At 29.2% G+C, this 134,347-nt stretch overlaps 16 protein-coding genes, 1 long non-coding RNA gene, 6 other non-coding genes and 2 pseudogenes across 42 annotated transcripts; 14 read left to right on the forward strand and 11 right to left on the reverse strand.

The window, feature by feature from the left end:
- Nucleotides 1-3,396: 3,396 nt before the first annotated feature.
- On the reverse strand, nt 3,397-9,580 carry LOC137832460 (uncharacterized). The gene is made up of 6 exons (XM_068640629.2): nt 9,270-9,580; nt 8,837-8,920; nt 7,688-8,155; nt 7,222-7,314; nt 6,323-6,735; nt 3,397-4,247 (listed from the first exon to the last, which is right to left on the reverse strand). Exons 1-6 carry the CDS (start codon nt 9,373-9,375, stop codon nt 3,564-3,566), a joined length of 1,848 nt encoding a protein of 615 aa, XP_068496730.2. The 5' UTR covers nt 9,376-9,580; the 3' UTR covers nt 3,397-3,563.
- A 3,293-nt stretch (nt 9,581-12,873) lies between these two features.
- On the reverse strand, nt 12,874-16,389 carry LOC137833172 (uncharacterized). Its single transcript, XM_068641532.2, is given in 8 exon segments — nt 12,874-13,625; nt 13,798-14,033; nt 14,036-14,093; nt 14,096-14,307; nt 14,558-14,650; nt 14,869-15,336; nt 15,946-16,029; nt 16,278-16,389. Coding segments are annotated over 8 exon segments (1,866 nt in total). The 5' UTR covers nt 16,315-16,389; the 3' UTR covers nt 12,874-12,947.
- A 1,735-nt stretch (nt 16,390-18,124) lies between these two features.
- LOC150027383 (uncharacterized) lies at nt 18,125-21,681 on the reverse strand (annotated as a pseudogene).
- A 496-nt stretch (nt 21,682-22,177) lies between these two features.
- Nucleotides 22,178-24,163, reverse strand: LOC137832461 (uncharacterized). Its single transcript, XM_068640634.2, has 2 exons — nt 23,190-24,163; nt 22,178-23,011 (listed from the first exon to the last, which is right to left on the reverse strand). The coding sequence occupies exons 1-2, from the start codon at nt 23,598-23,600 to the stop codon at nt 22,334-22,336; spliced, it is 1,089 nt and encodes a 362-aa protein (XP_068496735.2). The 5' UTR covers nt 23,601-24,163; the 3' UTR covers nt 22,178-22,333.
- A 1,361-nt stretch (nt 24,164-25,524) lies between these two features.
- On the reverse strand, nt 25,525-32,791 carry LOC137832462 (AAA-type ATPase family protein). Its single transcript, XM_068640635.2, has 6 exons — nt 29,709-32,791; nt 29,380-29,599; nt 28,571-29,125; nt 27,282-27,858; nt 26,528-26,591; nt 25,525-25,876 (listed from the first exon to the last, which is right to left on the reverse strand). The coding sequence occupies exons 1-6, from the start codon at nt 31,779-31,781 to the stop codon at nt 25,784-25,786; spliced, it is 3,582 nt and encodes a 1,193-aa protein (XP_068496736.1). The 5' UTR covers nt 31,782-32,791; the 3' UTR covers nt 25,525-25,783.
- A 15,282-nt stretch (nt 32,792-48,073) lies between these two features.
- TRNAI-AAU (transfer RNA isoleucine (anticodon AAU)) lies at nt 48,074-48,147 on the reverse strand. Its single transcript has one exon. It is a non-coding gene; the product is annotated as a tRNA-Ile (tRNA).
- A 2,461-nt stretch (nt 48,148-50,608) lies between these two features.
- On the reverse strand, nt 50,609-51,304 carry LOC150027384 (precursor of CEP14 pseudogene; annotated as a pseudogene). Its single transcript, XR_016521317.1, has one exon. The product of XR_016521317.1 is annotated as a precursor of CEP14 pseudogene (transcript).
- Nucleotides 51,305-52,537: 1,233 nt separating this feature from the next.
- On the forward strand, nt 52,538-52,609 carry TRNAG-UCC (transfer RNA glycine (anticodon UCC)). Its single transcript has one exon. It is a non-coding gene; the product is annotated as a tRNA-Gly (tRNA).
- A 5,086-nt stretch (nt 52,610-57,695) lies between these two features.
- Nucleotides 57,696-57,767, forward strand: TRNAG-UCC (transfer RNA glycine (anticodon UCC)). Its single transcript has one exon. It is a non-coding gene; the product is annotated as a tRNA-Gly (tRNA).
- Nucleotides 57,768-59,525: 1,758 nt separating this feature from the next.
- TRNAG-UCC (transfer RNA glycine (anticodon UCC)) lies at nt 59,526-59,597 on the forward strand. The gene has a single exon. It is a non-coding gene; the product is annotated as a tRNA-Gly (tRNA).
- Nucleotides 59,598-60,796: 1,199 nt separating this feature from the next.
- On the reverse strand, nt 60,797-64,221 carry LOC150027385 (uncharacterized). Its single transcript, XR_016521623.1, has 4 exons — nt 63,751-64,221; nt 63,349-63,469; nt 61,568-62,267; nt 60,797-61,050 (listed from the first exon to the last, which is right to left on the reverse strand). It is a non-coding gene; the product is annotated as an uncharacterized LOC150027385 (long non-coding RNA).
- Nucleotides 64,222-65,309: 1,088 nt separating this feature from the next.
- LOC137833575 (uncharacterized) lies at nt 65,310-66,489 on the forward strand. The gene has a single exon (XM_068641916.2). The coding sequence runs from the start codon at nt 65,443-65,445 to the stop codon at nt 66,382-66,384; it is 942 nt and encodes a 313-aa protein (XP_068498017.1). The 5' UTR covers nt 65,310-65,442; the 3' UTR covers nt 66,385-66,489.
- A 727-nt stretch (nt 66,490-67,216) lies between these two features.
- Nucleotides 67,217-67,288, forward strand: TRNAG-UCC (transfer RNA glycine (anticodon UCC)). The gene has a single exon. It is a non-coding gene; the product is annotated as a tRNA-Gly (tRNA).
- Nucleotides 67,289-69,284: 1,996 nt separating this feature from the next.
- TRNAG-UCC (transfer RNA glycine (anticodon UCC)) lies at nt 69,285-69,356 on the forward strand. The gene has a single exon. It is a non-coding gene; the product is annotated as a tRNA-Gly (tRNA).
- A 2,301-nt stretch (nt 69,357-71,657) lies between these two features.
- Nucleotides 71,658-72,802, forward strand: LOC137833576 (uncharacterized). The gene has a single exon (XM_068641917.2). The coding sequence runs from the start codon at nt 71,732-71,734 to the stop codon at nt 72,671-72,673; it is 942 nt and encodes a 313-aa protein (XP_068498018.1). The 5' UTR covers nt 71,658-71,731; the 3' UTR covers nt 72,674-72,802.
- An 8,115-nt stretch (nt 72,803-80,917) lies between these two features.
- LOC137832464 (uncharacterized) lies at nt 80,918-82,427 on the forward strand. Of its 3 annotated transcripts, none has more exons than XM_068640637.2 (2): nt 81,095-81,761; nt 81,980-82,427. In XM_068640637.2, the coding sequence occupies exons 1-2, from the start codon at nt 81,200-81,202 to the stop codon at nt 82,078-82,080; spliced, it is 663 nt and encodes a 220-aa protein (XP_068496738.1). In that variant the 5' UTR covers nt 81,095-81,199; the 3' UTR covers nt 82,081-82,427. The 3 variants fall into 3 exon arrangements, with proteins under 3 accessions (XP_068496737.1, XP_068496738.1, XP_068496739.1); XM_068640638.2 differs by having other exon boundaries at nt 81,097-81,761; nt 81,958-82,286; XM_068640636.2 differs by having other exon boundaries at nt 80,918-82,286.
- A 1,055-nt stretch (nt 82,428-83,482) lies between these two features.
- LOC137832465 (pentatricopeptide repeat-containing protein At3g62470, mitochondrial) lies at nt 83,483-85,702 on the reverse strand. The gene has a single exon (XM_068640639.2). The coding sequence runs from the start codon at nt 85,626-85,628 to the stop codon at nt 83,712-83,714; it is 1,917 nt and encodes a 638-aa protein (XP_068496740.2). The 5' UTR covers nt 85,629-85,702; the 3' UTR covers nt 83,483-83,711.
- A 2,833-nt stretch (nt 85,703-88,535) lies between these two features.
- LOC137832472 (uncharacterized) lies at nt 88,536-89,964 on the forward strand. Its single transcript, XM_068640661.2, has one exon. It carries the CDS (start codon nt 88,738-88,740, stop codon nt 89,797-89,799), a length of 1,062 nt encoding a protein of 353 aa, XP_068496762.1. The 5' UTR covers nt 88,536-88,737; the 3' UTR covers nt 89,800-89,964.
- Nucleotides 89,965-95,341: 5,377 nt separating this feature from the next.
- On the forward strand, nt 95,342-97,844 carry LOC137833173 (WAT1-related protein At3g30340). The gene is made up of 6 exons (XM_068641533.1): nt 95,342-95,692; nt 96,015-96,077; nt 96,217-96,333; nt 96,435-96,852; nt 97,196-97,347; nt 97,545-97,844. Exons 1-6 carry the CDS (start codon nt 95,394-95,396, stop codon nt 97,723-97,725), a joined length of 1,230 nt encoding a protein of 409 aa, XP_068497634.1. The 5' UTR covers nt 95,342-95,393; the 3' UTR covers nt 97,726-97,844.
- Nucleotides 97,845-100,279: 2,435 nt separating this feature from the next.
- Nucleotides 100,280-104,602, forward strand: LOC137832474 (target of rapamycin complex subunit LST8). The gene is made up of 11 exons (XM_068640662.1): nt 100,280-100,581; nt 100,775-100,926; nt 101,316-101,417; nt 101,506-101,618; nt 101,719-101,788; nt 102,242-102,319; nt 102,714-102,830; nt 102,917-103,011; nt 103,685-103,764; nt 103,852-103,911; nt 104,287-104,602. The coding sequence occupies exons 2-11, from the start codon at nt 100,819-100,821 to the stop codon at nt 104,412-104,414; spliced, it is 951 nt and encodes a 316-aa protein (XP_068496763.1). The 5' UTR covers nt 100,280-100,581; nt 100,775-100,818; the 3' UTR covers nt 104,415-104,602.
- A 1,391-nt stretch (nt 104,603-105,993) lies between these two features.
- On the reverse strand, nt 105,994-107,253 carry LOC150027386 (heavy metal-associated isoprenylated plant protein 8-like). The gene is made up of 5 exons (XM_090303958.1): nt 107,242-107,253; nt 106,804-106,921; nt 106,539-106,720; nt 106,376-106,463; nt 105,994-106,277 (listed from the first exon to the last, which is right to left on the reverse strand). Exons 1-5 carry the CDS (start codon nt 107,251-107,253, stop codon nt 105,994-105,996), a joined length of 684 nt encoding a protein of 227 aa, XP_090160084.1.
- Nucleotides 107,254-108,801: 1,548 nt separating this feature from the next.
- Nucleotides 108,802-109,546, reverse strand: LOC137832466 (uncharacterized). Its single transcript, XM_068640641.2, has one exon. The coding sequence runs from the start codon at nt 109,505-109,507 to the stop codon at nt 109,010-109,012; it is 498 nt and encodes a 165-aa protein (XP_068496742.1). The 5' UTR covers nt 109,508-109,546; the 3' UTR covers nt 108,802-109,009.
- Nucleotides 109,547-112,831: 3,285 nt separating this feature from the next.
- On the forward strand, nt 112,832-113,409 carry LOC137832475 (uncharacterized). Its single transcript, XM_068640663.2, has one exon. It carries the CDS (start codon nt 113,021-113,023, stop codon nt 113,195-113,197), a length of 177 nt encoding a protein of 58 aa, XP_068496764.1. The 5' UTR covers nt 112,832-113,020; the 3' UTR covers nt 113,198-113,409.
- A 5,362-nt stretch (nt 113,410-118,771) lies between these two features.
- LOC137832467 (uncharacterized) lies at nt 118,772-122,900 on the forward strand. 17 transcript variants are annotated; one of them, XM_068640642.2, is made up of 7 exons: nt 118,772-118,857; nt 118,974-119,296; nt 120,579-121,657; nt 121,781-121,936; nt 122,017-122,196; nt 122,323-122,377; nt 122,529-122,900. In XM_068640642.2, the coding sequence occupies exons 2-6, from the start codon at nt 119,008-119,010 to the stop codon at nt 122,335-122,337; spliced, it is 1,719 nt and encodes a 572-aa protein (XP_068496743.1). In that variant the 5' UTR covers nt 118,772-118,857; nt 118,974-119,007; the 3' UTR covers nt 122,338-122,377; nt 122,529-122,900. The 17 variants fall into 17 exon arrangements, 12 of the variants coding, with proteins under 12 accessions (XP_068496743.1, XP_068496746.1, XP_068496755.1 ...); XR_011084580.2 differs by having other exon boundaries at nt 118,775-118,902; nt 122,023-122,196; nt 122,285-122,377; XR_011084577.2 differs by having other exon boundaries at nt 118,780-118,857; nt 122,285-122,377.
- Nucleotides 122,901-130,056: 7,156 nt separating this feature from the next.
- LOC137832476 (receptor-like protein 51) lies at nt 130,057-131,856 on the forward strand. The gene has a single exon (XM_068640664.1). It carries the CDS (start codon nt 130,278-130,280, stop codon nt 131,586-131,588), a length of 1,311 nt encoding a protein of 436 aa, XP_068496765.1. The 5' UTR covers nt 130,057-130,277; the 3' UTR covers nt 131,589-131,856.
- The last annotated feature ends 2,491 nt before the right edge of the window (nt 131,857-134,347 follow it).

Consider the following 134,347-nt stretch of genomic DNA (forward strand, 5'->3'; position numbering starts at 1 on the left):
TTAGTTTAACACCCTTGAAAAGCAATTTTTTATCAATGTCGGGAGAATGAGCAAGAAAGGAACAAGTGTAAGCAGTGGAAGAACACTAATCCAAAAGATTTAATAGTTGTTAGAAGGTTTAAAGGTGAGATACTTTGCTAAAATTAATCAACATCTATTATTTTAATTCACTATTTATAAAAAAAAAACCTCTTAATTAAGATAATGTTAATTGTTATAATTAAGATAATGTTAATTGTTGAAAAAAATGGTTATTTCTTAGTTTATTTTTATAACTTTTTTTATCACCAAAAGAATAACAAAAATATTTTAGAAATATCTTAACACGTATATAAGAACCCTATAGTTTTGGTATGAAAATTAAAGAGTGCATTTTATTAAACTTCCAATATATTATCAAACTCGCTAAATTGTATTTTTAGATAATATTTGGAAAAGTATTTACTTTATTATTTCATTCTTCAGTATTTTTTTATGAAATGTTGTCTAAATCACAGATTGAATCATTAATATATGTTAAATTAATTCTTCCCGGTAAAAGATGTACGGAAGAAGTCGATGACTCACCTTTTCGGTATAATAATAAATAAATAGCATAATTTCTGTTGAATTATTCTTAAAATACTTCGTTAAAGTGGGACAATGAACAAATATTATTCAGCTATTAAAATAATTTAAGATTTTAGGAAAATTATTAATTTAAACAAGACGCCTAAAATTAATATAGCATCATTTCGGTTGATAAAAAAAAGTTTAAAAAGTTACACCTACGAGACAGCCCGTTGGGCTTGCTACCAACACCAAATTCCGTTGGTTAGAGAATTAATAATTAAATTGATAAGATTCTTTTTCCTGCACTCTCTGAATTAGTATCTGCACCTCCTAAATGAAAGTAAAAGGAATAAAATACCCTTCTTTCCTACACCACCACACTACCGTTGTCATTGCACTACACCTCCAACTACATTAAATCTTGTTCCAGAAATCTTGCGCCAGAACACATATCATATATAAATACGTCAAAAATAATGTACTAACATCACATTTACATAGCAACCAACAAGTTTCACCTAAAACATCGAAATATCTTCTATGTAAGCTGCTGGTTTTTGTATGTAAAGCTGGTGGTGGATGTTAGGTGTACCTGTTTTTTGCATTCTCTATATGCTGCAGCTTTGGTGATTTTTCGTTTTTTGGTGACTAGAATGTGGGGTTGTTCCAAGCAGCTGAAGTTGAGGTTCTTTAGTTTGGCCTAGTCCATAGGTGGATGTAAGGTGGTCTTTTAAGCGTGTCAACCTATTTTTTTTTTTTACCGTCTGAAGGTTTGTCCCATTTTGGGGTCTTGTAGGGTTAGGATGGACTCTTTCTTCCTACACCTCCATACCTTCTTGTGCCACTCCCATACTAAATGTGAAAATATTATTTTATCCTTTTTTTTTCACCCCCTTGGATTTGAAATAATAAGCCTATGGATTATGTAATCCGGATATATTCTGGATTACATAATCCGGAAGTCAATTTCATATTTTGAAAAGACTTCCGAATTATGCAATCCGGAAGCTAATAACACATCTGAAAAAAAGGCTTCCGGATTACATAATCCGGAAACTAATCTTATGTATAGAAAAGACTTCCGAATTATGTAATCCGGAAGCTAATCACAAAAGACTTCCAGATTACATAATCCGGAAGCTAATTCTGGAGACTTCTGGATTATGTAATCCGGAATATTGAGAAGGGTATTTTTGAAATATGAAAAACTTATGGGAGTGGCACAAGAAGGTATGGAGGTGCAGGAAGAAGCAGCCGTTAGGATGTGGTTTTGTCCAGCAGCTGCTACACTTTTTTTTAGCTTCTTTTTAGCCCCGTTTTTTTTTTTGAGATTCTCTTTGTTTTTAACATGAATATTATATAAGAGTTGGAACACCCATAAACTGTCCCTTTCAATTTACTTATTCTTTGTTGATAAAAAAAATTAATAGAGTTTTTCCCAATTTTTATGAAGTCTCCCAGCCGACCCGATATTATTTATTTTCATTAATTTTTTTTTCTATTTAACTCGAAGTTTGAATCTACCTGTCGGAAAAGAAGGTACTTTCAAGTTGGTTTTTTCGGATTTCGATAGTCGTTCTCTATCACACTTGACATCAATGAATTTTTCAGCAATTTGGAGCAAATGACGTAAGTAAAGAATAAGGATCCAACAAACTAAAACATGTAAAACAAGTTTCCTAGCACCTACCAACTAAGGATCCAACAAACATTACACTACAAACCAAAATAATAAACCAGTTCAAGATATAGAAACCCAACATATACTGTTACATCAATCCACCAAAGAGATCACACCCTCAATATAGAACATACATTCAACAACTAAACAAGATCTTTACTAACAGACTTTTGCCAGCAGGCTGAAGTGTCATAACCAAGTGCCAAAACTGTTTCGGTAAATGTTTATTAGATTATTCTTTTTGAAACCCTTTATACAGATAGTTGCAGCTGTAAATTGTGATTCTATTATAGATTAGTTTATGGTAATGGGAACTCGACCCTAATTATATCGTTCTAGAGAAAGTGTTCATTTCTTATGCTACAATAATTCTCATATTATTTTTTTTTATCAGCAATAAAAAATAAACAATAATTCTCATATGTATATGGGTCGGAGTATATATATATACAAAGAAAGATGAGTATAAGTTTCTTCCAAATATGTTGTCAAGAATTTTGTGTTTATCTATGTAGTTTTGATTAAAGTTTGTGGATGACAAAGTTCATTCATGTTATCAGATTTCTTGTATGCATTTCCACTTAAATTTTGGTATATTTGTGAAACAGACTTCTTCCTGTGATTGATCTATTCCCTTTGTATACGATAAAAGATTATCTTGATATTTTTTTTATAAGGGTTGAGACGTATTTGAAATATTCCATATCTATTTCATATTGTTGAGAACAAAAATATATACATATATAAATATATAGATATAGATAGATATATAAGATATATTTTTCTAATGAAAAAGGAATTGACGAGGAATAAAACCTGATGTGTTCCTTATCTTTCAAATGCCTCTTTGCTTTTGAGCTGCTAAATAGAATGGAGGGTAAAGGATTATCAGGGTTTGAGTCCAAGTTCTTGATTCTTGTTTTTTCTTTTTTATTTTTACATTATACACTTTCTTCGATCACGTTAATTTATCAATAGTTACATTGTTTGATTGATGCACAATATGCAATAGATAAAATAGTTGCCTTCTTTACCTCTTCCTAATTAGATTAAAAAAATATGCTGGTAAAGCACAAATGGTCATCTAGTGCTTGAAAGATAATGTTTTTCATTCACGATCAAGGTGCGGTTTCCGATAATTCTTTTTCATATATGGCAAGCACAAGCTGTTTATTATTTGAGGAAAGATGTAGATATGGAAATTTAAAAGGCATACAACAGATTCACTCTCACTCAGTCTTGAAAATAAATGTTCTTGCTAACTTGCCATCTTATAAAACACTCAGATCAGAACACCAGGGCACAGTCATACGTACTTAGTTTATTCCAACTAATTTAAGCCATTTTTTTTTCTCAATGAATGATAGGATTCATATATCTTGCGGATTGGCCATAACAATCTTTCCAACTTCAGTGGAGCTACCTTGGAGAAGGTTAGCAGCAAGTGCGACATATAGTTACTCCACAGAGTATGATCAAGTGTAAAATGCACAAGAAATACCAGGCAACCAACTCCAAAAGTGAAATAAGGACCCCAATTGGATAAGAATTCAAAGATCAACGTGGCACTGGCAATAGAAGCAAACAACATGAATCCAGCAGATATTAAAAGTGTCACACTACCAAATCTCACCTTATTTTCCTGTAAGCGGATAGACTCATCTTTTGGCTCCATGTTTGAAGGAAGAATAGCTGAAGCATAGAATAACATAGATGCAGCGCAGAAAGATGTTTCCAGCCCAACTGATACAAAGAAGATCGTATACCATGTCTTCTTCCGAAAAATTGGAGTAAGTGTACTATCAATATCATTAAGAGGAATGGTTATGGCAACGGAAATTCCTAAGGTGATGATAAGAGTTGCCACCACTATTAAAGTATTTGCCAGAGCTTTCAGTTCAGATGCAGATTCTCTGTGCAACTCTTTGTGTGTCTGATAAAATAAATCTTTAGGGGTCCAACCATCTTTATTTCTCTTTCTTTTCATTGAAGGTGGAACTATTTTCTCCACTTCCTGTTTCGTTTCGTTAAAAATGAAACTAAAATGTTTATTACGATGAAGAGCAAAGAGGTAGAAAATTAATTATAAAAATAATAATAAAGTTTTCAGATAGAAAATCTAAAAAGATAATTTGAATGAGAAATTCTAAAATAAATTCAATTATAGAGATGACAAATGAATTGCAGCTTAGAAGCTTATAATAAAGATGACACATGAACCTGTTTTTATTGATTTTGATCAAGAATTCTCTATTGATTGGATATGTGTATGATAATATTAATTTTTTAAATTAAGTACGAGATTTGGTATGAATATATATATCTGTCTCTTTTTTTTTCCAATATTCATCATATACTCACATTTTTTCTGTTTTAAATTATTAAAACATATTTAATTTATTAGATAATTTAAAATGTTTTATTAATTTTTCTTTATTTTATTCTTATTTTTAGATTATACATTTGATATTTTTACTTTTTTCTATAATTATTTGATATTTATTCCATTATTTGATATTAGTATTTGATATTTATACAACTGTAATTTTTTTCTTGATATTTTAAATTGAAAAAAATAAATATGTATATTTTTCCCATTGAATACCTGACAAATTCATGTTTCTAGTAACGGATACAAACATACTCGTTACTATGGGATGATGAGAATGAAATAAAAATTAATACCCAATAAATTCGAAAATAAGAATGTGGATAAATTTTTATTTTAAAGATAGAGATAGAATAGTTAAATCTGCACAGACCCCACCCTTTTATCATCTGCAGCTAAGAAAATAGAATTTGAAATAATTTTAAATTTATGTTTTTCTTTTTACATGTTCTTTTCTTGGTTGAGCGTTGTCCGTTCTACTAAAACTAACACATAGTTGACTTCATCTAGTTTAAATGTGTTATAATCTTAACATTGTTTTGTAATCAACATTATCAAAAGCTTCTTTTAGAATAAAGAAAATCATGTTTGTTTTTTACTGACATTATCTGGACTGTACATTGATGTTAGGCTAAAGTTATTTTTCAACTATTGCTAATTGAATTTTTTGGATTAATATTGTTATTTTTTTTTAATTTAAATCAAGTCAATATCAATTGATATAAGACTTCTTTTTTACTAATTTTTGGACAATGTAAGTTGTCATCATTTCTCATTGAATATTAGTTAAATTTCTTTTACAAGAACTACTAGGATTTTTTAATTTTTGTTAATAAAATTATTATTTTTTATTTACATTGTTATAGGATTATCTTATTTTAAACCACAACCAATATTATCTCTATATTAAGCATGGTTTCTTTGTCAAATATAATGGTGATTATTTTTTTATGATTATAGTTTTTTTTATCAGTAATAACTAATAAATTAAATATGAATCACTCCAGAAGTGATTTAATCTTTATACAGTTCCTGACAACCCCACAACACTAACTCTAGAACTATTTGACAAAATTACATCACTTAACTAACATCATACAAATCAATAGATCAAGACACTAATCAGAGTGAAATTTTTAGGATTATAGTGATTTTAACATAATGTTATTGTTTGCTAATAGGTTGTTAGGATTTGTTTTCTAATATTAATTTGGAAAACATTCAATCAACCTTAACTATTTTTTATTTTAACGATGTCTACATCAGAAATATTTTTGCACAACATTGACAAAAATAGTCTTCAATCAATAAAATGATTATGAATGACATAAATTAAAAACAATTTTTTTCCACATCAATCGGAAAGAAAAAACTTCATCAATGAAAATCTTGGAAAACTTTTACAGAAAAATACATACAATCAAAATTGCCTTAAAAAAATTATCTTTATTAATAATTTTGAATTACTAAAATTTATTTAATATTTAAATAAATTTTTTATATTTATGATCACTGAATACTTTATCTAAAAAAATATATTTTAAAAAAAATATAATTTGAAATAGATTCATTTAAATACTTTAAAAATTATGAATTCTCTGCAATAAAGAAAAATTGACATTTTTTTTACAATCTATAAGGAACAGGTAGAAAAAAAAAATATTAAAGAGAGCAACATTAAACGCTAATGAAGTATATACCTGAAACCATTTCTCCTCAGTACGCATTTGAACATAATTTGTTGATAATCCGAATCTTTCCTCTGAGTTATCCAACTTTGCAGCTAAATGAAGAACATTGTTACCCTCAAAATCAACCAATTGTACCATCAGGTTCTTGGAATCCCCCTGGTTTAATATTAGTTCGTATACCGCTTCTTGTCGATATAGAATAGCAATGTGAAGTAAGTTTCTTTGTTTAATGGAATCCATTTCAAATAACAAATCTGGATGATAGCGTAGAAGAGATTTTAAAATCATAATGTTTCCTGATTTTGCCGCATCGAACATTGCCGTTGACAATTTTGCATAGTTCAGAGACTCATTCTCTTCTTCCATTCCCTTAAACAACGATCTTACAATATCTTCATTACCAATAACTTCTTGAGATGAAGCTATCCTTGAGTTCAAATTAATCATGTACACATACATACAATAATTTAGTTAAATAAAGTATACATATTCATAGATCTACATCAACTACAATTGATATAGATCTACATCAACTACAATTGATATGAACATTTTCCTAAATTTGACTTGTAAGATATTTTTACTTGAAGTTAATTGCCTTTTATATATATAAAAATGTGAGTGAAAATAATCTTTAGGCGAGGCTAGGTTAAGAATGCCTTGTATATTCATAAAACTATGCGCCTATTTTGTTTTCATGTTTTCACTGTGTAACTATAAAGCCAACTTAACCAGAACCTCTAAAAATAATTTTTTTTCTCTATTTTCTAAATAAATCTTCCAACACAAGAAATACTGTTTCGTAATTAAAATAATAGGATAAAAAAAGAAAATGAAAAGAAAACCAGTCCAAAGAGCAGCATTTCTGAACTAGAAAAATTAAGTTGGTAAAGATTAATAGAACTCACAGTGTTTGGCAAGCATTTGCAGAGGTGTCAATCCCTCTTCGTTTTCTATGCTAGTCAATTTAGGATAGCGATCCAACAATTTTGATGCCACGCCTGTGATGCCCAGTGTCAAATGAAGAAGAGCAGGCATAAAGAAAAAATAGTTAAATATGTAAAAGAAATGTGCTTCAGATACAAATATATTTTATATTAACCACACATTTTAATCATGATAATAATTGAGGAATATGACAAAGCAAAAATGGTGCAGTTAATGAAAAAAATAAATCGTAAAATTTTAATTAAAATGTATAAAAAGAAATTGACAAAACAACTGAACAAAACTAATAAATGTTGAATTGAGAAATACTTAAATTTACGAAAAATTTAAAGCTTAATTAAGTACAGATAATTTTGTCACATATATCATATCTTTTTGTGGTATTTATTCTTTTGCAAAGGAAATATGGATGGATGAGTAGCTTACTGTAAATGTTGTTGTCGATGGTAAAGAAAAATAACTTGACAATGTCTTGGAAGGGTATATTGTTGTGTAGGTTCTCTTGATGAGCTTGAAATAAAAATTCTACCATTGGAATGTGCCCTGCAGAAGATGCTAATTGAATTGGAAGCATATCCTTTTGGCCTCTAATCCATGGCAACCTTCCATTCTTCCCAAACAGAATTCCAGCTATTTTTACATTTCCAGTCATCGCAGCCAAACAGAAGGCCGTGTTTCCATCAGCCATGCAAATTTCTAAATCTTGCATCTTCATACAATTCATCATCTTTTCCACAAAACTAGTGTTTCTCATGCTTACTGCAACATGAAGAGCTGTAATTCCCTGGGCATTTAATGGAATTCGCCACCAATGAGGATGAATTCTAGAATAGCTTGAAGCCTCATTCCAATTTCCAGAAGCTGCTGCCATATATATTTCCCTTTTATGCGTTTCTGCATCTCATGCACTTCATACAATCAATTTTCTGTCACAACTTTCACTTACCTCTCTACATAAAATAAGTATAATATATTATAAATTAAACATAACAATTTCAAATAAAAAATATTAATGTTTACTGCGTTTATAAATATGTTTTACATTAATAACATATGGTCATGCTATTTAATAAGTTTTATGTAATCGTTAATATGATCCAAGTACCTCTTCTCATTACAGACTTTACCCGTTTTAAACCGTGAAAATATATGTGTTAAGTTAAATACAACTTTTTATTTTGATAACATTACTCGAATTTAGATTATTTCAAACCATTTTTCGTTAGATAAATATACGTGTTACTTACTCTGTTGGTGAAAGAGTAGGATACACCTTGATAGTAAAATATAAAATTGATAATCGGTTATAAAAACCATAAGTAAATATAAATGCACACACATAAAAAATTATCAATTCATGAGAATTCACTTATTTTACATTTTCATAGAAACTATCATTAGCAACTATAATTGTCTAAATAGACAAATTAAAATCCACAATGTTCTTATATCTTTTTTTCCTCTCTTTTTATACTATCTTTATAGGATATATCAGTTAAATTTTCCAAATGTTACTACTAAAAAATAAATAACTGTGGAATGTAAGAACAGAAGATAAACTTTGAAAAGTCATACTGTCTGGCTCCAAAAAACAGCTTTGGGGTTCCTGTTGTTGAAGATGCTGTACTTCACCCACCACAATACCCACTTCATTACAATCTGCAGATGCATTTACCAAACAATATGTTTTTATCAGAATTGGAACATGGGTAGAGCAGTGTATTTATACAACTACTGAAATTTTAAAAAAATACTTTGTTCGTTATTGAATTTATACATAATACAAACAAATGTATTAATGTTGAGGTTTTCACTCTAAACTTTAAGCATAATTCAACCCATAAAACCAGCTCATAAAATTGAGGTTTTCATCCATTTATATACTATGAAAGACTTTAATATTTATTCCTGATTCTAATATCTATTCGATGGGATCTTTAATAGACGCTCATGGATTTAACAAAACTGGAGCACAAAAATGTCATTAATAGTTTAGAGTTAAACATACTCTCGAGCTTGGGAATGTCATCTGCAGCTGACAAGATAATTGCTTCTGAGTCTGACATAATTCCGTTTAAGCGAATCGGGTGGGTATTTGAGCTACTTTTCACCATTGAGATTCCGGCCACCGCTAATAGGGGCGGCAGACGGTGATCTTCATCGTTGTTAATAATATCAAGTGCGGTAACTTTCTTCTCCACGGATCACTTTCATGGCCACAAGGAACTTTTGATGGTAATCCAAACCCTTTAAACTGTTGTCTTGCGCCATTTTTGCTCCTTGCATCTTTAAACTAATTTAACTTGAGCCACCAAATACGACTAAACAAAAGTTATTGATATTTTAATAATAGATGAAGGTTTGAAAGGTGCTTTTAATTTTAAATGGCCTTGATATACGTGCTTTTTTTTGTACATGCTTACATATATATTGTCATAAAATAGTAAGTCCTTGCAAATTGGCTTTCATAATCAATAAAAAATTGTCTTTCAAACTAGGTTGTCGGTACATTGATGTGATGTGACTCTTTTATTATTCTTATGTTTTGTTTTCTTATGTTTAGCATGTGAGGGACTAAATCCAGAGGCAATTTTAAATGGATCTATTAATAATAAAAATGCGCAAGTTCAAGATGAAAAGAAGTGCGATGCAAATTAGAGTACTAAGACCCAGATATGTTCTGCACTTAATTTTTAAAGTAGCATCAAACCTAACCCTTAAAATACTAAACGTGTTCTTATTATAAATAAAATTTAGCAATCATTTAGTCCTTATACTTATATAACATTTATCTTTCAACTCTTATATTTAAATGTAATTCATTTTAGTTCCTATATATATATATATATATATATATATATATATATATATATATATATATATATATATATATATGTATTTTGGTCTTTTTGTCAGTGTATATTATTTTTAATTTTTTCTAGTTTTGATGTTTAAATATATATATATATATAGAAACTAAAAATACTTTTTTGAAAATAAAAATAAAAAAGATAAATTTTATTCAACTATGGAAAATGAATGAATAATTTAACCTAAATATTATAAATTTTGAAAGCATATGATCACATTTCAATATTTTCAGAATTACGTTTAACCCAAAAATAATAAAAATATTTATCTTTCAACGGACTTTAAACGTAAAGGTTATCTCTTATAAAAAAAATTGCAAACAGATCAAGAGCAGTTGGATCACACTGTGCTAGGTACGGTCTATTTTTAAGCTACAGATAATCCAAATCATGTGAAGGTATTTTAGACTTTAGATTCTCTACGGTTTAAATTTTAACCAATCATACTCTTAGCCGTTAAAATATAAAATTTATTTATTAAAATTATAAATAATTAGTTACCACAACTGAAAGCCATTGGATTTCTTTCCGATAAATAAATAAAAAATTAATTAAGTGGGTTCCGCAACCAACAACAGATGCAGATTATTTTTTAAACATGATTTTTTCACGTGAACCTTTCACTTCAATAAATATTAATATTTTAATTATTTATAATTTTTTAAATTTTAAAAATTATTTTAATATTTTGTATTTTATTTATGTTTTTAGTAAAAAAATTTATTATAAATATTAATATTTTATTATAAGTATAAGGTGGAGCAGGATGTCAAAATATCATCACCAAAATAGAATTCACAATCAAATTACTAAAAAACTATTAAAAATAAATTGTTAATAGGATTCACAATCAAATTACTAAAAAACTATTAAAAATAAATTGTTAATGTATATATTATTGTAATAAAGTTGTTAAATGGATGTTTATTTGATGGAGAATGTCAAATAATTTTATTTTTATTTTTAAATATTTATAAAAATGAAAATTCATCACTGTCAATTTTGCACAAATGAAAATGTAGGAGAGAGAGAAGAGGTTGAAACTCAAAATAAATAAATAATTATACAAAGACGATACAAAAAGCGGGTAAATTTTCTATCTAGCACTATTTACACTTTTATTTCCCTAACTAGCACCCTTTGTTTTTATTTCCCTATCTAGCATCATTTTGTTTTTATTTCCCTATCTAGCACCCTTTTATTTTTTATTTTCCTATCTAGCACCATTTCAAAAATAAATAAATAAATAATTTTTTTTTTTTATAATTTTAATTTTGAATGCATTAAAAAATAAGTATTTTTAATGTTTAAAATAGTTAGAAATATAATTAATGAATAAAGAAATGAGTTTTTACAAAATAAAAATAAAAAAGTAATAGAAATAATGAAATCCGAGTTATTAGCATTTGAGGATGAATCCTTCTTTTATATAACATTTTATTGTTACTAACTTTCGTCAAAATTTGTGTCATCGTTGATACTTGAACAATTAATTTATTTATTTACGTGTATTATTTATGTTTATGCATTTTTATATAAATTTTATTATGTTTAGTTGTTTATTTATTTATATATCCTCATGTTTATTTCTTATATATCAACATTTGCTTTGTAAGTTTTTTAATTTATTTTCTTATTTACATTTACATTTATATATATATATATATAAATTATATTTTACACAAAAAAGTGAAATAATACACGACAAATAAATCAACAAAAACCACTACAAGAAAATCATGAAATAGAAATCAATTTTAGAGACAAAAAATAATTTGCTATAGTGACTAAATTAGAGACCATTTTAGAGACAAAAAAATGGTTTCTAAATTAGTTTCTACTATGGTTAAATGGTTTTTAAATTGGTATATAGTTAGCTACCAATGTTTTTGCTACCAAATTTAGAATCTAAATAATTTGTATAAAACATTGGTATCTAATCAGATACCAATTTATAAACTATTTAACAATAATAAAAACTAATTTAGAAATCAAAATTTTTTGTAGTTTCTAAAATAGTCTTTAATTTAGTCACTATAGTAACTATTTATTTTTTGTCTCTAAAATTAATTTCTATTTCATGATTTTCTTGTAGTGAATTTGAAACGGGATTGAAGAATTTTTCTATGTTAAATTACTTCAAAGAAGACGATAATGTTGTTTTTGAAACGGAAGTTAACATACAAAATAATGAAATTCGAGTTATTTGAATTTTAAAATGAATTCTTTTTTACATAGTTGTTTCTTATTGTTTTATTTTCTTAAAATTTGTGTCAGTTTGTTTATACTTAAACAAATATTTATTTATGTGTATTATTTATATTCATGCATTGTTTATATTAATTTAAGTATGTTTAGTTTTTTTTATTTATTCGCATTTGTTAATATTTATTTTTTATATATTAATATTTTCTTTTTTTTTCTATTTATTTTCTCATTTACATTTTAGATTAATATTTATTAATATTAATCCTGGTTAATGTTATATGATATGTTATGACTACAGTAAAAGTCTAACTAATTCTTAGAAATAAACTTGATGTGAAATTAATATTCTAGTTACATATTAATTAATTTAGTCATATTTATTGACATATAAGATCTTTAAGAAAAAATTGATACTGCATCCATGGAGAATTCAATTGAGAAAAAATGTAAATGTTCGAATTTAAAAGGTACATACACAGAAAAAAAAATGACACAACATTAATGAAAACAGTCCTAAAAATAAGAGGTGGTCTTGCAAAGTTTCCCTCTTACAAAACACACAGAACTCTTGAGCGCAATCTTATATATGGTAGTTTATTCCAAGTAATTTACGCCTTTTTTCCCTGAAAAATGGGTGATACGACAAAGATCTTGCGGATTGTCCATAACAATCGTGCCAGCTTCTCTAGAGCTACCCTGTGAATGTATTTCAGGAAGTGCACAACAATTCGATACCACAAAGCATAGTCAAGTGCAAAATGCAGCACGAGTACCAAAGAAGAAAGTCCCAAGAGGAAATAAGGGATCCTCTTGGATGAGATGCCAACCAACAACGTGGCACCCGAAATAAAAGTAATCAGCATGGATACAACAGAAAGAAAAAGTGACACACAACCAAATATAATCTTTTTTTCTTTTAAGTGGATTAACTCATCTTTTGTTTCCAAATCTGGAGGAAGAATAACTGAAGCATAGAACAACATAGATGAAAGACAAAAACATGTTTCAAATGCAACCGAGAAAAAAAATATCGTATACCATGTCTTCTTCCGAAAAAATGGAGTAGTTGTACTATCAACATCTTTAATAGGAATGGTTAAAGCTATGGTTATCCCCAGGGTGATGATAAGAGTTGCCACCACTATTAAAGTATTTGCCATAGCTTTCATTTCAGATGCAGATACTCTGTGCAACTCTTTGTGTGACCAATAAAATAATTCTTTAGGAGTGAGACCATCTTTATTTCTCATTGCTTGCATTGCAGGTGGCACTATTTTCTGTACTTCCTGTAAGTAATAGTAATAGCAATGAAGATATTTTAGTATTTTCTTTATACTTCCAAAAACAAGAGAGCTTTTCTTATGCATTCATCTCTCCTTTTCTCACCATAAAATATGCATAAGCAAGGAAAAATATTAAAGAGAATAAATCATTTATATAGAAAAATGTTATATATACCCGAAACCATATCTCCTCTTCACGCATTAAAACATACTTTGTCGATAATCCAAATCTTTTTTCAGGTTGAGGCATTAAAACATAGTTTGTGGATAATCCAAATCTTTCTTCAGGTTGAGGCATTAAAACATACTTTGTCGATAATCCGAATCTTTCTTCAGGTTGAGCCATTTTTCCGGCTAAATGAAGAACATTGTTACCTTCAAAATCAATCAACTGTATCATCACATTCTTCTAATCCCCTGCTTTAATATTAGTTTGTATACAGTTTCTTGTCGATATAGAATAGCAATGTGAAAAGTAAGTTTCTTTGCTCCACGGAATCCACTTCAAATAGCAAATATGGATAGTGTTTGAAAAGAAATTTTAAAATCGTAATGTTTCCTGATTTTGCTGCAGCGAACATCGCATTTGACAACTGTGCATTGTTTAGAGACTCGTTCTCTTTTTCCATCCCCTTAAACAGCCAACTTACAATATCTTGATGACCAGTAACTTTCTTGAACAAGGCTGCCATTGAGTTGAAGCAATTAGTCAAGTACAAATGCAACTATTTTGCTAAATAAATTTTTTATAAGGTTGTTAAATGAAGTAATCAGTAATAGTTTTCTATGTAATATATTTTTTTTTTTTCAACATATCAATATACTTATTTCTCGATTCGTAGTTTCGGAAAGTGTCAACTTCCATTCGGAAAGTGTCAACTTCCATTTTTAGGCTTGCAAACAGAAAATCAAACAGAAAACCTGAGAGAACTCACAAAATTGAGCAAGCATTTGCAAAGGAATCAATCCCTCGTTGTTTTCTTCGGCAACCAATTTTGGATAGCGCTCCAACAATTTTGACGCCACGGCTGTCATGCACAATACCAAAAAGTTATTGTTAAAAATTCAAAAAAGACAGCTTTTTGTCAAGAAATGTCAATGTAAATAATCAAATTCAATGATAAAAAAGGTTATATTGCTCTGTAAGTATACGAAATTTAAGTGGGTATTTGAACTTGAATATAATTTGTCTCATCACTCTTTTCTTGTATTTACTGTTATGCAAAAGAAATGTAGATGAGCTTACAGTAAATATTGTTGTTGAGGGCGAAGAAGAATAGCTTTACAATGTCTTGGAAGGGTATAAAGTTGTGCAGGTCATTTGGAGCTTGAAATAAAAATTCTGTCATCGGAATGTGCCCTGCAGAAGATGCTAATTGAATTGGAAGCATATCGTTTGGGTCTCTAATCCATAGCAACTTATCATTCTTGCGTAACAGAATTTCAGCAATTTTCACTTTTCCAGTTATCGCAGCCAAACAAAAGGCTGTGTTCCCTTCTGCCTTGCAATTTTCCAAATCTTCGATGTTCGTACAATTATCCACCAGCTTTTTTACAAAACTAGTTTTTCTCATTCTTACTGCAACGTGTAGGGCTGTAATTCCACTATCATGTAATGGAACTCGCCACCAATGAGGATGAATTTTAGAATAGGATGAAGCCTCACTCCAATTTCCAGAAGCTGCTGCTATATATATTTCCCTTCTATCACTTTCTGCATCTCATGCACTTCATATAATCAACTTTCACTTATACAAGTATTATACACTAAATATAACAATTTTAAATAAAAAATTATTTTCTTTTCATTGTCATAATAATCCTGGGTCATGTAAATTGGTCCGCAGCCCATTACCAAAACGTGTGGGATAGACTCCCGGTCTGTTGTTTCTCTTAGACTCGTCCCATGTAATTCCCACTCCATGTGAACAACAGTCTATACATCTTAATAATTGTAACTTAATCTTTATTTTCTAATTTAACTAAAAATAACTTATAAGTTATGAAACTAATAGTCATTTCTTCTTGCACCACTTATATAGTCTATAAAACAAATTTGTATTATACTAATTAATTGGTCGGAATTAAACATTAATATATATATATATATATATATATATATTATTTTTATCCATTTAAAAGTTAATCTAACATATTTTTAGTAAACCTATTTAAAGTTTCAGACTTAAATAAAATTTAAATATAGAAAGGTATCATAAGAGGATTAGCTACACAAATTAAAGCCTAAAATGTCCCTATCTCTCATTTTAATATCTTTATTGGATCTCAAATAAGTTGTCACTAAACGAATTAAAAATCATACTGTTCAGTTCTGGGAAACTTGTTTCGGGTGGCAGTGATTGTGAATCCTCTGTCCGATGGATAAGAATATCCAGGTCTCTACCATCTGCAGATGCATTTATCAAAGGATATATATCATTATGATCTCTTAGATCAGAACCGAAACATACATAAAAAGATCGCAAAAAAAATAGCAAAGTGCAATGCTATTTATACAACTACGAACTGAAATTTAGAAAGTAAATTATAAAAGTAACAAAAGTACAAAACTTAAACAGTGCAGGTACGCATTAATGTACAAAAGTTAGAATTTTGAAAATATTAACAACGTCATTTCTAAGTTAGAAAGCATACTCTCAGGCTTGATAATTTGCGGCGAAACTTTCTTCATTCTGATTCCGGCTATTGGGAAAGAGACAGAAGATAATTTTGCTTGCAAAAAATATTGGGGAAGGTTTAAAAGGGTCACTACAACATCGTGCTTTCCCTTGGACTTCCATTATATACCTCCTTCACGTTGACTTTGAGCAAAAACTATATTTTCACATAAAAAATAATACATCCCGACAACTATTTTAATAATACAATAATATGTTAATATTTTAAGTTAAAAAAATAAATTAAAATATTAATATTTTATAGATGTATTTTATTTTATGGGTGTCAAAGTATTATTCCTCGGACTTTGAATTCAACGGGTGTCATATACATATTCAGCCAGACTGTTCTGTTGCACGTCTTTACATCCACACAATATTCCCTGCATCTTTAAATTATTTTTTTTGCTACTATCTTTAAATTAATTTAACTTAGGGAACCAAGACACAGATAAACAAATATTAGCATTAATACTTTAATAATAATAATAGAGCGTGCTTTAAATGGTAGCTTTAATTTTTTTTATCGGCCAATAATAAATGGTAGCTTTAATAATAAAACAAATTATTGGTTTCATACCTAGGTTGTACTTGTTTGTAGATACAGACATGTGGTGCCACTTTTTTTTATCCTTAAGTTTTGTTTCTTTATTCTTAGCATGCCGTACATGAAGTGTAACTAAATTGAGAAACAATTTGAAATAGTTTTAATAATAAATAAAAAATTAGAATTATTCAGCTCAACTATGAAGATTCTCATCGATCTAGAATGAATGAAACGATAAAATATGAGCTAGAAAATCAATGTACAGATTACTTTCACACTGCACGAACTCGGTTCTTAAAATATAAATTTTGTTTTATTACCCAGGTATCTAAGTGAATTTTACATTATTCAAAAAAATTATTCACTAATTTATTTCAAAAATAAATTCAATATTATTATAATTATTAATATAAATATTTTTATTAATAATATTAAAAATATAAATAATCTTAATAATTTTAAATTTTTAATAATATAAATAATATTAATCATAATAATTATATACTATTATAATATAAATAATTATAAAATCATAACTAATATTCATAAAAAAATATTTTTATTATTATTATAAATATAAATAATAATCATAACTAATAACTATCCATACTATTAATATTATAATAATAATAATAATAATAATATATTATTATTATTATTATTATTATTATTATTATTATTTTGAAAATTCCATCTTCAACAGTTAGAAAGTCAATTATGCTGTCCAAACGAAGAAATGTAATTTTGTAAAAACACGAAATTAAGACACTGAATACTAAAAAATGCTAAAAACAAAGACATCTATGGGTTCTAACCTTTCTTCGCAGTTTAGAAAAGATTAGCAAAGAAAGTTACAAGTATTATACACAAATAACAATTTTAAATAAAAATTTATTTTCTCTTCATTATCATCACAAATATGTTTTATATAGAGATAATAATGTGGAGCAGGTCATGCAGGTCGATCTGCCCACTACCAAAACATGTCACTACCAAAACATGTGGAACAAACTCCGTTGTTTTTCTTAGGCTTGTCCCATGTAATTCACACTCCATGTAAATGTTAAAATTTAAAAGACACATACACAGAAAAGAGAAAGATCACACAACATGAATTAAAACAGTCCTGAAAATAAGTGGTCTTGCAAACTTTCCCTCTTACAAAACACAAAAAACTCTTGAGCGCAATCTTATATATGTTAGTTTATTCCAAGTAATTTACGCCTCTTTTGCCTGAGAAATGGGTGACAGAACATAGATCTTGCGGATTGTCCATAACAATCATGCCAGCTTCTCTAGAGCTACCCTTTAAAAGTATAGGAGGAACTGCGCAAGAATTCGATGCCACAAAGCATAGTCAAGTGTAAAATGCACCAGGAGTACCAGAGAACCAAGTCCAAAGAGGAAATAAGGGCCCCAGTTGGCTAAGACGCCAATGATCAAGGTGGCACCCGAATAACAGTAGTCAACATGGAACCACCAGAGAGAAAAAGTGACACACTACCAAATATAATCTTTTTTTCTTTTAAGTGGATTAACTCATCTTCTATTTCCAAATCTGAAGGAAAAATAGCTGAAACATAGAACAACATAGATGAAGCACAAAAACATGTTTCAAATCCAACCGAGATAAAAAATATCATATACCATGTCTTCTTCCGAAAAATGGGAGTAGTTGTGCTATCAACATCTTTAATAGGAATGATTTAAGCTATGGTTATCCCCAGGGTGATGATAAGAGTTGCCACCACTATTAAAGTACTTGCAAGCTTTCACTTCAGATGCAATGCAACTCTTTGTGTGACCAATAAAATAATTGTTTAGGAGTGAGACCGTCTTTATTTATCATTGATTGCATTGCAGGTGGAACTATTTCCTGTACTCCCTGTAAGTATTGTAATAGCAATGAAGATATTTTAATATTTTCTTTATACTTCCAAAAACAAGAGACCTCTTGTTACGTACCGATCTCTCCTTTTCTTACCATAAAATATTCATAACATCTAAAAAGGAAAAATATTAAAGAGAAAAAATCATTTATATAGAAAAATGCTAACCGTGCGGATGTATATATACCCGAAACCATATCTCCTCGTCACGCATTAAAACATTCTTTCTCGATAATCAGAATATTTCTTGAAGTTGAGCCATTTTTCCAGTTAAATGAAGAACATTGTTATCTTCAAAATCAACCAACTGTATAATCACATTCTTGGAGTAAGGCGCTAGCTATTTATGTATAAGGGTTGGACCACCTGAAGTGGTTCCCATTTATTTATTTTTTATTGCTGATAAAAAAAAATCATCACATTCTTGGAATCCCCTGCTTTAATATTAGTCTATATACAGTTTTTTTATCGATATATGTTCCTGCTAGGGAGATGGGACCTAGAGAACTATTGAAGTCTTCTTCTCCTTCCTTCGGTCGGTCAGGTAACTGGGTGATGAGCTGGGATTCTTCTCGTCCTCCTGCCTCTCCTTCGGCACTCGGTCTCGGGTGAACACCGGATGGTGGGGGTACCTGCGAAGGTACTCCGACGCTCAAGTCAGTAAAGCGGGTGGTCAGCTCTCAGGTAGGTGAACAGTAATAAATGACATACCTTACTCTTTGGAATGCATGCTATTTATATTATTATAATGGGCCTACCTTGTTGGGCCCGTTTATCGAGGTGGATACCTCTTAGGGTTGCATTACCTAATTCTTAATGATAGATTAACTTCATTGATTTTGGTTTGAGTGTTAACTGTAATAGGGGTCGGCCGTCGACCAAATCATCATGGCATGGGTCGGCCATCGGCCATATTCCGGTGGTCTCGGTCGTCTCGGCCAAGTCTTCTAAGGTCTCGGCCGAGTCAGGTTTTGGCCTCTCGGCCTCTCGGCCAAGTCTTCTAAGGTCTCAACCAGGTTCCCCTAATCTCGGTCAGGTGGACTCGGCCTCGGGCAGCCAGGTGGGCCTCAGCCTCGCCCATACCGGTACAATATACAATAGCAATGTGAAGCAAGTTTCTTTGTTCCCGGATTGTACTTGAAAAGAAATTCTAAAATCATAATGTTTTCTGATTTTGCTGCATCGAACATCGCTTTTGACAACTGTGCATTGTTTAGAAACTCGTTTTCTTTCATCCCTTAAACAACAAACTTACAATATCTTGATGACCAATAGTTTCTTTGAATGTTCATTGGTCGATAATGGAAATTAGAGAATCAAGATATAGTTTAATTTTAAACTGCTCGGATCTTGGAATTCAAATATTAAATTTGTCTTATTAGAAGATTATAAATAATTAGATATAATGACTGAAATTTGTTGGATTAAAATGTACCTTTGTGTTAACTCTTGATAAATATACCAAATCCTACAATTCATAAAATGAAAAGTTCAATTATTGTTTGTTAATGGACTTGTCTTTAGTAATAAAATAGAAAGATCTAAAGGTATTGATGGGTAAAAAATTTAAAAGGTGAAGATAATTTTAAATTGAAATATATCCAAAACTACCAACTTAAGATAACTTAAGATGATATTATGACGAGGACACATATTTACTGAGTTTAATCTTATAAACTATCTGAATGTAATTTTTTTAATCGATATATTTCTAACAAAACTTAAACATTCACAGAAAAAGTTCACTAGTTGTAATTTCTTTCTTTGAGACGAGATTTCAATCTTAATGTAAAAATTCTAATTTCTAATGATAAAGTATATGCTCTATTTTTATTGGGCCCCTGCACATTTGGGCCTTTTCTGTTTTTAGGCTTTCTGTTTTTACTCTTTCCAGCACCATATATTCTACATGTACTGTTATGAGATATTAGATAATAATATCAGAATTGCCTTTCTTTCTCTTTTCTTCTTCTACTTTTCACATTACAGCCCTTCTCTATCTCTATTCTTTTCAATACCACATTAAGGTTTCTCTATCACTCGCTTCTTGTTTCTCTCTTGCTCATCAGGGTTTCTTTCTTCGACTCCTTGCTAAGTTTCCGCAGGTTTGCTCTACTAATCCATAGCCTCACGTCGACTCTGTTATCTAATTTGTTTCACACAAGATTTGCATGAACGATATTTACAATGATAAACATTTCTATCTCCAAAAAATTGTTTAAATCACAATAATAAATACAATTTATTTCATAAAAACAAAATTAAAAAGTTCAATTACTATGATGAAACATAGTTATTATCACATTTATATCAGATTATTTTTTTCTATAAGAAGTTATAAACAATAACGTACAATTTTTTATAACTATTGAATCCAACTATTTATAGCTTTTGAATCAAACTGCTAAGGATCAATGAATTTTTCAGCAAAAGTAAAGAATATACTGGTGTTTCTGTAAATGTTTATTAGATTATTCTTTTTGAAACCCTTTATATAGATAGTTGCAGCTGTGATTGTATTATAGATTGATTTTTGGTACTGGAACTCGGCCCTTATATCGTTTTGCAGAAAGTGTTCATTTCTTTTAGTACAATAATTCTCAGGAGTGTGTATATGGGTTGGAATAACTATGAATATATAGATATATTTTTCTGATAAAAAATAATTGACCCAGTGTGTTCCTTATCTTTCAAATGCCTCTTTGCTTTTGAGCTGCTAAATAGAATTGAGGGAAAAGGATTATCAGGGTTTGAGTCCAAGTTCTTGATTCTTGTTTTTTCTTTTTTTTGCATTATACACTTTCTTCTTGTTCTTTCTTTGATGCACAAGATAATTATGTAGAAATAAACAATTTTTTTTTCTAATAAAGTTTAAGAGATTATGCAATTAAAAAAAGTTTGAAATTTTGATTTTACTTACCCTCAAAGAAATTTATGATTTTCATTTTAACTTCTTTTGTATAAGTACTTCTATAGCCACATTTAGAAATATTAAAAGTATTTAATAAAAAATGCTACTAATATAATTTAGTAACATTTTATTAAATATTTAATAATTTTCAAAGAAATTATTTTCACATATTAATAAAAACATTTTGCTAAAAATTTGACACTTTTTTTTTCAATTCCAAACATAATACTCAAGAATGTTAGTAACAGTTATTATCAGATAATCATTAAAATTATTATTAAATATTTTTAGTAACATTTCTATAAATAATTTTATTAATATTTAAAAATATTACTAAAAGTTATTAGTTCATATATTTTAATGAAATGTTACTAATGATATTTTTCTTTTTTTTTTAAAGGGTCGATGATAATTTTCATGTTTTAATAACTTTTTTTAATAATACTCAATATGATATATGGTGATTGTGAATTTCCATAAATATAAAAGAACACTATTTATTTATTAGAATGATTAGGATAATTGATTTCATGTTCTTCAAATTTCAAATGTCTACCATGAACAAACAAATAATAGAATTACAAAGAAAACAATTACAGGTGCAGTTGAAATGTAAAACCGTCTTAAAACAAGAAAAGTCGTGGAAACTTTTCATCTTATTATCCTCTAAAACTCTTGAATCACATTTAAGCTTTTTTCTCTACGAAAGTGAGGAAGAGACGAATTATCTTACAGATTGGCCATAATATTATCGTCCACTTCGGTGGATCATCCTCCAAATAAGCTAGCATTAATTGTAAGTTGTCAATCCATCGGTTATAATCAAGTGTAAGATGCACAACCAATGCCACTAAACCAAGTGCATAAATGAAATAAAGGATCCAACTGGATAAGAATTCAAAGGTCAATACGCAACCGGAAACTAGAGCAGTAAACATGAGTGCAATTGAGCCGAAAAGTGACACATTCCCACAGACCAACTTTGTTTGCTGCAACTGAACAGACTCTTCCTTTGGTATTGCCCAAGATTGAGGAAGAATAACTGAAGAGTAGAATAACATAGACGAAACACAACAACACGTTCCAAATGCAAGCGATAGAAAGAAAAGCGTATACCATATCTTTTTTGCAAAAAAGGGAGTACGTGTACTATCAATATCCTCAACAGGAACGGTCATACCTCCGCTAATCCCTAGGGTGATGACGAGAGTTGTTACCACTAACAATGTATTTGTCGTAGCTTGCAGTTTTGATATTGATTCTTTGTGCAACACTTCATGTCCTTGATAGAACAGTTGTTTAGGAGTTAAACCTTCCTTGTTTCTCATAGTTTTCATTGCAGGTGGAACTATTTTATCCACGTCCTGTGTTTGGTTAAAAGTGAAGACTAATAGTATAATGAGGAAGATAAAGAACATAAGAACGTAGCAAAGTAATTATAAAAAAAAGTATTATAAAGGCATTAAGGAACGTGTAAAAATAAGTAAAGAGGAAAAACATTATTGTTACGAAAAAATGCTAATCGTGTAGATATATACGTACCTGAAACCATTTATCCTCATTACTCATTAGAACATAGTGTGTTGATAATCTGGATTGTTTTTTAGCTTGTTTCATCTCTGCAGCTAAGTGAAGAACATTGTTACCCTTAGAATCAACTAGTTGTGTCAGAATATTTGCAGCCTCCTTCTTTAATATTAGATTGTATACGGATTTTTGTCGATGTAGAATAGCTATGTGAAGTAAACTTTGTTTGAAGGAATTCACTTCAAATAGAAAATCAGGATAGGAGTTCAAAAGAAGTCCCAAAATTTTAGCGTTTCCTGATTTTGCTGCATTGAACATTGCTTTTGACAATTGTGCACTGATAGTATCTTTCTCCTTTTCCCTTCCATTATACGCCGAACCTACACTATCTTGATGGCCAACCGTATCCTTGCAAATGACTGCCATTGAGTTTAAATTATTAGTCACATTCACTTACACGCTATTTAGTCAAATAAAGTCATTACTACACTAGTACATCTTAATTAATATCTAGATAGTAATTCATGAGATCACATTTGAGTTAGATTTATGAAGAAATTTGTTTGAATATATTACCCATATAATAATGAAAAGTAAATAAAATTATTTAAAGTAAGTTATGTTAAATGAAAAGTAGGTTTTGCCCTAAATACTTTTTTATATATTTTCTTCTAATACGTAGAGTATGTAGTTATTTTAAGATTTTTTTCTTAGATATCATTGGGACATTCAAAATGTAAAATATGTATTGCTATAGAACTATTAATTCATATTTAAAGATGATAATAAATATAATCCTCAGTCATTTTGAATTACATGCCTTTTGGAATTGATACAAAAATTACATGCTTTGGTTGACTTACAAGATCCAACAAAGGTGATCGAAGGTGAGAATTGATAGTGAGTCACATTGTTAGATAAAAGAAGGAGATTACAATCAAAGCACAATGCTATACAACTAAGTCTACCATATAATGTGTTATGAAAAGTTATGAATATATTACCCTTTTTAAAACCTTAATCAAACATATTTTAAAATATTGAATTCCCAAAATTTCACCAGATTTTTTACTTAAAAAAAAAAGGTCTCAACATTATCATAACCTCCCTCCAAATATTTGAATCTGAAATGTAAATTTCAAAATATAAATATATTAATAGAATGACCAGATTTGTTTAATTTTAAAAATGAAAGGACTTAAATAACTAAGAAAATAAAATCTCATATAAAAATAATAATAAATATTAAAAGGAAAATTAGGCCTAATTTTTTTATTTCGTCTTTACATGAAAATTAAATACACATATTTGGTAATTTTTAAAATGATGAATAAAAAAATTAACATAAATTTAGTGTAATGATCTAGAAATATTGTATCAGCTACAATAAATAAGAATATCTTTTTGTTTTCTAGAAATTGAATTTTCTAGTGGAAGTGAAAATATTCAAATCAGAAAATTGGGAGCTATAACTTAACCTAAGGCGAGAGCTAACTGAAACTTTTTTTTTTTAAATCTAAGATTAATAAAAAAAATAGTTAAATAATTACATTTTTAACTCATTAAAAATGTATTTTCGGACTAACAAATCCATAAATAAACACTAATAATTTTTATTGTTATTTTTGTATTAAAAATAAGATCGCATATTTATTTACTTTTTAAATGTTGAGCATGTTGACCGACTTGAAATATCAAGTTTATTTAACATCTTATTCAAAGACTTCTTTACAAAATTAATTTTAAACAAGTTACCATAAAAATCAAATAATACTTTCGAAATAGACTTATATCATATATAATATAAAAGGTAGATTCAACTAAGATAAAGTTTAATCTATATAGTTTTACTTGTTTTATGTTTTGAATAATAGTACTCTTAATTTTTACAATTTATTATTTTTTATATAAAAAAAAAAACACATTAACCTAGCTCGTAATCTATCTGGTATTTGAACTAAAACAACAGAGATATTTTTCTTAGAACATTTTATATCCTGTGACAAAAATTTGACAATCGAATTTACAAGCCCAAATAAACTACTAGTTTGAGTAAGTAGCTTAATAGAGTGTGTTTGTTGCATCAACGATTAATACAATTCAAATAAAATAAACAATATTAAAAAATTATATTAAAATTATCATATATTTTTATATACTAAAAATGAAATATATTAATATTTGATGTACTCAACCAACTATTTATCTTATTTTTTATATATTTACATATGTTAGGTAGAGAATCCATTAAGAAATAAAAAGAGTAACTAAAAACTATAAAAATAGAAAAAGAAGCAGATGGTTAACATTCCAAATTAAGCAATAGTAACTAAAAATTGTAAACTGGACCTGCCTTAAAATTTGCATCAAATTTATATGCTAAGAAAAAATATACAACATCTTATCACTAAAATGAAATTTACTAGTTTAACTACTTTCCTACATTTTCTTCATCTGATATATAACTACATGCTTTTATTGAATTAAATGAAAAGAAGAATAAAAAAGGCTTGACCCTACAACACTTGAGGAAAAAGCCTAAATACAGGCAATACAAATGGCTATTGAACGAACCCACAGCATTTCCATTTCCATTTCCATATGCATAACTACCTCGGAGATTTTGTAGAAAGACATTTGCCACATGAGACCAGATTCAGCAGTGCCTGTGGTTTTCGGCTTCGAATTTTCAACCGTGACAGCTGCCAAAGCATTCAATTAAATACATCAAAAAATAATGTACTAACATCACATTTACATAGCAAGCAACAAGTTTCACCTAAAAAATCGAAATATCTTCTAGCAGATGGTGAAATTATACTATAGGATGAACATTGAAAAATATAATAATTATAACATTAACACAATGAGGTACTTTCAATTTATAGCCGAGAAAGACACTTGTTTCAATTATTGTACTACTATATGACCCGAGAGCCAAGTATGATCAGAACAGTTTACCACAATTTTCAAAAATATCTGCATCCATATCATCCCCTATAATGCAGAAGTTACAATAGCACAGTGCATGCTCTTTATGAATAGTTTACTAAAGTCGATAAGAAAACTGTCAGTTACAATTGAAACCAATTTGGCTATAAATCTGAAAGCCAGAAATAAGTTAGAAAGATACCCAGATATCTCATATTTCTAAATTAAAAAGAAAATGATAGATTAACAAGGGACACTCCCCTTCTATAGACATAAGGATCTAGGCAAAAACACTTCCAATTTTCACAAGATAGTTCAAGTTGTATCAAACTACTGTCTCAATGTCCACATAAAGTTAATATGATGCATTTGTGACTCAAGAAAATTAGAATAAAATAAGCTGTCACAATAAAATGAACTACCTTTCTCCGAGTTGCTCTTGATGCTTTCCAGCATAGCAAGCTTCTTGATCTTGGCTCCAGTCTCCTGAGTAAATGATTTTCAAACTAACTGTCAGTTATACGGACTGATCATACTTAAAAAAGAAGGATAATTTTAACCTAAAATTTAATTCTATGAAGCTACTATTCAATTATGCATGCATGCAATACCTAGCTTGTGCTCTACTGATGATTTTATTCCATCGTAGAAAACCTTGATATTTCAAAAAACTCTAACTTAGTTAACAAAAAGGGAGATGCAGCCACTGTCCAGCAAACACCTTATGCATATGCTAATTGAATTTTGGAAATAATGTTTTCTTGAGATTCTCATCCCAGTACCATCCTTAGCTTAAACGAACCAGAATATTCACGTTACCGACCTCTATTCTATACTGGCTCATAATTGAAAGGGAAGGATAATATGTGCCTATAATGTAATTGTAGGACACTACTATTCAATAATTATTCAATTCTGCATGCAATACCTAGCTTGTGCACTAATGCATGGTCCATCATAGAAAACCTGGTATATTTCTAAAAATTCCAACTCAGTTACCAAATGTGAAATATAGTTATCCTATTATTCAGATAACATTCCTAACGCATAGGCTAATGGAAATTTATAAATATCTTTATTTGAGAAACCGATCCCCCACCATCCATACATTTATGGGTCACACCTTTCTATACTACATAGTTTGTCAAAAGTGGAAAGGGTGGAATAGCAACTTACAAATTCTCCTGTTCAAGCTTCTCAGCAATAGAAACTGCTTTACGTTTTGACCACCCACTTCTCTGGCCTTCTGCTTGCTGGATTACATGAGCAAGAGATACTTTGCTTCTAACAAGACTTCGACTTTGATTTTGCTCCATAAGCTTTCTTTGGTCTAACTGCGACTTAACAATTGGCTTGTTTTGGGAAACTGATGTTTGCCCTATACTTGTACCTTCTAATTTTCTATAAGATGTTCCATGAGCATCTACTTGCTGCTCATTATTCGTGTGCTCCACTTGAGAAGATGCTTCTTCTACAATTTCCCCCCTTCTCTTTTCAACAGAATCAGCTAATGTTGGATGAGCTAGAGAACTAACACCATTAAAGTCTCTGATCTGAGACAAAATATCATTGGTAGCAGGCAATGTAGGAGGTTGTTGAACAGCAGAGCCAGCATCTTTGTTTGACTCACATCTAATTTCTATTGTTATAGATGATCCAAGGACAGATTCAAATGCTTGTAAGATTTGGCCTCTGAACTTCTCGGCAGTAGATTTGGTCAAATGAGAACTAAACATTAGCTGCACAGTTGGAGCTGCAACATAACAATAAAATATAGATAAATAATGAATGTTGATGAAAGTAAAAATAAAAGAAACAGGAGCCCTATCATAACATTAAGCAAGACACAAAAGGTCAACAGGTAAAATGGAAAAATAAATATTAACAAGATACATTATCTAATATGCACAAGAACAGAGTGAAATAAAATCACTTGAATGATAAAGCTTATAGTAACTTTTAGTAAGGTAGTATGTGCTGCAGACTGACATCTCTTAACTTTATTATAAATTCTAAAACAAATACTGATTCCAGGACCAATTTTTCAATCCACTAAGAGTAATAATAATACAAGACCACCAAGTTGACAAGACAATATTTAAATAATCACATACAAAGTCAGCTTATCCCCTAATTATTCCCAACCTAGAATTCATGGAAAACATATGCATGGTTAACATTGATAATGACACCACCAAAAGCTGAGCATCACAGGATTGTTAGCCATTTTAACTTTATGATAAACAATAATAACATTAACAATTCTAGCACATAAGAATTTTCAGGCCTTTTGCATGATATATGGAGACTAATTTATCCCCTACTTCTAGATCTAAATGCATCGAAAAATTATGAATATTTATATTAACACAGAATGACATTTCTAGGGGAAGATTTTAATCATTTGAATACAAATTATTATTATCTGTGTTGTTGAATAAGCACTATGCAAATTCAACACTCACCTGCCCCAAAACTAACAGAGATCAGCTTGCCTTCTTTAAACAGAAACTCCTTCAGACCAGTAACTTGTATTCTATCAAGCACCTCTAACCATATCTCTCCAATTTCTTTCCGGTTTTTACCCAAAATCTGCCTCTCATTCATCTTAATTTTATCAGTGGCTTGTAAATGAGTATGTTGAGGAGTAAAACCAGACATACTATGTCGCTTATTCTCAGAACCAAGACCCCTTGTCATACCATCTGCTGAGCTTCCAGCATGGAAATTTTCAATTCTAGCATCCATCGATAATCGTCTTGCTTTGTTAGGAATGTCAACGGGATTGGGGTTAACAGTCAGTCTAGCAGCTTCTCTCGCATCTGCATCTTTTAGAGTGAATGGACTATGGTTGAAACTATTATCGGATGAAGTTGGCAACACATATTGCTGGTCTGGAGCAAGCTGAAGTAAAGCAGCCGTCAACCATGTTAGCTTGTCATTGGACATCCTCAATTGCTTCTCAGCCTCAGATAAAGTTTTCAGAGCTTGGCGCAGCTTTTCCATGTCTTCTTTGGACACTGAAACAGAAATCAGTATCATCAATTTTTTTGGAAGTATAAAAACGAAAAACACAATCACTAAAATGAAACCAGAGCAAGACTCTCCATGACAAAAATGTATGCTCAAAGAATTAGCCAAATAAAATATTTATCAAGACAGACAATTCGGTGTAAAAATAATGCCTATGTATAACATATGCATGTTTACAAAATGGTGAGAGGATTAAATTAATAACTGGGTGCTGCTACAAATATGAGATTGTTTTACTCACGTGGTTGTCTCCGGAAGAACTTCCTTCTTCGCCTTTCTTTATTGAAATCATAGGTCCCAGCGAGTATATCTGTAATTACTGTAGCAAGTTGTGACATTAAAGCCAATGGCTCCACACCGGTTTCCATTATCACTCTCAAATTCTTCACTGTGTTAACTGTGTCTGCAGATAATGCCAAATCAAGCAGATCCACCAATTTCTCATCAGAGATTAGCCCTACCTGAAGAAAGGATTTAACTTCAGAGCAATTCATGCATAGAAAATTAACAAATAGAATCTTGTGTAAGAAGCAGTCACGACAGAAACACACTAACAAATAAACAGCTTACCAGTTCCTGAACAAGAGGAACGGATATTCTCTGTCCAAGTAAACTAAGTTGTTCAAGGGTCATCTCAGCATCTCTCATAGATCCATCTGACCTTGATGCAATTAGTTTCAGGGCATCCTTCTCAATTTCTAGACCTTCTTTGGTTGCAATCCACTGCAGAGTATGTATAATATCTGCATCCTTCAGCTTTGGGAAAAAGAATTTTTGACACCTGGATATTATTATATGAGGCAAGACATCAAGACTAGAACAGACAAGGATAAAAACGAGACGTCTAGGTGCTCGGTCAATGACCTTCGATATGGCATTCCAACAATCTGTTGACAGAGTATCACAGTCATCAAAAATAAACACTCTGTAATGTGATGGAAGCTGAGAAACAATCATATTGTCAAGTAAGTCCATGATGCTCTCAAAATCAAAATTGCTAACTGGACCTACTTCCTTTATATTTCTACTTTTGCCCATATCATGTGCTATGCAATAATTGCAAAATCCACAAGGTTTGGGGTGTTCTGAAGAATTACAATTCAGAGCTCTGGCAAAGATGCGGGCACAAGAAGTTTTTCCGGTTCCATGGGGACCATAAAACACATACAACAACCCAACTTTTCTTCTTATTACTGCATTAGAAAGAGCTTGTGCCACTAAATTCTGCCCAACCATATCTCTGAAGGTTCGAGGCATGTACTTCTGTGTCAAACTTTGGTGTCGACTGTGACGATTCCCTCTCAACTTACGCTGATCACCAGATCTAGCTTCAGAAGCAAGATCAGAATCAACATCACGCTTGAATAAGTTATCACCAAAAAGACCTAGTTCCCCAGAATAGTCATGATCCCAACAAGCATTTTCAGTGCTTGCGTGAGATACAGATGCCTCAACTAGTAAAGGCAGTGCCTCTGCATCAGACTTAGTATATGAGCTGGAGTGTTCAGATGCCACTGGCATCTCAGAAATATGTCTTCCATTGGCAGCAAATGCCCCTTTCTTCAACCTAGAGTCAGATAAACCACAAGACAAACTTCTTCCAGCCATGTCAAGGAATGTTTTACCCCTATGATGAATTCTGGACCAATTCCACGGAATGCCACACCCATTTTTTGGAGCCCTGGTAACATTTTCATCTGCAAACTCATCCGCCTCCTCCAAGTGATATTTCTGATGAGCTGAAGCCTGAGCTATTGAGTTGGAAGCCACAGAGAGTTCATGCTCAGCTCCAATTTCTCTTGATGTCGTGGCAACACGTGTTCTTCGGGCACTTCGAAACTTACGTCTTTTCCCCCTATTCAGTCCACTGCCATTACTGCGCAACCGGGAATCTGCCTCCTCAATAATTTTCTCCTGTCTAGGAAACCTTCCGCGAAAATGAATGTTTGTCGATGCTAAATCATCACTATCCAAAGGAACGTCATTCAGCTGCTCAGAAAGGGTCTTCACTTGAGCATCTCGAACATTCTTCCCCCTCTGTTTGCTCTTTCTATCTTTAGACTCGGAATGCCTGGAAATAACATCTTCAGCCAAACTTTTGGCAGCTTGACTGAGAGGGTCCTCTTGATTAACATCCAAGAAGTCAGGCCTTTCATTCCTCCTACCAGATTCTTCTCTCCCAACTTTCCTGCCATCTCCCACTCCACTCCTGCTGCTACGTTCACTTGGTGCCATTATCCCATCATTACCCCTACCAATCTCACCTGGGGCAACTCTTGATGAAGCTATACTCACCAAGGGTGGTGAAGTTCCAGATAATCTTCTCCCTTCCTTCCTTCTCTCAACACCTACAGACCTTCTTCCCCCTTGGGACGCTGCATCATTTTCGACTCTTTTGAAAAGCATGTCAACCACTGAAGGCGAGTGCCATGATGGAGGACTTGCAGAAGGGTCTCGAAGAGACCGCGATCTTTGCAGCACAACAAGGTCTCGCATAATTGACCTATCAGCCAGAATGGGGCTGTTCTTGTGCATATGGTTCTTCAGATGAATGCAATTTGTTAAATGGATGTGGTTGCGTAGATGATCACTAATATCACCATTGGCATCTTTAAGTACCCTACTACGGACAGCCCTAGTCATGATCAGAACACCAGCCGTTCTAACAGCAGAATCCCTTCTAAATTAATAAAACAATTCAAAAAAACGCTCATTTTTGTCTTTAACAGTGCCAAGCTTTCACTGTTATGGCATCAAAAAGAAAACTAAAAAAATGCTCAAACTTCCACACCCATTAATCACCCCGGAAATGCCAAAATAAGGCTAGAATTCAAACTCCCTAAAAAGGAAACAGCGACTCTCATGGTCAATTATCCCATGAACACAGAAAACCAACACTAAGACCCACCAAGATTCGACCCAGTAACAAAAAATACCCTTCAAGAAGAATCTTCAACCACCAAAATCCCCACCACATACTCCATAAACACAACCCAACATTCAACCAAACCCATTGAACCAACCAAAGAACCAAAAGGAAGGAACTTTGCTGACCACACAACTAGTGATGCTACCCCCAACAGCTTCAAACACCACAAGGCACGATTTTTAAGCTAACCAAGCAAAACGGAAGAGAAGAAACAAACACCCCATTAGTTCAAAGCTTAACACCAGAGCACTGACTCACTCACTCAAAATACCAACAACGTTATCCCCGAGTATGTGACAAAATGAGAGGGAGTTAATGAAGCAGAGGCCTAAAGAACTTGATGTAACATTTCTTCCAAAAGGGGGGAGCAAAAAGAGAGAGAGAAATAAAGAAGAGGGTATATGCGAAAAAAGTAGAAGGCAAACACCTCAAACGCCTGAATCAGAAAAAGGAAGGCGACCCGTTTGGATTATTAAGCCTCAGATCTCTCAGCAAGCTTCACATGCACTTCACGAGAGCGAGAAAACGATAGTCCCAACTCCAACCAACCCATGACTAGAAGAGAGAGAAAAACGAACAGTACAAAGCTTGAAATAGCAGGAAGAGAAAGTGGGAAAGAGAGAGAGAAGAGGGTGAGAGTATGGGGTTGTAAGATCCGTTCTAGACACACTCTCAGACACAATTCTGGGAACAGAGGACACACTGCCAATAAAGCGGTGTGTCCATTAGCTAAGCATGCAAATAGGATTATATATATTTTCCATTTTTTTTTAAATAATAAATTGGGTCGTTGAATATTTTTGACTGCTTATTCATCTCAAAAGAAAATAATAGTTGGATTCTTGCACATTTTGAATTATGAGGGGACCAACAATACCCGTTCCGTTGAAATTCCATGGCCTTGTTTGTTTTGAGTTGGACAATTTTTCTTATCCTTATTTTGACAATAGACTTTATTTTCATTTCAAATTAATTTAATTATAATAAATATTGAGAAAAAGGCTGATACACTCAAACTATAATGCTTAACCATTTATGATTATATCACAATGCAAAACTATTTAGGGTATAGACATAAATAGCTTTTATTACTGTTAAATAAAGGAATCAAAGGTAAAATTATTCTAATTAACTGTAAATATATTTTCCAGTTTAAATTATGAGTATCAAAATATTGTAAATGTTAGAAAAATAATTTTATCATTCATAATGATTCTACTTTCTTGAATAAAATTATTTTTATACAAACATGTGATCGGTTGAAAAATAAACAGGAAAAGAGTATGCCTAGAATGGTGGCATTACCTAAATTAGATAACTAATACTAGAAAGTAGGGAAGTTTGGGAAGAAATTGATTTGAAATCATAAATACCCAAATAAAAGGTGATGAATTAAAAAGATTGTTAGGGATTTTGAATGCCCACAGTTGTTGTATGCCTTAACTCCCTGTCCAAACAATGTACAGGAACTAACATGTCATAACATGAAATGTCTTCAGTTGTTTTCTTCTCCTTGGCCAATTTCCATGAATCAATTATTGGTTGGTGCCTGCCTTTCGGAAAACTATGCAAGACTTTGCATTAACTGCACTTGATCACTTCCTGTAACAAAATGTATAGTATCACAATATCAATCTTGGTAATAAATGATTTTAGTTTTTTCTAATATCTTCTTACTATTTTTTATGTACAAAGCATTTATTGTTATGTATATTTTAAGATGTTAATTATTTCATTTTTATTCAATTCTACTTTTTACGAGATAATTGGAAATTTTGTAAGCAAATATTGTGTTAATCTTGTTTTTTGAAGAAAACAAAAACTGTTTCTTTTTTTTCTAATGAGAAAAAATTGTATATATTGTACCGTTATACGCATTGGATACTTTCTCTGCACATGTCATTTTGTCGCATTTCAACCCTTATAATATAAAATATACATTTTGTTAACTGGAACATAAAGTTCCACCATTAGGATTTAGAAAGATAAATTTATTTTACTCTACCACAGTTGTCAGTGTGAACTGGATTTTATATGAATAAACGTGGGATTAGGGGCCTGTTTGGTTCAGAAATGCGTGCCTTGAAATGAACTTATAATTTTAACACGTTACATCTCTAGTACTTTTAATCATTTTATTTTGATTCTGAGTTTAAGGTTATTTTGAGTAGTTGCCAAACATTGGTATAGCAGATGGCAGGTGGGAATAGTAAGGTAAAGAGGATGTAAATGTAATATAACATACTTGAAAATATTGTACTTTTAGTCAATATCTTTTTTTATTTCAAGAAGAACAACATCATTTTTTCTTCTCTATTCTTTTTAAGATGGATGACTTGCACAAATGTGAGACTATTGAGTGTTTTTTCTTATCAATTACATCAATAAAAATATATTAATTGAAGTTTTTTTTCAAGAGAATTAATAATTATCCTAAACCAATATCATTTCATTTCCCTTAAAGATAGATAAATCCTAAATTATAAGTTTTCAATGAATTTTTTTTAATCGCAATAAATAAATTAAATAATTTAAAGTATTTGAAGGATATTTCAATCCTTATAAAAAAAAGTTAATCAAACATCTAAAGACCAACATGATAATCATAAAACTTACTTTTACCCTACCAAAATTAGTCGACTTATACTATTACCATTCTCACACAAAAATAAACAACACTGTCTATGTAATTATATGCATGTCCATACCATTGTATCTCATACCCTCAATTACTTTCTATTTTCAGTTTTATATGTAATCTGGGTTTAGGCAAGTTATGAGATTTAAAATCCGATCAGAATATGAAAACACAACGGCCTTTACCTTGCTAGTTAACTAAGACTAAGTTCTTAATTGAGTTAGAGCAAAAATTTCCACAAGGTTAGGTCTTGCATTCTTGAAACCTGAAAGAAAACCATTGACAAAAATGGTTATTTGACTCACAGTACATTGTTGGGACCTCGCTCATCCAATTAAGACAATCATCACACACAACAAGAGAAATTGAATAATTTATGAACAGATAATTTACAGTTGTTGCTCACATAAGACATAAACACTATGAAGACTTATACCTCTTCTCCCTGAATTTGCTCTTAAAATAATTTACGAGATGCTAACTCAAAGCACATTAAAATAGTTTCCGTAACCATCAACTGTGGGAAAAAAATGGTAACTTCCTCGTTTTATGCTTTTTAATTCTTCTTCAAGTTATTTGAATCTTTTTATTGTCCTTTTTTTCTGTTATCATTTGTCAAGATAATTCATTAAGATACTTTATCCTTCTTAACTTCCATCTTTCATTGAATTGTTTCCTCTTTGATTTTTTTAGATAAACTTGTCTTGGTGGTAGAAAGCAATGTTAGGGATGCAAAAGTGTGAAATATTACCATACCTGTAGAGTACTTTGGACAAAGCTAGCAATGGACATTTTGAACAAATCAAGAAAGTTAGTCTAACTTCCAGTCCAAATCTCGTCTATTAAAAGAAAGTTCTTTTAGGTCACCCTCAGCTTCCATTACATTTTATAACAATTATCTGAAACAAAAGATGTTCACTTATTTATACCAATTCAGCTCTTTTTCTTTCTTTTTCTTTGAAATCCTCTCTAAGAGTAAATCACCTAATACATATCACGCGTGACTATTTTCCTATGCATAACATGTTTATAATTTCTGTGGTCAATGTGGTGTGATAGGATCCAAACTTCTCTTTGTTATTTTTCAAAATATGAATGACCCAATTTGACGTTTATCCGATAAAGAGATAATAGAATAAGTAGGAAATAACTTCATTTTGAGTGTACATGCACTTGTCAACAACACCGTCCATCAATTGTCATTCAACGAATTGATGATGATGATGGTGCCTGATGTTTCTGAAGGAGCATCATTGTCACCATACTAAAAAACAAAACCATTTAATTGGTTAATTATTAGAAAAATTTGTGTGACTAATACTTTAAATATGGTTAATTTAAAGGAGAATTAAAGTATAAGATAATTCTAAATTGGCTTAACTATTTTATTTTCATGTTCACATAATTCTGATTTTCTAATTTTTAATTATTCTATTTTTAGTATTCTTTTAATTTTGCTTCTCATCTTTTTTTAAAAAAATTATATTTTATTCAGTCAATTAACTTAATATGTAATATTTTCCAGAAAAATTGTCTTTATTTATTTATAATTTTAAAAAAGTGACGTGACACTATATATTATAATTCATTGAGAATATTTATATTTTAATTTTATTTTAATACATTCAACTGTGATGTGTTAATTTATATCTTGAAGTGTCTTTTTAAAAAAATATTAATATTGTTATATTTATTAGTTATTTGACTATTAGATAGATTAGCATTAATATTTATACTTTTTTACAGTTTCAATGTTGAAATTTAATTGGCCACTACTTATTGTAATAATTGATAAACTTTCATGCTTTTCTTATTAATGCTAATTTAATGCAATTTCAATCATTATGATGTCATGATATTATATGTAAGTTATGCATGAAGCATTTATATTGAAGTAGTGAGAAAACTGTTTATTGAGAATTTATTGTTAATTGCCATTTTCATGGAGTAACCAATACAACCACCAAATAATATTATCAGCCACTGTAATAACAATTAATTTAAAAATAAAAAATAATTAATTACTTATTAAATATTATTTTATAAACTAAAAAATTATATAGATTTAAAATAATTTATATTATTAACAAAAATTCATAAAATAATTTTTAAATTTTTATTTAACATTAATTAGTTAGTAACTACTTTGTAGTTTAAATTAGTTTTTAATTTAAAATTAATAAATTAATTTAGAATTTAAAGTAATTAATAACTGAAATCTCAATGATATCAATTTAAATATTATGTTATAAATTTTTATTAATAATAAAAATGATTTTAAATATTAATAATTTTTTAATTTATAAAATAGAATTTAATTTAATAAGTATAGTAATTATTATTTTTTAAATAATTTATATTGAATTATTTTCTTGTAATAATTTACTATAAATCAATAAGAACTAGAAAGAGAAAAAAAAACACAACAAAAGGAAAAAGAAAATAAAATCAAAAGATTAAAAAGAAAAACAAAGCAATGAATTTAGCATTGTGAATTTTAAGGGATGGCAAAAATTATTTGAAGCTAACACAGGTTTTTTTTTTTAATTTTGTAAGATTGAACTAATTTAAAATTATTTTCTAGATGAAAGATATTCTAAAGAATTTCACATTAATTAAAAATAAAATAAATTAAAAGGTAAATAACTTATTTGTTTTTTTTTCTTTTGGTAAAATATCTTTCATACCATTCATTGAGTTCAGAAATAAGCAATAAATAAAAAATTCAGAACTCATGGCAAATGACCTTTCCATTTGTATTAAATTGTGAAATGATTAATTGTAGTGTTGAAACCAAACCTTTTTTTTATGTTTATAAATTATAATAAATTATCATTTGATTTTCATGAATATTTTTATAGACAACAAAAAAAATATAAATTTATATACAACAATTTACACAATATTGGTGTAAATTCCTTCAAATATGAACTTATTTTTCTCTTTATAACTAAGCATTCTTCTACAATTATTTTTATTATTGTTTCTAATGCAATAATCATTAGTCTACCCTTCTTCTTTCATTGTTTTCGTATCCCCACACTAATGTTACCCACATAATATGCCAAATAAGATTTTCATTATCATTTAAATTTGGCAAATGAAAATTTAATAAGTTTAAAAAAAGTAAAAATAAAATAGTTATGACCAGACATTGATACCCTATCCAATTGCAACACATGTTCCACACTTTGCAAAAGATACCTCACCACAACTAAAATATTTAGACTAAATGTTTCTTCAAGTAACACACCTATAACACACATTTTGCTTCCAACTTGGATTCCTTTTTTGATAAAGTTTTTCTTGGATGCAATTATGTTATGCATCAATTTTCACCCAAAATGCAAGACTGATTATAATGCATTAATTCTCCACAACATAGACAATGTTTATGTTCATCACCACTACTTATTATGTCTAATTGCACATGTCAATTTAATATTGTACTTTCCCAATACCTCACCTTTCCCAATCCATTTCTAGATTTAATTTTTTAAAATTCTTCTAACTTCTGATTTAATTGAGTGATTTCATCAGAATCATCCCCTTCTCTATCCTCTTCTCCATTTCAATCTATCCTCAATCCATAATCTTGTCAATGTTAAAATTATAAGAAACCTCTCAACTAAAGGTAAAAATCTACACCAACTATTTTCTTATAACTTAATCATATTATCTTATTTATATGATTTGTTTCATCTAATTAATTTCTTTCTATTTCACATACCTGTCAAATGGTGAATTTACTAATATTTGTTCCAGTGCTTGTCTAAACATCCTTGTTAGCCCTCTCTTACTATCAAAAATAAAAAGAAAACTAACGAGTTATTTGTTTATGTCCTTTTAATGATTTGAATTTTGATGTGAGTTTGAACATTATCTAATCCAAAACCTCCACTCAACACTGAATCCAACTTTTTCCATCATCTAAAATAAAAAAATTCCATCTTACAAGTCACATGCCTTCTCTATATCTAACCTCATCTATTGTCTTCTTTATCCCATAATATTATTCCCCAGATATCTGCTTTTTAAAAAAACTATTTTTTGTCTACAACCTTCGAGATAATCACGTTTAACTTTTTCACATTAAATAAAAATTAATTTTAGAAAAAAAAATTAATTATTTATTATATTAACTAAATTGGATAATATTTTAAAAATTAAAAAATATTAATATTTAAAATAACTAAAACATTAATAACTAATTTGATACTAATTTAAAAATTAGTTTATAAATTTTATTAATAATATAAATTATTTTAAATATCAATAATTTTTAGTATCTAAAATAATATCTAATTTAATCAATATAGTAAATAATTATTTTTTATTTTTAAAATTAATTTTTATTTAATAATTTTTTTAATATTTTCTAGAAGTTTAGAAATAATATTATACATATATTTCCTACCAAATATATTGACAGGTAATCTTTGTTGTGGAATGAAGACATCCCCACATAAACATATATATACTTGCATGTACACAAATTATATACACAATTGTCTGGACCCTACCAACATTCAAGAGAAACAAACCAAAAGTACACACAGATCTTAACTTTCTTATTTTCTCTTTCCCATCCCTTACATTACAACTTAAATTAATAACCATAAACTTAACTACATCCTACCACTTTTTAAAAACTTAATTAATTAATTTTGGAATGATATTAAGATAATTAGTTCAGACACTATGCGGCTACAGGAGATTTAGAATAAAAGAGAGAATATAATGCGTAATTTAGATTCTGACTGTAAAAACATACACCCACTTACATTTTTTATTTATTAAATAAGACTGTTGATCGAAATAAATTAATAAATATACATTGCATTTTTTTTTAATGTTGATCAAGAAAAAGTCATTACATATATAAATGTGTCACTTAAGATAATTACTATAAAAAATTAATAAATTCAATGCATATATATTATATAATTACATATTACATTAAAAATATTTTCACTGTAATTTCATTTATACCAAAGTCTTTTTGGATTGTTATATACTATGAATAGTGGATTTTTTGTTATAATTTTCTATGATGATATGTTGAAAAGGAAAAAATGGGAGAAAAATATAAATAAAAAAATAAACACGGGCCGATAGAATGATCGAGGTTGTAAATTGTTTGATATAAGACATAAATAGAAAATTATTTTCCTTTTATTTAATTCAATAAAAATATCTTTAAAATAATATCAATATGTTAAATAAAAAGATTAACAAAAATATTTTCGCATTATATTATATAATAATTCACACTTCTCCTCTTTATATGTACACGAACAAATTAATTGCAATACTTTTTTAAACAAAAGCAAACGATGGACAGAAGGAAGAGGCTGTTTTTCTGCATATGAAATGAAAGAAAACATAAAAGTGAAATTTTAGATAATTTTTGATTGATGACATTATAAATATTAAAATGAAGTTTATAAAAAGTATTGATAGCAATGAGAGGTTTATGGTGTAACAAGGTTGCGTTGGACGTGTGTAATAATTTTGAATGGTCTGAACAAAAACGACATCCAAAATGAGACATAGGAGTTTCTCATTTATGGGTTGACTTATGTGGCATGTGCCTTCAAGTGGAAGGTGGTACGATATGAGAAGTTATATTAAAAACTGGAGTTATCAAAGCACGAAGGAATGGAATGGATCTCACTGAATTTTGAACTAACATGGTTCTCTTTGGATGCTCAAATTGTTGGCACTGAAGTGTGTTCTGTCATGGACCACATTCCTAAAGTTCACTCTGACCAAACCCACATGACTTTTAATGTCCACTGCACCCTTACTACCAATTGAACACATCACATTAAGTGTGACATGATGTTTAAGAGAATAATGTTTCAAGACATTGTCTCAAGTGTTCCTGCCCTTTTCACATTACCTTCATCTTTATTGCTGGTCCACTTCAAAATGCTACTGCACTGGTAAAATCTCTTTACAACGGAATATAATCACAGTGAAAATTTTTACAAGTCACTGCAATGAAACAAAAAAAACAATTTCTTCATCCAATACTGCAACACATGTGATATGTTAGGGACATATATATATGGGACCACTTTAATTTAACCAAATTACAGTGATAGTAATAAATTACTTACTACTTCAATCACTAAAATCATTCTCTATATGAGTTATTCTTACTTTCAAACTCAACATTTTGTTACAGTTTTAACTTTAAAAAGTGTGTTTTGAAAGTTAAGGAAATTCTCCTTTAATCATGAGAGTATGCTGGTTTAGTAGCAGCTACTTTTCTAGATTTAGTTTTCTTTTATGTCTACAAGTGTTTGACAGTTAATTATATTGTGATGCTGGAATATTAAAGATAAATAATGTGAAGGTTCATAAGATTTAACATTGTTGAAATGTTTCTTTTAATTTAATTTATTTATTATTAAAAAAAATATTTTATTTTATTTTATTAAGTACTAAAAAATTATATTATTTTATTATCTTTCTAATATATCCCTACATGGATAATAAGAAATGGCTTAATCAAGTCTTAAGACCTCCTAAATTTAAATATTTTTAATTATTTTTTTGTTAAAAAAATGAAAATTTAAAATTCTAATTATATTTTTTTTAAATATTGTTTTATGTCTCAACTTAATTTAGTTTGATTTGAGAAACTTAAAATTTAATTGAAAATATAAATATAAACTTCTTAGATATTGAATATAACGAAAAAATAGACTTAATTAAAAATAGCTAAATATATACAGTTAAAACTTAATTCGTCAAAAAATAATTCACCAAAACTGATGAATCATTATTTTTCAAATGAATTGTTAATAAAATTAATAGATAAAATTTGGATCCATATTCAAGATTCAAATCGCCAGTCACCTACTTAGGAAGTATCGTTCAACCATCTTAAATCTTGCAATTTTTTATCTGTTTATGAGTGACTAGGACAAAATATTTTGCAAATATTTATTCTTCGACTTCATTGTTGTCTTACTTCACTCACAAACAAAGGAAGAAACCAACTCAAGCAGAATATCGCTGTCAGTTCAGACCTAAGTCATGATAAACTTTACTTTTATATCTAGATTTGATAAATATTTATACTACATAAAAAAGTCCTATTAGTTTATTTAATTTTACATTAGCGACGATATTAACCACAAATTGTATTGTCACTAATAAGGTTTCAAAACTTACACTGGTTAATGATCTTTGTCATATAATGAAATACCTAGTTATAAGGTACACATTTTTTTTACAGTATTGACTATATTAACAGTAGTCTTTAAACCGTTCAATAATAGTTCAAACATTGAACCAGTACTTTAGTTTTTTCCTTTTAATATTTTCCCGAGTAATTTTAGATTGTTAGAAAGGTCTTTGTGAAAAAAATAGATATTTTCCCAGATGTGTTTTCATTCCTTAGGAACTTCTCAACATTGGGATCTTCATTGATTCTTCACAAGAAGCAAAGTCATGTCCATCACCTAATTTTTGGCGAAGAACCGCAACTACATCCACCTCAGAGTTTCACCATTAATGGTGAACAGAGAGCACCTTTCATGCCTCTCCATACACTCAACAAACCAAACATCACGAGCTAACCTCTGTGACCCACATCTTCCTCAGTCATCACGAGCAAACGCCAAAGCTCGTTTATTTCTCAAAGCCAAAGGGATTTATCAAATGAATAAACATAATTAACAAAATAATACCATTATATCAATAAAAGGTGTTCTAAGAAGGATGTGAACTAATAGAGTATATAGATTAGTGAATAACACAGGAATTTCTAATCGAATTCTTTTCTTTTCATGAAACTAATTTTAAGCATTTATGCTGTTATTACAATATCAGGAGAAATTAATGAGATCGATGTAGTTAATGTTATTTTCAGATCAGCTTTAATCCTTACTTTGTATGAGCTGTGAAAAGTAAATAGTTAATAAATAACTTTGTTCAGTGGTCGGAAGTTCAATTCCTAACCTATTAAACTCACATATTTGTATTGTTGGTAAGTCACACTTGCATTGTGTATTTGTTAGTGCTGGTTCTTCTTAAATTCTGCAGGTTTGCTCCATTATCTTGTGTTGTGAGGATTGTGGGTGCTGCACCAAAAACTTAGAACTTGTTGAATTCTAGAGCCTGCATCTTATCATAGCATGTTATATTCCTATGTTTTATTAAACTAGGTATAATTTTGTTGTATAAAAATTGAAATACTCCTAAAATATCGCATTTTGTTTTATTAATTTTTTTTTCATAAAAAAAAAATCTCATTTCGGTACTTTAAGATATTAATTTTGACTTCCAGTGAAAGAACACGTTCACGTTGAGTCACTCAACAAGAATAATAATTGCTGATTAAAAAAAAACTCAACAAGAATAATATATTATTATAATCATTCAAAATAGAGACATAATGCATCTACCAATTTATTACTTCTGCTAAATTATAAAATTAGACAAATCAAAGATACTATAATCAAGAATATCGTAGTTTCTTCATTTAAATTTTTAACTTTTTTTTATCAGTGCTTTGGTTTATTACTTTTTTCCATTTTTTTTCTTTTTTTCCATTTACAAATACGCTTTTAAATGTATTAGAGGTGTCAATAATATCTCAAATATATGCATGTAGATAAGATAGTTTCATCACCATAACTTATATATATGACAACGAAAACCAGACCCAGGCAAGGCATGATTTTCTGTTACTCATTTTCATTTATAATAGCGTTAATAGAAAAGGCATATTTACGTTTGCAGCAACCCTAAACTAGAATTTGAAGTGTGGAGACCGTAATCCATGCGTGCTATAATTACTAAGATGATGACATTTTGCAAACAAAACAATGACCAAAAATCTGACACAAACAGGCAGGATTTACTTAGGACCATCCTCATAATGTCGTCCACGTTAGTTAGTGCAATATACTACTTTAAGAGGCTATATATGTCCTCAACCTTTCTCTACAAAACACATTAAAGTGCTTTATAGTGACCACCGGTGCGGTGTAACATGTGAGCAACATCGTCAGATATTGATGACTAGTTAATAGAGTTACGAATGGTGAGGTGCATAGTTAAAAATGACAGTGTTACAAATGGGCGATAGAGTTGACATGCATGTGGTGACATGTGAGTGCAAAGTAGTTGAAAGAGAGTTTGATGGACTATAATATGTTGCTTTCAACTTTTTCATTTAGATTCGTGAGAGGAATTGAATGGGTCACCGTTGATCGATGTGCCAGATTTCTGGACTTGATAATTTTCCAAAGATCACAAATAATGCCAGAATGTCGATGAAACCCTAGTTCATGTGAATACTTACTTACTTGTCTTGTGCCCTTGCGGTGGGAGCTCTAGATTTTGGATTGAGGAGTATTTAAAGAGAAAAAAGGCAATGCTTTGTATTGCTGAAAAAAACCAGAATAGTGCCCACACCTTTAATTAGCAAAGAAAACAGTATGTAGATTCATTAAGTGATTCATGTGGATATATGCATACACACCTCTTTTGTACATGTACATCACGAGTTTAATTAATATAACATATTATTAGTATGCAAAATTATATTATATAAATTTATAAAAATGTTAACTTTGAAGTAATTACTGTAAAATTTTATAAATATATCATTAAATAAAACGTATTCTATTATAATTGTAGCATGAAGGCGATTTTGATTAATTTTGGAAAATTTAAGGCCTTATTTAAGTTAAAATGGTTATAAGCTTTTAGTCTTTTGTTTTCAACTTTAAAATTAAACAAAAGTATAAAAATTCAGCTAATGGGCATGGGTGTCATTTTAAAAAAGTTAGATATTAAATTTGAACATTCTTGGACTGATCTTAATATGAGTTCCTTAACTTAAAATGAAGCCAAATTTTGAAAAGAAAAATCTGTTTTTCGAAAACTCTACATGATACACTTAGACTCTGTTTAGATTGAGGAGGGGATTTGTGAAGAGGGGAGAGAGTGGATTTGTGAGGATTAGAGAGGATGTGTGGGGATGTGTGAGGTTGTTTGGATTGAGGAATGATAGAGTGGATTTGTGAGGATGATTTATTGTAAATTTACAAATTTATCCTTGTTATTAAAAAATATTTGAATAATGAATTATGATTTTTTTTAAGATTTGAATTAATTAAATATTTTTAATATATAATATTCATAATTATTTATATTTTTTAATAAAAAATTAAAAAATATAATGAAAATATTTTTTTTTTAAATTGAAATAAATTTATTAAATACATTAAAATTTATGAAAATAATATTTATTATTATATTCATTTGTTACTATATATATTGTTGATATTATAATTTTTTATTTTTTATTTTATTTTTTATAATTATATGTTGTTATTAATAGTATAATTAAATATTTTTTAAATTATAAATAATAAATAAATTTATATAATATTTAATTTTATATATTATAATAAAATGAATGCAAGAGGATATTTTGGAAAAAATACAATAATCCACATCAATCCCCTAAATCTCTTCATTTTGTGAAGAGTTAAAAAAATCATCCACCCTCTCCCCATCCACTCCCCCACCCTCAAAACCTTGAAACTATATATATAAACCACCAAATGTATCATAGAAATTACGAAAAGTGATTTAAAAAATTCATATAACAAAATTGTATAATACATATGTAACTTGCTTTAAATCATGTAGGATGCAGAAATATACATAGTGCTGTGTGCTTTAGAAAAAAAACAGGTGATCCAAAAACTAAAGACTCCCTGTTCACATGTAAACCCAAACATACCCCTGCATCTAAACTCTACAGTATTTTTGATAAATTGAGTTTTTCGAGTTGTTTTGTTTAACGTAATTAAATGGTAATAAAAGTTGCCATTAAAAAGTAGCAGTGATTGTTGACATAAAACTGTAGATTTAATTAAGAAACAAGTGTGGAAATTTTGTCTTCATGCCAATCCAATTTGGCACTAACTTTTACTTTAGGAAATAAAGGTTTCTTAAGTCTGATGTAAGAGGTGGAAATCATTACCCATAATCGCAACAGAATCTGAATTTGACTACTCCATCAACATTATAATGGCCATGTCACCAAATCGATTAATTTATATTAACCTGTTGAAAGTTACTTCATGAACTTAATGAAAAGAAGTGCTCGATTAAAGAAAAGAACTCCCATTTTAATAAATTAATATAGGCTTTTACTATGAAGAAACGACAAAATATAATTAGCACGCCTTTTAGAACTAATAATAAAGAGTTGTTCTTGTTAAAGGGCAAGCCGTCCTAGAGATGAAGTTGATAAAATATAAGAAGCATCCACGTGTGATAATAATGAATTAGGAGTAGTATCTTTTATGTTAGACCTATAGCAAGAACTAAAAATAAAGGGTTATAGATATAAAAGCATTGGTGCACCATGTGTGATTAAGTATAATATATACTTTTCTATCATATGATATGGTCTAGAGAGACAAGAACAAGAACACAAAGATTAGCTAGCTAGCTTCGTAGTTTTGTTGAATAATGTTAGAACCACATGCAAGTTTTGGAAGTGAATGTGAGTGTAGTTGATGATTAATTAACCTTTTTTATTTGGATGGTGGAGAGAATCATTTTGAGTCATTGGGAAGGAGGCTTGGTGTCTAGTTCCGGAGAAACATCGATATAGTTTTTGTTTCGTTATGTGTAATCTCATCACTTTAAAAGCCTTTTGAGTGATGCAATCTTCTAAATAAATTCTCACATTCAGAAAAGAAGTTTCAGTTTGCTTAGGATTTCGATGCGAAATAGGTAGGTGCTGGCTAGGTTTAGCACTCATGCGTATGTTTCTTTGCGGCGGAGATGTGCGGAAATATAAGCTTGTTGGGTGGGTTCAAAACTAAAACTTGTTTCTTTTCACGTGTTCTCACACAGTTAAATAATTAAAAACTAAAACCTATTAAAAAAAATATATGCCACCACAATTTACACTTAACTATCCTCTTCTCTGTACTGTAAACATTTCAAAAAACACTGTTAACTAAGCATTTTCAATCGAAGCAATACCATAAGGTCACTTTCCAAGCAAATAAAAAGTGTCAAGTTGATAAAAACAATCATATGTAAAGGATTTAATACTTAAAGCAAAAGGGTTTTGAATATTCTTTACCAAATCAAGTACAAACACTTCTTTCTACGTGCCAGCTTTTAAGTGTAGAGAATAAAGATGGTGAAATATAAAATGTGTTTGTCTTTATATTTATATTTTATTTTACTTGTTTCACTGCATCGCCTTTTTCTCTTGCTCTTTAATTATTTCTATTGCAAGTTGAGTGTGTTTTTTTACATGGAATTTGTTTATGATTGATTTATTCTATATTTAAAAGTTATTATTTGTGTCGTGGAATTTGCATATGAATAATTTATTTCATGTGTAAATGAATCATGGTGCGCTTTAATACGTAGCCCTAAAGTTAGAGAAAGTTCATAATATAGTATTTGTTAATTATTAACACGAACTAGTCAGATAAAATTTTCAAGGACAAGTCCCAAAGTTGTCAGTATTGAGATGAACATGTGCCTTCAAGAATATGGCTCTACAGGCCCAAATAAAGCAGGTTTATGGGCAGGCAACTGAAAAGCCCAAATAGTAGTTGAGTTGATGAAAGAATTTAATTGAAGAAAAAACATTTACATAAATCCTGTGCACTTAAATTGGACATGGTAAACAATTATTAAAACACTATTAATAAAAAAAATGAAATAATTAATTAATCAAGAAAAAATTAATTAAAAAAAATTAATCAAGAAAAAAATTAATCAAGAAAAAACATTTACATAAATCCTGTGCACTTAAATTGGACATGGTAAACAATTATTAAAACACTATTAATAAAAAAAATGAAATAATTAATTAATCAAGAAAAAAATTAATTAAAAAAAATTAATTAAAAAAAATTAATTAAAAAAAATTAATTAAAAAAAATTAATTAAAAAAATTAATTAAAAAAAATTAATTAAAAAAAATTAATTAAAAAAAATTAATTAAAAAAAATTAATTAAAAAAAATTAATTAAAAAAAATTAATTAAAAAAAATTAATTAAAAAAAATTAATTAAAAAAAATTAATTAAAAAAAATTAATTAAAAAAAATTAATTAAAAAAAATTAATTAAAAAAAATTAATTAAAAAAAATTAATTAAAAAAAATTAATTAAAAAAAATTAATTAAAAAAAATTAATTAAAAAAAATTAATTAAAAAAAATTAATTAAAAAAAATTAATTAAAAAAAATTAATTAAAAAAAATTAATTAAAAAAAATTAATTAAAAAAAATTAATTAAAAAAAATTAATTAAAAAAAATTAATTAAAAAAAATTAATCAAGAAAAAAAAAATTCTGGCCCATGCAGGTCTCGAACCTGCGACCTTCGCGTTATTAGCACGACGCTCTAACCAACTGAGCTAATAGGCCAATCAATGATAATAAAAACTAATTAAACAAAATGTTACACACCCCTAAAGCTGATCGCATGCATGTGAAACATGATTATTGGCCACGCCAACGTTTTATAGTTTGAGAAAGAATTTTGAGAATTTTCACATGCTTGTTATCCAATCCAACTACAGTGTTCTACGTTCTCAAGATATTTGCAAGATACAAGTTGCATGGACACGTGGTAGAACCATCATTTCTAAAGTTTCACCAATAAACTAACTTCATTTTACTCCTTCTTTCTCATAATTTTCAAAGCTCATGAGTTTACGATCACATCGCAACAAATTTCGCCAACAATTTCTTGTTCTCTCGGACTTTAATTTCTCAGTACGAGACACGCTAAAGTAACACATGCACATTACCCCTATTCTTCGGCCATCACGCCCATGTGAAAGTTTTGTCAAACTTGATATACATTAAAATATTTCTTAACGTATATGAAAATTACGTAAAATTTGCCACTCATTTTGTCTGAGTTTTTAGTTCTTTTATTTGTTAATCCTCATGTCCTGTCCTTTTATTCAGTTTCATTTCACAACTTTTTCCTGCAGACGTATTTGTTGGTATCAGCTATATAAGGCGAAAATTCCATTTTTTTAGTAGCTCAACCAATCAGTTTGCAGAACATAAATAATGTTGAAGTGTAGGTTTGAATATGAAATTGGAGTGGATATCACACTGAAATTGATTTTCGAAGGTACTAAATCTAAATCTACAATGCTTTAGACGGAGTGTAATGTTAATTTTATTTGTATGATTACTTTATCGTTTGTTTTGGATGAGAACAATGAGAAACAGAAGGTAGACAAATTGATTTTTGTGTTCCAAGTGACCGGTAGTTGTGGAGCCCTTGTGTTGGTTCAGAAGAGCTAAAATCATAGTAGCAATTCGTGCCTCTTTACGTTGCATCATTATTTCAAATATATACACAAACGTTGACGAGACTAAGTTCTCAAAGATACCCATGTCCCAAACTTTGAAAACTTTAAATTAACAGTTATTTTACTTTTTAATTTCATTCGCACTAAAAAAACAATTAACATTGAACGTAAGTGCATTATTGATGACAAATTCATTCATTCATGTTCAACACAGTATTCTAATTTTTATTTCTCTACGATATTTTATTTTCATTGCCAAAAGAATGGCGTGCACAATAACATTGCTATAGATTTTAGTAACGGATCGTAATATACTGCACCCATTATGGCACCATCATTACAGACTTAAATGATTATAAGTATATTAAAAAGAGCCCTTGAATACCTTACAACGATTATGGCAATTTTTTGAAACGAAACTTTCATAATTTTATTTTTTTCTATTTGTAACAAAATAAAATGTACCTATAACGCCTAAGCTTTTCTCAGTAAAGAGACAGAGTTTCCATAATCCAAGGGTTTTAATTAAGATCGGAATTGCATGTTTTATGATCAAATCATTCAACAATAAGTTTTACCCATAAGAACTTAAACTAATTGTTCAACTTCAAATTGGGTACTTGCTCTCTGTTTCGGTGCTCTCTGTCTCAACTAGATTGTGCTTAGTCTCTTGAAACAACGAAGGTGGATCAAGTTGAATTGAACATTGCTTCCTAGTGAGAGTCTTGTAATGTAGAAGCGCGTGATTTTTAGTGACTGATAAGAAATTAGGAAATGAAAAAATAAACCATAAGGAATCCAATATTATATGCCCAAACCGTTCAAAATATGGATACCTTATTCAATGGAATAAGACATTATACAAAGACATAACTCTACTAAAAGCACCGAGATTTTAATTAAGACTTTGAAAAAGGAATTGAAAGAGACTGAAGAATGGAAATAAAGCATGAACCTTCTTGATTCCAAAAATGCACATTGTTTGCTGTGGAAATATACTTGGTTGACGACTTTGTAATGGGATTAAATATTTTATTCAAGCACGTAACCTTAGTTCGAAAAAGACATTTTCTCTGCAGAAAAGAAAAAAGATGTATCGTAGAAAACTGCTTAACATAAGTCAATGAACAACTATTTCTCACGTTTATCATTGAAACGTGAAGTTCACAAATCACAATTTTTTATTCGTGCTTTATACTAATAATATTGCTAAAATGAAAAGAAAAGTGCAACATCACTAACGGCAATAGCCAATGATACTGCAAGACGGTGATCCCCATCTAACTTTACGAAATGCAACAAATACAACTTTGACGCGTTTTTCTCTGCCGCCTTTGAGTTTGGACATGCTACAGTGGACGACCACTATGTTTATACAGTATAACAGTAGAACCAAATCCAAAGCCCATTCTTTCTTTTCTCTTCTTCATACAGGTTCAAAGCACTAAATATGGGTAATGAGATATTGTTATGCATTAAAGTTAAGGACTTTTTTATTAAAAAGAAATGGTGTCATGGAACAATTTCATATAGGTACCGACACAGAAAATATAGAGTTGACGGGTAAAAGTAATTTGGATTCAAATGTAATTTTCTCTTGACATAACTAGCATGTAAATATTAAGACTGTGTTTATGTGTACAGACCAAACTAAGTTTCAGATGTAGAAGAAAAAATGTGAGTATGAGTATACATATTGCCCCTGAATAATGACGAATCTAAAAGTATTGCGGAAAACCCACAACAGAGAAAAACAGAACCATGTACACAACTACTACCACCACCTTTATACATTCAAATCATCTCCCTAATCCCTGTATTACGGTACTCCCGTACAAAGAAATGAAAAAATGTTGACACTTGATGAAGAAACAAATAGTCATAGTGAAGGTGATCAATGGCCAGCACCGGGGCTAGGAACAGATTGCACAAGAAGTCGTTCGGTGGCTATTAGGTGACGCGCAATGAGTTTCTCATCGACCACGGTGGAGTGGCCTTTTTTGCTGGGTGCGGAATATGGGACGGTGCCTTTGGGAAGAGAAGTGAGAAACAGAGATGGGTCGACCTTGTTGCTGGGTTTGTGTGCTCCAAGATGAAGCTTTCTGCTTTCTAGACAGGAACATAGGGAAGCGAAGAGAACGAAGAAGAGAAGCAGATGGGAGCGAAGGCGTGCCATGGAAAGTGTAAAGTGGAAAGTGAGAATAAGAAATGGAGACTATGATGTTTGTTTGATAGATGGAATGAGGTTGTTTGTGTGTCGGGTTATTTATAGGATAACTGGAAGGAAGGAAAGAAAAACTTGAACTTCAAGTTTGTCGAACCGTGGTCCCTTGTTAAGTCAAGACCTTGAATAAAATGGACAAAAATACAATTCCAAAAAAACACGACAGGATTCATGCATTTTGTTGATAACAGTTAAGTTTTATTTGACTTAATTTGTTGTTGTTGTTCAATATGAAATTGTAGTGTTTTAGCATGGTAACTACTTAACTTTGATGTGATTTTTGAATTTTTTGATGTTAATGGTGAGAATTGAAGAAGAGTACGTGTGTGGTTTAATCTGATATTTTGAAAGGAGGAAGGTGTTGCCGCGTGGCTGTGGAAGTTAGGTTGGTAGAGGGGTTCCTCCTGTGTTTTGGTAATTTCCCATAACTTTCTTTGTTTGAATTTGGTTTTGATTTGTAGTGTATGAGTGTGAGTAGGAGCATCATAATAGTATTTAAGTCAATGCGTTATGGGCAGCTTGCTTTTACATTTTGAGACTTTTCAAAATAGTCGGTGAGTAGCACCCCTAATAACAACTTTCATAAATCAAACAAATATTACATTCAACATTATACCTATTTTTATATTATTATTTATTCCCAGTTTATAGTTTTCCAAATTTATTCTTATTCTTATTACACATAAATATTTATAAAGGAAAAAAATAAGAAGATAAATAAAATGAGCATGAGTAAGAATTTGGAGTAAATATAAATTTGCGAAATACTACTAGGTTATTAGTAAATCAAGTGATAAACATGGTAACTTTAAGTAAACCAAGAGTTTAATATGATTTCATTGACCACGAAGAGTCACAAATGCAACCCGTATAAATGTAGTTAGTGAATATGGTTAAAACATTCAAGTTAAACAATTTTGCTTTCTATATTTCATTTTACCTCTATAATAGTGTCAACATTCGAACACTATAAAACGTGATCTTTCTAAATCTGTATGGATTATTTATTTTTATAGCATCCTGTAATTTATTTTAAAAAATATAAAAAAATATTTAAGTGAACAATTTAATCCATTATATATATGTTATCATTGCCCTTTATTGTTATTTACTTAAGTTAGGTACTAACTGAAATGGAGTTTCCTATGATAATCATATCCTAATTAGAAGACCAAATATATTAAACTATCATTGCATTTCACCTTCATATTGTAGCAAACTCTAATATTAATAACACATTGAAATCCAGAGAACATATTAAGCGTTTGTAGTCCAACGGTTAGGATAATTGCCTTCCAAGCAATAGACCCGGGTTCGACTCCCGGCAAACGCATTTTATTTTACAATTTTCTTTCAAAATTACTACAAATTTTTTTGCAGATTTTCTTTTACCATTTCTACTCAGAATTTGGCTTGCTTAATTTAAAAATGATTAATGATTCTTTGATACCATGCTAAAAGAAAATACTCTTATTTTACAACCTATTTTAATAGTATAATGAGATTTGAGGTAGTATTATATTTTTTTAACGGTGTAAAAGTAGTTACATTCTTTCAAAATAAGTTTGATTAATAATTATTTTAAATTAGTTTATTTTAGAATTTTTTTAATTTATAAGTTAAATTATTTTAGTTAGTTTGTAGCTTATTTTTTTATATTTTAATATGTTTTTTATTATTAACTTCAATTATTATACTAATTTTAGTATTTGTTAATTTTTTTTTCTTTTTTTGCGATTTAAGTTGAAAAGTTTAACATTTAACATTAAAGTCACAAATGTTATGATCCTATGTAAAAATTACAACTAAAATAAGAAAAAAAAATCAATGCATCAATAATTTAAATTAATGAAAAAAAAAATCAATTTCTAAAAAAAATAAAATAAAATTTTATTAATTCTTATTATATCAGTATATTTAAATAAAATAACTTGTTAAAATAAAAATAAAATAAAAAACATGTACAAATTTTAAAAAGTAAATAGAAGCACTCAAAAATATAATAATAATTTAATTATTTTAAATAAATCTAAAATTATACTTACATTATAGTATTATTTTATAAACACAACATTTATTCATATAATTACATATTCTATGAACGATACTTCCGTGTAAATACAGGATCATCGCAAATTAAAGAAAACAACTACGAAACAAAGCAAATGGTAAGCTAGCTAATCTACACATTACATTCACAATTCCTACTCATGTATACTTTCTAAATCAAACATCACATCTTAATCTCTTCAAGAGACTAATCAAATACAATTCAACTCATTTATGTTACTATTAAAACACTTTAAATTATCAATCACAACACTTTCATAAACTTATTCACCTTAAAAATCACTATATAATATTTAAAATCAACACTATAATAGACAATTCTGCAAGAAAATTTAAGACCAGTGACAATGCCACCCCCACATCCGATCTTCTAGCCTAAGATTCTATTAGAAATTTTAAAACTAACTTTTCTTATCTGAACTTGAGCAGATACTCACTAAGGGTGTGCTTGCTTTTGGGGGTGATGGAGGTTGAGGGTGAGGATGAATGAGTGTTGAGGGGGAGGTTGAGGGTGAAAGTGAGTGAAAAATTGAGAGTATTTAGAATCCTCTCATAATTGAAGAGAAAGGAAAGTGGAATGAAATGAAAAAACCATGGTGTCCTTCATAAAATAATATTAATAATGAAAATTATTATTATTAATAATTTGATGTTAATATAATATATTTTAAAAAATTATAAATAATATTAAAATTATCTAAATAAAATAACTTAAGTAACAAAATTAATTTAAATTAATAAAATGAACAATAATAAAATTATGCTTACATTTAAAATTATATTTAATTATTTCTTTGAATTTTACATGTTTTTTCTTTTATTTATAAATGAAACTTTAAATTATTTTAATTAACTAAAATATGCACAAAATTAATAATCATTTATTCTGTTTTTATATATAAGGGTAAATTTGTAATCTTACAATTTATACTATTCAAAATAATTTAAAATACTCTTATAACCATCACATCACTCACGTATCTCAATAAACTTTCTTCACACATCCATTCTAACATACCATAATCCAAACACACTAAGGTTTTGTTTGGATTAGGGAGTGGAAATGAGGGAGTGGATTTGTGATGATTTGAAGGGAAAGTGTAAAGAAAGTTAGGGTGTTTGGATTAAGGTAAATAGTGTGGAAAGTGTGAGGAAAATTTATGAAAGTTTGTAAATGATATGATGGGTGTGATTGAAATTGTATTTTTTTTAATTGATAAAACTGTAAGTTTACATATTTGTCCTTACATTTAAAAATTGTTAAAAAATTAATTTTATTTATTTATTTATAATATTATTTAAATATTTATAATTATAAATATTTGATAAAAAAAATTTTATATTAAATAACATTATTATTATTATTATTATTTTTAATTTTTTTAATTAATATAATTATTATATAAATTTTTTATTATTATTAAAACGTATTAATTATGTTATTTTAGAAGAATTATTATTTTATAATCTTAATTATATTTTTTATATTTAAATTATAATTCTATTTTAAATAAAATAATAATATTTTATTTAAAATAAAAAGGGTAAAATAGTAAATTGTAATTAATTAATTAAAAATATATATATGTATATTCAACTTTCTTCGCAACTCAGCGAAGAAAGTTTAGAGCGTGAATTTTTTTTGAATTCCGTGTCATTTTACATTGGTTTTTGAGCTTTTCATTGGCACAGTGAAACTTTGCTTTTCTTTGCACTGAAACAAACAGGGCCTAACTTTTTTCATACTTTTTTCTCACACTCTCACTCTCCCACACTCTTAACTTTCCACTCCCCAATCCAAACAAAGTCAAAAGCTCAAAATCTACCAAAAGCTTAAGGCTCTGTTTGGATTAGGGAGAGGATGTGTGAGGATTTGAGGGAGTGAATGTGTGAGGATGTGTGAGGAAAGTGTGAAGAAAGTGAGGGTGTTTGAATCAGGGTATGTTAGGATGAATGTGTGAGGAAAGTTTATAGGAGTTTGTGAATGATGTGATAGTTGTGAAATAATTTTAATTTTTTTTAAAGGTGTGAAATGTTACTTTACAGATTTACCCTTGTCAATTAAAAAAATTAATAATAAAATGAGTTGTTTTTGTTTAAAAATAACAACTTTCACATATTTCGTAAATTTAAAAATTATAAGTAAAAAGAAATATATGTTAAATGTAAATATGTATAATATAAAAATTATAATTAGAAAAAAAATATGTATTCAACAAATTAAATAAAAACAAAACTTCAAGCAATTTCTTTAAAATATTAAACATGTGCTATAAAATTGAAAAATAAATCAAATCTTATATAAATAAAAAATATTATCTTTTAAAATTATAAACTCTGTAGTAATGAAAAATAAAAAATACTAAAAAAAATATAACGTAATTAACAATAGAAAAAAATCATAAAAAATAAATTATAACTCATAAACATAATAACTATACATAGAAATATATTAATATAAATACAACAAAAAATTAGATAAAAATATAACTTCAAATAATTTCTTTAAATATTAAACATATACTATAAAATAAAATTAGAAAATAAACCACATTTTATATAAATAGAAAGTAACTATTTTTTAATATTAAAAAACCTCACAATAAAGCAATCTAAAAAATACTACAGCAACAAAAATATACCTTAATTAATCATAGAAAAGGATTTCATAAAAAATAAGGATAAAATAAAATGAAAAATGTTTAGTATTGGTGATGTCAATGATCCAACCCAGGTAATATTTTCAATGTTAATTAGATATAGTATATTATTTTCTTTAAAAAAAACTAAATCCAACCACATTTAATAAAATATTTTATTAGAACTTGAAAAATAGGTATAACCTGATTTACTCCAATAACTAATATATAAATGGAAGATTTTATTTAACTATAATTTTTTTACACTGGTTTATCATTATTTACATAATTTATATTTTATAAAATAATAAACAAACTTAAAACTTCCTTAAAATTTATGATGATTTGTTTCTTTTTTTTTTAAATATTACATATATATATATATATATATATATATATATTTTAAACATTGTACAATAAAAAAATTTAAATACTAATACATTCAAATGAAGCATTGTGACACATTTAAATGAGGGTAAATTTGGAAATAAGGGATGCTGACATGACTTTCCCTCTACATCTCTTCATTTTGAGAGGAGAGGATATTTACTGTTCACAGGTATATCCTCTCCCTCTCTTCCTCACACAACCATAGATCCAAACCAGGGATATCACTGCACTTCCATCCTTGTGAACAGTACATCCCTTTAAGCAAATAGGTCCTAAAGGTCACCTAACCTACACCAAAGAGTCCCGATCACAAATCTAACTATACCACTAGAATCCTTAGCTAACAGAAACTACTTCTGAAGATAAAAACATCACATGCAAGATAAACACTAAAGAAAAATCTAACCAAATCAAAACTAACTCAAGGGAAAATGAACCAAAAAGGAACTTACTCTATCTAAGATTTTGATCAGGCAAACTTTTAGATTTTACTGTCAGGAGTCCAATAGCGGACTCCAATCGTCAAACTGATGAGCGGGGAGGTTATAATCTTAGAGAGAAGGGAGAAGAAAAGAAAAAAGAGTTTTTAGAGAAATAATAATTATTTTAATATGAAATCTGAATAACTAGATTGAATTTATATTTTTATGCTATTTTAATTTTAATAATAAAATATTGAGAAATCATTTTAATTGTATGAATTATACTCTAAAACAGTTTTTCTTGTTCTTTACAAATGATAATTTCTTAACATATGTTTGTGTACATATCGTAAAGGTAGATAATAAAGAAGGTAGATAATAAAAAAGGTAGATAATTTTTTATGATAATGTTAATGTGGTTAATTTTAAACTCATATAGGAAAGGTAGATAATTTATTACAATGATTTTAAGTTCAATAGAAAGCTTTCGAAAATATGTGAGTGTTGCTTTTTGTAATGTTGAAAATATAATCTATAAGAAAAATTTTAGTTTATTAATTGATATAAAAAGTTACTAATTTAAATAAACATTAATTTAAATAAATAGATAAAACTCTCATAGTTAATGTTAAAAGATCATTTCAATTTTTATTTAGAAATTAATTAATTTATAGATATATAAAATATACTTTAATGATTTTATTCTATTTCTTTATTTACCTAGATGTTTATATATAAAATTAAGAAATAAAAAATTATTAATATACTGATATCAATTTATAGAATTCTGTGAATTTTTTTATAATACTTCACTGTAAAATAAAGAATTTACCTGTATTTTGTGGCAAAAAACCTTTTGTTTGATAAATATTTAAATGAAAATTACACAAGATATGAGGGGTTTGTAGTCCAACGGTTAGGACAATTGCCTTCCAAGCAATAGACCCGGATTCGACTCCCGGCAAACGCATTTTATTTTACATTATTGGTTCAAAATTACTTTTGTTTTATGATCTGGTGAAATATTTAGCATTTCTTCATTCAGAATTTGGGTTGCTTAATCTAAAAATTAGTTTCATTAACACAAAAATATTTATTAATTATTTTAAATTAGTTTATTTTATAAATTTTTAATTTATGAGATAACTTATTTTAGTTAAATTGTAGTTTATTTTTTATATTTTAATATATCTTATCATTAGTTTTAATCTTATACACACAGATAATTATTATACTATTTTTAGTATTTGTTCAATTATTTTTTAATTCTATTGCGATTTAAGTTGAAATTTTTTAACTTTTAACATTAGAGTCACAAATGTTACGATGCTATATGTAAAAATTACAATTAAAATAAGAAAAACAAATCAATGCATCAGAAAAAAGTCACAAACTTATTAATTTTTTTATATAAATTTATTTTAATAAAAAGACATGTTAAAATAAAAAAAAAATGTCAGTTTATATTTACTACCTAGTTTATTAGCTAGTCTATCAAATACTTATAATCTAATAAAATAGTATTTTTATCAGAAAAATAATAAATAAAATAGTTTATGAATTCAAAATTTATAAATTAAAAGTTTGTCAACTATCAGTTAAATTTATTAAACAAACCTTTTAATACGAATATGGATTATTAGATTCATTTTTTATGATAATTTCTTAATATATGTTTGTACACATATGGTAAGGGTAGATAATTTTTCTTATGATATTGCCAATGTGCTTATAATTTTGTACTCATATAATAAATGTAGATAATTTATTCTATTAATTTAAAGTTGAATAAAGCTTAAGAAAATATGTGAGTGTTGCCTCTTTGTCATGTTGAAAATATAATCTAGCAAATACTATAGTGACCATAAAAAAAATTAGTTAATTAATTGATAAAATTAGTTACTAACTTAATTAAAAATAATTTAAATAAATAGATTAAACTGTCATAATAGCTATTGTTAAAAGATCATTTAAATTTTTATTTAGAAATTAATTTACCTATAGTTATATAAAATCTATTTTGAGGATTTTATTATATAAAAACTAATTATATAACTATTTTACATAGAAACTGATTTAGTAATTAAAAATACAGCAATGAAAAAACTAGTCACTCAAATAATATGTAACCAGTAAATATTTATCATTAAAATATTTTCTAATTATTAAAAAAAATTATTAACTAATAATAAAATTATAAATTTTTTATTAAACTAAAATTAAAATTGATAGTAATAAAAATAAATTAATTGTTATATATATTACTTTATAATTTTTTAAAATTCATTATATTTATCAAATCAAACACAAACCTTTTTTTCATTATGTTTTTCTTAATAAACAATAAAAAAAAATCTTTCTTTTCTACTCTCTCAAGTACGTCTCTCACTCCACACTATTCTTCATATTTTTCTCTCAAACTCCTAAAAAGTTTAGGGCAATAAATTTAAAATTGATTTTTAGTAAAGTAACAATTAAAAATTTATATTTCTTCGATATTATTTTTCTTTTAATAATGATTAAAAAGTGTCAACCCTTAAAATATAACAAACAAAGTAATTTAATATATATATATATATATAATCATTGCTCCTTCAATCTTATGTACTAACCTGGAGTTCCCTAAAGTAATAACCATATTCTAATTTAGGTGAAGTACATAAAACCAACATAGCATATCCCAAAGTCAATTTAGTAATTATATATATTTTAATATTATAAGCAATTAGCGTTTGTAGTCCAACGGTTAGGATAATTGCCTTCCAAGCAATAGACCCGGGTTCGACTCCCGGCAAACGCAGCCTTTTTTCTGACATGTTCTGTTTTCTTATGTTTAACATACTTTCAACTCTTTTTGTGTTTTTTTTAAGTTAGTGTTTACGAATGTGGTTGACGATTTTTTTTTATGCAAGGGTGGAATTTGTAATATTGGACGTATAATTAAGCAAGCACTACAGTGATTACAATAAAAATTTCATACTAATTTATAAACTTATTTAAACAAGTAGTTCTAATTTTGACAACTAATATTAGAAATAGATTTTAATTCTAATACAACACCAATTTAATTATCCTTACATACAAACTAATTCATCGATCATATTATAAAAAACTAATTTAATATTCATATATAAAAATATTTAGTGACTATATTATATACAAACTAACTAAAAAATGTACGATTTAGTGATTAAACAGTAAATATCTATTATTAAAATAATCTTGGTGTTTAAACAATAAATATCTATTATTAAAATATTCTTTAGTTTTTTATTTACCTAAAATTTTCACATTTAAAATAAATAAATATCAAAATAATCAGTACAAAATAAATTAATAGCATTCCATGTCTGAAATTTATATAATCTTCAAACATGATGATATCTTTATCTTAATTTATTTATTTTAATCGTACAAAATCAATTTAGGATATAAGAATTACTCCTCTATATATTCTTCGTATAATTTAAGATTCTGAATTCTTTCCCATAGATAGAAGGTGCCTTGAAAGATTTAAATAAGTCAATGTTTAATTCAATTTACACTAGTGGAAAAAAAGGTATTTTATGATGGTTCTACAAAACTTTTTATGACGGTTCTGATAGTGACATAGATTCAGGCGACATAAAAACTCTGTAGTTTCTATGTCGGTTGAAAATATGTCATAGTAAATTGACTTACTATGACTGTTGTATATAAATTGTCATAAAATGTGCAAAATGGCTGTCATAGTATGTGTCAAATGAAACTTTTTATGACTGATATTTTTAGAACAGTCATAGAAAATATGACTTACTATGATAGTCAACATTACAACCGTCATAGTAAGTCACTTTCTATAACAAATATTTTTTGAACCATCATAGAAAATATGAGTTACTATGATAGGTATAATCACAAGTGTCATAAAAAGTTCATTTTTTAAAACAAATTAATTAGTTTTATCCGCTTTCTCCATTCATTAATTATATCAACAACCTGCATATAATAATATATAATTTTCAGATAAACCAATTCTTGATAATTAATCGTATTATCCAATGTACAAAAAAATATAAATATAACATTCATATATTTAAATAAACTAAATAATTTTGCAACCTTAAAAAAAAAAATTGTTGTACACTAAGGTCTTCTATATTTTTATCTCTATTGAAAATAGAGATAAATAGTTAAATAACTAAAATATTAACTTTTAATACTCTTGTAGCAAACAATCCAAATTTCTCTTAACATCATTCGTGCTTAGTCCCCTGCGAATGAATGAAAAAAAAAAGTATTAACTTTAGGAACAACCAATATTAGTAATTTAGATCAAACAAGACTCTAAACTTTATAGATCCAATTAAAAACATGAAAGACATGTTTCTACATATATTTAGTAATTGTTTCCGATAATTTAAATTTAAAACACAAATTTTAAAAAACCTCTATTAAAATTCAATAAAATAAGAAGTTAACTAAAATGCTTTTTTTATACTGTCATAGATTTTGATATAATAAAGCTATATAGTTTATAATAATTATTTTAATAAGTTATATCTAAAATGTTTATATATCCTATCATAGATTTTGATATAATAAAACTATAGTTTATAATAATTATTTTGATACGTTATATCTAAAATTATTTATAATTGATTGATACCAACAAAATACTTTTGTTAATAATATATGAACTTAAACTCTTAAAATGAAATACTTTCAAAATTGGGAAAAGGAAGCAAAAAATTCAGCTTCATGAAGAAAATCAGTATATGAGAAAATTACCATGAAGAACCGGAGCTTGTTTTCCTTTGCTTCGGTATTCATTAGCAAGGAGGTTTAATCCCATGCGGCAAACCCGTGTGCAAGCATATTTATTGAAAAAACATAACCAATGGAAGTTGGTAGTGGCACCAAAACTAAAAAATCGAAAAATAGCATGTCAGGAGGAGGCATAAATGTTGTGCCTTTAGGAGCATTGAATTTTCAATAAGTATTTCTAAGCATGACTTCTAATCTAACAAAAGTCATTAGTTAGTCACAAATAATGCTCCAGTAGAATATAGACACGAAAAAAATATATAAACATAGTTGAAAAACAGTCTTCAAACCTGAATAACTGCTTTTCAACCTACAAAATCTTCAAATTTTTTTCAATCCTTGTCAAATCTGAATAATCCACAACAAGGCAATGGCTACATTGTAGAGACTTCACTTGTTTTAAAGTAATTGTAAAGTTAAAAAGATTGGAAATAGAGCACAAAAACATTGAATGCAGTTTCAACCAAAATTACAGCTTAAACTGAAGATGAGTACATTTTATTTCTACCCTTTCCTAATTCTTCTATTCCATACAATCCAAGCATCAAGTTAATCTTCAAGTTTTCAACTTTGAAACTTCCCATCTAATACTCTTAATTGCGCAGCTTTTCTGGTTGGCCATCCTCTATCCATTCATTCCTTTATCTTATAAGATTTCTTCAACCTACAGGTCGAAACATTTGTTCTCAATCACTTTTTGAAGAATTTAGATTAACTATAGCAAATTAATCCAATGCAAAAGCTCAATAACCAACATCCAATAACTAGGTCACAGAAGGCACACACATATATATATATATAAATTTTAGTTATTTGACCATTTGTTAGATGAAGAAATAAAGCAGAAAAGAAATATATGCTTCCTTATTTGACCACTTGCACTATTCTCTTGCAGAAAACAAGAGGTTTCTCACTTGTTGCTAGTTGAGAGATCCATGACTAAAATTGAATTGAAATTTAGAAAATTTCATGGAAACATTGAAAAGGTAAAGGAATTAACAAATAAACATATATAAAAAGTTTGACCAGTGTGGGTTCTACAAGATACATGAGTATCTTATCTTCTACAAAAAAACTAAGACTGTTCTACAAAATTCTTATTATCTAAATCATGCAGGATATAACCAACAAGTTGTCCACTCCAGGCAAAAGTCAAGCCCTATCATCCCTATATGGATTCATGCCATATCATTATTTTTTTTTTTTTTTTGAAGAAAATGGATTCATATAATGTCTTAACTGTACGACTAACATTTGGAGTTATCAACTTTACAGCTGCTGTGTTTCAATTTGGGTACTCATAGGCCTATGTTGTAGGCTCTATAGTAACTCTAAGATTAATGTATCCTATGGATTATTTTACCTCATATTTTTCTCTTCTCTTCCTTTTTTTATTCAACAAAAAGTTATACTAACATATATGTTTGTATAATTTCAAAGAGTATGGCATCACATCCTTTATCATATTTCCTTTTAATATATTATCTACGATAGGTTAAATTTATTATAAAAGGTATAACTCAGATAGTTATATAGTTTGCAACAAATTTAAATAATGATACACTAAAAAATGTAATGTTAACTAAATGGGGACCATATAATGACAGGACTAACATGAAGTCTCTGTTCTTATTATAGTATATATGATCAAAATTTGTATAAAATGGTTTGCATTATGCATCTAATATAACAGTTAATGATTAGGAGAAATGAATATTTGGTTTGCAGGTCAACTGTACACTTACTTCCACAGGGATGAAGCAACACCTGTTGTAACCATAACTTGAATTTTCAAGTGCTTTCCAAGTTCTTTAAACACTTGTGAAGTCTACAAAGCCAATTCTCGGGTTGGAACCAGTATAGCAACTGTAGGACATAAAATACATAGAAAAATTTAGGAACATATAAAGTCAATCATTATGCCTATTCAAATAGTCAACAACCATGAAATAGATTAAAATAATAAAAAATTAAATCATGATTCAATAATGCCACAAACATGTATCACAACTATAGCAATAAAATCAAACAGTATCCTTCGTATAAAATAACTTTTCAGGGTAATCAATTTGGCAAAACAAGACATCTATTAGTTTAGATGAAATTTCAAAACCAACACTAAGATAATGTTGTGAAATCATCGTCACCATGAACTTTGTCGTCCTCAATCTCTTTGCGAACTCTATTGCGAAATCCTCTACCACGATGGCGCTAGCAACCGCAGTGGAGATAACGAGCTGCTTCTCCTTCAATTAATTTCACGTTCCAGTCATGTGGTTTGGGCTCGAAGATGACACTCTGCTACGCCAGAGCGGCGTCCAGCTGGAGCAGCGACTCAACCACCATCCTCAACCAAATGAAAAACCCAAAAATAGTACTCACTTTTGACCTATGTCGAAAAATTGCTTACCTGTGTTGATCGAGACATAGTCGTGAAGCAGATTACGGATTAGGGTTTAACTTTCAACAATAATTGCTCTTAGGATAGAACGCGGAGAATGCTTGTTGTTAGCCATGAAAGAGAAGTGTACCGAAAAGACAAGGTAATCGTTGTTGAGAGCGGAAATACAGAAAATAGTGTTGATAACCAAAACGTTAGAACACAAAGGAAAAATAACATAAAAGAGAATATTAGACTTATTATATCATATTTATTATAACTGACATAGAAACTATTTTTATGTCCCTTAAAATAGTAACTGATATAATAAATATTTATTATATTAGATTTAATAACAACTGATATAGTATATTTTAATTTATTTACTATATTGCCACCTCTATACTTATTATGATGGGTGGATTAGACCCATCATAATAGCTTGTCATTGATTGTCATTTTTGTATTAGTGTTAAACTTATCTAAAATTAGATAAATTAGATTACAGATTAGAAAAATGATACTAAATAACTTCCCAATTACACTTATAAATTATACCACTCATTTTATTTTAAGAAAAAAATTGTATTATATTTAAGTTAAAAAGGAATATTTTAATACTCACCAATCAATTGACAATTTTTTTTAGAGATAATATGATCATTAAAAAAATAAACTTTTATATTTATAAAAAAACAAAAATTAAAATAGTAGATATAGAGTGAATGTAAAATTATACTGGATTTCAAAATATCACGTTACTTTAACTTATCCGTTAGGTCATTTATTAGTAGTCATTACCTGACGGCGACGTATGTCTCTGACATATGGGCAGATATTTAATACAATTCTTGAAATTTCAACCAGTCATTCATGAAAAATCTTCAATTACCTCAAGAAATTTATAACTCTGAAATAACAATGGTAAATGTTTCAAATAAAAATATTAGCAATTTTAAATTTAAAATATTCAAAATAGTTAAGAAAATATGTATTTTGTATTTGATTTTGTTATTAGCTTAATTTAATGTCTTAATATTTAAGGTTAATTAATTGAAATTCTTTAAGATTAATAAAAAAAATTAATTTGTATTGATATAACATTAATATCTTTAAATAACATTAATATCTTTAAATATAAATATAATTAACGATATGGTGATACGTAACATCGGATTCTGGGATAACGCTACAGTAAATAATGCAGAGACAGTATACACGGGAGCGTGGGTCCTATTAATGGCACCATTTGGCAGTAACAAGGAACCTTACACGTTGACTATTCTATTTTTATACTTTTCCTGTCATAACAGTTGAATTCAGAAGCGTTCTTCATAACCTCATCATCTTCACCTTCAATAATTCCAACTCAATACTTTTTTTATATAAGTATATGCCACAGACGGAACTTACCCATCATTCCACTCCAAAAAAATTCTGAACCCCTTTCTCGATCTAAATGGGTTTGGCAGGATTTCTGAGAAAACTACAAGATTTATCTACCATTCATAAACTCATATTCAAAATTTTATTGTGTTTCTTCGTCTTACCTCCCTCCTTCTACTACACCTTCTTTGTCCTGGGGTATTTATCCAACGTTTTTCTCTCAAATAGTGATCTCAACGGCTTTGCAGACGCAACCTTCCACTATGTCTCGTTTATTACACAAGTTGAAGGTTTTGCCGTTCTTGGCATATCTATGTTTTCTCTGCTAATTCCAATTCTCTACATCTTAGACTCTAAGAAGAAAGTGGATTCAGAAGCGGAGTTGAGCATCACAGGCTTGATATTAATAGTTACTAAACCCGCGAGAAGCTTACTTGTTACGTGGTTCTTGGTAAGGCTAATTAAATTGGGTTGTGTATCCTTTGGAATTTTAGTTTTGCATCACCACTTGGCGTTGATTATTAATTCTAGTTGTGAGCAGCAACATGAACTAAGTGAAGTTTTAGCCAGCAACGTTGGTACAGTGATTTTCCTTGCAGGAGGTATTTTAATCTTCACGTATGTGGGCACTTTTGGGAACTTGGCAATTGATATATCGGTTCGTGAAGAGATTAGTGGAAGCAAGGCATTGAAGAAGGCATCACAGGTATTAGAGGGAAAGAAGAAACTTGTTGGATTTCTCATGAATCTGGTACTGGGAGTTATATCTGTAGGGTTGTTTTTATGGTACTTGTACTTGAACACATGCTCCAAAGTGTCGGTGGAGTTTAAGAAGAACATGATGATGATCATATGGAATTTTGGTATATATCAGGTTGAGTTTTACACTTGGGCACTCTTCTCAATATTGTACTCAATATGCAAGATCAGTAGCGGGAATAAGTTTCAACCCCAGGGATGCTTGAAACGCATTCTGATGGAGGAGGAGGAGGAGGAGAAAGAGCCTTTGATTTAAGAAAGAAACTAGGATACCAATTATAACTTGGTAAAATATGATGATAAGATGTAAACTTTTGTTTTGTAATTGGAAATAAAAGTGAAAGTATTTCGATTTTTTAAATAGTAGGTCTGACGCTTATATTATCCATAAACGAACTTGATTGAGTCTCAAATATGAATGAGTCTTCATTATATCGTACATCTTTAAGGTTTTGATATTTAAAAAATTAATAAAATAGAGAGAGAAAACATTTAAAAGATAAAATAAAGTCTTTTGATTTTACCATAATATGTTTAAATCTTTTAAAATTTGTTGATTAGGACTTCGGACTACGTGTTGATTTGTCCGTCATGATTATAAACACCCACCTTTTCTTTTCACTTTCATTTAACAACAATAAAAAAAAAATATATATATATATATAAAAAAAAATAAATATATATATATATATATATATATATATATAAATCATAGACTGGACTGAAATAAATATTGCGTATAAATAGATCGATTCTTAAAATGATGGACACGTATTTTATTATAAGAAATTAGAATATTTGGTTGTATATTTAGACACGTTATATATATATATATATATATATATATATATATATATATGTAACAACTAAAAAGTTATTTTCCATATTATAAGAGTATTATAATTTCTCTTCATTCTTATTTACTTAAGCTTGGGACTAACTAAAATGGAGCTCCGTCCCTATATGATAATCATATTCTAATTTAGAAGACCAAGTATCTGAAACTATCACTGCATTTTCACCTGCATTTTGTGGCAAAAAAACCTTTTTGTGATAAATATTGAAATGAAATTTACACAAAATATGAGGCGTTTGTAGTCCAACGGTTAGGATAATTGCCTTCCAAGCAATAGACCCGGGTTCGACTCCCGGCAAACGCATTTTATTTTACATTATTTGTTCAAAATTACTTCATTTTATTTGCAGATTTTCTTTTGTTTAATGGTCTGGGTGAAATATTTAGCATTTCTTCTTTCAGAATTTGGGTTGGTTAATTTAAAAATTATTTTCATTAACACAAAAATATGTAATAATTCTTTTAAATCAGCTTATTTTATAAATTTTTAATTTATAAGATAACTTATTTTAGTTAGATTGTAGTTTATTTTTTTTATATTTCAATATATCTTATATCATTAGTTTTAATCTTATACACACAGATAATTATTATACTATTTTTAGTATTTGTTCAATTATTTTTTATTGCGATTTAAGTTTAATTTTTTAAAATTTAACATTGGAGTTACATATGTTATGATGCTATATGTAAATATTACAATTAAAATAAGAAAAAAAACAATGCATCAAGAAAAAAAGTCACAAATTTATTAATTCTTTTTATATAAATTTATTTGACTAAAAAGACTTGTTAAAATAAAATAAAAAATGTCATTTTATATTTATTACCTAGTTTATTAGCTAGTCTATCAGATACTTATTATCTAATAAAATAGTTTATGAATTCAAATTTTATAACTTAAAACTTTTATATATATGATTTAAAGTTTATGATTTAGGGTTTAAATATCTTTTACTCGTTAGTTTAGTTAATAATGGACTGAATCAAATGATCAAAGAGTATAAATATATCGGTTATCAATACTTATGTTTAAAGTTATTAATATCGTATTTATGTAAATTAAAAGATTTTAAATAATTAATCTTAATTAGGAAATAACATTTATTATTAAATTAGGTTAATAACAAAATCAAACACAAAAGAGATTTCAATATATATAAAATAAGATATAAAAAAAAAAACAAATTACACAAGCTAAAAGTTTACATATTTTTCTTACGCTGAATTATCTAAATTTGATATAGCCAATACTATTGTTTGAAACAATATATATAAACATATATATATATATATTAAAATTTTATTTATATTATTTTTTATTAACCATACATATATTTTATTATTTGAAGGGGTTATAAAGATAAAGTATGATAGTAATGAAGTGTCAATTTTTTTTTTCATTTTTTTAATATTCTAATGTCTCTTCCTCGTTCAACTCTTCTTTATAGCTCATAAAAAGAGGAGATATCTTTTTAAGTTGAATATAAGTCATTATACAGTGGATGATTTATTTTAAGTATCTAAGAACAATTATATATAGTTAAGTTAAAAGTAATGTAATTTAAAAAAAATAGTTATGTTATTTGTGATTGCAAAAAACGATTTTTTTAATAATAATAAAAAAAGTATTGCTTGTAAGCGCGATTTCTGATCACATATTTTTGTTCAAATTAGAAGTTGTAAATCATTATGAGTTTTATTTTATTTTTTCCACAATTGTAATAAAGTCTTGTTAAATATGTTTTCTGAAGTTTTTTTTATTATATATTAAAGTAGTATTTAAAAATTAGATTTTTTAACATTATCAATCACAAAATTCAGATATGCATGGTATAATTTATCTTGGACAACTAAAAATAAAATACACTATAAATACTTGGGAGGATTTCCTCATGCACTAATTGGTAATTGTCAAAATCCTAATCTAAATTAAATGATTTATAAACAAGGATACGCGTATGTAGAGAGTATTCGAGAGATGTGATCGTACACGAAAAGCGCCGCTGGGAAGAAGATTTGTTTCCTTTTTTTTATTAGACTCTCATCTCTTTTCTCTTTTGGATATACCGTTTTCACACCTCTGTTAAAAAGGTCATTTAAAACATTATAATGTAATAAAATAATAATTTATGAAGTGAATCTAGATTATTGTTATCCGTGTCAAAGTGATTTAAGTGAATTTTTCAATTCCTTCAGTCTTATTTACTTAAGTTGGGAACTGACTGAAGTGGAGTTCCCTATATGAAACCAACATTGCAGTTTTACAAATTAATTAATTTTAATAAAATTATCAACAAGCGTTTGTAGTCCAACGGTTAGGATAATTGCCTTCCAAGCAATAGACCCGGGTTCGACTCCCGGCAAACGCATGTTTTAATTTAACATTGTTTTTGCTCTGTTTTTCTTTTTTTTTAATGCAGGGTTTTATGGAATTAGTTATCAAATGAGAAATGAATGGACACTTTTTTTTGTTTGTTTGAGTTCAACAGAATGTTTAAAGAGAGATATTATTCAAGTAAATAGTTTGTAGTGGGTTTTGTAACGTAGGAAGTATAATTAAGCAACCATATAGAAATTACAAGAAAGTTTCATACTAATTTATAAACTAATTTCAGTATACTTATAATTTTGACAACTAATATTAAAAATATATTTTAATTCTAATTTAAAAATCAAATTTAATTATCATTACATAAAAACTAATTCATTGATCGTATTTTAAAAGACTAATTTAGTATTCATATCTAAAAATATTTAGTGATTAAATATATACAAACACAAAAAATCATTTGGTCTTCAAACAATAAAGATCTATTATTAAAATATTCTTTACTTTTTTGTTTACCTAAATTTTTCATATTTTAAAAATTAATAAATAACAGAATAATCAGTATGTTAAATTAATAAATTAATAGGATTCTATGTCCAAAATTTATAATCTTCAAACACACACATATATATATATATATATACGAGTTTAACTTTAATTTATTTATTTTAATCATATATAAAACCAATTTAGGATATAATAAGAATTACAACTCTTTATATTCTTAGTATATGTATTTAATTTAAGATTTTGAATTCTTTCCCATATATAAAAGATTTAAATATGTGACTTAAACATGGGGTTTTCACTATGATGGGTTATTTTTTTTGTTTTTACCAAAATGGGATCCGTTTAAAAAAAATTACAAATTTAGGCAAGTCGTGCCAATTTGACACGACTTCATATGCACAAATCGTTCCAATTTGACACGACTTCTGCCCTGTCATACTGAAGTTGTGTCAACTTGGCACGACTTCTGCCACGTCATATTTTTTTTTTTAATTTTATTGTTTTTATATGGGGTAGTAAGTTATGTGTTAAAAATTAATTTGATACATAATTTTCTAAGAGTGTTAGTTTTAAGGAACAAAAATTTGGATATATAATTATTTTTAAATTATTTAATTATTTCAAAATAATTACAAATTATTTGACTTATTTAAAATTTATATAATTATTTTTAAATTATTTAATTATTTCAAAATAATTACAATACTTATACCTTTTTATATTTTAATATAAATGACATTAAAAAAAATAAACAGGTTTAAAAAATGTATTATTTTAATTGTGATAAAAAAAATTATTACTTCAGAAAAAAAAATAAAATTGTGATACACAATTATCCAATTTTTTGTTCCTTAAAATTAACACTCTTAGAAAATTATATATCAAATTAATTTTTAACATTACATAACTTACTACCCAATATATAAACAATAAAATTTTAAAAAAATTATGACGTGGTAGAAGTCGTGCTGACACGACTTCAGTATGACAGGACAAAAGTCGTGCCAAGTTGGCACGACTTCATTATGACATGGTATAATCGTGTCAAATTGGGACAATTTGTGCATATGAAGTCGTGTCAAATTGACACGACTTGCCTAAATTTGTAATTTTTTTAAATGGATCCCATTTTGATAAAAAAAAAAAAATCCTATCATAGTCAAAAACCCCTTAAACATTTTATTCAATTTAAAATTAGATGAAGAGACTTTCAAGTTTACAGCAATTAGATTACAAATTATACCTCTCATTTCGCATCAAGAAAAAAAAGAAGAAGCTAATTGTATTACATTTTTGCTTATCGGTCTTTAGATTATTTATTAATATAGCGGTCTATCGGTGACATATATGGGCAGGAATTTAATAAAGAGTGGTGATATGTTAATACAGTAAAAAATATTAGTTTACAAACTAATAAAATAATATTTTAATTATATTTAATTTATTTTGTAATTTTAAATATTATTATAACGTGGTATCAAGAATATCTTTTAGTATTAAAGAAATTTTTTCCTTTAATAAAATAACAGCAAGGTTGAAACTCCCATTTTTCTCTTATATTCAATTTACACCTTCATAAATTATAACAAATAAAATAATAAAATAATTGTGAGACTTTCAATTTTCAACTACTCCACATTAAAACCACGCATGCAGTGGTTCATAAAAAAGTCTTTCTCAATGGCACCATTCGGCACTAACAATGAACCTTCTCACATTTACTATTCTATTTTTATACTTTTCCTGTCATAGTAGTTGAATTCAGAAGCGTTCTTCATAAACTGATCATCTTCACCTTCAATAATTCCAAGTCAATACTTTTTTTATATAAATATATGCCACAGACGGAACTTAGTAACCCACCCTTCCACCCTAAAAAATATTTTGAACCCTTTCTCGATCTAAATGGGTTTGGCAGGATTTTTGAGAAAACTGCAGGATTTCTATACTACTCATATACTCTTATGCACAATTTTTTCGTGCTTCATCGTCTTACCTCCCTCCTTCTTCTATACCACTTTTGTCACAAGCCATTTATCCAATGTTTTTCTCACAAATAGTGAACAACTCAACAGCTTTGCAGACGCAACCATCCAGTATGTCTCGTTTATTACACAAGTTGAAGGTTTTGCCGTTCTTGGCATATCTATGTATTCCTTGCTAACGACAATTCTCTACATCTTAACCTCTAAGAAGAGAGTGGATTCAGAAGCGGAGTTAAGCATCACAAGCTTGATATTAATAGTTACTAAACCCGCGAGAAGCTTACTTGTTACGTGGTTCTTGGTAAAGCTGATTAAATTGGGTTGTGTATCCTTTGGAATTTTAGTTTTGCATCAGCGCATGGCGTTGATTATTAGTTCTAGTTGTGAGCAGCAACATGAACTAAGTCTCATCTTAGCCAGCAACATTGGTACAACGGTTTTCGTTGCAGGAGGTATCTTAATCTTCACGTATGTGGGCACTTTTGGGAACTTGGCAATTGACATATCGGTTCGTGAAGAGATTAGTGGAACCAAGGCATTGAAGAAGGCTTCACAGGTATTAGAGGGAAAGAAGAAACTTATTGGATTTCTCTTGAATCTGGTACTGGGAGTTATATCTGTAGGGTTGTTTTTATGGTACTTGTATTTGAACACATGCTCCAAAGTGTCTGTGGAGTCTAAGAAGAACATGATGATGGATATATTGAGTTTTGGTATATATCAGGTTGAGTTTTACACTTGGATACTCTTCTCAATATTGTACTCAATAAGCAGGATCACTAGCGGGCATAAGTTTCAACCCCAGGGAAGCTTGAAACGCATTCTGATGGAGGAGGAGGAGGAGAAGGAGCCTTTGATTTAAGAATGAAACTAGGATACCAATTGTAACTTGGTAAAATATGATTATAAATTGTAAGCTTTTATTTTGTAATTGGAAATAATGAGTGAATGTATTTTGATTTTTTGAATAGTAGGTTTATCCATAAATTAACTTGACTGAGTCTCAAATATGAATGACTCTTCATATTATATGGTATATCTTTAAGGCTTCGGTATTTAAACAATTAATAAAATAGGGAGAAAAAAGATTTAAAAGATAAAATAAAGTCTTTTGTTGACCATAATATGTTTAAATCTTTCTAAATTGGTTGATTAGGACTTCGGACCGCAAATGGTGAACTATTAGTTGAATTAGTGAATCCAGTATAAAATTTTGGGAGTTATCATGTGTTAATTTGTCTATTAGAATCATGACTCAGTCACGCGTTTGATCTGGTGAGTGAATGTGTGAGAATTTGAAGAAATGGATGTGTCAGGATGTGCGAATAAAGCGTAAAGAAAATGTGGTTGTTTGGATTGTGACATGTTAAAATGGATGTGTGAATGAAGTTTATGAAAGTTTGTGAGTGATGTGATGGTTGTGATGATTTTTTTTTAAAATTGTTAAATGTTACTTTACAAATTTATCCTTGCCTATTAAAAATTTGTAATAATGAAATGAGTTATTTTTTGTTTAAAAATAAATAACTTTAACATATTTAGTAGATTTAAAAATTAAAATTAAAATAAAAAATAAAAAATAAATATATATTAAATATAAATAGATCTAATTTAAAAATTATAATTAGAAAAAATTGTATTCAACAAATTAAATAAAAAAAAAATTCAAGTAAATTTTATATATTAAACATGCATTATAAAATTAGAAAATAAATCACATCTTATATAAATAATAAATAATATTTTTTTTATTTTAAAAACCCTATAATAATAAAAAATAAATAAAAAATATAACGTAATTAACAATAGAAAATAATTTCATAAAAAACTATTATAAAAAATATACTAACTCATAAACATAATAATTATAAAAAAATATATTAATATAAACACATCAACAAATTAAATAAAATGACAACCTCAAATAAGTTATTAAAATATTAAATATATTATAAAATTAAAAAATAGATCACATCATATATAAATAAAAAAATAATTTTTTTAAATATTAAAAATTCTTGTAGATGAATGAGGGTAAATTCGAAAATAACACATGTTGAGATGGTTTTTCCTCTACATCTCTTCATTTTGAGAAGAGATGATATTTATTGTTCACAGTTATATCCTCTACTGTTCTTCCCTCCAAAACTCTAAATACAAACAGTTAATATTATTTTCTTTCTTTTCTTATGAACCATACATTCTACTCAGTCACTTTCTTTTTCTGTAACTTTTAGATAGTAGCGTTCCAGTAAATACATAGCACTGTATAGGATTTGAACGCTGAGAAGGCTCCTGTTCATCGTCTTGGGTTAAGAGGTTGATTCTATAGAATATCATGTCCTGCCTGTTACTGATAATTTTCAGAATTTTCAAGAAATGGTCCACCTCTTCATTGCTAATGTGCATAACACTTTGTGAAGTATTATTAATGTTGGTTAATGTTCACAGTAGTGCTATGTTTGGAACTGGATGGTGATGATATTATTCATACTATTTGATACTATATTTTTTTTTTTTGCATACTATTATATGTAATAAATAAAAATAAATAAATTTAAAAAATAATAATAATACACTACCACGGTTTACACAATTGCTGGGAAATGATATCAGGGCTCTATTCGTCCAAGTGAGGAAGTTTTCCAGCGCAACCTCCATACAAATGGGAGCTGTTATTTCCTAATTTTTGTATAGCAGCTGAATGTGTTTTAAGTGCGACAATATATAGAATGTTCCTGGTTTTCTTTCCTTTTGAGAGGGTACTGAGTAACCTATAATTTACCATCTTAGGAGGTAATTATTTTTCTGTTGGATGTTAGTGAGCATGTTAAGATACTCTTTTTTTAAAAGGGTTGAAGCATCCTTCGTGTTCTTCTTCTTCAATTGATTAAGTTTTTGCTAATTAAAAAAAGTTATTACCAAGTTTAAAAAAATATCCTCACCCCTATAAAAATAACCAAAATAATTAACTGTTTCCTTTTCAAGTAACCACTGATCCTTGGTTGTTTGCCTGACTTTTGATATGCAATGAGGGTCCAAATGCAAACAGTAGTACAAAAGCTAAATTTTGACAAAATATATAAGCAATCCAATTATTGGGTACATATTGTTAGGTTGAGTTGAGAAGTACCTCATCTTCCTTTGGATCCTAGCCTAGCCTAGAATGAAAGTTTTGTTATTCTCTTTATCATGAGGACGTTCATGGCATTTATTTGATGGACAACACCATGTGATGCTGTCACCTTAAACTGTCAAAAGTCTACAAATTACTGTGTATATATAGCTATTGCCTCAAGAAATAATGACTAGAACCCCCTAATTTCTTTTCAAATCATTTCTTAAATACTTGGTTCCTCACACAGTGTCCAAGAGTGAAATTGTAGAGTGAGTTGCAACAAGGCATGTGAAAGTGCATTGGTCATGAAGGGAAGACAGTGGCAAATGGAGATTTGTCCAGCGATTTCACACTCCTGCACAGTGCACACGCTAAACTCTGGTACCACAAGACATGCTCCAAAACATAGCTCATCTTCATAAAGGCTCATATTACAATAAGAATGTGAAGGCACGTGCTATCCACCACATATTATTTTATCCGTAGCTGGCTTTACGTTGGTATTTGGGACCCTTATTGCATGTGTTCTCTTAATTCCTCCTCTAGTATAGCAATATCTTCATCTACTTGCACAATACCCTTTTTATCATCCCATTTCAATAACTATTTCCAATTTTTCAGGTAATAAAATCATCAAAATTTAATACAATATATGTGCTCTATTTTCAAGTTCTGTTTTTATTTTGGAATTTCTTCTAATGAACTTTTCTTGTGGCAGAGAAAAAGGAGAAGTTTTATGATCATTACCTAATATTGTGTTCACTTGTACGTTTGAAATTACTATTTTGGTGTGTCCGTGAAGAATTGGTTATTCGTGTGCATTTTCCGCGGTTTTAAATTTGGTCGTTGAGATAAATATTTTAATAATGAATTGGTCAACAATGAAACAACGTGAACTTTGAAAAATCTACTCGAAGCTATCAGCATTTGTCAAATTCAATAAAATAACTTAAAACCCAGGGAAATTGCAATTACTATATTTTGTGTATAGCTAAAAATAATCTGTTAATATATAGTACTATATTTTAAGTATCATGTAACTGTATTAATCATAACTAGAAAGTATATTTAATGTGTCTTATCAGCAAATTTATAAAAAAATAATAATTATTAAATCAAATCTCAAGTAATTAAGAGTGTTTTTAGAAGTCATTATGTTGTATGATTGTATTTAGTTGGACGAGTTTTTATTTTCACTATTCATTAATATTAGAATAAAATAGGAAGATATTATGAAGAATTGGGAGGTTAAGTGTTACCAAGTGAATATTAAGCTTAACTCAATTTCATGAAACCGACTCAATGAGGTGAGGTTTGCACACACTTATATACTATGAAAGATTCTAATATCTAGTCGATTTCCAACATTAAGAGGTGGGACACTTCAGTTACTGCAATATACCAAAGAAATCTTCATAATACTAATAAATTTTTAATATATAATACTTAGAGAATTAACTTAGGTTTTATGGTTTGGATTTCTTTTTCTTTAACTGAACAAGTTATGAATAAATTCCTCGTAATTTTGCTACAAAAGCTAAAGTTTTGATAAAATTTAGATTATAAATTAAAAATTACAAGGAAAAACATGTGAGAAAAAATGAAAAATTAAATGCAAAAACCCTCTTGGGCCACGCGAGTGAGAGATTAGTTTGTGACTCCATTAAATTGCAATGTGCTAAATATTGACCTTCAAATTTTATAAAATGCATACTAAATTAAATAATTTTTTAAGCTTATTAAAAAAAAAACTTTAACATATATTGACTCTAGTAAAAGACTCTATAGTTTTAGATGTGTTGAATATAGGGTTGACTGAAAATAGATGGATAAATATATGAGGAAGAAGAACAGAAAATAATAATAAAATCACAAGAAAGGATAAAAAAAACTAATATATCTTTAAATAAAAAAAAGATAGTAAAATATAAGAGGTTTGAAAGTAGTATTTTAAAAATGTTACCTCAAATAAGGTCTTAAACAAATTACAAATTAATCAAGGGTTATTTACTAATATTATTAAGTTAAACAAACTTTTGAACTATATATAATCTCGATTTCTATATACTGTGACTTAATTGTAACTTAAGAAGTTGATTCAATACACTGGCCAGATATTTTATATATGGAAACATTTTCAACCCTGTCAACATTAGTTATCCACACTCTATTACTAATGTGGACCACAACAGTGATTTCAAATAATAATGTTAAAATTATCTATAACTAACGTTGACAGTTATGTCTTTTTTTAATAATAGAAACTGTCACTTATGAATATAAAAAAGTGATATACATGACTGTGTAAAACTAATTTGTGTGTCTAGGTTTCTCTTTTTCACTTTTAAAACATGGTATGTTTGGGAGGAACTTTTTATAAAATAAATAAACAACATAAAGTTTTTTTTTTCAAAAGTTGAAATTCATTTATTACGTTAATTAAAATAAAAGTATAGATAGAGTAAATAAATAAATTTTAACTTAAATGAATTGATTTTATTTTATATTTACAAAATATAAGAAGAAAATATCTGTTCAAAAGATTATCTATATACCACAAAATAAAAAGATAGAGGGAAAAAAGGAGAAAGAGGAAAACCACTCATCTCATTGTCACAAGTAGTAACAATAAGTCACCCGTTAGAGTTTTTTTTCTTGAAATTTTTTTGGGGATAATGCATAGTAAGGCGAGAATACATTTAATTGGTTTCCTTCTTTTAGTCACTACCCAGGAACGATGTCACAATCAATCATTAAATAATGAAATTTTGAGATATTTCAGAATAGAGTAAATGAAAAACAAATCCTAAGATTTAATAGTTTTTTTTTTTCATCTTAAGGGTCCAAAATCAGTATACCGTTAGCAAGAATAATATATAGATAATTTTATTCAAATATATAATCAGTTAATAACTTCTTTAAACTGATCGATTATTCATTCATTAATACTATTATAATATAGTTATTAAATAGTTATTTTAGTCTTCAAAATATTATTTTTCTTAAGATTGTGTGTTTTTTTTTTATGTAATTGAGTGTTTTTTTGTCATTTCATTTTATTCTTTATCATTAGAAAAATTGTTAAAGCTAATGTTTGTGTATATCATTACAATAAAATCATAAAATAAAAACTAATTTTAAGAGACTAAAATAATTAGTTACAATAGTAATTAGTTTTTAAATTTGGTAGAAAAATTTAGAGACTATTTAATAATAATAGAAACTAATTTAGAAACTATTTTTTTTTAGTTTTTAAAATGGTCTCTAATTTAGTTACTATTGTAACTAATTATTTTGGTTTCTAAAAATTGGTTTCTATTTCATGATTTTATTGTAGTGTAGGTAACACATCTATTATTCTTTTAATCCTTAAATTAATTACTAAGTATGATGTTAACGTTATAGTCTCTAAGCTTAAATATTTATTATTATTTTAGTTCATAAATTGATAACTTTTTATTTGACATATTGAATTTCAATTTAATAACTACGTAGAAGAAATAGTATATATTGAAAAAGAGAATTTCACAAAATTGAACTTAGTGTCCGTAAAAAAATAATGAAAACAACAAATAGTTGATACTAGTTTATGATTAGTGTCTATCTCGCGTCAATAAAAAATATTAACTCTTTATGAGTGTAGATAAAGAAATTATATTTTGATAATCAAGATAGTTGTATACACTTTTTTTTTTAAATATAATAAAAGATAAATTTTTAATTAAATAATGTGAAAAATGATTAAAATAATAATATTTAGAGTTGTGGGATGGGTGTAAAAAAATACTCATGGTTATGTAAATAAGGGAGATGAATGTAGATAAATGAAATGAGTATGAATGAGAAAAATAAGGAGAAAATTGTTAAAGAAGAAGATGAATGTGGATAAAGGAGTTGAGTATGAATAAATGAGATGAGGAGAAGAGTGTGAATGAAAGAAATAAGTGTGTGAAAATATTTACATTAAAAGTAAGAGAGAAAAACTATAAATGATAAAATTTGTTCTCTTTAAATTTCAACATTTAAATTAAAAATAATTTATTATTACTATTGGCCACTATAAGGCATACAATAGCATATAAATTAGTGTGAGCTTAAATAAACATTAAGGATATATTATATTAGTATATTCTAATCTAACATATTACAAAAAATTAAAACATATTTAATACTACTAGATTCGGGTTTTTTTTAATATTAAAACGTATTTACACATTATATTATTAAAAAATTTATAAATATTTTATGTTAAAGTTAGTTTCGTCAACTCTAATAATATTATATTTTGAAAGTTATCTTCGTGATTTGAGTGCTTGTATTCTAGGGACCCAAATAATTTTCTTTTAAATTTATACAATTAATTTAAATGATGGTTTATAATGAACAGTATGAAAATATACCCCTCTCTACATATCTAACTAATTATTTGAGATCATTTTTCTAAATAAGGATTTTCTAATGTTTTTAAGGAAAATAAAATTTGATGAAAATTTCATTCGGAACTTTGGGCTTTCTACGTACCAAAAATAGTGAAGCGGAGATATGGCTAGGAATAACGTGAGAGGGAAACTCCGTCTTCCTAATTGATTTTAAAAGACTCGTTTGAATATTTTTTATAAATATTTAAAAAAAGTGAGAAAATTAAACAAATTTTCTATAAAATAAAATTAATTTATAAAAAAATCATATTAATTTTTCTAAAAGATAATTTTTAAGTAATGTATAAGATAATTTAATTCACAGACAGACTTATACGTTTTATTTTTTCAACAAAAAGTTAGTAAACATACCTTAAAATTAAAAGCATAAACAAATGGAGAAAATGAAACAAAGGCATGAGATGCACGTGGGAATTAGGCTCCTCAGTAATCCCCTCCTCGTTTAACAACTTTGAATAATTGAATTTGTGACAAAAACATGGTAGAATATACATACGTTTATTATTAGAATATTCCAAATATTCCTTTCTGCTAGACCCAACAACTTCATTGTGGAATATATGTTATGTGGCTGAAGCCGCAGAAACTACAGAAAAGACCACTCAGTTTTTACGACCATATCACAAAAATCATTCCTATCCACTCAAATTACTTGTTTTTTATGTTTGGACGAGAGAACAAAATTAATTTGACAAATTAAACTCAATTTTAGTGCTTCTGTAGTTGTGACAAATCATAGACTCAAAAAAATATAGTAATATTATTGAAAACGTGTAATTGGTATAAAGAGAATGTGGAGTGATGAAAGAAATTAAAGAAGATAACAGACAGAAAAGAATGAAAAGAAGAGTGTTACTGTATATAAAAGCCATATATTATACAATTAGGTACAGCACACTTGATGTAACTAAATAATATAATTTGACAGCAGCATGTTATATTATTATAATCACGTGAAGTTTAATTTAACATCAATTCATAACTACCTGAAGTGAATCCCAATCTGGTTCTTTATATGTAATTGAGCAAATTTTAACTGCACAGACGAAAAAAGGAGCATGATATTAGATGTGGGTGAAATATCAGAAACAGTTTTAAATATCAAATGAAAATGATGTTTATGGAGTAAATAAATTGGCAAAACCTGTTGAATGAATAAAAAAGGCACATGCATGGTACCTTTCGTCAAAAAGTGTTTCTTTTTCAAAGGCTAAAATATGTGAAGTGCTAGAAACTTAGCATGAATATTGCATCTAATGCCGACCACAGTAATAGGCTTTCAATTTTGTGTAGTTTGGAAGCAACTGTGAATTATTGCTATTGCTACTGCTAACGCAATTAGTTTACACATGAAAGCTTTGATGCAATCACCAAACCAACAAGAAAGAGATGTGACCCAAAAATGTCAACATCTAAGAGAACAGAAAAAGATTGGTAACAGTGGTTGATATCGACCAGTGGCCAACCTCATATCTGGCTTTATCTAGTATCATTCATAATTCTGTATTTTGCCATAAATAACCTTTGCTTTTGCCTCTTCTCAAAGCCATCCCATTCCAAACGCTTTCATTTTTGTCCAAAGCTAACGTTTTCCCCTTAGGAAATACGAATATTAAACAACCAAATCATACGTTAATTAGAAAATGTCTCAAATCTAGAACGTGTAAATTATTGGTTGAGTTCTTCTCGTGATTTCAAGGTTCAATGAGGGTAAAATGGTCCTCAAGGACATAACATAATTATATAATATATCTTACTACCATGTCTTGACAGTTTCTGCTAATACAATTCTAAAGGCTCAGCTGATTTTCCAAAGCTACCATCATTCATCATGGATGCAGAAGAAGTCTTCAACCTCTTTGATTCATGCTGGTTTGGGCATCAAACTTCGAAGGAACACACAAGTTCATCAACACCAACAAATTCTCATGAAAATTCAGATCATCAAATAAAAGAAGAACCATCAGAACCAATGCTTTTACGCTTACAAAGCACTCACAGCAGGTCCATGAGCGACCAGTTGAGTTCCATGACATGTTTCAAGGATGATTCTCTTTCCCCAGATTCAGTTTTCTCACCAAAGCTCCAAACCATTCTCTCAGGAAAAGATGTCACAGACTCAGAAGCACAGGTGCAGCATGAAGTGTTGCCTAAGAAGAGGGAAAGGAAGAAGAAAAGGCAAAGCAAGAGTTTGTCAGACCTTGAATCTGAGGAGTTAAAAGGGTTCATGGATCTGGGGTTTGTTTTCTCAGAGGAAGACAAGGACTCAAGTCTGGCTTCAATCATTCCTGGCTTGCAAAGGTTAGGGAAGAGTGATGAGGAAGAAGAGGATTCTGATGGGTCTGCAGTCCAAAGACCTTACCTCTCAGAAGCATGGAAGGTTCAAGAAAAAAGTAAGAAAAAGAACTCTCTCGTGAATTGGAAAATTCCTGCTCTGAACAATGAAATTGACATAAAAGATAGTCTCAGGTGGTGGGCTCATACTGTTGCTTCCACAGTTAGATGATGAAGTTTTGTAATTCCAGTTTTTCTTTTACTACATATTTTGCTTATATCTGAGAAATTTTGTTTAACTTTTTGCTATAGCAGCTTTTTGACCTTTTTCCATCAGGAATTTCTGGAATTCCACATTGTAATTTCAGACCAAAGGAGGGGAAATGCATCTCAGCTTTTAAGATCATTGTAGGTCACAGACAACTTCTGTTGGAGTAGGTCCATGTCAAGTTTAAAATTTTGTACTTCAAATTTAAGGCCACAATGCTCACCCAACCAAATATCAGACTCTCCAACCAGAAAAAAGGTTATACATAATTAAATGACCAACTCATTCGGCTTTTTCCAATCACTTTTGTCCCCTTCACTGGAATGTATGAAAAATGAGGACACAATTAATATCATTTCTATTACACTGAGCAAAATGAACATTTGTTGGTTATATAGATTGATAAAAGTTTATCAATTTTAACCTTTTTTTTCATACAGTTGTATGTATTCACTGTATTCAATGACTATTGTTATAGAGAAGTTAAATTTAATAAAGCAAAAATCTGTTAAATGTATAGTATTGGTAAGATCATGGCATGCTGATTGGCAAAACAATACTGGGAAAAGTGTACTGCCGATGTTTAAATGTTTCTTGTTCGGTAATTTGAGAGGATCCAAGCATAAGGAGAATTGTTGTGCAATTGCACAACCGGTTGACTTTTCATCTCATGTCATAGAAGAAATTACCTATATGAAAATAAAATCCTCAATTATCATTATTCTCCTCTATACCCTTTTTAACACCTTTCAATTTTTTATTTTTTATTTTGAATTTTGTTACCATTTACCAATGGAATAGTGTATGGACAAGTTAAAAAGGCATTAAATTTGACTGGAATAAAATTTTAAATATTTACTACGAGGGGTAAATCTGTAAGCGTACTTTTGTTTTGGTTGCCTTAACCACATAACGTCAAAACCAACTTTTTCCAATTTTCAATAGATAGATAGATATGTTGGGTCTGAAAGTGGTATTGGAAGACCCAATTTGTTGGACCTCTATAAAGGTGAGTCTGGTTTAGTTACATAAATGCTGCTACATTTAATTATTTTCATCGCATTTAATTATATTATTTCAAGAATACTCTTCAAATGAATAAGACTTTATTTTAAATTAATCTTTTCTTAATATTAAATTCCAATACAGAACATTTCTTAAAAAGAAAATTAAATGTGATTTGTAAAATTATTTTTTATCTGCTCATAAAACCCTTTTAATTTTTTTAATAATTTATAAAAATACATTAAGTCTTTCGGAAACAAAATACAATCAACACTTTTTTCTCAGGGAACAGGAGGATTAATAGAAAAATATTGTACAATGATATAGAATTTTTCTGTAACCTTTATCCTGGATAATACTTTTAGAACAACAAATTAGGTAAGAGATCCAATCAACTCATAGGTTCATTGAATAAAAGTACAACAAAAAGAACTGATGTAAAACATCATCTGGTAAACCAGCTACTGTTTGCTCCAGTATTACTGTAGAGCAAGCTATATATTTTCTATATTCAGAAATATCAATTGTGTTGCTTACTGCAATGTAAAACAGCAAATAGACAAAGACTTAACAAGGATCAGCAGGATGTTTCATTTAAACTAATACATGCCATTATACAACACAACAAACAGCAATTTACAAAATAAAGAACATGGGTTTTTTCTTTTTTGAGGGAAAGGACGAAAAGAATATCATACAATAACTAGAATTCAAAGAAGATTGGTAGCTCAGTGTTGCTATATCCTTGGACCAGAGAGGTCATTGGTCCTTGGTCACATTCAATTCAATCAGGCAATCATATAAACTGACTAGCAGATTTTGTAGGCTCTCTTCTCTTGGCGTTTTTCTTCATCGTGTCAACCCAACTAGCTAATACATTAGACACTTCAAACTTACCTACAAAATTCATCTTTCTAGCTAACTCCTCAAGGATGACAGTATTCCCAGTTTTAGAAATATCAGAAGCAAATTTGTTATAATCAAGTTGAGGAGCTTTCATCCCCTTCCCTAACATTTCCTCTAAATATCTACATGCGTCACCAGACCTGTCCTGTCTTATAAGCCCACCAATGAATACAGCGTAGGAATTATCATCAGGACAGCACCCCTTCTGATGCATCTCATCCCAAATTACTTGACCCATCTCATAATTTTTTGTCATAAAATAGGATTTCATTATCATGTTGTAGGAGTGAATGGTTGGTTCGATGCCACTTTGAATCATTTTCTTGTATATTCTTACTGCATCATCTGGCATATGCTGGCTAGTCATCAGTTTTATCAAAGCATTGTAGGTCCTCCCATCGGGTGAACAACCTCTTTCCCTCATTTCCTTCAGTAGATTGTATACCGTGTCCATTTTCTTCTGCCTCCCAAACCCAGTGATCAAGCACGTGTAAAGTGCAACATCAGGTTGGCACCCTCGATCTACCATATCATCAAAATATTCTATCGCTTCTCCCGTCATCTTTTGTTTGCAGAAGTCCTGTATGATAATTGTATAACTCCGAACATTTGGTGAAGGACCTTTGGCCTTCATGATTTCAAATAGCTTGATGGCATCAGACTTCTTCTTACACTTCAACAACCCTTCAAGCATAACATTGTGTGCAACAATATCCGGCTTAAATCCCCCATCAATCATCTCATTCCACACCTTCCCTGCTTCCAGCAAGTTTTTCAACCTGCACCAACCACTGAGAAGTATGGTGTAAGTTTGCAAATTGGGTGTAAATCTATCTCTCAATTTCTCAAAAAGGGCTTCCGCTTCTTTACCGAGTTTTGCAGCGCCAAGACTTTCAAGCAAGAAATTAATCATATCAACACCCACTTTAAACCTATGCTTCTTCATCAGATCGAAGATCCCCACAGCCTTCTTCCTTTGCTTTGCTTCAGCAAAGGCTTTGATAGCAATGGAGAAAGTCTCCATTGTCAAAAGACCCTTCTGACCCATTTCCTCAAGCAATGCCACCATAGTCTCAAACTGTCTAGTCCTCCCAAGAACACTCAGCATGCGGTTATAAGTTCTGGAATCATGAACAAATCCAGGCCTTTTACCCGCCCAACAAAAGAACCGAAAAGCCGGCTTCCTAGCATGCTTAAACCTTTGCAGCACCTCCACAACCAAATCATGCGACAATTGAACCCCACATTCATCAAGAACCGCCTCCATGTTCCTATCTAACGCAAACAATTCATCAATCACCTTGCATACCCTATCAACCTCATCAGGATCTGCACAAGATTCACCACTAACACCTCTACAATCACAATCTTCCTCAACCCCAGAATCAGCATCACTAGCAAATGTCATACGATTGTTCAAAAACGGATTTTCATGATGAAAAGGGGAAAGGGGTAAAGCGGAAAAATACCCCAGATGGGGAATCAGCAGCTTTTTTTGAAAAGCAAGGAGTGGAGAGGGGTGTGGCAAAAGAAATGGAATTTGACAACGAGAATGATGGAAAGTGCAATTAGGAGAAGCACGAAGCAAACGAGACAAGGACAGAGAGCTACCACAAGGTAGGCGCACTTGCTCTCCTCCTCTTTGCGGTGGTCGTCTCCGATGGAAAGAGCAAAGCTCGGTGGCGGAGAAGACGCAGCACGGGCCATGTTGATGTGGCAATGGAAATTGTGTGAGTTGTCGCAGGAACAATGTTAAAGGTAGAACGTTGGAGGAGGTTCTCGCTGTGTGGCCTAGAGAAAGAGTCATCGAAGAGCCATTCACATCACAGACAGTAGAATTAGTAAGGAAGGGAAAAAAAAGTAGTGAGTGAAGTTAAGTGTTTGTGTGTAAATTAAGGAATATTGGTATGGCATTGGTGAGGGTGACGGGTTAACCCTTGATGGGCCCTTGGCCCAGTGAATTTCTCAAATCCAATCCAAAGTTAGTAAACAATAAAAAGCAAAAGATTGAATCCACTTTACTTATTTGAAATTTTGTGAATGACCAATTTTAATTTTTATAAAATTTTAATTATACGTTATTTTTAAAATTAAGTCATTTTAATTCATCATCAATTTATTATCGATTGTATGAAATGAAAGCTAGTGTATCCAGTTTGTTGTTAAACTTTATTAATAATATTTGACATGAACAATACATCGCTATAACGTACAACTACGTAATATTTTGTGTCGAAAATTAGATGACATAATAATCACACATCACAATTGCTTAAATTTGCAAAAATGAAACATCAAATATGCAATTAATTTTTTACAAAGACTAGAATTGCAAATTTATAAAATTAGAGACTAAAAGTAAATTAAAATTAAAATAAAGTACAAATTGTTTTTTATTGAAAAAAAAACAAAAACATGTTGGTTGAATCAATAAAAATCAAAATCATATAAGGACATAACTTTGAGTTTACTGTGAATATCAACATTTTGTTGAAAGATTAAATATTAAATACGTACACATTTTACTAGATAAATTATAAATATGTATACATTTTACTTCGTATTTGGACAAAAAAAAAACATTTGAAGGATAATTCAATTATATTAAAAAATTAAAATATATTTATTATAAAAAATACAAGATTTTTTTTTCAAATTTTTACCTAAAAGTTTAAAATTCTTCATACTCTTTTTTTTAAAAAAATTCATATTTATTCTTATTTTATATTCTTGACTTATTTTTATTCGGATATTATTAATTCGGCTTTTGTTGAAATGTCGTTAAATCAATTGAGATTATAATAGTTTAACATTAATTCATTTCAAGTTATAATGGATTAGTTGTCATTACTAAGATTAATTTTTTACCTACATAGATCAACATTATTTCTCACATAACACAAGTCAAGACTTTTTTTTGTCAATATATATTTTTCAAAAATCAATAATTTAACACAATTTTTTTTCACTTAATATCAACAAATATTATTTTTAGTTGAGGTCAGGGTTGCTTTTGACCAATGTTAATAAGAATATATAAGTCAGGATTATTTTTCAACAAACATTAATTAGGATTTTCTACATCCACCCATGAGCTATTTTCTTAACTCATTTCAACTACGGTACTGCTTTAGCAAGTGAGATGTGGGGAGTGATCTGGATTGCAGTGCTAAGTGAGTTGTGGAAGCATAGAAACAAGGTAATCTTTAATGGGGGAGTTGTCGATGGTTTAGAAGTGGCTGCTTTGGTTCAAGTGAAGACTTGGTCTTGGATTACGTCCAAGTCTCTCTCTGGTTTGTTCTCCTTTTCCGAGTGGTGTCTCGAACCTTTGGTCTGTATGACGATGGTTTCTTAAATTATTTTTTAGCTCAGTTTATGTGGGTTGAGTTAGGATTGTTTAGTAATTCTAGGAGTCTGGCGGTGTGAGTGTTGAGATGGAGTGTCTTAGGTATTTTATGTTTGTATAAGGGTTTAACCACCCCTGAAGTGGTTCACATTTATTTATTTTTTATTGCCGATAAAAAAAAAGGGTATTGTTTAAACATTAATGAGACTATTTTTAGGTTGATGCAAGTTGAATGATTTTAGTGAACATTGACATGCATTATTTTATATTGTTGAGATTATTTATCCATTATTTCTTATTTAAACAGTCTAAATTTTTTAGAAAGGAAGAAAACATTTTGGAATAAAATTTATTGTTTTCTATATTTTTTTGGGATAATTAAATTAGGTGTCACTCCTAGTGTTTTTTATTATGAATTAAAATTTAACTTCACTAACCTATCTTGGTATTTAACCTAAACTGTGATAATTAAAAGTCCAAAAGTAAATGATAATTTAAAAATTTAAACTTAAGAAAATAAAGTGACAAGACCAATATCAATCTTTAGTTAATCTTAACCTCCTGTGTATATTTTTAAGCTTCTCAAAGGAATTTGTGAGCTTGTTATGATGATGAGGGAATGTTATATTTTTAATTCTTTGGAGTGTATAGATTGCCCTCCTTGCGCCAGTTATCAAGATATGTATATACGATCCTTATTTTATAGTATTTCGCTTTGATGTATATACGTATGGAAACACTTTTATGTCTTATCTTATCCCAAAAGACAAAAAATGAAACAGTAATGGAGGAAAGGATAAAGAAAGAAAAGGACATGGATCTAATGAGACACGATTTACAACTGTAAGTAACGCCTAAACGTTTGTTTTTTTATTGAACTGAAACATCTAACCTAATATGCATCCTCGTTCTTAAAGATGATAACGTTGGAGCCAAGAGGATTATTGGGAGCTATTCAAATGTCCTTATTTGCTTTTATTTATATTTTATTGCCTTACACAAATGTGCAGTTAAATCCTGAATAGGAGATAACCATTTCTTAACGTAGCCATACAATCAAAACAGGACAACTTTGCATATGATTATCAGATTGTCACCATTCGTGACTGTGAAGGGATGATTATAACATAAGCATTTAAATTATCTCTGTCATTCTCAACATATCTTTAGCTTTAAATATCATATTTTTTTAATGACCATATTTTTCCTTTAAAATTGTTCTCTACAAAGTATTATTTAAGTTGAGGGATGGAAAAGAAGAAAATAATTTTGCATGATTAATAGTTCAGTTACATAAACTCTAAAATTTAGTAATATTACAACAACGATAAAGGGTGCGTCCTTTTGTAAAACTGTATCGATATCAACAACACGGCCTGCAATGGTGGCATTCTAAAATACACATAAATTATGTGCATATGTGTCATGCAGTTTTTGGCATGTTCTTATTTGTCCCTTTCAGAGAGATGAAAATGCTTGCCATATTATTGAAGCTTATAAACCATGTTCCCTTGAAGCTCAAAAGGTTCGGTAACATAAGGGCATGTTTTGAGATTTTAAAGAAGCAGAAATGGGAGCAATGAATGATGGAAACCGCAGCAGAAAGAAGTCATCATCAAGAGGGCACCACAGGTTTGTGGGGGTTCGACAAAGGCCATCAGGGAGATGGGTGGCAGAGATCAAAGACTCTCTGCAGAAGGTCAGGCTTTGGCTTGGAACATTTGACACTGCTGAGGATGCAGCAAGGGCATATGACAATGCTGCTCGAGCCTTGAGAGGTGCCAATGCTAGAACCAACTTTGAATTGCCTGAAGCAACTTCTGGTGATGCTTCTAAGCGTGGTGATGGTGGTGGTTCAACCTTTGTGCCTGATTGCTCTGAACCATTTTCTTTTGAGGATGTCAACGAGCCAGGTGAAGAAGCAGAAGGCCTTCTTGGTGCACTTAAGGCCAAACTGTTTGATGGAAAGAAAGGGAAGTTTCACTTTCCATTTCTTACTAATAGTGCTGCTTCCCCTGTTGTTCATTCTGGTTTGGTTTCGAGATCAACTCAGAATATTTGTTCTGCGGAGAAAGGTTTATTATTACCATCATCACCTAATAAGACTGTCCTCTCAAGTATGAATGGAACTGGAGCCAACCCTTTGCTTGGTGTTACAAGCACTTTAGCAACATCAAACACTTGTGCCAATAGCGTGGTTATCCCAAATCATGATCATGAAGGTTCTGTAGCAAGAAGTTTTAGAGTAGACACTCATCAACTTTGTCAAACGCCACCTGATGCAACATGGTTCAATGAAGTGGCTTATGAATTGCCTTGGCCTACACAATTTATGAGCCAAGTTCCTGATAATAGTAGCCTTATTGCATCCGCAGGCACCTTGGCATGGCCACTTTCTGGGGTAACCGAGTCCACTATTGATATGGCATGCCCAGATCAAGGGTCATCAAGTAGCAACAAAAGTGGCCAAATGATGAATATGGTGAACATGCAGTTACCTCTAGTTGGTGATGCAACTGAAGGGATTTGGACATTGGAGCAGCAACAATTTGTGCAATGTGAGAACAACAGTTGGTTTAGTTATAATGGCTCTTGGGATCCTCTCCTCTATATTCCCTCTGAGCTAGCTTGATTAGTGTTAAATATTGTTTGTGAAAGAAATCTTAAGTTATCAGTTCTTAATATGTCTTCATTTACTAATCATTCTTTAATTTTAACTTCATATTGTAGAAGACCCTTTTGTATGCTCAAAGGTTTAGCAATTTTCTTCGGTGGAGAAGTAGAATGCTGTGTTTAATTCTTCCTCACCTTAAAACATAAAACCATAATTGTTCCTTTGTAAGGCATTATTTTATTTATCTGTGACAAATCATGCCAGAGAATAATACTCCAAACAAAAGGCAACACAATTTTTCTTTTTTTAATATTTTTTATTATCAACAAAAACTTATTAAAAACTATATAAATTTATATATATGTCTCACTTTTTGATTTAATAAGTTTTTCTATAATGTTTTCAAAAAAAAGTTTTTGTAAGTTTAAAAATGTTGACTAATGATTAAAAAATTATTAAAAATTCCAGTGCCTATCTTTAATCATTCGTAAGCTCCATTGGATTTTTTTTTATTGAATGATTCGTTGACACCAGCTACTAAATTGATCAAATGCTTTATTTCTTTACACTGTCGTATATATAATGTTTCTTTTGAGCAAAACTTAGAAATGTTAACATTCTTTTCGTGACTTTGTCGCCCTTCTTCAAACATTTTTTTTTCAAGAACAAAAAAGAATTGCAAACTTCTATCTGGCTTGAATATAATTAAATTTTTATAAAAGATGATCGTGATTTCATAAAAAAAAAAAGAACAAAAACAAAAACACAGTTACTCAAGTCATTAACATTCTATAGTACAATTCCACACAGGTTTCTCAATATTAGTTTTCTTAATTTGGGGAAATCTGTCCCTAGAAGTATATGGTAGAGTTGGATCCATGACTTTGCTGAGTGTTTTGTAGAACTTTAATTTAAAGAAATAATAACTTATTTTTTAAAAAAGAGAGAAAATAAATTAAACTAAAAATAATTTATACCAATATTAGTTAGTACAAATAATAACAATCTATAATTGAAATCCTAGTGACATAATATATATCTCTTCTAAATTGAAGGAATATATGATATATGCTCTCTCCAACCATACCTTTCCTTTATGCCAAATATATCCTATTTTTAGGAAAATTTATTGTCCAATAATTCTTTGGTTCCACTATAGCATGTCCTTCGTAAAGTCTCTTGGGTGAAATTAAAAAAAAAAACTGGAATAATTGAAGAGGTCAAGCTTTATTCTATTTCCATGTCCAAATGATCATGATTTGGTTCGCTGAGATTTATATCACGAGGTTGTAGAGGGAAATGGATAATACTTAAATATTGAAGGTGAATATTTGTACTTTTTTTATAATAAATAAATATTTTAAGGATGTTCTAAGATTGATAAAATGTAAAGAGACACAATGTATAGTGAATGAAGGAGGCTTTATGTGCATGCATGTTTATAGAATGAAAATCCAGGTTGCACAGAACCCTGGTGCTCATTCTACAAAGAGTTCTTAATATTGAAAAGGAAGTTAATAAAGGAATCGTTGAATAGTGTGCATTCAATGGAAAGTGTTGCAGAAAAGCTTGAGGAAGGAAAAGGCAATTAGTAACAGTTGACATCTTAATTAATGTAATAGAATTTGTACCATTTTTCATCAATCATCTGTGACACATCCTCTCCACCAAGCCAAGTAGGCCATGCATGCATATGGAAATATTGGGTGGTTCCAGCATCAAGATAATATATATGGAATTTGCACTTTTGGACAGTCAAAGAATATATCATCTTATAATGAAGATATCACGACAGTTCTTTCCTCCTGCAAATTTCCTTTCAAACTTGAAGAATAGGAAAAGAATATTAGTTTTTCTTAAACAAAAATAATTGTTTTATACTTACAAATGAACACCTTCAAAATATTAACTCTCGAACACTTTTTACAAGATAATAATAAACTATTTCAAGAGAGAAAAAAAAAACAAGAGATTCTCAATATTTTTTTAGCCATAATAAATAAATTAAATTAAATAAAGTATTTAAGGAATGTTCTAATTCGTTAGATAAAAAAATTTATATATCTCTTAGTCTAATCCAAAAATAAAGCAACAGCAAATAAATAAAAAACTATAAATATTCTATGCATGCTTGTAGGTTTTGGCTTGTACAATAACACCTAACCAATTGTCCAGAAAGAAAAAAATACATCTCAACCATGTTAAAAAGAGCATGAACCAAGAACAAAGAAAAGATAGGACGTAGCATTTCTTACGGGAATTATTAGAGAATGATGGTAAGAAAGTGTAGAGCTTGAAGAGTGCTTATTTCATTTTTTTCTCCTAATTTTTAAACCAAGCAACTTGATGGATGTAGATTCTTTAACCTCTAAATGTTTACCTGAGAAAATTAGCATTTTTTTCACCTTGAATAAATTAAAATTGTGTAAGGCCTTAGGCTTTGTTTGGATTAGAGGGTGCGGGGAGTGGAAAGTTTAGGGTGTGGAGGAGTGGAAGTGTGAAGAAAGTTGAAAGTGTTTGGATTGAGGTATGTTAGAGTGAATGTGTAAGAAAATTTATTGAAATACGTGAGTGATGTGATTGTTGTAAAGATATTTTGAATTATTTTTAATGTTGTAAATTATAAGATTACAAATTTATCCTTATGTATATAAAAAAGAAAAAAAAATTGTGTATATTTTAGTTAATTAAAATAATATGTAAAATTATAATTATAAATAAAATAATATAAAAATAAATAAATAAAATTAAAAATTTAAATATAATTATATTATTTTTCATTTTATTAATTTAAAATTAATTTTGTTAGTTAAATTAATGTATTTAGATAGTTTTAATATTATTTATGATTATTTAATTTATATTATTTTAAATTATGTTATTATATATTAAACAAAATCAAAATTAATAACATAAATAAAAAATATATTTTTAAAAATTAAAAAAATATTACAGTAACTAATTAATGTATAAAAAAAGACTACCCCAAATAAATATTCAACCATCATATAACTTATTAAAATACAAAAATAAATCTACTTCATGCTCAATTTCAGAGGCTTCAACAATGACAAATAAACTGCAGGTGCATAGCAAAATGTGAAAATGTGAGGGTAAATTAGTATTTGACCTGCTGTTTACATGGACTTTCCTCCCCTTCCCATCCATCTTCGCATCGCATCCCATAGAGGATCCCAAAATTAACCATCCCACAAATCCGCGCTTCCAATTCTTCGCACATCTGCGGCAAACACGCTTGATTTCTAACTTCTTCGCTCTCATACCCTTTCATCTGCTGATCCAAACACAGCCTTAAAGATTTGCTACATAAATTTTGGTCCAAAAACACTTCCGAAAATGGTTACAACTCTCATTATTAACTTAATAACTTAAACTCTTATTATTAACTTAATGACTTAAACTCTTATAATTATTTAATTTTTGGGTAATGTTTAGTGAGATTTGGAGACATACGAATAAATATATTTTTAATGGTGGTGTGGTTGATCATTCTGAAATCTTCTCTTTGACACAGTTAAATGTTTGGTCTAGGATTTCCTCAAAAGTATCTACACTGAATTTTTCCTTCTCTGATTGGTGTTTAAAACTCTGGGATGTATGCACTCAATTAAAAGTTGTTTATAGGACGGTCGAGTTGTTTCTTAGTTTTGTCGTTATTTAGCTGATAACTTTGGAGTAGGTATTTGAAGGTAACTTTGTTGTTGAGAGATGATATCTTGTTGTTTTTTTTTTGTTTGTATAAGAGTTGGATCACCCCTTAAATGAATCTTATTTTTATTTTATTTTTATTGATAAAAAAAACTTAAGCTACACAAAATTATTAAATAAAAATTAAATTTAAAAATAAAAAATAATTAATTATTATATTAATTAAATTAAATATTACTGTAGAGACTAAAAAATTATCAATAATTTATATTATTAATAAATAATTTTTAAATTAATATATAATTAATTATTAATATTTAATTATTAACTTTAAAATCTAAATAATTAGTAATCAAAATATACTATATATGTTTTAGTCTACTTGTTAAATATTTTAAAACAAGAAAAAAATTATTTTTTTTTATCAGAAAAAAATAAAAATAAACATAAAACACTTAGAGGATGATTACCCTGATACTAAACAAAAGAAAAAAAACACAGTCTTCTCCTAACAGCGCGTTAACGTCCTACTGATATCTAACTATTCTTTTAAGGAAAAAAAAAATCCAACTAAGTGTTTCTTAAAATTATTAAATAACCTGGGAGAGAACTATTTGTTAATGTGGGTGCGTTTATGTGTGTCAACAATTAATATAATTAATCTATTGGTTAATACTTGTATAATTTCGACAATTTTAAAAATTAAATAATGAATAAAAGTAAAAAATATTGAAAATGATTAACAGTATTACTTTTAGAACTTCAAAAAAGATCAGTCAATAAAAACATAAAACCTGATTTTAGAAAATGTATATACTTCTAATAAAAGTAATATTGCCATATATATATATATATATTATATCCTAATATTATACAATTTACTTAAAAAATCAATTAAAATAGCATATATATTACATAATATTATCAAATAATAACATTATTATTATTATTTGATATTCTTAATCTTTTATTTTATTATATTTTATCCTATTATTTTCACTAAACCAGACCTAAAAGACTTCATTTCATCTTTTAAAAACTTTATCAAACGTTGAAACCAAATCACCAAGAACATAAATCAACTAACCTGAAGTTAGTTCAGTATCAGTAATCTGAAGTTTGTGTCCTATATAAAATATTATATAAAGAAAAGTTTCTGACTCATAAGACTTCTACATTGTTTCAGCAGTATTTGTGCAAAAAATAAAATGCTTTGGAAACCTTTTTTCTTACAAAAATTTAGGCAAAATCTCTTAGCCATCCAATATTTGAGATGAGTATATAGATATATACAGAGAGGGAGAGAGAATCTAATTCGTAAGCCATGCCACCTGAAGAATTTGAAGTTCTAGTTCATTGGACCCTTAATTTTCCATGCCTTAAATGTTTTCCCTGCTTTGGTCACCACTAAATTATTCTCTTGCCTTTTAAATGATTAATTTGAAACAAGATTTGACAATTTGTTCTGGCTTTCCATTAATTTGGTGTGGTGTTGCTGCTCACCCTCCTTCAAAAGAGAAAAGTATTAGATGCCATGTAAACCAGGGTGAGAGAAGCATAATTTCTTCTGCAGTCCCACCCAGAAGATGCCTCCAACCCATTACAGAAGCTTCAATTGCCCAATGGGGTAAAAGAAGAGAGACAGAATGAAACACAGCAACTTCTGGCCTAGATGACACAAATGAAAAAACACGTGGCCTATATGTTTGGCCAATAATGCGGCCATAGATCATGAATCAACCTATAAATATTTGTACGAGCCCTTAACATGATTCTGGAATAACTCCTGATGTTGAACAGAATCAGTCAAAAGAAAACTAAAGGAATAGTGTACATATTAAACTATTGCCAAAGCTGGTTGCTTAAAGTATTGAATGTGACTGCAGAATTTAATCTTGCTTTCTTGCCACTTATTCTGGAATATTTGTTTTAAATAAATCCACATGGAGCTCTCTGTGGCATTGCTACTATCAACTTATCAGCCAAATAAAAAATATAAGGAAGGGAAGTTTTCAGCCTGCCCCCATCAAGAGCTGTGGAAGAATTGCATTGCTGAAATGAAGAGCGCTTGTGATGAATGGAAACCTTTTATAGTAATGATAGCAAGTGATTTTTCTTTTGCGGTAGTGAATGTTCTTCTCAAGAAAGTCCTTGAAGAGGGGGTGAACCATTTGGTTTTTATCACATACCGGTTGACAATTGCTACCATTTTCATAGCCCCAGTCGCCTACTTTAGGGAAAGGTTGGTACACACCATTTCTCTATTTAGTTTAGCTATCTTGTTTTGTGGGGTGGTGAAAGCTATGATTTTGTTAACTAGCAAAATAGACCAAATTGCATCAATGAAGGATTTTGAACTTACCCACTGAGCAACAATTTGTTTGTACATATTGGCCTCAAGAATTTTAAGCTAGTAATTTGCCCATTTCTCTTGCCAGATATCTTACAACCATGGCCATGTACTTTTTATTTTCTTGAATGAATGATAATGCTCAAGTGAAGCCATGTGTACTTGAAGGGAAATTAGATATCTTTCTATGAGTGACCATATGTTTTAATTGCAGAAACGACAGACCAAGACTCACATTTCGAATTTTATGTTACCTCTTCTGCAGTGCCATTGTTGGGTTAGTCATAAAAATAAGTTTTTGTTTGTCATTTCATTTCTCACTAGCACTTTTTTTCTCCTCGTGAACTTCCAAATTCTCTGTTTTAGGGTTTAGATGATTGTCGGGAGACACTTACTGAATACAACATTTTTTATAGGGCATCAGTCACTCAATACTTTGTCCTTCTGGGGATCCAATATACTTCTGCTACCTTCTCTTGTGCTTTCATCAACATGGTGCCAGTGGTCACATTCATGATGGCGTTACCTTTTGGGTATGAACCAAAATTCAAATATATATTCTTATATTCTTTGGGAGAAAGCTACCACACTTGATGCAGGGTAACCATGTCCTTTGTCCCTTTATCCCTTACAGATTAGAGACTGTGAAAATCAAATGCAAGAGTGGGAGAGCTAAGATTCTTGGTTCATTGGTGTGCATAGGTGGTGCATTGATGTTGACACTTTACAAAGGAAAGCCACTGTTTCATTTTTCTCACCACGAATCCGCAGCTTCTATGACCAAGAGTTCTGCAGAGAAGCCATATTCTACAAACACAACGGGGAGATGGACTATTGGTGTGATAGCCATGGTTATGGGGACTATGTTTTGGTCTTCTTGGTATATTTTACAGTCAAAAATAAGCAAGAGATATCCATGCCAGTATTCTAGCACAGCCATCATGAGCTTCTTTGGAGCCGTTCAAGCAGCTGTTATTTGCTTTTGCACTGACCACAACTTCTCCATTTGGGTTCTCAAGGGAAAGATGCAAATAATTGCTTTTCTATTTTCTGTAAGTTAACTTTTTCAAGTCATGAGATAAAGTGCCCGTGTGGCAGTACATTCGAGATAAAATCGATTAAAAGAAAATAGGATAGAAATTACTATACAACAAATAAGTTATTTATTTTAACTTTACTTTAGAGAATCAAATCCTTTCTCTCGTGGTTTGGAAAAGGTGTGGCAAATTCTTAGGCTATGTCTCGCTTTGCGTGATGCTGTTTCCTGATTTGAGTTGTTGTGTTAAAATAGAGAAAAGATAAAAGCATCTAATACTAATAATGAAAACTGAAAACGGTAGAGGGAAGAGCTCTATTTACGACTTGGTTAACAAAGTGTAAACAATTTGTCTACAGGGGGTGGTAGGATCAGGTTTGTGTTTTGTGGGAATGTCATGGTGTGTGAAGAAGAGGGGTCCTGTCTTTACTGCAGCATTCAGTCCTCTAGTTCAGATAATAGCAGCAATGATTGATATCCCTGTCTTGCACGAACAGCTCCATCTTGGAAGGTGAATTTGTTTACCTTTATAAATCTATAGTAACTAAAGTTATCTATTACAGATAAATTGTTGAGAAGTGTGTGATTACCACATGTCTATAAACAGAAAATATTTAGACTTGCATTCTACTTAAATTCATATCTTAACAAGCATAAAGAAAAAGTAGACCTGATCCTAATTTAATTTTCATTGACCTGGTTGTTTAGTGTGATGGGATCCATCTTAGTGATTATTGGATTATACATTGTTCTATGGGGTAAGAGCATCGAAATGAAGAATCGTGTGATAAAGTTAGTCCAAGAAGCTGAAGAAACCAAGGAACAAGAGGCGCAGCCTCAAATACAACAGTTGACAGTGTATGTTCACAGAGAATCGTGTGATCCATAGAACCTCTGCCACCAAGTCGCATTTTTATATGCATGTTCATGAGTTGCCTAACACTTTCTCCAAAGCTTTTAAGTTTATATTTACTTAAATAATAGTAAATATTTATTTACTTAAATAATGTATAGAAGCTTATGGTTGATCCGTGTGCTATTTGGCCCCGTGAGACTAAGTTATTGTTTTTTTTTTCTAATCTTGTTTTTCAAAATCTAAGTTTAACGACTTATGTTTTGTTTAAATAAATTTATCTATAAAAACTTGTAAAAAAATTGGATTATGAATTAAGAGTTAAAAATTGTAAAAGTTAACATTTTTTTATAATTAGTTTCTACTTAAGTTGATTTTAATTGATGAGAAGTTTTATTTTAATTTTTCATAGTCTATGGAAAAAAAGAATTTTTTAATGGTTGTGTAGGTTCGAGAATATTCATAAAAATATCCAATAAATATATAATAGAAAACCAAATTATAAAATTGATACTACACTACTTGGAAGAAACGATAAGATAAGGTAACCACATGCAAGTCACTCGGACCGTTTATGTCTAAAGGAGAAGAACTTAGAATTTTAAAACTCAATCATGTTCTGATAGATTTGACTGAATTTGAGGAAATAAATAAAACAATTTTAAAAAATAAAATATATTTTAGAATTGCATGATTTTTTAACTATTTTTCATTTTTTAATTGTTATTTAACAATTGAAAAATTAATTTATATCTGCAATAATAAGTTTTTGTGGAATTATTTTTAATAATTATGAAAATGAATAATTATATTTCTGAACCATAATCGTGTGCAACGTTAAAAATATCAAATTGATTATTGATTCAATTATATATTAAGTCTCTATGTTGTAAGAATATTTGATTTAAAATTTTACATAAACTTGTTCTCTTGGAAGTTAAACATGGTAAAATAGATCTTACTAGATAGATAAAATAACACTGAAAAAAATAGTGATTTAAATTAAAGCTATAAAAATAAATTAAAGTTAGTCCAAAAAAATAGTAATTTAATTTTTTCAATTGCACTAAACTAGTATGTTAATCTAATTTAAGATTTATTGGATTAATTTTTTTTATCTATTTAGAATTGAGATAGTGTATATATTAAGTAGTGAACTTTAAGTCTAATCCAACCTCATAAAATCAACTTACTTTACACTACTTATATATTATGAAATATTCGATTAATTCTTTTATCTATTTAGTATTGGGATCTAAGATGTGAACTTTAAACTTAACTTAACCTCATAAAACCGACTTAACAATAAAATTCATAAAATAATAAATAATAAATAATAATACAATTTTTTTTAATTCATAATAAAATCAATTCAATAAAATATTAAATTGATTTGTCTGGACTTTTTTTTTATAAAGAAGAACATTTATACAGGTTCTTATACAGGAGAACCTGTATGCAGAGGAGAACCTGTATGCAGAGGAAAATCTGTACAAAAGTCTTGTTTTTTTGTCAAATAAAAAAAAAATTATGTTTATTTACAACACAAAGTACAAATATTAATTTATGTGATTTGTACATAAATAAATCATTATGATAGTAGAACTATAATTTCTATTTTCTTTAGTTGAATATGCTAGTTACAATACAAATTTTAAAGAACTTAGTCATGATTCTAAATAAATCTGCTGTTTCAGATTAGGTATAACTCAAAGTCATGATTCTATTTGGTTTGCACAACTAGCAAAATATCCTGGCTTATAAATGTTTTAATCTCTAGTCGATGTAAGATTTCCAACCTACCATTCTCAGGTTGAGAGTGATACCTTGTGCATGAGATAATATATTATAGATGATCCGATAACGGTCAAATAACAGGTGATTTGATAAACCCAACAAACATTTGTTATGATAGACTCAAAATGACTCTTATACCATAGTAAAGAATGAACTTTAAACCTAACTCAACCTCATAAAATTGATTTATAAGGTGAGGTTTGCACTCACTTATATACTATAAAATATCTTAATCTTTGTAGAATCTCCAAGGTACATACAAAATTTCACTCAATATCTAATTTTACACTACTTATTTTTTCAATTCTATTATGTACATATAAAAAAATTTCAAGTCAAATTGAAATTTTAAGGAAAAACAATAACTCAGTGCTTTATTTTTCAAGTGTCTCAATATCAAACATAATCGAGAAAATATAGCTCACCCAGTTCAAAAGAATGTGTAAATTATTGTAAACTCCTTACATTTTCAATCGATAAAAAATACCAACCATATATCAAGTCTCGCGAGGCTCTAGTAGAGATATATTAAAATGAAAATACAAAACATGACAAAAATAAAACTTTATTATTGGAGAAAAAATAAAAACTAGGAAAAATTAAATATTGATTAATTAATTTAAAATCGAAAATAACTTGTTACGCTTATGTTTGGAGCAATTACTTCCTGCACCTAATTTTAGTATGAAAAGAGAAAAATGCTTCTTAAATAAAATTGGTACATCTAAAAATATATTTCGAACCTTCTTTTCCAAAATATATTTCTGATTTTTTTTTCAGAACATTTTTTTTTATTTAGAATGAAGATTTTGATTTTTGTTTCTGAATTTATTCATCCTGAACGTATTATTTTCCATTGTGTAGGAAGAACTTTCCTACATTTGAATATGGGCAAGTATCTGAAGGCCCAACCAAGAAGAAGAAGGGTAAAATCGTAAACAGCTCTCTCACTGGTTCCTTGCACTAAACAACGGGGTGCTTTTGCTGTAGGGAAACCAAAATGAAGTGGGAAATTGACTAGTGCGGCGCGCTCCTACTACCACCGTAGACGTCGGCGGCGACGGCGGAAACTCCGCGAGGCGGCGATCTCATGAGGTTGGTCTCTTTTCCGACTCTGTTCCGTATTCAATTAGGTTATTCTTGTTATAGTCTATTTGGGGTTATTTTCACTCACTCCGTTGTTTCTAGCAACATCTCATCGTATTTTAATTACTTTTCTTTATTTTCATTCATAGAATAGTTGTTTTTATCAATCAAATCACATATTATTTCGATTTTTGTTTAATAGTTAAATGTTGGTTGAAAGAGAAAGAAAAAGAGTTGTACTGTAGAATGAGCCAACCAACCGTAATACTTGCAACTGCGAGCTATGATCACAGCATTCGTTTTTGGGAGGCTAAGAGTGGCCGCTGCTACCGCACCATTCAATATCCTGATTCGGTTTGCCTTCATTCTTCTCCTTCCCCTTTTTTCATTTTGTTAATGGTACTTCAAAACTTGTATCATTTGTAGGTTTATAAGATCAAATCTAATAACCAGTATTTTTCAAAACACTGCACGATGAGACACATCATTTCTAAACGTTTCTATGAAATTTGAGACCAATGTTAAACTTGCATAAACTTTCTGTTGTTCCCTCTTTAAGTGAACATTCTGCTGTTAAATGTACTGTGCCTCTTATGTTTACTGTTTCAGTGCTACTCTGTATACCTAATGTTCGATGGTTGTCCTTACGTGCTACTAATTTATGAAGAAGAATGTCTTTTCGTTCTTGGAATGCTTAAGTTCCATAACTCATGAACTTATTTTTCCATATCTTATTTGTACAGCAAGTAAACCGGCTGGAGATAACTCCTGATAAACGCTACTTGGCTGCAGCTGGTAATCCTCACATACGATTGTTTGATGTTAACTCAAATAGTCCCCAACCGGTTTGTCTTTTTCAACAGATTTACTTACTTTCATGCAAATCATTTCTTTTTTGGTTTCAAACAACTTATGTTCCTGATTTTGTGGCAGGTAATGAGCTATGATTCACATACCAATAATGTTATGGCAGTTGGGTTTCAATGTGATGGTAATTGGATGTATTCTGGTTCAGAGGATGGAACTGTTAAGATCTGGGATTTGAGGTGAAGTAGATATACAGCACGTCATATAATATGTTTGTAATGACTTGTGTCCTTAAATTCTTTCTTGACAATCATTTCTTATATGATAACAAAAATTCAGGGCGCCAGGTTGTCAAAGGGAATATGAAAGTCGTGCAGCTGTAAACACTGTTGTGCTACACCCAAATCAGGTTATGTTTCACCACTTTTTGGTGGCTATACAATTTATCCCTGGCTTCCAAGTTACATTATTCATTAACAGAGTACAATAAGTTAGAAGATATAACAAGTAATAATGAAATAATTAATACATTAATCAGATTATTAATAACTTGGACAGAGTTGATGTTACAGCATACCTGCTTTAGATTTTTCATATTTTATTTTACACCATTTAACTACTTGTCTCTTTTATGGGTTCATATAACCATTTGATTTAGTGATTGATGTTTAGATCTGGATTCTGACATACTTTCAATAATAAGTCCTTGCTTATGTTTCATTGCATTTCTGTTGAAGAATAGGTCATTGATAATGTTTCTTCAATAATAATTCTGCTATATCCAGATACATCAGACTGCTGTTCTCTTGGGTTCTTCTTTTGTGGTTCTCATCGATCCTTTTTTTTCTTTGTGATCTAACAGACGGAACTAATATCTGGTGACCAAAATGGCAATATCCGTGTGTGGGATTTGACAGCAAATTCATGCAGTTGTGAATTGGTACAAGTTATGACCTTTTTTTGTTGTATATGGATATCATTGTAGAACAAGATTAAAAATATTCCCTTTCCATGAAGAAGATTCGAAATAATATATACAGGAATGAACTGTATACAAACTTTAAACGTTGTTACTCTCTAGGCATACACCATGCATAAGCACTCCATGCTTCACTCAATTGTCATGCTTCACCCAAGGGTTCTTTCTGCACTAATTAAATGGTGTACAGATTTTTTGATATTTTTTTCCTTTTGGAGAAATGTCTTTCTCCAACTCCTTATGCTTAGTATATAGTTCTTATTCCTAAAAGTCAGTGCTTCTTCTCTCTTTTTCACTCACCTTTTGATAAATACTATGGATGAAACATTATTTTCAACCTGTGGAAGTAATGTAGGTGCCAGAGGTGGATACAGCTGTACGCTCTTTAACGGTAATGTGGGATGGGAGCTTGGTAGTTGCAGCAAATAATCATGGGACATGTTATGTGTGGCGCTTGTTGCGAGGAACTCAGGTTGTGCCTTCACAAAAATATCAGAACGATATTACCCTGCTATCAAAATTTACCTATTTGACCGGGTGGAGTATGTTTTTGTGCAGACAATGACAAACTTTGAGCCTCTTCACAAGCTACAAGCACACAAGGGATACATCCTCAAATGTCTTTTATCACCCGAATTCTGTGAACCCCACAGGTTATAAATTGCTATGCTCATATTTTACATTTTTTTATTCCTCACCATCTTATTAAAGTCAGTAATTGAATTGTAAAGTATTTACAAAAATGATAAAATGTTAATGGTCTGTTTAGAAAAACTGAATTACTGGTTCTCTTTTTTATGAAAACTAAATGCTGAAGTTGAGCGTGAGCTCTTTCAACATACATGTGTGTACATGTTCACCTAACTTATAAGCTTTGGCAGACTGTTACCCTTTTAATTAAAATTCTTCTCCTGTGTGCTTTTGTTCTGTAGCTAAGAAAGTACGGTGAAGCTACCTTTTGTTCTAAATCATATTCATGGTCCGTTTCCTTGAAGGTCACCTCTGCACTTGCTTATTCAATATGCAAGTGGTCTAATAGTATTTAAATCTCTATACTTGTTTAAGCTAGTAATATGCAAGTTTAAATTGGAAGGACCTAACATTTAACACTGCACCTTGCTGGTTCTCTAAAATTTGTCTAAAACTGTCGACTGGATGTTTGTCTCTAGGTATAAGCATTTTATTATATATATGTAACCTTGACTGGATGAGGGTCCAATTCAGCGTTCCATCCCCAGTACTGATAATTTCTGTGTCAATAAGTATTGATGTATCTCGTAGCTTCTGTTGGATTTTAATATTTCTTTGATGGTGTTATTCTTTTAGGTACTTGGCAACTGCATCTTCTGATCATACTGTGAAAATATGGAATGTTGATGGTTTTACACTAGAAAAAACTCTTATAGGTAATTCATGAAGTCTTGTGATAATCAAGTGCTTTCTCAGTTTTCAAAACTTCTTTTTCATTAAGTGAGGTTATCTGTGCTTACCAGGTCATCAACGCTGGGTGTGGGACTGTGTCTTCTCTGTTGATGGTGCCTATCTTATTACAGGTACTAAGTAATTTTTCGATATTTTTCCATTTTTGTTATTAGTATTCAGCAACTAGATATTTGTGTTATTTTGTAGAAGGTAAAAAATGAAAAGGAAGCATTTTGTATAAATTATTGGTGTTGAAACATTTCTGTCGCCTATACATTTGAGTGACCTGTCCAGGTCGTTACTAGTTTTAACTACGTAGTGACTGTTTAGTAATCTGCTTTTGAAAATTGAAAATGATAACGTTTCCCCCATCACCTGCAAAATAGAGTCCTTTCGTCATCGCTTATTGTGCTAGTCAATTAAACATATCCGATCTTAGAATTTATTAATGATAGAATATATCAGATTTTCGTTCCATCTACTTAATCCACATATTTTCGTTGCAGCTTCCTCTGATACAACTGCTAGACTCTGGTCTATGTCAACTGGTGAAGATATTAAAGTTTACCAAGGACATCATAAAGCTACAATTTGTTGCGCTCTACACGATGGGGCTGAACCCGCAACATCCTGAGATAATGATCATGAAGTTGTTTTCTCGTCAGATACATCTTGTTATGTATATAATGTCTGTCTCTTTGGTTGTGAAGTTTACTTTAGTTCTTTGAACTGTAAATCCTCGTTGGGGGTGAAAGAAAATGTTGGAATAATCTTAATTGTAACATAAGAATATTTCTAATATTATTGTCAGAAATTTCTCAACCAGAGTGATCTTATCAAACTGCGTATAACAAAACAAAAGTATTAATTACGCATAATTTTTCATATAGATCAACTTCATTATGGTCACAATTGTATTAAAAAAACTCGTGAATGAATATATATCACTGCTCTACTGGTTAAAGTTTCATATAAAGAGCATGGAATATATATCTTTCCATCGACAATGAATAAATTGGAGTATTTGAAGGATACTCCAGTATAAAAAATGTTACTTATCGTAGTTCTCAAAACATGTTCCAACGAATTTACATCGTGGACATGATAAGTACTCAGTAAGTCTATATGTGAGAATCCTGTCCAGTGGAACAAGACTTTGGATGAAAAAGTTAAAGCAATTTGCCTTTTTGTCTCACCCGTTTCTAACCCATTTTTTTGTGTGATCATGCCAAACACCGTGAGAGTAGTCACATTTGTATTGATTTTCCTCTTCTGCTTTAAAGATTCTGTGTTTAATAGCGCATAGAGGAGATAAATGCTTCAGAAATTGTCCTCAAACAGCAATTCACCAGGCTTGAAACAACATAGTCGTAACTTGCACTTTTTTTCATCAGGATTATTTAGTGTTATGATAGCCAGACCTTGTGCACTTCCTCCCTCTATTATCCCTTGGGCCTAAGAAGTGTGCATGTAAAATAGAGAACTCCCATAACCACGAACAACTAATTCTGATGATGTGAGGCACTCGTGGAGACCCCTCTTTTCCTTTTCCTTCTTTGCTCTCTCTACTTCGAACAATGACCCAATATAAGCTTTCAAATCAGGAGAGTGTTTGTGAAAAGTATATGAAAACACACGAGCTAATGACATTACGTTAAGCATTGGTGCCCCCCTAGATAACATGAATTGATTCGTTTTTGTTTCCTTACAAAACAACAAACATCCACCTTTCCCAACCATTAGGCTTTGAAAATATAGTAGAGCTAAGAAAGATAACATGATAGTAACATAATACAACATAAAGATATAAATAAGGAAATCGTTGTGGAACAATTCATGCTGAATGTATTCCTAGCCACTCAATTGGATCGGATTCATATAGGGAATATCAAACATCATGTTAATCTCCCTGGATATCGAAGGTCGGAGACTAACCCCTCTCAAGATGATAGAACAGGAGCATATTCATCCAAATCATCCCAGGATACGTGAAAAATTAGCAATTAACGATTTCATTAATGCACATTAATGTCAGCATCTTCGACTCTTTCTTTTCTACATCTTTTATTTGTCAACTAAAACCAGTTTTCTTAATAAAAATTGTTTAACTGTCCATGAACACTTTTTTTCCTGGTCTATACTGAACAAAGTAATCGCAATTAAACTAATTTTATGAAGAAAAAAGGTCATTGAAAATTATTAGTCTTCTTACATTACATTATTGAACATGCAAAAACATTTTCATCATTGAAGGTTTGATTGGGATACATGTGTTGGGTTGCATACTGAGGAGGATAAGTATATATTACAATAGGGTCTCTGACTACTTTTTCAACATCATTCACTTCTTTCCTGGGTTCTCTTCTACTCTCTTCCTTCATAATCTCAGCATGCTTTCTTAGTTTCTTCTTCATGGCTTCAACAAGTTTTGCTCCCTCCATCGTTCCCTTCACAGTCACCCGTGAATTTTCTTTGTCCACCTCCACAGAATCAACACCTATCTCGTAGTTTTAAATTAAATATTACACATCTCTTCATCTAATTCAGTTTATCTTTTAAAAAATTATTATAATTTTTAGTGAACAAAATATCTACCTTCAATCTTCTCAAGATTTTTCTTGACATCTCGTACACAGCCTTCGCAATTCATACTCATATTGAGCACCACAGTTTTTATTTTAACCTGCTTGCAACAATAAAATAAAATATAAGAAACCAATAATAATAAGAATAATATAAGAAAATTTAAAATTTACACCTGTTCCTTTTTATCTTGGATATTTTTCTGTTGGTTTTCTGGTTTTGGTTTTGGCGAAATTAACTCAACGTTCTTGCTGTATTTCTTTTGAAGTGTTTCCAAAACCTTGGAAGGATTATTCACAGCTTCACCTTTTACAGTGACCCTCTGATGTTCTTTATCAACGTGAACTTCTTTTACTCCTAATCATCGTATAAACATCACATTTCTTAACACAAGAAAAAAAAAAGTGTTATTAATAAAGATGTACAGTGAAAAAAATTACCTGGCAAGCCTTTTAAACACTTGCAAATTTTGTCTGAGCAACCTTCACAATGCACAAGCGCTTTTAAAATAATGGCCTTCTCTACTTCCTTCTTTTCAATATTTTCTTTCTTTTCCTCCTTTTTTCAAATAAAAACAAATTAATAACGTGAACAATATATATTTCATTTTGCATCCATGATCAGGTCAACACAGATTCATGACAAAACCATTTGAATGAAATTCTTTTGTTTTACGTTTCAAACGTGAATATGATAATTCATTGTTCAAACCAAACACATATATGAAAACTTGTAAAGTCTATTGGTGGTTGTTGTGAAAGAGTTGAAAACAAGTATAAGCCATTGAGACACAGAGAAACGTGAGTTAGTTTCTATTTGAAGAAAATGCAAATGATAAGTTTGACTAAAATAATATATAAGAAATAGATATTGCTTACATTCTTTCCCATGGCTTTCACTGAACTATGATATGGGATGGTAGTCACTGTTCAGACCTTGTAAATTTATATACTCGAATCATTATACCACTTAAGGTAGATATGTTTATTGTCATCATATACATAGAAAGATGGAATAGTATTGAATTTGCATAACTCAATATTAATGTATACATTAATGTATTGATGTTCATTCAACTTCATATCTAGAAGTTCTAAAGTTGTCATACACCGTTATAATGCTTATGTTTTAATGTTCATTGGTAAATTTTAAGGAAAGATCAATATAATAAAATCCAAAAATAAATTAAGGAGATTTCATTTTATATATATATATATATATATATATATATTATACATTTTTTTTCTTACTGATATTTTCAGTAAATTAATCCCATGATCAATTTATGGGATTGATAAGTATAAAAAATTTCAATAATATTTCATATTAAAATATACGTACTTAAGAACTAAGAACGAATTATTCTAAAAATTTGTGTTAATTTCATGATTTTAGGAAAGAACGGAAATAATTGGAGAAAAGAAAAATATACAAAGCTAAAAGAAAGTTAGAATACATCAACACTCACCAAAGTTGCCAAAATTCACAAAAAAATAAGATGCCACCCGTGGATCTCGTTCAAACGAGTAGAATCTCGCTTTAGTGAGACAACCTCAATAACGTTGGACCTTTCTATGTTTTACTCACCAAGCGAGCTCATTAGCGTCCAAGCGAAAAGTTACTTTAAGCCCAATCAAATTAGGTTAAATAAGGGGCTTGAGACACAAGCCTAGTGTGCAAGATTGAGAGGAAAACACCATTAAGTGACTTTGTGTGGCTAATTCTACCATTTGCGATTGGGAGTAATTTGTTCAAACTCTTACATACTGTGAGATGATATCTGAATATAATATTTTGTTCTTGATTGATTATTAGTATTATTGTTTTACTTATAATTCTTGATCTAGAATCTTAAATCTGGCTAGAAAGTATTTTTATGGTTTTGACCTAAATAATAATACTTAACATATTTTAGTATTAAGAATAAACTTGAAATGTTAATTGCTATCAACGTATGATCTGTATTCTAATATTTTTATATAAATATGCGAGGAATCGATATTTATAAAACATCTTAATAATTTTATATGTGAGAAATCGATATAAATAATTTTTATGCTAACACAATATTATTAAGACCAATCAAAATACAAAAAAAAAGTGAGAAGGATGAAACTCAACCCCTATTTTTTCAATTGAAGCAACAATTATTTCTCTTTTTCTTGTTAACCATTGTCATCACAACAAATTCCAACAAACTTTTATTATTCTATTTTATATTTAATAAATATTTTAATTGATTATTCAACTATTTTTTTTAATTTGAGATATTTCTCCTTAAAAATATTATTATTACTTCTAATAACGCAGTTTAGTTATTGTAAAAATTCATAAAAAATACTCCTAAAAAGTCACCAAGAATGCACTAATCAACTAAATTTGATTTATAATTCTAAAATTTTTAAATTCGAGTCACTTTAAAAAATGTTGAACTGGAGTTTGGCTCAGAACTCAATTAGGCAGTGTTTACATATACATTATCAGCACAAAGATTACAATTTTACTTATATATAAAATCTGAAATGCGATTGAACCAACAAAGAAAAGAACATAAATAATCCAAAAAAACATATCAGGAAAACATGGTTACTGAAACATACATCGAACAGAGGCATAAGATTGAGAAAAGATGTTTATTCCTTTGAATTAAAAGCGAAATTGATGGTCACTTTTGGAAGCTTCTTTCTCTTTCTTCTTTCCCTTCTTCTCAGAAGGGTTCTCAGCCTTTTGGTGGTGGGTTTGAGGAGGTTGAGGTTGATGAATGAAATCTGAGATATTGAGATGCACACCAGGGTCATTGGCATGGTAGCTACCCCCATACATGATGGAGTTGTTGAAGGCTTGGAAGTTGCTGTTGATAAAGGTGGTCAATGATTCAGACTCACCAACACTAGTTTTGCCTGATTTTTCATCCAATTCACTTCGCAGTGTTGCTCCATCGTTGGTTCCTGCAAGGGTAATGATTCTGGTGTCATTTTCATCCTCCTTCTCCGAATGGTGGGAGGAGCCTGAGTGGCTAAGATCAGTGACACGATGAGTGATTGCAGACACCATCTTTCGAATTTCTGTGTCCAAACTTTTGTGTTTGTCGGCTTCAGCAGGAGGAGATTGGCTTGACCTGGTTGGTGGTGATTCTGAAGGCATGGCTGGCTAAACAACAGAAGTGTGCATGAGAGTTGAAAACATGATTTATTTATACTACAACTTCTTCTGGGAATAACTTAAAGTGTGTGGAATGACTTGAATGAGCAGAAAAAAGCTAAAGAAAGAATGAGAATTGCTTGTTATCCTTGTGTTGTGTTCTGTCATGCCTCTGTCCTTACCGTTTCCTAGGGAAAGAATCTTCTCAACCCTCCCATCACCATGTTTCACACTTCCTTTTTCTTCTCTTCATTCATATTCCAACTATTTACTGAATTTTCATAACTATGCTTCATTTATTTATAAAATTTAGAATAATATATAATAACTTTTAAACTATAAAATAAATTTTACAACTTACATTTTTTTAAGATTTAATTTAAAAGATTTTTTTAAGTTTTTTTTAAAAAAAATAAAACAGGACCAAACGACACCCTGAGTTATAAAATTCCTTGACTGTGTACTTGAACGTTGTTTTTTAAATTTTTGAAAATTTAAAATTTTAAGAAATTAAAATGTTTTTTTTTTCATTTACAATTTTTATTCAGCATATTGATTAATTTTGTTCATAATTCTTTTATTTAGATAATGCAAAATAACAGTATTCTTAATTGTTGTCTATTATATGTGCGTCAAAAAATAGTGTTCTATATAAAAAGTGAAACCAACGAGTATGAAGATATTCTAAAGGTGGAAAAAATAAGACACCAAAGTAGATATCAAGATGGATAAATATAAAGGCAATAAGTAAATAAAGTATATGATATACTATCAATGTAAAATGATATACAATCACAATAATTGTGTGATCTAAATTATTTACTTTTATAATTGTTATCTTAAAAAAAATAAGATTAATAGTTGTGTCTAATTTATTGATGTTTACACTTTCAATACGTAGACATTAAATTCATAAATATAAAGGATCTTACATTTGAAGAAATAATAAATGTTGGTTAAGTATTATATATATATATATATATATATATAATATTGTGTGTATAATAATTCAAATATACATTATGTAATGTAATTTTGTATCTCAGTATGATTGATTTAAGTTATATTTGAAAGGTATTTTTTTTTTTTATTGGTAATTTTGGTAAATAAGGGTTTTAACAGTTTATATTTTTTAAAAAGATACTTGAAGTGGTCCATCTTAAAAATGATATTTTTTAGTTTCTTTAATAATTAATGCTTGTTTTGTCTATAAATACTTATAAGAGAAAATTTTAAAAATATATAAATTTCTTTTGAGTAAAACTAGTTTATGTATACATTAAAAAGCAAAAAATTTAGAAAAATTATATTACAAAACTTATATATAAGTTTATATATAAATTGATTAGTTTGTAAAGAACTTGCTTCATTTCTTTTAGAAATTTTGACAAAACATAATTTTATTTTTATTTTATCCTTAAAATATTTATTAAACTTATTTTTTACTCTTTTCTGTACAAGACATAAATTTATGTTTTTAAGATATTTTAACTATTACATTAATATATATATATATAATAAAAGTTTTTTGTTTATTTAAAATTATTTTTTTTAGTTTTATTTTAAAATTTGAATAGAAATATTATAAGATATTGTATAAGACTAATAATGAATTTTTAATACGAGAAATATATAACAATGGAAAGTAAAATAAATACAATTAAGATATTTATTTATAGAAATATTATAAGAGTTTAAAGTTTACTAAAAGTTAAACTTAAAATAATCTCAAAATTAATTCTGTCAGTAAAATTAAATTATATTTTTTTAATGTTGTATTAAAATATCGATTATATCATTTACATCTAGAAGATATTTCATCAGATACTTATAATTAAATAAGTTGATTTAATATGTATGAGTTATCAATTGTCAACTAATTTTGGATATAGTTTGTGAGATGTAATTATATATATAATATTAATTTTTTGCTTTTATTATATAACAAGTATCAATGTATAAACTTTCATTGATTTCTCTTGACTTGTGTGACTTAGAAAGTAGTAAAATTGGAATATCTATTTTACTTAATAATTGTCGCATGGATCAATTATCTTTTTTTTATCATATTCAATAAAATCCAATACAATTAACTCATTACTAACATACAAGTTTCAGTTAACATTACTCACGTATACATAATTCATCAAAACTTTAACTCCAAATAAGCTTAGGAAATGAATCAACTTCTCTTACCTTAACATCCCGTGCTCTTCAATAAAATCATTTAACACAGAAGAGAAGAGTTTGAGGAATCTTAACTTTTTTTCAAGAAATTTTAGTTTAAAAATAAAAATACTGATATAGACATAAATTTATCTCTTAAAATTCGATCATATTCATACAACGAAATAAATATATAAAGAAAAAAATTACTCATAACAAAGTTTTGATTGATAAAATTTAACATGTTCTCTGTTTTATCTTTCCTAAGCGAATGCTTACAAAGATAAAGAAGAATGGTTAAAAGCTTTTAAAAAGAAAATTTAAAAAGTTTAAGTTTGAAAAATATAGTTCTTTTAAAAATATAAAATAAAATTATTTTAAATTTTCATATTTATATTGATATAATTTTTTATTTAATACTCTAAAAATATAAATATTCCTCTTCTTTTATTTAAAATCTGATTCTTTAATGCTTATGAAACATCTTACCAAAAAAAGTATGTTTTGACGCCATCTTTCTTTTCACACTCCTTTTCTTGTAATACGTGAAAGGTTGACACGTTTTTAAGGATAGGAAAGGAGAAGGTTTTTTATTTTTTATTCTTGACATTTAATACTTGAAAATGACATTGATTTAAAGAAGATATTTTTCTTTCATCTGGATTTGTAATCTATGTTTTATACAGACTTTTTTTAAAGTAAGGAATAAGCTCAACAAAATTCTCTAAAAAAGAAAAATTGGACATCAATCTACGAAAAATTGCAAACGAAATCATTTTAATTTTTTCAAAATTTTAAAAAAACTTTCTAAATAATATAAAGACTGGTAGTTTTTTAAAAATTGAAACAAATACTCAGAGCTAGCATATTTTTGAGAAAATGTTTATTTTAAAATTTAACTTTTTAAAAGCAAAATTTGCTGAAAAGTTTTTTTTCCTCAATAACGTACAGATAAAAATTAATGATCGACAGATATCTAGGTTGTAACGTGGCACAAGAGACGGGAACACATCATGGTATCCCTATCAGTTTTTTATTTTATTTTATTATTTTATTTTGAATGAAAACTCGAGAGGAATATAAAAGTTAAAGGGTGAGTGAGAAGATAAGATTGAGACATTGAACCAAAAGCACACTGAAACACTAAACTGGAAACCGGTTACCACTCGTTCCTTTTAATGGAGTGGCTGCGCCGCTGTTATTATCCCATTCAAATACTACCGGCTACCCAGGTCACCTTCCTTTTTTTTTCTCTTTTCCAACCTCTCTTATTTAAGCTAAAAATATGGTTCAGAACGCAGTGTCTGTTTCCAAATACAAACTGAACCCTTGGAAAAGAGAGAGAAAGAGATGATACTGGTGTCGATCGTGGCGGAGGTGCTGGAGGAGTACACGGTGTTGCTGGCGAGAGTGGTGGAGCAGGTGTTCCGTTCCGCCCCTATCCCTCGACGGGTTCGTTTTCTGATCCTCCGCACCCTTCCCTTTGTTTCTTCCCGCCCTAGGACCATTTCACCCCCTTCCTATTAGGATTCTCCATCTCCCTGTCACTGTCACTCTCCCAAATTTGTAAATTTCAGATCCTCTCTGTTAACACTGTATTCATAATCTGCTTTCTTTAACCTTTCTCGTGTTTCTTACTCCATCTTTGTTCCTCTATTAATTTTACTATTATATATTTGTAGGCTTGTTTTGTAGCTAAACAAATATCTTCAGTTACTATGATTGATACAATTATTCCATTTTTTCTTGTAATAATGTATTTATAATGAAGGAGGTGATAACAGGTGTTGAACAGTGTGCATAATGCGCTATAGAATTGGTGGTGATAATGTTAAAAAATCGATTCTGATAAAACTTCACTGCCATCTCTCCACTTCATGATAAAAGCTTCATTTTAAAGCCAGTGTCGCTGTTTATCTGCAAGATGCTAAACATTATAATATTAATATCCATTTCCGAACTAGAAAACAAAAATTCGTAACAGTGAAGTTCTGGACTCTTCGGACACTGGATAAAAAAAAGTTACATGAATATGAATTTTTATATATGTGAACGTATTTCATTTCTTATGATTCTAATAATTAGGATTTGACTTCTTCAAGATTAGGAAAAAAAAAAGATAAAGTGTTTTTAAAGGTTAATAATTAGAAAGCTAATGATTTTAAAAAATTGACATACGTGCATTTTCTTATCTTGACCTTAATTTTTTTGGGTGGGGATTAAGTCTTATTCCTTTAATCAATAGTTATAAATATTATGGAAGTGGTTTAACCAAGTCCTATATATACTTATCTATTTACTCCTTCCTCAACACGTTTTGAGGCTTTTAAATTAACCAATAGGATCAAGCGGTTTTGATTTATATATACTTTAAGCATACAGAGAGACGGAGTTTTACTAATCATAATGATCTTAATATTTGGCTTCACCTTTATACTTAAATGGAATTTAGTTTAAGTTAAATAAATAATTATAATTACAATTCACAATATTAATTAAGCTCGTCTTTTTATTTTAAAGAGATAAAAATAGGTGGTTAGGGATAACTTTTTTTTATCCTACTAATAACTCTCTCTACTCTGAAAACACTTCTAATCGATTCTACTTGAGAAATTTCATCTCATCCTACATTTTTTAATTCAGTTTTTATGCCATATATTATTTTCAACTATTATATGTTTATAGTGTAAATAATGTTTAATCTAATATCAATTTTGTATATTCCTATTGATAATGTTTATTTAAAATACATATTATAAAATATAACATGATTATAAGTATATAAACGATTTAAGTCGCATACGTGAGTTTTTGAAGTACAATCAAACATCATATTCCCAACATCAATAAAGTTAGAAATGATGACATACTTTGAACTATACTGTGTGTTTTGGGAGTGATGTACCTAACTTCCAAATCAACACCCACAACCTTGTCTTACATCTACAATTTCTCTTTCTGTGTTCAGCTTCTCTAATTTTATCAAAGCACTTTCAAACATGTCAACCGTTAACTTTTTCTTATAAATTTAATCAGAACATTAATCATATATATATATATATATCTATCTAATGTTATGCAATTGCAAATTGTTTCTTATAATAAATTTATTGTGACTCGATGTGCAAGGCATCTAGTGTGGCAGTAATTTTGTTTGGTGTTGGTAAACTAATTTTTAATTTATCTAATCAAAAAATATAAAAAAAATACTACACTATTTGTTTATCATGTTATATAACATCCTATATGAAAAACATAAACTAAAATTTTAAAACATAAAAAATGAATATTTTATAGCAACTAAAAAATATTATTATATGTTACAAGTATCATAAAAACTGTAGTGACTAAATTATAAAAAATTATTATTTTAATATAGAAGTAAGTATTAATTTTATTAACTTATTATTATATTTGTATATAACTTTAGTGTAAGTATAAATATAAATAAAAGAAAGATTATGAGTATTATTGTATGATTTTATTTTATTTTGCAACGTTTTTTCTAGCTTATTAGATAAAAAGACTAATATCACTTGTGAAGCTGTGATATTAAGTCCTCCAATGGGAACATCATTCAATAAATTTAAGAAAATGAAAATATTTTTCTATAATTAAATCATTAAAATGTTTATATATCTATTTTAAAAAGCATACTTTAAAAGTTAAATTTTTGTTTTTAAATTTATTTTATTTAAATTTTAGTGAATATATTCTCAATAAAAGAAATTTATTTTCAGAAAATATCATTTTATTAAAAATATAAGATAAATCAGTGTTGTTTAACATAGAAGGTTAATGTTTATTAAGAAAAGATATGTGAATATTATTTTATTAAAGATATAGGAAATATGTATGTTTATTTTAAATTATAATGAGCTTAGGAGGAGGTAAATGTAATTTTCTTATTTAAATGAAATAGAAAAGAAATTATATATACAATTATATATATATATATATAAAGTGTATGCAACCCTTTAACGAGGAAATTATTCTACTAAAAGATAAATAAAATTTAACAAACAAGAATAACAAGAAAAAATGTCTCTCATTTTTTTAACTATTGTGGAGAAAAAAAGTGTGATACGAATCTCACGTATCTTTATGCATCTTTTGTTGTTTTATAATACTTATGAAATGAACAAGATACGATTAATTTATTAGTTCGTGAAATAATTTTTTATAGATTTTTCTAATATTTACATCTAAACATTAAATAAAAAATACTTATACATCTTGAAAAGATCACATAAAATAGAGTAATTTTGATATGAAATAATAGAGTAAATTCTTTATGATTCTAAAATCTTCCATCCAAACCCTGAGATAGAGAGTAACTTTATATTCCTTTTATAAATTATTCCAATGTATGTTTTAAAACAAATAATGATATTTAATATCTCAAACAAATTGTACGTAGCATCTCAAAATATTTAAAAATATTTCTAATAAAAAAGAGAGAGAATTAAGAAACTTGTAATAAGTTTAAAATTTATTGAAAGAAATAGTTCTTATCAAACGCTTTTGCAACTCCACATCTTTGTGTTTTATATTTAGTCCCAGAAATAATTTTATTCTTCTACTCTTATACTTCAGAAAATAATAAAATTATTTCTTTTTAATTTCAAAGTATAAAATTAGGAGACTTTTCCAATTAAAGAATTTAGAAATTAACATTTATGATTTTGTGTAAATTGAATGGCATAATCAATACAAAATTTTATATTTTAGATGATACAAATTAGAATAGAAAATTTATATTTTAGATTATACAAAATAAAATACAATTTTATATGTCTATTACTGATTATAGAATCTAAAATATAATAGAGATTATACATTTGTATTTCGGATTGAATAATTTAGATTCTGGATTGTAATAATTTAGATTCCAGATTGCTTTGTTTCAGATTTCGGATTGCAATAATTTAGATTCCAATTACTTTGTTTCACGATTCTGCCAAAACTTGCAATAATTTGACGATACACTAAAAGAGTGTTATGCTTTCTTTGAATGAAAGAAACAAGTAATCATTTAAGAACAGGTGTGTAAGGAAGTGATCTCCAACAAAAGATGAAGAAGAAAAAAATGAAAAAGATGAAAATGGTAGTTTCAATACCCCATGGGGGTGCAGGATGAAACCATGGGAGTAAAGGAAGAATTTTCCTCTTCAGTCCATCAAGGCCCACTATTCCTTTGGGTTTTTGGGGAAGCCCAACATCTCCTCCTGGGTATGGGTGCAAAATCAAAAAAAGGAGAAAACTTTAGGGCTTCTTCTTCCTGCACCCCTACATTTTTCTTCATGCACCCCCACAATTTTCTAAATCCCGAAATTGGCCTTAATATTTTATTTGAAAAAGGATACCGTGGTTACCGGAAATAGGAATCTGGGAGTGTGCTACGGATTCAACAATCCAGAACTTAATATTTTTTTTCTTTCCAGATGAGGGGATGTTTTGGAAGCAATTTTTGTATAAATTATTGATTTCCAGATTGCTGAATCTGGAAGTCTAATTCTATTACGGATTCATGAATCCGGAATGTTTTTTTCTTAAATTACGGATTTTTTAATCCGAAATTCATATTTATGTTACGAATTGGTGGATCCAAAATGTTTTTTTTGAATAATGTATATTTTGAATTACGGATTGGTGGATCCAAAATTTTACCGGAAGTGCCAATCCGAAATTTTTCTGGATTTCATAATCCATAATGCAAAAAAATAAATATAGTTCAAGTGAATTTTAGGGTTTTTAAAGAATAATAGGGATAATTTGGTCTTTGCATAACATTGTGGGGGTGCAGGAAGAAAAATGTAGGGGTGCAGGAAGAAACTGCCAAACTTTAGTGCATTAATAGAAAATACTTTCCAAAAATATTGACATTTGATGTATTTTCATGTTAATAATTAAAATCAATATCAGTTATCAAGATTAAATGCCAATTATAATTAAAAATGTCAAAACCAACAAAATTCCTCTAATTTCTTCATCCAATAGAAAAACTCAGAAAGAATTCCTCCATTTATATTTTTATTTCATACAGTGAAACAAAAGTTGGAAATTTTTTGTGTGAGATCCTTCATCGGAAAATTTATGTATTAGGTGTAATTATTTTTTTTTAAATACATAAATACGTACATGAGAGGACGATTTTAAAATGAGAAATGGTGTTTAGGTTCACGATTTTATTACGATCATTTCTTTTAGGTTATAAGTCGTACTTTTATAAAAGATTGTCAACTTTTTTTTTCCATTAAAAGTATATTTTCAATAAAAAAAAATTCAATATTAAACACAATTCTATTATTATTTTTTGTTAATTTTCATTGAAGTTGTGTTTATACAGATTATTTCAATTTATTCATTGAAGCTGTGCTTACAATTTTTGTTTTTTAATTGTTTTATGGTTGTATGACTTAAAAAATATGTCATTATTTATTCTGTAATTGAATTTTTTATGCTATTTATTTTTTAAATTATATATTTAATTATTTATAATTGATGTAATTTAAATAATTTATTATAGAAAAATATTTAATTAGTTTAAATAAATAATTAAATTAATTATGTTGGATAATTTTTATGATAATAAAATTACTCTTAATGAAATGTAAATGAAAATTACATTTTTAATTGAATATTTTTTAATTAGCAGTCGTGATTTGGGATAGTATTGAGAAAATTATTAAAATATATTTCAAATCACGACTTTGTGAAACTAAGAAGAAACAAAATTGAAAGTCGTTATGAAAATATGACTTCTAGTTTGAAAAAAAAAAAGTGATCACAACAAAAATCATAAACTTAAGCACTATTTTTTTCATTTTAAAGTGATCCATAACTTATCAATTTCTATAATTTTATAAAAAAATATCATTGTAATAAAAAGGATAAAAATTGCAACACTTATATAAATTCTCTCTTCCTCTTTCATGAAGTACAAATTTTTAATATTTTAATTTATAATTTATAGTGTGGATACTTTTACACTCGGAAACAAGAGATATAATCCCTTAAATAAATTAAAATTTCAATTATATTTACTTTATTTTTTAATTAAAAATATTATTATATTATTATAGGGGACTGTGAAATAATAATGTTTTCAGCGTTGAGGGTGTGAAACAATTCTTTCGTTAATGTTAACTACAAAATCCAACAAAGCAGAATAAGAGGGTAACTGGGTAAGATAGCACTACTTGGTCACGAAGCTATACACTAATTTCGAAGTAAACTTTCTCACAACCTTTGATTTTGCACTCTTTGGAGTTCTCACACTCTTCTTATATATTCTGTTCAGTTTCCCAGTTCCAAATTGTAAAGGAGAGAAGAAGATGATGCAGAATCAGAGCAAGCAAGTTACCTCGTTGACCACGACACGCTTGTCGCCACTGGCCAAACCCTTCACGCTCAACCGGTCTACACTCCAACCTTGTTTAAGTTCCCTTTTTGCAGGGTACCCTTTTCTTGAATTGCCAAAAGAAAGCGACTTTGATGGGTTTGGGGAGGATTTTTCCTTACCCATTTACTCTCCCTTAGGCCATGGGAAGCAAGGAGAGGATTCTCATGAGAGTTTGTTTGCCAAAGGAAGTGATGTTGCTGACTCTACCATGTTTAAGAAAGGTAGTTTAGTTTTTTTCTTTCTTTTTTCTCTATCTCGCAATTTTTCTTCTGATGTCTTTGTTTGATTGAATTTCATGTCTGACTCTTGTACTTTTCTTTTAACTTGTCTATAGTCATGTAGATATTGATATTGATTGTGCTTATTACCATGTTGATTTGCACGCCCTTAGTTTCGTCTTTTAAGGCCAATGTATAATTTTAGATGCATTTTATGTTTATTTCAGTCACCCTAATAATTGATTTTGCTGCATTCAAGTTTTTTGAACATATCAAGCTTTTTACTGCTTAAATATTTTTCTCGGATTTGGTTTTTAGACTTATAGTTTTTTTCGCATTTGCATATTGTGTTTTATGGTTGCTGACATGCCATTGCGTATGTAAAGTTTAACAATTGAGCATGTGGTATGAACAAAAATCAAATTTCTATGAAACTCGAGGAATCTTTTTGCTGTTGAAAATTATATTTCGATCAATCCTCAAAGCAACTCTTCATCACAAACTCTTTTTTAGCGAATTTGATATTTAAAATAACCCATAATATAATCAGGCTTTCGTTGAGAGTAATAGATAGGATACATTAGTATAAAGTACCTCAGAAATTTGTATTTTTTATTATCACTTAGTATTCTTTGGTTTACTTGCGTTTGTCCTCAAGAATGAAAAAAAAACTAGATTGACAGTTTACTGTTTCGCAACAACAAATATGGTATTGTTTCCTTTTATGTTTGGAATCTAAGTGTGAGTGAGTTTATGTTTCACATTGAGTATAAATGAGAAAGTTCAGAAAAATATAAGGAAGAAGACTAACAAACACATTATCTTAAGATTTTGGGTTGGAGGTGGTGGAAATTCCTTGTATGTGTTTGGCTCATGTCTCACTATTGTTGAATCTCTCTGGTAAATTTTTGTATATGTTTGACTTATGTCTCATTGTTGTTGAATCTCTCGGATGAATTCTTATATGTGTTTGGCCTATGTTTCATTGTTGTTGAATCTCCCTGTGAATTCTAGTCCAAAGAGCCGGTAATGGTATTTTTTGAAGTGATGAGAATGTTTAAGTTACTGCTAAGTCCGTAACTTTATTGTTCTAGTTACCCTCCACATATCATGAATTATAGGTTTTAAAATGAACCAATACAATTAGTTCAATTATGACTGCTGCCAAGGGTATCAAAGTCTTACTTCCATCTATGGTTGTATTATACTGTTCTTGAATTTTGGTATACATACTTTCTTTTTGTAGTTTTAACCTGTTTAGAAAATTATGGAATGACATGTGCAGGTAAGCAAGCTGTTCATGGATTGAGTCCTTGCCTAACAGAGTCTGCCGGTACTGGTACAATTGTAGCAGAAGACCTTCTGTTAAATTCTAAAGGCACAATACTTGTGGACGATGAATCTGGCACTTTTCCTCTTTCTAATTGCAAGGTTTCCCCAGTCAAATCATTAACAACAGACATGTCCTCTGCTAAAAATACTTATCTGGATCAGTCTTCCAAAACTTTGGTTGAGAATGACTCTGATGTGGATTCTCCTTGTTGGAAGGGAACCAGGGCTTTTTGTCAAACTTCAATAGAAAATTCAGGATCTGTACAAATTAATAATGTAGAGAAAGCAACAGAAAAACATAACAGTTTAAACCCTTTGGCTCCTCAGTTCTTTCCTCGTATTGCATATGTTAAGGATGATTTTGGATCTTCCAACTCTTCTTCACCTGTAGCTACTAATTTTTTCTCAGGAGAGCACATGCTCATGAAAACTGTTATGGCTGAATCCCCTGTAGAACTGAATATGGGGATTGAGCTTCAGCCTTCTAGTAACACCCGTGGAAAGGAAAAGGCAATTAATATGATTAATGATCCAAAAAATAGCTATGTGGATCCTGTACTAAATTTGCATTGTAAGGTGACAAAATCCTCCTCTAAAGAAGATTGCTCAATGTCCAAAGGAAAACCTGAAGCTGTTGTGGATGCTGACAATTTTGTAAAGGGAGCTACAAAGAGTAGTTCTCCAATTTCAACACTGGCATCATCATCATCATCATCATCATCTGGGGTTGCTGTTGTTACTGATCTCATGAAAACATTTGAAGGTGTTTCAAAGTCTTTAAGTAAATCTCCAAAACCTGATGTTGGGATGGTGGTCAGTGCAATACATGTTCTTTCAGAATTGCTTGTGCAAACATCCATGGATGGAGTCGGCTCAAATAATGAACATGGTCATGATGAGATTATGATCCAGCAAACAATCAATAATCTAAATGATTTTAGGACAAAAAGATGTGTCCAAAGGATTCCAACCCTTAAGTCAACTCCTGTAGATCATCCATCTTGTCATAATAGGCCATTGGAGCTTCCCAAGGTATTTATGAATCTATTTCCTAGCTATTTTGGTGTGCAGCAGCCTAATTGGGCCACATCTTATATTGTCTTCTGCTCAATCTTTATTGCTATTGAAACTGATGTATACATGTTTACATTTAAGGGACTTGAAATGACAAGTATAGAGACCCTTAATGATCCCAACAAACTTCATCCACAAAATGATTATACGAAAAAGAAAACAGTTTTTAAAATGTTTGGTCAGAGTGGAAAGAGTTTTTTTGCACCTAGCAGTGATAAAGGCAATGAAATTGCTCAGGTACAGGCTATGATGACAACTAGAATCCAATGAGGTTGTATGTTTTTCAAAATCTGAAAAAAATATTTGAATTATTGAAGCTTCAGGTCATTCGGAGAAGTCTGGGGAAAACTCTGGATTTTGATAAACACATGCACCCAGAGGCTTTACTGTTTTTGAACTTATGGCTTGACTCTGAAGCAGAACGATGTTATAGTAAATATAAAACCCATCATTGCCTAATGGAAGCTGGGCTGGATGTAAATTGCACTACTGTTGCGGTATTTCCCTCTCCCCTAAAAGCCTATTTTTGCCACTATAGCTTATCGTAATTCTTAATATGGGCTAATTCTTTAAAAATTTCTGCAGAACACCCTTTAACACACTTTTTCAACACACTCTACTAGGTAAAATTTATGTAGGTGACAGACATTAAAGGATGTCTGGGACTCATTAAAAAGGGTAAGAAAAAAGTGTCTTACTAGCACTTGTCATATTTGTTTCCTGAAATAAATATTTGGATGGGGGGGAGACTCTTAACGCTACTAAAAATCACTGTCATAATTTGCATATTAACTTGGGTGATGTATGAATTATGTATTTCTATTTTCAGGAATTGTTGAGCTGATTGTGCTTTGTAGATTTGGAAGAGACGAAATTGGATGCTGAGGTAATCAGACATTGTAAATATCATACATATTTATTATCAACTAATTTGGGTATGAGTCTGTAGTTGTACGAACGCAACGGATTCACGAATATGCAAAGGATTTGCAATAGTTGATGTTCCTCTATCATATGCCTATAGAAGCTTATAATCTTTGTTCTTAAATATTTTTGTTTGATCCCTGGGGGGTATGCAAATAGATGGTACCTTATTGCTCTAAATGAGCTAAATATCATGCTGTTCAATGATGACGTTGTAATGCTATATAAACGTTGTTGTACTTTGAGCCTGGCTATGATTGAGAGTGGTTTTTTTTTATCAAGTGAGCCCACTCCTCAGATAAAGACCAAAGCATTAATCTCTTCCATAACGAATCAGATTATATGACATTATGAATGCCTATTTGACTGCTGTCACAAATGTCTATTTAATATCATATTTCTCACATTTTCTCAGGTACCTATGAAAGGTGAGACTGCCAGAAAGTTATACACACACACACACACACATATATATATATATATATATATATATATATATATATATATATTAAAAACACACTTAATTATATAAAATTTGAAATGTTATTATTTATATGTTAAATTTGTCTATTATAATTAATAATTGAAACTTAATTTATAAGTCTTAATTATTTAAGTTATAATATTATTAGATATTTGTATCCTTTATGTATATATAATACAGTATAAAAAAGGTTAAAATTTTAAAAGATTTTGCTTCTATTCTCATAATCACTACTTGCATCTCCATAATATTTAAAATGATCATTCTATTCTTTGTAAGTTTATTTCATCCAATTAGACATAATAGAACAATATTTCCTACCAAATTAGTGGTGGTACCCACTTTTCATATTATTAAATTAATCAAATGATCTAACGTAAAAAAAAATTGAAAAAAAAAACTAAACTCAGGGAAACAAATTAAAACATTAATATAAGGATCCACTTTATATTTTATCAAAAAATAGACATTCCAAAGTAACATCTTTCGAAATTTTCAAGAATGAATTTATCTTGAATTAATGGTGAAGCTGCATTTAATCAGATAATTAATTGTAGTTTTTTAGCATTGTCATGATGTTCACATTTGCACTTACAATCTCTGGTCCAATCACAAAGGATGTTGGGCACCATGCTAGGCATATCAGTATTGTGTGTCCAAAGTGGATACTGAGAAGAGAAATTTCAGACAAACCTACTACAATTTCTTTAGGAATACTCACTGTTGATATCCTGACTCGTTTTTCTTGTTTTTGTTCAATTTCCACAGTATACTGTTACTTTTTTCCGCTAAAAATGTATGCTCCATTTGGACATTCATTATTTATATTAGCTGTTTGCTTTATTAAATAATCATTAAACATATAATATAAAGAACTTTCTAAGTGTTGTGTGGAAAGTCAAAACCTTCTCTGTTATGTTCCAAGGATTCCGGAAGAAGTTGTGTTAACATCAACTTGAGTGTCACCGCCTAAGGTCGTGATGAGAGTTAGAAAATTACCTTATCATTGTTAATGTGGTCGGTGTTATGTTCGAGTGCACTTAATGGAGGACATGAATCTTGGGACCACTCCTTCTAAAGCTTTTCTTTGCCTTCTTTCTGATTTGCTGGTCGCTGTGTGAGCATTTCTATTCCGTGGTTAGTGCTAGCTGCTGCCCTGTGTCTCCTTGTTGTTAACTAAGAACATGTTATATGCGATCTAATTTATACAAGTTATCTCTAAAATTTGATCGTTAAGATATTAACTCATAAATTTTCATAAGAAGTTTTCTCCACAAGATTGATACTGATTCATATATTGCGTTAATAAGTTAACAAAGATGAAGTCATTTGTGAGCAGTGCTGGCAGTCCAACCATCTCAGACCTGCAATTTTATAACTTGTAAAGTCACTGTGTGATCAATGCTTACCAAAAACTTTTGACCATATGTTCAAGAAATATGGATGATGATTTAAGCTGCTTTATTAAGGTAACTGTTATTAAACATGTCATGCTGATGTCGAATGATTTACAAATTGTTAAGTATCACAAAAATTATGATAACGTGGGAACAAACAAAAACAATTTATAGAGTGTGCGTGTCTTAGATCTAAAACGTTTCACAAAATTTTAACTCTTAAAAGTCTTAATAATTAATTTACATGTGGTAACAGAGGAAGAAAAGAAATAGGTTACGATGAAACTGTGGTAATTTTGACTATTTATTTGTATAAAGTAATGGTTGAGAGTGGTAAACTCTTGATGTACTTCAAAAGGATCAAATAATTATTTTACATTGTGAGTGTGAAAGTGTTTTTCATTCCATGCTCTATGTTTTCTTTAACGTTTTATTATTGTTGCCATGATTCGGCACCAAAAAAAGGATAAAAACTTAAACTAGGTTTCCTACTGCGTCAGTTAATTTCACTTATCGTCTTCACTTCTGAACAAGTTATTTTAAAATAATATTACCCCTATTTTAAAACTTTCTTTCTGGATGATTTCAAAATATTTTTGTAAAATGATGTAAAGACTGAAATATGAGCTTCATGTTTTTTCTTAGCTTTTGACAAGTTGGAAAGAAATAGAAGGAAAGTAAATGAATGAAAAAAAGAACAATAGATTGAAAATGAAAATTGTTTGATGGAAGAAAACTAAAAGAAGTAAAGGGAAATAATTTTTTATTATACTTTTATTTTATTTATTTATTATTAAAAAATAAGACCCCATAATTGAGCAGGGATTGTTTGATTTTTAAAAAATGAGGGTATTTTTTTCGCTTTTCCGCACATTCACCTTTGTGTGTAGCAAAAGGACTTGAAGATATAAATTGCGTTTCAGAAATTAAATTTCTAGAAATACTATAACAAAAAATGTTATGGGTGAAAAAACATATAATCAAATTTTAAACTCAAGCAACTAATCGACACAAACTATGTATATTTATATTCTGCCGTGTATAAAAGAATATTTTTAAACCAATACATTTAAACATTTCATCAAGTGTTACTAATAAGTAGTTATGAATGGAAATTAGATTGAAGGTTTCTTGATAAATGTATAGTTACAATACCAAATAAGGTTAAATATCTTTTTTTTTGGTTTCATCGTATTTTTTTTAATTTTTTGGAGTGTTCTTGATCTTCTTTATTTTTGGTTGAGAATGCTCTCAGTTTTTTCTATTCTCACTTAGAAATGTTATCTTGTAATACAATATAATATATGATAAGTACATGTAAAGATACTCTAATATCTAAGTCAATTTTTGTGTTTAACCCAGTTATTAATGTTGAGATACCTTTTACTTTATCATTGAATGCTCTATTTATACTCATATTTGATGGGCTTAGTTGTTGTAAATTTGGATATTTTCTTTGATTCATATGATTTATTCTTTAAACTATATTCGTAAATGGTAATATTCGCTAGACGTGTCTTATGAGATTAGTTTAAGTTTTTTCAATATCGACAAACTGAAATGAACTGGTTGTTCGTGTGGATTGTGCTCCTAATCACGTGTTGAGTTGAGAAATCGAGGTCAAACAGTACATGTATGTTTGGTATAAAAAAAAGGAATAAAATAAATAGATAAAGTGAAAATAAAAAAAATTGCTGATAAAAAAATAAATAACGAAAAATAAATAAATAATGCATGGAGTTTTAATTTTTTCTTTTCTTTTTTCCTTCATTCCCATCAAACATTTTGGTTCACATCCGCCTCAATTGTCTCCTGCACTCAACCAATTTGTTGGATAGATCCTAAAACAATTTTTTTATGATTGTGTGCTCGTTATCATGTTTTTTTTTTTAAATAATAATGAATGATTAGTAACTGAAAATTATTACTTTTTTTAATAACCATTTTAACAGTTATATATAAAGGTATGTATGGTAAATTTAATTTATAAGTTAGTTGAAAGTAGTTGATACATCATAGAAGGCATGTTTAGATTTTTAATTATATATATATATATATAAATCCTAAATTAATTTAATTTGGACAAATTTATTATTATGAATCACATACAACAACCAGATAAAATATTATTTATATATTTCAAAAGTAAATTTTACATATAAAAGAAACAAATATATAAAGATACACTAAAACGCAGTATCACTTAACTGCTTGTCTAACACTTATGATGCATGATCAAAATATTTGGTGTTGCTAGAAATATAAAATGAAATAGTTATGTTTATCCATAAATAGATAAAAAAAATATATATTCTGACTGAATTTTTCAAATTATTTTTAAGAAGTAAAATAAAAAATAATTAATTTTTAAGATAAAATTAATTAACTTATAAATGAAAATAAATTTTATAGAAATAATATAAAAGATTTCTATAAATTAACTTATTTTGTTGGCTTGTGTGAGTTTTAGGTCATGTGACAAGAAATATTAATTTCCCCAATAAAAATTTAGAGAGCAACAATTGTAATTAGAGTGGTTCTGAAGCAATTATCTAACAAGCATTGTCCACGTCCTAGTGGCATTAAGTATCTAGTTTGAGTCAATATTATCCAGTGATCTAACGTAATCACAATTAAGGAAGAAAAGTGAAATTACTGAAGTAAGAAAGTGCAGGAACAGTATAAGTAAGGTGGTTGCAGTGTTTTGAAAACTAAGTTGGGAGTTAATCTATCTCTTTAAAAAGAGTAGCATAAAAAAGGATGGTCTAATCTAATCACTAGTTTTTTTGTTTATGCACGTTATCCACATTTGTGCATAATAGACAGCAACACTCAAGTTACTTGGATGTGATGATGTAAAAGTATTGAAACTAGTTTCACTTGTTTGTAAGGGTTTCTTGCAAAACCCAACCATAACAATTAATGTCTTCTTCTTTCTCTTTGTCTTTTTCTCTTCTTATCACCCTCTCTTGTTGCTCGCTACCTCAGAAAGTGAAAGTGTGAAACCTTTGTCGTTGACATCATAACCAAGTCAAATTATCAATCAGAAAAAAAATTTGATCAAAAATAGGCTAATAAATTTAAAGATTTCAATTGAAAGAACTAAAAAGAAAAGAGTCTAATATTACCTAGTGCACGAAGAACTAAAAAAAATTCTCACAAAATTCGAGATGTGTAAATTTTGAAAAAATTATACACATTACTGAAAATACAATTTACAATAAAGAATTTGTGTTTTAATATATGGTTTTAACTTTTATTTTCACAATTATATCTTAGTTTCTTTCTTTTGAAAAAATGCATAGAAACACAATTTTAACCTTGTTGAAATTGTCTATGTTCATGACTTTGCCTTGTTCTCTATCAATTGAAATTGTACTTACCATGATTATTTTAGTTGCTTCCTTTTGTGTTTTTATACTCATTTGACACATATTTTTTTTATAATGTTGCACAAAATATTTATATATCTCCTTTTTTGATGAATATAAAAACCTTTTAAATTATTTTTATTCTCCCAATTTAACAAATTTCTTTTGAAGATAAATTAAGGTATTATATATTCAAGATAATTGATTGATTCCCTAGTGATACATGATCAAGTTCATCTCTCAATTCTCTCTTAAGCACAATTATGATGATAAAAAATTATTGTTAAAGTGTTTCCCAAAAGACAATAAAAATAGGAAAGAAATCAAGAGAATAAATCTAATGAAATAATAGAGAATTCACTTATACATCAACAATTATTAAGGACTAAGTTTCAATTTTAAAATAAAGAGAAATAAAAAGAATTACATGTCTAATCTTAAATGAATTCTTAAAAAACATAAAGGTGAAGAATTAAAAATATCACGAAAAAAAAGAGACTAGGAATATCTACCACTTTTGTCAATTATCTCGAGTTTATAATGACTAACTTAGAAAAAAAAAAGTGTGTATTCAAAGTTTTTAAGTTCAATAACATTAGTCCCGTTTTAAATGGAATAAAATCTTGATTGAGTGTTAACTCAATGTGCAAAATATAAATGTGTATATCTCAACATTCACCAATTACATGCTCCTACAATAGAACACCACAAAAAATGTAACATGTTTCATAAAAAATAAAATAAAATAAAATGTGTAAGACTAAATAAGGTAATATTGATAATGAGCTAACACAACATACAACACATCAATAAAGGATATTGAAGCATGATGAATACGAATATTCACAAGATCTAATTTTAAAAAAGACAAAAGAAAAATGCTCTTACACATAACAAACACCGAAAAAAAAAATGGTTTATAAGAGACTATTGGAAACACATCTATATTTTATTCTTTTACTCAAGATGATAGAAATATAACATACATATAAAAATAATTTTTAATGAGATAAAATTGAAAAACAAAAAATAAGTGCAGAAGTGATTAAAAATGAAAGTTATTTTATTTTATATGTAAGATTTGGTGTGGAGATGTGTGAAAGTATACTCTCTTTATTGCTTTAAAATAAGGAACTAAAAAAAGAGTGACGTAGTTATATAAAAACTCTACACTAATATTATTGTACATTAATATTAATTTAAAATATTAACAATTTTTTTTTTAAATAATTCATATAAAATAAAAAAATACTCCATTGTATTAATAAAATGAAATATATTAAATAAGAGTAAAATCGAAAAAAAATTGTGTACACCAAAAAATATAATTATAATGGGAATCCCTTCATATATAAGTATAGATTAAAAAAAATTGTGTAAGACTAAATAATATACTAAAATGCAATACATCACTGGGACATGTAAGCACGATGAATGTGTGAGATTCAATTTTAATAACAATACATGTATAAGAGATTATACTATATTTTTAAAAATAAAAAATAACAACGTCACTTATTTTATTTCCTAACTTTTTAACTTAAATAGCAAATATGGGCGCATTTCATTTTAATAGAAGGTGTAAGAATATGGAGTTACTAACAAAAAGGTAAATTAGCAATGAAATAAAATTTGATGAAATGAAATGACACAATTGTTGTAATTAAGCATGAGTTAAAGAATGTTGTTGTAACACAAATAATAATTTAGTGATAAATGTTGATCTGAATTAATTAGTTTTAATTTAGAAAAGCATTAAATTAAAGTTTGAAGAAGAAAAGTTGTAATAAAAAGAAAAAGTATTTGTCCTTAAAAATAAAATCTAAATTCAACCCCATTTGATGAATGTTTGGGAACTTATGAAGCTTATTTAAAAAGTGTCCCACTCCCATTCTTCAATATTTCATTCTTCTCCGCTATTTAAAAATTCAACATCTTGACCGTTGTTCCTTCAACCCACTCAATTCCCAGATCAAACACCTCTGCATAAGTTGTAGTCTACCAATAACTTAACATTATTTTATTTTACAACTAATCGTTTTTAAATACGTAATTTTATATTACACTTTATAAAAATATTCTTATAACTTTAAATTAAACATCCCTTCATTTCTTTTTATCACAGTTAGAAAACCTAATTATTTATTAGTTGTGTTATATCTAACTTTTTCATTTCATTGATTTTACATCAAGATATCTTTCAGCTGCAGTGCCTAACTAATTTCTTTCTAATAATAGACTAATTTTTTTGTTTCCACCAAAGTTTCTTTTTTAGTTGAGAGAAGTTTATTATATACTACATCTACATGTTACCACTGTTTTCTGCTCTGTTACTCACTTCACAGTTCCCACACTTCAGACTTCATTCTCGTCATCTCATGTGTTCCTGACCAACAACCACCATGAAACCGCCGCCACCACCACCGTCACGACCGCGACCTCTTCCACTTGCTTTCATTCTCCTCCTCCTACTGCTTTCCACCCCCATTGCCACATCTATCTCTCTCCCTCACCCTCCAACCCCATCCCCCACATCATCTCCATCATCACCTTCGGCATCCACCACTTCCACCCTTGACCCAAAGCAAGTGATAGCCCTAGAATCCCTCAACATCCCCACCTCAAGAGACCCCTGCGCCCAACCCTCCTTCCACAATGCCACCCTCTGCGACTCCTCCAAACCCTTCCGCCACCTCATCTCCCTCCGCCTCGCCAACTGTTCCTCCTACCTCTCCCTCTCCTTCACTGCCCTCAAGTCCCTCTCCACCCTCCGCTCCCTCTCCCTCCTCAACTGCCCCCTCTCCCCCGTCCGCCTCCCCCCGGAACTCGCCTCCTCCCTCACCTCCTTCTCCTCCGTCAACAGCCTCCGCCGCATCTCCGGCGTCTGGCTCTCCCAGCTCCAGAACCTCACCTCCCTCACTGTCTCCGACGTCCAAATCAAAGCCTCTGGCCCCTTCGTCATCCTCGCCCACATGACCAAACTCAAAACCCTGACCATCTCCAACGCCAACCTCACCGGATCCCTCCCCGGCCACCTCCACTCCAACCTCACTTTCATAGATTTCTCCAAGAACCGCCTCAAAGGCAACATCCCCCCATCCATCACTATGCTCGACTCCCTTCAACTTCTCAACCTCTCCTCCAACTCCCTCGCCGGCGAAATCCCTCCCTCTATCGGAGACCTAATTTCCCTCACAAACCTCTCCCTCGCTTCCAACTCCTTCTCAGGCTCTATCCCCGACTCCATTTCCGCCCTCCCCGGCCTACTTCACATGGATCTGAGCTCCAACCAACTCAACGGAACCATCCCCAAGTTCATTTCCCAAATGAAGTCTCTCAGGCACTTGAATCTCGCCAACAACAACCTCCGCGGCGTTCTTCCCTTTAACCTCACTTTCATCAAGCGATTGGAGGTCTTCAAGGTTGGTGGCAACACTAACCTCTGCTACAACCACTCCGCCATTTCTTCCAAGTTGAAGCTGGGGATCTCGCCCTGTGATAAGTACGGAATGCCGGTGACTCCGCCCGCCAAGGATTCGTCCGCGGATGATAGCAGTGACGATGATTACGATGAGGGTGATGCGGAGGAGATTAGGCACAAGAAAGAGCACCATCATGGACCTAACAAGTTCGTTCTCGGTGTCGCCATTGCCCTCTCTTCCATTGTCTTTCTCATTATTTTCCTAATCCTCTGCTCCAAGTGTTGTCGTTAGAGGAAATTTTGGATATTTTTAGATTAGGGATATTCACAAAATCGGTTGAGTGCACCTTGTTTGATATATTTATTTTTTTTAATTATTGTTATTATACAATAGTTACAGAGCAGCAGGTTCCAGGAGAGGGAAGATGATGAATATGTAACTGCCCAAACAAAATTAGAAAATAAATAATGAAATTGTTGTATTTTGGTGGGGATATTTGGAAAATCCAGGCAGGAGAGTCATTGAATCAATTTCATGCGCAGTGTAGTGCGTTTCTCTATCATGGGATGTTACTTTCTAGATTTTAATGTTTTGATGCCGTCTTATTCGTTGTTTGGAGTAGAAGGTGGAGAATGGTGCATGTGGGTTTGGTATCTTCAGCATTTGTGTTACTTGTGCTATAACGGGTTCTTTCTCATACTTGTGATTCATAACGTACACTCCCTGCTTTCAGACCTTTTCATTTGTTTCTTGCACTGTTCCATGTTGCATTAATAATATCTGCCTTTTTACTTCTTTGGCTGGGAAAATTTGTGTTTATTAGCTTTCTAGATTCTTTAATTCATGCATAGATTCACAGTAGAAGTTGGAGGCAAAAACTTTGTAAACTTTTAGCTAAATAGCTGGATCCTGTGATACTCATTTCAAGTTCTTCTGCATGTGGCTAAAACAGTGATGCTCTATTATTTGTGGGCACATCTCTAGAAAATTTTGCTTAGTTTGAGTAGGAGAGAGAGGCAATTGCTTAAGTAGATAACGGTTGGTGGTATTATTTGCAAACTGGAAATTGTATGATTTTGGATATCTGGCTCTGGTCCAATTTATGATTTGTGTTACTGTTAAATATTGGATATGAGCTGTCTGTCCTTCTTGATTTGCCATAAGTTAGGGTGATGCCAAATACTAGAATCGACTACTAATATTATTCATCATATGATCCATTGTCCATTACCTTGTCATATGTGCTTATTTGTTTCTGTTGTTTAAATAAGTATAATCTTCAACACAATTTTTTGAGGTACACGAGTTGACAAGTAAAGTCAGAAACTTGTTGTAAATATAGCTGTTTGGTGAAGTCTGCTTTGTAAATTGTTTTATTTAATACATGGTACCACTTATTTACTTGCATTCAAATCTTCCATTATCTTAGTTGGTGAAATTGTATTGTGAATTTCCATTAGAATTATTTGTGTTGTGTTGTGTTGCATGGACTGAAGTTGAAGATTTGATTGGACTATTAGTTCTAATAATTTGAGTGGTTTTATTATCTGCAATCTGTATCCAACTTGTCATCTTAAAGAAAAGGACCCAGATTGGTCGTTAAATTCCAAAGAAACCATTATATTCTACCAACATTTTCCAACCTGTCTTCACTTAACAAATCTATCTATCAACTACCCTCACCACGTGCTTCGGTTTCGTTTTTTCATTTTACTACCACACATTTTTAAAACATTCTTCATAGGACACCATCTATAACAAATTTTCATCAGATTTTTTATTTATTTTAAATTATATCATTATTGATATTAATTTTTATTTTTACTTTTAAGATCTAAATTTTATATAAGACTAGGTTCTTAATTTTAAAATGCTTGTTATATCACATTAACATGTTTCAATTTTTTTTTTATAAAAAATTTAAGATGTTCATTTAGATTATCCGTTATTTGTCCATAATACACTGTTATCGACTAATTGAGATAAAGTTTGAGTTTATGACATCTCTGTGCAGAAAAGAATAAATTTTGAAGATTATTTTAAATGAAATAAAAGTTTATGGAAGTAGAATTTAATGAATAATTAAAGATGTCGATTTAAAAAAAAGTAAAATAATTAGAAGATTTAGAAGTATTTGACACAAACTTATATATGGTAAGATGCCAACTGTTGAGCATAAACTCGAAGTGTTGGAAGACTTAGAAGTTTCCTTCAATGTAGTTTCGACAAAGGACACTTAACCATGCTTCAATTTTTATATCTTGTGCCAACCATTTGGAAGTTATCATATTTTCATCACATTAATTGCATATCAATTGTTTCTCTAAGTGTGTTCATAGCTTAATAATGAAATAATGTATTAATTTGCATGCAAGGAAAAAGACTGAAATACTTTCTCCACAAAATATGTATTTGTTACCTTCATAAAAATTCAAAGTCTACTCTACATCTGCTATGTACCTTCTATTAATAGTTATATTTGAGCATTTTAATATGCAATGAAATATATAATATTTTGGACGTGATGGGTCTATTTAGTTAATTTTTTTATTTAAATTATCTTAAACTTCAAAAATAACAAAAAAAAATTCCAATTTTTTTTAAAAAATAACAAATATAGTACAAAAAAGTAGTGGATATTTTTTAAAAAATTACAATTTTGTATAAAAAAAATTATTTTTACAAAATTTGGTAAGTTGTACACCATGTATTATTTTATAGTGGAATTCATACATGATCCGTACAACTCTAATATAAAACAACACAACTGAAGTTGTACAAGAGTGATACGACTTCACTTAAAGTTAATTTTCAAAAGTTATTATAGTGTTATATGACTTCTATTTAACAAAATTAACAAAAGTCTTATTCGTGGGATATGACTTTCATGTAGAGTATTTTCAAATCTAAAGTCATATTCATAGAATGCAACTTCCATTTTAAAGACATCCACATGTTATACGACTTATCCATTAAAAATACAATACTCAAAATCATAATTTACGAAAAAAAAATATACTACTTTTTATGAAATACCATCTTTTATTGTT

Source organism: Phaseolus vulgaris, chromosome 6 (assembly GCF_051622355.1).
Source record: "Phaseolus vulgaris cultivar YP4 chromosome 6, ASM5162235v1, whole genome shotgun sequence".
NCBI lineage: Eukaryota > Viridiplantae > Streptophyta > Magnoliopsida > Fabales > Fabaceae > Phaseolus > Phaseolus vulgaris.

Bases quoted from the DNA above. Each gene is read 5' to 3' on its own strand.
- LOC137832475 (XM_068640663.2), top strand. From the start codon at position 113,021: ATGATACTGGTGTCGATCGTGGCGGAGGTGCTGGAGGAGTACACGGTG.
- LOC137832474 (XM_068640662.1), top strand. From the start codon at position 100,819: ATGAGCCAACCAACCGTAATACTTGCAACTGCGAGCTATGATCACAGC. The intron at 101,418-101,505 runs GTTTGTCTTTTT...ATTTTGTGGCAG, and splicing joins ACTCAAATAGTCCCCAACCG to GTAATGAGCTATGATTCACA. The intron at 101,619-101,718 runs GTGAAGTAGATA...ACAAAAATTCAG, and splicing joins GTTAAGATCTGGGATTTGAG to GGCGCCAGGTTGTCAAAGGG.
- LOC137833173 (XM_068641533.1), top strand. From the start codon at position 95,394: ATGGAGCTCTCTGTGGCATTGCTACTATCAACTTATCAGCCAAATAAA. The intron at 95,693-96,014 runs GTTGGTACACAC...TTTTAATTGCAG, and splicing joins GTCGCCTACTTTAGGGAAAG to AAACGACAGACCAAGACTCA. The intron at 96,078-96,216 runs GTTAGTCATAAA...CATTTTTTATAG, and splicing joins TTCTGCAGTGCCATTGTTGG to GGCATCAGTCACTCAATACT.
- LOC137832472 (XM_068640661.2), top strand. From the start codon at position 88,738: ATGGGAGCAATGAATGATGGAAACCGCAGCAGAAAGAAGTCATCATCA.
- LOC137832476 (XM_068640664.1), top strand. From the start codon at position 130,278: ATGAAACCGCCGCCACCACCACCGTCACGACCGCGACCTCTTCCACTT.
- LOC137832464 (XM_068640636.2), top strand. From the start codon at position 81,200: ATGGATGCAGAAGAAGTCTTCAACCTCTTTGATTCATGCTGGTTTGGG.
- LOC137832467 (XM_068640642.2), top strand. From the start codon at position 119,008: ATGATGCAGAATCAGAGCAAGCAAGTTACCTCGTTGACCACGACACGC. The intron at 119,297-120,578 runs GTAGTTTAGTTT...TGACATGTGCAG, and splicing joins CTCTACCATGTTTAAGAAAG to GTAAGCAAGCTGTTCATGGA. The intron at 121,937-122,016 runs GTACAGGCTATG...GAATTATTGAAG, and splicing joins AAGGCAATGAAATTGCTCAG to CTTCAGGTCATTCGGAGAAG.
- LOC137832465 (XM_068640639.2), bottom strand. From the start codon at position 85,628: ATGACTCTTTCTCTAGGCCACACAGCGAGAACCTCCTCCAACGTTCTA.
- LOC137833576 (XM_068641917.2), top strand. From the start codon at position 71,732: ATGGGTTTGGCAGGATTTTTGAGAAAACTGCAGGATTTCTATACTACT.
- LOC137832466 (XM_068640641.2), bottom strand. From the start codon at position 109,507: ATGCCTTCAGAATCACCACCAACCAGGTCAAGCCAATCTCCTCCTGCT.
- LOC137832462 (XM_068640635.2), bottom strand. From the start codon at position 31,781: ATGACTAGGGCTGTCCGTAGTAGGGTACTTAAAGATGCCAATGGTGAT. The intron at 29,126-29,379 runs GTGAGTAAAACA...TTTCTGTTTCAG, and splicing joins GTTCTTCCGGAGACAACCAC to TGTCCAAAGAAGACATGGAA. The intron at 25,877-26,527 runs GTAGTTCATTTT...ATGCTTTGGCAG, and splicing joins CAAGAGCAACTCGGAGAAAG to CTGTCACGGTTGAAAATTCG.
- LOC150027386 (XM_090303958.1), bottom strand. The intron at 106,721-106,803 runs GTAATTTTTTTC...TACGATGATTAG, and splicing joins GTGTTTAAAAGGCTTGCCAG to GAGTAAAAGAAGTTCACGTT. The intron at 106,278-106,375 runs GTAGATATTTTG...ACTACGAGATAG, and splicing joins AAATCTTGAGAAGATTGAAG to GTGTTGATTCTGTGGAGGTG.
- LOC137833575 (XM_068641916.2), top strand. From the start codon at position 65,443: ATGGGTTTGGCAGGATTTCTGAGAAAACTACAAGATTTATCTACCATT.
- LOC137832461 (XM_068640634.2), bottom strand. From the start codon at position 23,600: ATGGCAGTCATTTGCAAGGATACGGTTGGCCATCAAGATAGTGTAGGT. The intron at 23,012-23,189 runs GTACGTATATAT...AACCAAACACAG, and splicing joins ATGAGGATAAATGGTTTCAG to GACGTGGATAAAATAGTTCC.
- LOC137832460 (XM_068640629.2), bottom strand. From the start codon at position 9,375: ATGGTGAAAAGTAGCTCAAATACCCACCCGATTCGCTTAAACGGAATT. The intron at 8,921-9,269 runs GTATGTTTAACT...ATGCATCTGCAG, and splicing joins TGACATTCCCAAGCTCGAGA to ATTGTAATGAAGTGGGTATT. The intron at 4,248-6,322 runs GTATATACTTCA...GAAACGAAACAG, and splicing joins CTGAGGAGAAATGGTTTCAG to GAAGTGGAGAAAATAGTTCC.